This window comes from Delphinus delphis, chromosome 19 (genome assembly GCF_949987515.2).
Source record: "Delphinus delphis chromosome 19, mDelDel1.2, whole genome shotgun sequence".
Classification (NCBI taxonomy): Eukaryota; Metazoa; Chordata; class Mammalia; order Artiodactyla; family Delphinidae; genus Delphinus; species Delphinus delphis.
Window position 1 is genome coordinate 41917109 of NC_082701.1, and position 119827 is coordinate 42036935.

At 40.6% G+C, this 119827-nt stretch overlaps 2 protein-coding genes and 1 non-coding gene across 8 annotated transcripts; all 3 read right to left on the reverse strand.

The window, feature by feature from the left end:
• Positions 1-15136: 15136 nt before the first annotated feature.
• Positions 15137-15209, reverse strand: TRNAE-UUC (transfer RNA glutamic acid (anticodon UUC)). The gene has a single exon. It is a non-coding gene; the product is annotated as a tRNA-Glu (tRNA).
• Positions 15210-29060: 13851 nt separating this feature from the next.
• RHOT1 (ras homolog family member T1) lies at positions 29061-100463 on the reverse strand. 6 transcript variants are annotated; one of them, XM_059996499.1, is made up of 21 exons: positions 87877-88062; positions 76882-76940; positions 74424-74505; positions 72149-72192; positions 71797-71850; positions 71589-71641; positions 65712-65820; positions 65312-65413; positions 54236-54334; positions 53615-53723; positions 52914-53034; positions 50658-50742; positions 50140-50285; positions 48998-49098; positions 47187-47317; positions 46426-46509; positions 44728-44847; positions 43538-43740; positions 42386-42481; positions 40633-40755; positions 29061-30703 (listed from the first exon to the last, which is right to left on the reverse strand). In XM_059996499.1, exons 1-21 carry the CDS (start codon positions 87950-87952, stop codon positions 30586-30588), a joined length of 2115 nt encoding a protein of 704 aa, XP_059852482.1. In that variant the 5' UTR covers positions 87953-88062; the 3' UTR covers positions 29061-30585. The 6 variants fall into 6 exon arrangements, with proteins under 6 accessions (XP_059852482.1, XP_059852478.1, XP_059852479.1 ...); XM_059996495.1 differs by lacking the exon at positions 40633-40755; XM_059996496.1 differs by lacking the exons at positions 42386-42481; positions 87877-88062 and adding an exon at positions 99541-100463 and having other exon boundaries at positions 29062-30703; positions 76882-76936.
• Positions 98403-114145, reverse strand: RNF135 (ring finger protein 135). Its single transcript, XM_069540063.1, is given in 11 exon segments — positions 98403-98541; positions 98544-98938; positions 98940-99000; positions 100519-100608; positions 106454-106534; positions 106537-106615; positions 106873-106880; positions 109799-109861; positions 109864-109930; positions 113441-113759; positions 113850-114145. Coding segments are annotated over 11 exon segments (1518 nt in total). The 3' UTR covers positions 98403-98482.
• Positions 114146-119827: the final 5682 nt, after the last annotated feature.

A 119827-nucleotide genomic window follows, 5' to 3' on the forward strand; every position in this document is an offset into this window, starting at 1 on the left:
AAGGAGGGGGGTTCCTGTGGGTCCAAGAGGGCTTCCCAAAGGATATGCCCCAGAACCAGGCAAAGTGGGACATTCCAGGAGGGAACAGCATGGGCAGAGGCTGGGCTTGGGAAGCAGTATGGTTTGGGAGGGGAACTACAAGCAATTTGGCAAGGCTGGAAATGAGAGCAAGGTGCTCAATGTAAAGAACCCAGCCTGGAGTGGAGGGTCTGAAGGGCTGTGAGTTTCCTGAGAAAGGGGCTTGGACTTTACCCTGAGGGCAATGGGGATCCATCGAAAGATTGTGAGCAGGAAAGTAATATTTAAAAAGATCCCTCCAGGGACTTCCCTGGCGGTCCAGTGGTTAGGACTCCAAGCTTTCACTACCGAGAGACCGGGTTAGAACCCTGGTCAAGGAACTAAAAAAAAAAAAAAAAAAAAGATCCCCTCCAGAAGGCTGGCCTGAGCATAGGGAGATGAGAATGGGAGGTGCCGTCCAAGAGACTTGAGGGCAGCAGCGAGACTCTGGAAGTATCCAGAAGGGCATCTTCTTCTTCCTTCTGTCCTAGGAACATTTCACGCCACCTTGGCAGACTGTTCCCAAAAGTCTCCGAGGGAAGAATTCCTGACCTCTAGCCAGAATCTTCCCTTCGGGAGATGGCTTCCCTCTCCCTGGCCCCTGCTGGAAGGAGCATGGCCATCTGGACTTGGAGACGAGCTGTGACATCCATCATCCCCTGTGGACCTGAGGCCACACTCACCTTTTGCCCTCGGTGTTGCCTCAGCCTCACCAGCCAGCTCATTGCACCCCTCAGCCCCAGGGGAATGTGCAACTGGGAATAACCCACTCCCCAGCAGGCAGTAGGATGTACAGCCTGGGTCCCGAGGCCCGGAACCTCTGAGGGGTGGGAGCGGCCAGGCTGTCTGATAGCTTTTGTCCCACTCTGACACAACCTGAGGACCAGCACATTCTGAGCCCTGCTGGGGACAGAGGAGAGAAAGGGCACGGTGACCACTCACTTTCACCGAACGGTGCACGGCCAGGCACTCAGAGATGTTCACGGGCTCTGCCCTAGGGAACCCCGGACCGACCTGGAGATGACAGCAAGCAAGGGCTGATGGGCATTTACACCCTGCTCTTCATTTTGTAAGAGCTCTACACTCATGACCTCTCTTGAAGTTCCTATCCAGATGCTAAGTCAATGCAGAACAGGATAAGAGCTTGGGAGAGAGCAGTTCAAACCCTGAAGGATCAAACTGAGCTCAGAGGGGCAGGAGCGTGCTATTGAGATGAACCTTGAAAGGGGGGCAGCTTTGTGTGGAAGGGTTTCTCTGTAAAAGGAGCCACTGCAGTAAAGGCACAGAGACAGGAAAGCCAATGACTGTCCTGGGAACAACTCAGTGGGTGAGCACAAAGTGGGGATGGCCAGGTGGGTGAGAAACTGTCACAAAAGTCTTTGAGTACCAGTCTGAGGAGGCTGGACCTTGCTTAATGGGCGATGGAGAAGCAGTGGTGGCTTCTAACTGAAGCATTTTAGGAAGATTAAGTTGGCAGAAGCCCAAGAGAGCAATTCATCTAACACATTGCGAGTGTCCATTCTTTGCCAGACCCTGGCCGAGGTGCTGAGAATACAAAGGGAATAAGACCCAGGCCCTGGCCTCCTGGGAGAAAATTAGATAATCCTCTAATTACAGCCCAGTGGGATAAGTGAGGAAGAGCTGTCTGGGGGCTGAGTGTCTAAGATGCACCCACCAAGACAGGGAGGGGGTTTGCTTTAAGGACCTGATGTTCTGACCTGGGGTGGGGGAGGGGCTGGAACAATGGGGCTGCCATGGGGAACCAGGAAAGCCAGGAGGAACCACTGGGAGAGGGAAGGCGGGCGGTGAGGGGAGTCCGGAGTTTGTTTGTGGACACGGTGAGCTAATTAGAAGCCAGGGAAGAAACATTAAGGGCTGTAATTACCGCTCAAAGCAAATGGCAGCACCGAGAAGGGGGGTAAACGGGGGTGACTTTCTCTCCAGAACCTCTCGGGCTTCAACAACAGTTTCCCACCCAACAGCCCACACCCTTCAAGGTCCTTTCTCTCCCCAAAGCAAACCTAAACTGACCCTCACAGTCCCCCCTGCCCGCGTGGAGCTCCATCTTCTGAGAAACCTGCAAACAGCCCCGAGTTGCCTGAGATGAAGACATGAGTTATTTTTGACTGAGATCCAAGCCCCGGCCCTGAATTCTTTTGTCTTCCAGGAATCCCCCAGTCACGTTTGAAGTCTGCAAGTCCGAACAGCGGGCGCAGCTCAGGGAGGAGACCGCCACTTGGAATCCAACCACCCTCCATCCCCAGCTCCAGCATTCTTCCATTATTGCCCGCTGTCGAGGAGATCAAACGGAACATGACTGCTAAACGGACTTTTTTTTCCCCCCGCCTTTCGTCTCTTCCTCTCTCACGCCAGGGCCAATTTTCCAAGGAACTTAAATCATTACTGAAAGACGTCTAGGTCCACAGACACCAAGCCCTTTCAGAGACAGGCGTGGGCACCCAAAAGTGAAGCTCAGAAAAGCAGAGGAAACGTTCCTGGTTCCAAGGTTTAGCTAGCCCCACATTCAGGGAAACTCTCAGCTACTTTGCTGGGTCTCCCCTTCCTTCTCTGCCGTCCCCAGGGTCCCATTTCTGGATTCTCTTTGGGCCTCCAACAGTCTGTGTGACCTCTGGTTATGCCATAGGCAGGCCCTGTGTCCTTAGCAAACAGCACGTTCATGTTCAGTCGTGTGCCTCTCTGATGAATGCTCTCTCCTCCAGAAGCCTTTCCTCAACCCTCCAAGCCCAAATGGACCACTGCTTCCTCTGGATCACTTTTTTCTTTTGACCTGGCATTAAATTATCTAAGTTTTGTCTTCCTTGTATGAAAATATATTTTCCTTGAAGGAGAGATTATGGCTTATTCAATTTTGCACCCATCACAATACACAACATTGCACACCGTAGGAGCTGAACAAATGTCTGTTTAATGAAAAACAGAGCATGTGTCTAGATCTGACATGAAGTCTAATTACATAGTTATTACTCTCAGCCCTCAACAAGAAACAAGTTTTATGTTATAGAGAAAAGATTTTTCTGCATAATAAAAATACAATTGTATCCCTGCTGCCTTTATTTCAAAGCACTTACACATTTGTCATTTCATTCCATCCTCAAAAAGCTGGCCTTTTTGAGGTAGCAGAACAGGTACAAATGGGGACAGTAAGATCCCCAGGCCCAGAGAAGGTTCGATTCTCCATTCCTCTCACCAAATTTCATATTTTAAGAGTGAAAGGCCAAAGCCCCGACCACTGCCCGCAGTGACCTTCTCCCAAGGCAAGCGGGTGGGGTTAAGTCAGGGCACCCGGGGAGGGCTTGTCCAGCTGCAGGCTAGTAGGAATCAGAACAGGGGGGGTGTCTCTGGCTGTGGAGCAAAGCCATTGGATTGTTTTTCTGCTTTGTTTATGTTAAGCTACATGTGCAGTGCCCCCAGGAGGGGGACTGCTTTGCTGTCACTCCCCACTGCACAGAGCCAGACATGAGTCTGTGCAGAGTGAAAGGGACAGAGAGTCTGGAGGCAATTTGTCCCAAAGCCCGTGGTGAACGTCCTGCTTGAGGGGCCACTTCACGAGGACAAGACTTGGTTCTGTCTGCTTACAGCAGAATCTCTGACTCCTAGAACGACTCCTGGCACCTAGAAGGTTCACAGCAAGTATGTGCTCAGTGAATGGACCTGTCCTATGCATACTTCTCCAGGCCTGGGGAAGGCCTCCCAGATATCAGAATTCCTGGGAACTCTGCCCAGTGTTTGGCCTCAGAGGACTTCCTTGGCCTCCTTCAGGGAAGAGTGTCCATTAATCCAGCACCTCCTCTGGTGAGGCGCTATGGGGAAGAATGCCTTGGGGTCCATAGGCAGGCTTGCTTGCTTTCTTTTTTTAAAAATTTTTATTTATTTATTTATTTATTTGTGGCTGCATTGGGTCTTCGTTGCTGTGTGTGGGCTTTCTCTAGTTGCAGTGAGTGGGGGCTACTCTTCATTGCGGTGCTTGGACTTCTCATTGCAGTGGCTTCTCTTGGTGTGGAACACGGGCTTTAGAGTGCAGGCTCAGTAGTTGTGGCACGTGGGCTCAGTAGTTGCGGCGCATGGGCTTAGTTGCTCCGCGGCATGTGGGATCTTCCCGGACCAGGGATCGAACCCGTGTCCCCTGCACTGGCAGGCGGATTCTTAACCACTGCACCACCAGGGAAGCCCCACAGGGAGGCTTTCTGATGATGAGTTCACAGCAGCAGAAGCAGCAGCAAACACCAGGCAGAGGAGTGAGACAGCGGGCACTCAAATCTGTTTCCTCCATCTCTCAGCCACTCAGCCCAAGTGAGGCTGTGTGAGAACTTCTCAGTACACATTGTAAATACCATCTGTCACACTGCCTGCCCAGACGCGGCTTTCCTCCCTGGAAGGGAAGCATTCTTTATTATTTATGCAGAACGCACCCTACTTAAGTGCTGTGCCACCAGGAGAGGGAGAGAAAAGCCCAGAAGAGTCGAAGACTCCAGGGACCCGCTCCTCGGATAGCAGCTGGTCATGGGGGCTTGGTCATCCTCTTTCTGGGGTGGGGGTGGGAGGTGAGCTCTCAAGTCTCCTGGGAATTAGGAAGCCTGCATTCTCGTCCTAGTTCTGCCACCAGCTTGCTGTGCGACCTTGGGCAAAGCAGCTCAACCCCGTGGGCCTCCATTTTCTCATCTATAAATGCAGAGGTCAGATTAGATGACTTGTGACACCTCTTCCAGCAGCTCTGCAGTTCAAGTGTTCTCACTCTAATCCTTTGCTCTCCTGCTGTTTGCTCAGAAGCCTGTTCATTTTCAATCATCCCTTCCACCCAGGCTGGCCAGGGCAAATACAGATCAGGATGTGATTCCTCAGCACTTGCGAGCAGGCCCAGGAGTCAGCAGACCTGGGTTCTTGCCCAAGCTCTGCCACTATTTAGCCATGTCACCCTGGGGAAGGCACAGTTTCCTAACCTCAGTTTTGTCTTCTGTGAAACATGTGGGTGGGACTAGGAGATTTCAGTAGGAGAATCCACCTTGAAATTCCGTGATCTCTGATTTCCCCTCCCAAAACACTGCTGACAAACATCTTGACAGCCTGAGGCTCCAGACACAGAGATAAATTAGACCCTCACTGAGGTCTAAGACAGGTGGAGAAGACATGCTAAAATGCTAGAAAAAAAGAAACAAACTGCAGGTACAATGTGATGGGTACAGAGTAGAGATATATACAAAGCATGTGGCGGCGGAAAGAGGGTCCAAGTAAATGATGCCAGAGCTGAATCTTAAAAGACCAAGTAGGAGTTGGCCAGGTGGATGAGGCTTGATGCGTTCAAGACAGAGGGAGCTGCGTGTACTAAGGCAGGAAGGTGTGAATCTGCATAGAAACTGCCCGCTTGTTGTTACGGTGATGGAGACATTCTGGGAGTCTTTGCATTGACTGCTTCCTCTCCCACCCCTCTGGAACAATCCAGTACTCCCTGGATGGGTGTGAAGGGGCTTATGGGTGATGGCTCAGCTTGGCCTCCCTGTCCATAAAGCATATCACCAAGGAGATGAGAGACTCGTAAGTCTCCGCTTCCATCTCCTGCCTTTATCAGTTCTCTGAACTAGAATCAGTAAAGCAGGCTGGAAATAGGGGGCTGGCTCCAGGGGCTCCAAGGTGACCCACAGTTCTCCAGCCTTGTACACCATCAGGCTGGGTCAGAGGAGGAATGTGGCTTTGTGCAAAATGGGGGCCAGCGGCTGGCTGGCATGGGCAGTCTGGGTTTGCTGGGCAGCCTCCCACGTGCGGCCGGAGCACGTGACCTGTCCTACAGCTGTGGTGGCCTGTTGTGGCTCCTTGGGGAGCTGTCCAAGTCCTCTGCAGAGAGATGGAGTTGACCTGTCCCTTCTCTGTGAAGGACGTCCTGCAACAGAAATGTGCTTTTCCCCCCCGGCCTCTCAATCTGGCTGCTGCGGCTCCAGTCTGCAGCTTGTATGCCTGCTCTGCATACTCCCATAGACACAAGAACAGCAGAGAGGAGAAACGCACGCATCCGAGACATCCATTAGCTGTGAACAGCCTCACAGGCTGTGAGCCATGGGGTTGACCAGGCTCGGGGAAAGCCTGTGAGGCACCAGTGAGCATTCTGCTGGCTTGGCTTGCTGCAACAATTTATAGCCAAGAGAAAAGGGCTGCAAATCAGGGAAATACCAGAACCGCTGAAGGAACGGGCACATTTGCCAGATGGTTCCTGGAGCACAATTGTATCTGCAGAGTGACGGTCTGCAGGGGGTGGGGTCCTTCCATTGGAGAGCAGACACCGGCTGATGGCTCATTCATTACCCTAGGGCTCGTCTGGAGGAGCTCTGATTGCCTGAGGTTGAGGTGGTGATGGGGACTGGGCCTCTCCAAGTACTCCTAGCTCTGTTTCTTTAGATGCCTGCCACCTGTATCTTCTTTCCCAGCTTAACCCACTCAGTCCATTCTCCTAACTGCCAGCTGTCATTCTCTCTCCTTAATGTAACTGTCGGCATTTAGTCAATTATACAGCTTGGGCACCTGTGATGTGAGTTTGGTTGTGCCGCCAGGGCTGAACTGTGAGGTAATGGGGACTAACTGTCTTCCCCTGCTAACACATGTGTCTGCCTTTGTCTTCCTCCGTGAAACTAGATTGTGAGCGGTATGTGCTATGTCTTGGCTTTGCTACATATTCCAGGTAGAGTGGTCATAGCCTGAATCCCACAGATGCTCCTGAAAGCCTTGGATGCTGGGCAGATGGGGGAGGGTGAGTAGGCAGTCAACACAAAGGCATCCCTACCACAGAGCCCGGTATTGTCCTTTTACTTGTGGTCAGTGGCCTCCCCCTGCATCAGGACAGCAGCAAAGCAGCGGCGTCTGTATGTCGTGAGGATGACCACTTATTGGGGAACCTGTAACTGTCCATTCGCTGTAACTTCCGTGCTAGATCATGACCTCCACAATGACAGGATGCCTTTGGAATCAGCTCCCTTTCTCTACCTCTTAGAACAATGCCTGTCGGCGTGGTAACTAGGGGGCTTAGTGGAAACCACGTATCTTTATTCATACAGATCTCTGCCTCCAGCGGGTTAGTTCACTTAGGCTCAATGAGCCTCAGTTTCCGTGGATGTGAACGAGGCTAATAAGACACAGCTTGCCATAGTGTGGGTAAAAAGGATGAGACAGTGCTGACACACAGTACCTCTCAGTCAGCACCAGCGCCCCTCCCTTTTCCCCCTGGATACTCAATACGCGGTGCTGGATAAATGAATACATTATTTCAGAGATGAATATCCTTTGGCATCTTTCTTGGATACATTCACATTCCAAAAAGCCCATATATTGCAGTTTTTGTTTTTGTTTTTTTCCCCAAACCAACACCACGGCACCAAATTTGCAGTTTACAGCAGGAGGCAGCCACCTTGTGGAGGTCTAAAGCGGTTTCCAACAGATGGAGAAGTACCTAGGGTCGTTTATTTTTAAAAGAGAATACAAAGAAACTAGCTCGGGAAACAATGCCACAAGACTGTGTTTGACCTCTTCTCACCTTGACACAGGAGGCACACAGTTGGTGCCTAATAAATGCACACCAAAGCCTTGGCCTTCTGAGAGGCATGGGAGTTGCAAGACTGGTGGGGAACCACATGAAGTCCTGGAGCCAGAGTGTCCTCTAGTGGGGAAAAATAGCCAGAGCACCCCGAGACCCAACCGAGACATACAAAGCCCAGGGCGGGTGGTTCCCTGAAGGGCTCCAGATCGGCCCCAGGGTGCAGCCTCCAGGACTTCCAGGGCTGTCTTCATGACTGGGAGACACCAAAGAAACGGACAACACATTTTCCAGGAAATGCCTTTCTGACTGTATTACTCAGAGACAGACATTGCAGCCACACTTGTTCCTTAAAATGACTAGGCATTAGTCAGTGAATGGGGTCTAGGCAATGATTCTAGGCTGCCAACATCACAAAAAGAAACCAGTCATTCGCTGCCTCTGAGGGAAGTACACAGCACCACCTGTGAAATATTCTTGCCATAGAACTGAACCTGAGTCTGACCCAGTCTCTAGATTTAACCGCCAATTTACAGGAAACAAATTGGTAGTTAACAAATAAATTTACAGAGGAATATGTTGAAAACCACCACGGAGATGCAGTCAGAAAAATTCAGACTGTGGAAAACTCTACAGGACAAATGACCTCCTTTCTTCAGCAATAAATTGCAAAGAAAGAGGGAAAGAGATGAATCTTTTCTTGGATCCTGATTTAAACAAAATGGGAAAAAAAACACAAAAGCTTTAGAAATAAGACTGGCCACACTGATAATCGTTGAAGGTGGCTGATGGGTACATGAGGGTTCATTACACTGTTTGCTTTATTTCTGTTTTTATTTGAACATTTTCATAATTAATTGTAAGAAAAATCCCTACTAGAAAACGTTTGCACCGTGATTACCCTCAGGAGAGCCCATAGAAGACTCCTTTAAAGCTTTATTCTCTCCCTCTATGAGGAAACAGGAGCCCACTGTTGGACAACTTCTGTAGGATGGGGTGTTAGGGATTGCTTTCCCCTGGAACATCAGAAACACGCTCAGAATCAGATGAGCTGCCGTGCTTTACAGCTGTACCATTTGAATGAGCTCCTGTTCTTTTATATACTCCTGGATAATAGGGTGGGAAGAGGCCAAGAACCAGTGGACACATCTTCTAAGGGACCACTTCGACAATGCTCTGACATGTGGGCCAGGGGGACCGTTGCTCCCATGCTCTCTGCAATCTCCAAATTATCTGCACAACCCTCTCTCCTCAGTGATAACTCTTGACCCCTAACTTCCCCCAAAAAAGGCACTGGGCATCAGAGCATCAGCAAGTGTAGAGATGGATTCAGCACCTCCTGCCTCCTTTCTAACCCTCACACTCTCCTCTGCCGCTGGCTTACATAAACACAGCTGTATCAGCAGCCCGCCAGTTGCCAACTCTCCTAGAAGATACTCGGCTTTTTTCCTATTCTGGCTAAAAATAAGTCGCAGGCTCTCCTGGGCATCTGCAGGTGGTGTGCTCACTCTGTCATGCTGGAGTTTTCTTAGGATGCTGTAACTCAGAAATGTGGTGTTGCTTGTACGAAGTGCATGTCAGAAGCTCTGCTCCTTCTTTTGGGAAATGGTCATACGCAAAATCAAAGCTGAAAGGAGCTTAAGGTCTGTCCCATAAGGCCTTTGCTAACTGGGTACTAATCTCAATCAAGGCATCTGACAGAGGGCATTTGTTCAAGTCCCAGTCCTGCTACTTAACTGGGTCTGTGACTGGTTACCCAAATTCCTTTAGCCACAGTTCTGTTATATATATATTTTTTCTGTTATATTTTTAATGGGGATGATGATACCATACCTCTTGGTTTTGAGAATCAAATGATATGTGAAAAGGACTTTGGAAACAGCTCTATAAAATGTGTTAATTTTCCCTCCTTTTTATTACACTCTCCCATCCACCCCCAGCAGGCTCTCTCTATGCATTCACTAAACAAGTATCTGAGTGTTTGCTATGTGCCAGGCACTGTGCTGGAGCTGAGAGTAAAGCAGTGAATAAAACAGACAAAAATTCTGCCCTCACAGAGCTTACAGTGTTGGGGAGACTAACAACTAACAAAATTAATTATAAAAAAAGTACAGTATGGGGGCTTCCCTGGTGGCACAGTGGTTGGGAGTCCGCCTGCCGATGTAGGGGACACAGGTTAGTGCCCCGGTCTGGGAGGATCCCACGTGCCACGGAACAGCTGGGCCCGTGAGCCATGGCCACCGAGCCTGCACATCCGGAGCCTGTGCTCTGCAACGGGAAAGGCCACATCAGTGAGAGGCCTGCGTACCGCAAAAAAAAAAAAAAGTACACTATATAAAATGGTGGTAAGAGCTATAGAGAAAAACAAAGCAAGAATTCAGGCTAGGAGAGCTACTATATGATCTAGCAATCCCACCCCTGGGCACATATCCAGAAAAGATGAAAACTCTAATTCAAAAAGATACATGCACCTCAATGTTCACAGCAGCACTATTTACAAGAACCAAGACATGGAAGTAACCTAAGTGCCCATCAACAGATGACTGGCTTAAGAAGATGTGGGGTGTGTGTGTGTGTGTGTGTGTGTGTGTGTATGTGTGTGTGTGTATATATATATATATATATATATACACATATACATACACACACATACAATGGAATATTACTCAGCCATAAAAAGAATGACATATTGCCATTTGCAGCAATATGGATGGACCTAGAGAAGACTATTCAATAGGAGAAGAATAGTTTTTTCAACAAATGGTTCTGGGACAACTGAATGTGCACATGCAAGAGACAGTAGCTGGCTCACTAGCTCACATAATATACAAAATTAGCTCAAAATGGACCAAAGGTCTAAATGTAACAGCTAAAACTCTTAGAAGAAAACATGGGTATAAATTTCGGTCACCTTGGGTTAGGCAACAGTTTCTTCAATATGTTACTGAAGGCACAAAAAACACAATAAATAAATAAATTGGACTTCTTTCAAATGAAAACTTATGTGTTTCAAAGGTCACTATCAGAAAATGAAAAGACAACTCACAGAATGAGAGAAAATAACAAACTTTTACAACCTGAAAATAAAAAGATAAATAACTCAATTTTTAAATAGGCAAAGAACTCAGAGACATTTCTCTAAAGAGGACATACTAATGACCAATAAGCACATGAAAAGATGCTCAATATCACTAGTAGTTAGAGAATGCAAATCAAAACCACAATGACATATCACTTCACACTTACCAGGACGGCTATAATAGAAAGATGGACAATAACAAGTGTAACGTCAGGAAAGGATGATGGGAATGTAAAAATATTGCAGCCACTTTGGAAAACGGTCTGGCAGTTACTCAACATGTTAAAAATGAGTTACCGTGGACTTCCCTCGTGGCGCGGTGGTCAAAAGTCCTCCTGCCGGTGCAGGGGACATGGGTTCGATCCCTGGTCCGGGAAGATCCCACATGCCGCGGAGCAACTAAGCCCTTGTGCCACAACTACTGAGCCTGCATGCCACAACTACTGAAGCCCATGCGCCTAGAGTCTGTGCTCCGCAACGAGAAGCCACCACGATGAGAAGCCTGTGTGCTGCAACGAAGAGTAGCCACTGCTCACTGCAACTAGAGAAAGCCCGCACACAGCAAAGAAGACCCAATGTAGCCAAAAATAAATAAAATTAAAAATAAATTTTAAAAAATTGTTCTGTGAATTCAGAACACCATGATAAAAAAAAAAAGTTACCATATGATCTAGCAATTCCACGCTTAGGTATATACACAAGAAAACTGAAAACATATGTCCATCCAAAAACTTGCATACAAATGTTCATAGCAACATTATTCATAATAACCAAAAGGTGGAAACAACTCCAAAATCCATCAATTAATGAACGGATAAACGAAATGTAGTATATCCATGCAATGGAATATTTTTTGGCCATAAAAAGAAGTGATATACATGCAATAACATGGATGAATCTTGAAAAAAAAGGAGTGATATACATGCAATAACATGGATGAATCTTGAAAACGTGCTAAGTGAAAGAAGCCAGACACAAAAGGCCACATACTGCATGATCCCATCTATGTGAAAGATCCAGAATAGGCAGATTCATAGACAGAAAGTAGATTAATGTTTGCCAGGGCCTGGAGGGGAAGTGACTGCTAATGTATATGGGGGACGGTCTAATATACATTAGACTGCTAATGTATATGCTAATGGATATGGGGGGCGGTGATGAAATGTTCTTGAATTAGATAGCGGTGATAGTTATACAACTTTGTGAATATATTAAACACCACTGAATCCTACACTTTAAACAGGTGAATATTATGGTGGGTGAATTATATCTCAAGTTTTTAAGTGACAGAATAGGAGAAGACATTGGAGAAGCTTTCAAGCAATGCTACTGTAAAGGGGAACAGAAGAATGGGGACAAGATAATTTTTTCAGAAGGCAGAAATAACAATATGTTTGTATAAGAACATCCAGGAGAGGGAATTCCCTGGCAGTCCAGTGGTTAGGACTCCATGCTCTTACTGCCAAGGACCCAGGTTCAGTTCCTGGTCAGGAAACTAAGATCCCGAGAGCCGCGGAGTGCAGCCAAAAAAAAAACATCCAGCAGAAAGGAAAAAAAAAGTTGATGATGCAGGGGGTGGAGAGAGAGAGAATTGCTGGAAGGTGCAGATGAGAGGGGATGGAATCTAACGCTGAAGTAATGGGGCTGCCTTGTGGACAGTTTATCTGTAGTAACAGAAGAGAAAGGACAACAGATACATACAAATGCAGGTACAGGTATATATGGTGTGGGAGCTTGAGGAAGTTCTCTTCCAAGTGCCTTCCTTCAGAGAGCTCAGTCTATTTTCCTTGAACTTCTTGCTTATAGCCTTCTGTCTCAACACATGCCTTCAAAGAAAGCAAACTAGCTTCAAAGAAAATTAGCAAGCAAGCAAGCAAACCAATCCCCAGAAATCATCTACCCCAGTAGCTGTTTAAAATTCATTCCACCCAAACTGGTCATTCTTTTACTCTGAATTCTTGCAATGATGTTATTTATTTCTGTTATTTTAATCTATTTTTAAATTTTATTTTATTGAAGAGTAATAGTTGCACAAATAAAATTCAAAAGGTACAGAAGCAAGTCTCTCTCCTACCTCGAGGCTAGTTTATTGCATATCCTCTAAGAGATAATCTATGTATATGAGACCATATGTGTGTATATTTGCATATGTATCCCTCATTGCTTTTTTAAACTACAAATGATATCCAAACTTACTGTTCTGCATCTTGCTGTTTTCACTGAATATATCTTGGAGATTGCCTCATATCAGTACATATAGCACTGCCTCCTTCTTTTGCATAACTACTATGATGTGATGGTTTTAAATTATGTTCACAAGTCTTTGATAGTCCTACCTTAAGTGTGGGCTGGATTAGTGACTCACTTCTGATAGATAGAATATGGCAGAAGCAATGTGTGTCCTCTGAGACTAGGTCATGAAAGAAAATGCAGCTTCTCCTTGTTCTCTAGCTCTTCACTCACTTGCGCTGTGGTGAAGCGAGCTGCCAAGTCACTCAAGTAACCTTACAGGAAGAGGCCCATGTGGTGAGGAACTGAGGCCTCCTGCCAACAGCCCCCTGCCAACAGCGAGCCGTCTTGGAAAGGGATCCTCAAGCCCTAGTCAAGCCTTCAGACGATGGCGACTAATTACAGACTCTGAACCAGAACCACCCAACTAAACTGCTCCTAAGTTTCTGACCCATCAAAACAGGGAGACAACAAATATACGTGTTTAAAACAAATGTGTCCTGTCTCTTGCATCATCCTATTTCAATCTGAAAATCCCTTGTCAACCATAAAGCCTGCCGTGAATATAAAGCGTAACCCTCTCTCGTCCCACTGCCTCTCGCTGCGTCTCCAACGACAATCAGCACATACATCTGAATTTGCTCAAACCACACTGCTCTGCGGTATAACAGTGCGGCGTGTGGGGCTTTGAACCATGTCTGTGCTGGCCCCTCTCATGTGTTCTCAGGTGATGATTTCCCCCAAGGAAGTCGGTATTTTCATCGGTGCTTCCACCAGCAGCTCTCTGGGTCAGTGTGAGAGCCATATAATTTTAAGTTTTTGAAATGGTTCTACTTTGTTCAGAAAGTGAAGTCAGCTAAGAAACAAGTCTGACTTTCTGGGCTTTCCGGTCTCTACCCCTGACCTGGGCAGGCCTCCCTGCAGTGTAGAGAGGAACTGTCAACTGTTCTCTGAAGATGAAGAAGGAAAAAAAAGAATCTAGTCTTTTCCCTGGAGTGGGAAAGCAGCTAATAGCATTCAGATATTTTGAGATGAAACTGTTACCATGGGAATGTTTCCATATCTCTCCCTTAACAATGATGGGTAGAAACAATGAACAGTACAGCTCTCAGAATTCTAGAAATAAAGGAAACAAGGGAAGGAAGATGAAGCTGGAAGAACAGGTTCCAAAGAAAGGACTGATGAGTTCAGTCAAAACTCTGCTCTGGGTGCATTCGAGGAGAATGGGGGGAGTTCATAGGTCAGCATTTTTTCCTCAAGGGTCAGGGTTCCCATACAGGCTACAGGTGGGTGATCTGGAGGTGGGTGGGGGTGACTGTTCAGTATTGCTGGTAGGGGGGCTAAGCTGCTCTTTCCTTCTGGGGCTTTATGTGGGAGGCAGGGAGTGGGGGAGGAAAACGAGACTCACCAATTCCTGACACTTCTGGCCACCTTTCCGTTTCTGTCCTGGCAAGAGGTCAAAGCGCTTTGAGGATCCCTCCATCCCCAGGTCCTCAGACTGGACCCTGAAGGCAGAAGCCTGCTGGTGCACAGACATTCTCATCTTGCAATCCAGAATTTCCTATGCTGTACTGCCCTGTACAAGGGCTCAGGAGTTATTTCTTAATCAAGAAGGGACCGCTACCCTTGCCGTCCATCCCAAACTACCCACTCTTGAAGCACATGTAGGGGTCCCAACTAGCTCACAGCCAGCTGAGCTCCTGTTTCTCCAGGACCTTGAGAAGTCAAAGGACAGATGAGTTATTGATGAGCAAAACAGGTTATCTTTCGTGACAGGCATTTTACCCTTGTCTGCTATAACCCCATACCCGCTTCTCAGGATTCGTTGCCTTTTTTGCTGTTTCTATTTTTTTGAGAAGAGGCACCCTAACAGAGCCATCCTACCGACAAGATGAATGGGAATCCAACCTGCTAGTGGGGAATTTAAGAACTCATATCGATGAGTGGGTAAAGATACATGCAGATTGGGTGCCCCCTTAATGTAAGCACCTTTTAAATATCACACAAAGAGGAAAGAAACGGATACCACCCCACCACGCACCCCTGCACACGTGAACTGACCTAAGGTGAGGTGGGATGACAATGAACTGTCTGCTCACCTAAATGCTTATCTGTCAACTCCCCCAGGCCTAGGTTTGCTTAGAGTCGGAATCTATATTTTCCATTTTTGTTGTTGTTGTTTGTTTGTTTGTCTTTGGCCACGCCGCACCTCACCTCACGGCTTGAGGGATCTTAGTTTCCCCACCCAGGGATTGAACCTGGGCCCTCAGCAGTGAAAGTGCGGAGTCCTAACCACTGGACCACCAGGGAATTCCCTCCATTTTGTTCTTGAGATCTTTAGTTAAAATACAACATAAGCAGCACTTGAACTGTTGCTTGGAGGTAGCAGGTAGAAGTTAATCCTTACCAGAATGCAGCATAAAGACCAGAAATCATATTGGGCTGGGTGAACAACCAGAGGACACTGTCTTCCTTCTCTAAACGAGCACCCAGTGAAGCAACACATACAGCTGTCCCTGTTTCTCACACCTTCCAGAACCACATGTTTTCTGTTGCAGAATTTGTTTCACAAAGTGAAAATCAGCTGAAAATTTTGGTTTAGCATAAATATAAGCCGAGCAGAGAGAGTGCAGCAGGGAGCTCTAAAGACAGGTGGCTCCACTGGCACAAAGAAGCCAGCCAGGAGACACCCTAAAGCAGGCTTCCTTGCCCGACTCCCAGAATGCTTGGCTTTGGGAGCTCCATAGTCCTGGCCACATGAGGAGGGCTCTCCCTGGCAGGTGACATGCCTCTCAATTCTTTCCCACTGACTTTTGGGCAGGCAGAGCTTCTTCATTTGGGCTTTGAAGGTCATTTCTGATAAACAGTAACTCTCACTTCCAAAACATGAATCCTAAAATGTGGCAGAATCCTGACTGCAACCTAAGATGCTACATCTGCACCTGGCTTATAACCTGGTACATGTTTCAGCTGCCACTGCCACCTAACAGGTGACCAAAGCTTTCCTGTTGCTTGAGATGAACACCTATTTTGTTTCAAGTGCATTATTATTATTATTATTTTTGCGGTATGCGAGCCTCTCACTATTGTGGCCTCTCCCGTTGCGGCCTCACAGGCTCCGGACGCGCAGGCTCAGCGGCCATGGCTCACGGGCCCAGCCGCTCCGCAGCATGTGGAATCTTCCCGGACCGGGGCACGAACCCGTGTCCCCTGCATCGGCAGGCGGACTCTCAACCACTGTGCCACCAAGGAAGCCCAAGTGCATTATTTTAAAAATATATTTATTTATTTATATAGTTTTTATTTTGGCTGCTCTGGGTCTTAGTTTCAGCATGTGGGATTTTCGTTGCGGCATGTGGGAGCTTTAGCTGTGGCATGCAGGCTCTTAGTTGCAGCATGCAGACTTCTTAGTTGCAGCACGCAGACTCTTAGTTGCGGCATGCATGCAGGATCTAGTTCCCCGACTAGGGATCGAACCCGGGCCCCCTGCATTGGGAGCATAGAGTCTTACCCACTGGACCCCCCAGGGAAGTCCCTCAAGTGCATTATTATACAGTATATTTTTCAAACTCAGCAGCTACCTTGACATTTTTTAATAGAAATGTGTGTCCAAAATGTTTTTTACATACCACACTGAAGGAAATTCCTTCAAAGAGGTGATTGCTGATCTCCAGCCCCAGAAGCAGGAGGTACACAGGAACTTGAACTCCTTCAGCCTGAGTGAAACTAACTAAATACTTTTTATATATGAATTGTTCAAGGTCCAAATGGAACACAACCTCCTCCATAAAGCTTTTTGGGAGCACCTCAACTTCAGAAAATTCCCACTTTGCTTGAATCCCCACTGCACTTGATTTTATCTCTTACAGTTCTTATTATTTTTCTACTTGTAGTAGACACTTATTTACATATTACCTCTTGGAAGATAAAAATCGATCTCACTATAGCTATCTTATCTTTAGTTCCCACAACACCCAGCCCAGCACTTTATTCACTCATGCTTCTGAATGAATGAATGACCAAGCAGTATGGAATCCCTTGTGATAAAACTAAGTGCAGGGACTTCCCTGGTGGTCCAGTGGTAAAGAATCCACCTTCCAATGCAGAAGACACAGGTTCAATCCCTGTTCAGGGAACTAAGATCCCACATGCCACGGGGCAACTAAGCCCGCACGCCACAACTACTGAGCTTGCGCGTCTTAACTAACACTTGCATGCCACAACTACAGAGCCCACACGCCCTGGAACCTGCGCTCCACAACTACAGAGTCCATGCGCCCTGGAGCCTGCACGCCACAGCTAGAGAAGAGAAAACCTGCAGGCCACAACTAGAGAGAAGCCCGCACACCACAATGAAGAGCCCATGTGCTGCAATGAAAGATCCTTCATACCTCAAACGAAGATCCTGCGTGCCTCAACTAAGACCCAATGCAGCCAAACAAACAAATAAAACAAAACAAAAAAACAACACTAAGTGCAGCAGGAGAGACATTGTTGAGCTCAGGCTAAGGAGGATAGTTGACCAGATGACTCGAAGAAAAGCTTAGACCCCAACTCTGAGGCCCATGACCACTATACCTGAGTTATCTGAGTCCCTGTCATTCTGTAGTTGATTTTGCTGAGGCCCCTCCCCACAGCGTCTCAGCTGCCAGAGCTATCTCAGCAGAAAATATTTGGGTTTCCCTTTAGTTTTACTTCCTCACTCAGTCCAATAAGCTGCACTGACTTCTATAGAGTTTTAAGGCAAGTAACCTTAAGTTCGTTTATTTGCCTGCTCATTCATTCATTCATTCAAAAAATATTTACTGAGGGACTTCCCTGGCAGTCCAGTGGTTAAGACTCTGCATTTCCACCGCAGGGGGCACGAGTTCGATCCCTGGTGTGGTCGGGGAACTAAGCACAGCATGGCCAAAAAAAAAATTTATTGAGCACCAACTATGTGCCAAGTATTGATTGTTCTAGGCTCTGAGTATACAGTGGTGATTAAGACACCCTGACATCAGTCTTGGTGATGATTTTTTGGATCTGGTTCCAAAAGCAAAACGAACAAGTGGAACTACATCAAACTAAAAAGCTTCTGCACAGCAAAGGAAATCATCAACAAAATGAAAAGGCAACCTACTGAATGGGAGAAAATATTTGCAAGTCACATATTTGATAAGGAATTAATAACCAAAATACATAAAGAACTCGTAAAATTCAACAGCAAAACAACAATTTAAAACTGATTAAAAATGGGCAGAAGATTTGGATAGACATTTTTCCAAAGAAGATATACAGGTGGTCAACAGGTACCCGGAAAGATGCTCAAAATCACTAATTAGGGAAATGAAAATCAAACCACAGTGAGATATCACTTCACACCTGTTAGAATATCAAAAACACAAGACATAAATGTTGGCAAGGATATGGAGAAAAGGGAATCCTTGTGCACTCTTGGTGGAAATATAAACTGGTGCAGCCACTATGGAAAACAGTATGAAGGTTCCTCAAAAAATTAAAAATAGAACTACCTACAATCCATCAATTCAACTTCTGGGTATCTATCTGAAGAAAACAAAAACACTAACTTGAAAAGAATATGTACCCCCATGTTCATTACATTGTTACTTGCAATAGCCAAGATATGGAAACAACCCAAGTGTCCATCAATGGATGGATAAAGAATGTGGTGTGTGTACACACACACATACACACACACACACACACACACACACACACACACACATAAACAATGGAACATTATTCAGCAATAAAAAAGAATGAAATCTTGCCATTTGTGACAAACATGCATAGAACTTGAGGGAATTATGCTAAGCAAAATAAGCCAGAGAAAGACAAATATATAATTTCACTAAAAAACAACCCCCCCCCCCCACCAAGCTCATAGACACAGAACAGATTGGTAGTTCCCAGAGTTGAGGGGTGGGGGGTTGGGGGGTGGGTGAAATGAGGGAAGGGGGTCAAAAGGTACAAACTTCAAGTTGTAAAATAAATAAGTCATACGGATGTAATGTACAGCATGGTGACAATAGTTAATATTGTCTGTATTGCATATTTGAAAGTTGCTGAGAATAGATCTTAAAAGTCCTCATCACAAGAAAAAAATTTCGTAACTATGTATATGATGGATGTTAACTAGACTTATTGCAATGATCATTTCACAATATATACAGATATTGACTCATGTCGTGCACCTGATACTAATATAATGTTATATGTCAATTATATCTCAATTTTAAAGAAAGAAAAATCGCTACTCTCACAAAGTTTATATGCAAGCACAGGGGAGACACTCAACAAATGAAGGAATACACATGAGGAAAAAAAGGGATGAAACACAGATGGTGAGATGCTAAGAATTCGGGGTGATGTTTCTGTGAGCTTTTTTTTTTAGATTAGATGGTCTAGAAAGGTTCCTCTCTGGGGAGGTGACATTTAAACTGAGATATGAGAGAAGAGCATTCCAAGCAGAAAATAGTCAGTGCACAGGCTCTGAAGCAGGTACACAATAGGTCTAGGAACAGGGTAAGGTCAGGAAGCAGGCAAGGAGCAGCTCAGGTAGACTTTATAAGGCAGGGCAAGGAGCCTAGGTTTTATTTAAGTGTGATTAGACATCAAAAGAACTTAAGCATAGTCATGGCAACATAAGAGAATGGATTTTAGAAGGAAAAGAACGGGAGTGGGAAGCCAACAGTTAGTTAGTGAACTTGCATTTAGTCCAGGTGGGAAGTCACGGCGGCCTGAACTTAGGTGGTCGTGGCGGAGATGGAGATAAGAGGACAGTTACGTCTTTTGGAAGCACGGTCAACAGGACTTGTTGACGGATTGCAGGGGTGGGGAGAGCAGAAAATAACTCCCAGATTTTTGCTTTGAGAATGTACTCAGCTAAAGTGGGAAAACTGGGAAGGGGGTGGTTAGTGCTGGATACCAAGGGCTCTGTTTAAGGGGCCTCAGATATCCAAGAGGTAATTACAGGCAAGAAACAACAGAAGCGTGGATTTCTGGAATGAGGTCAAGGCTGGTAATACTGATTTGGGAGTCACTGGATGAATGAATGAATGAATGTATGCATGTATGCATGTATGCATGTATGTATGTATGTATGTATTTATTTGGCAGCACCGTGTGGCTTGTGGGATCTTAGTTCCCCGACAAGGGACTGAACCCGGGCCATCAGCAATGAAAGCACGGAGTCCTAACCACTAGACCGCCAGGGAATTCCCTGAAGGACTGAATTTAAAGTCAAGGGGCTGCTAGTTGCAATGAGCTATACCTAGTTCCGAGAAACTTGGTTTCTAATAAAATAATAAAAGGACCAGTGTTCCTTGGAGAAATGGTTGGTGTCAGCACCAGGACAGGGAAAGTACAGGATGATGCCTGGGAAGCACGTACGTACAAAGGTTGCCTGGAACTTTTTACAAGGCCAGAAAGGAGGGCTCAGAAATAATGGGCACATGTTGAAACGGCACATGAACCAAGCTGAAGGCGCTGCCACTGGCCAAACCTGAGAAAAGAACACTGAGCAACGGAATAAATGATAGTAATGGACTATGATGCAAAGAACAAAGTAACTATTCACAAGCCCATATACCGATACACATAAATCACTGAATAAATATATGGGGGAAAGGCACTGTTCTCTCTCACAGTACAATTCCAATTAATAAATGTAGAAGAAATGATAGAAGTAGAAAAGTTGGCAAATATTACAGTAGTAACTGTTCGGGGCAAGATCAGCAATAGTCAAAATCACAATGAAGGTACCACTTCACACTCACTAGAATGGTTACAGTAAAAAGGACAGATAATAACAAGTGTCAGCAAGGATATGGAGAACAAGAACCCTTAGATGCTGCTGGTGAGAATGTAAAACGGTGCAGCCACTTTGGGAAACAGTTTGGCAGTTCCTCAAAATATTAAAACTGAGTTACCAAATGACCCCACAGTTCCACTCCCAGGTTATACCCAAAGGAAATGAAAACATATGTTCACATAAAAACTTGTACACTGGGAGTTCCCTGGTGGTCCAGTGGTTAGGACCTGGCACTTTCACTGCCGTGGCCCAGGTTTGATCCCTGGGCGGGTAACTAAGATACCTCAAGCTGTGAGATGCAGCACCCCCCCCCCCAACAAAACAAAACAAAACAAAAAAGAAACACCTTGTACACAAACATTCATAGAAGCATTATTCATAATAGTCAAAAAGTAGAAACAGGGGCTTCCCTGGTGGTACAGTGGTTAAGAATCCACCTGCTAATGCAGGGGACACGGGTTCGAGCCCTGGTTCATGAAGATCCTACATGCCATGGAGCAACTAAGCTCGCAAGCCACAACTACTGAGCCCATGTGCCACAACTACTGAAGCCCACACACCTAGAGCCCGTGCTCCGCAACAAGAGAAGCCACCTCAATGAGAAGCCCGTGCACCGCAAGGAAGAGTAGCCCCCGGTGGCCGCAACTAGAGGAAGCCCACATGCAGCAATGAAGACCCAACACAGCCAAAAATAAATAAATAAATAATTTATTTATTTTTTAAGAAAGTAGAAACAATCCAAATGTCCACAAACTGATAATAAACAAAATATGGTACAGACATTTCACGGATACTGCATTTTTTTTTTTTAACAAACTGAAGGTTTGTGGCAACCCTGTGTTGAGCAAGTCTATCCGTGCCATTTTTCCCAATTGCATTTGCTCACTACGTATCTCTGTGTCATATTTTGGTAATTCTTGCAGTATTTCAAACTTCTTCATTATTATCGTATTTGTTATAGTGATCTGTGATCAGTGATCTTCGATGTTACTATTTTAATTGTTTGGGGGCACCATGAACTGTACCAATATAAGAAAGCAAACACAATCGATAAATGTTGTGTGTTCCGGCTGCTCCACCAACCAGCTGCTCCCATCTCTCCCTCTCTTTAGGCCTCGCTACTCCCGCGACACAACAATATTGAAATTAGGCCAATTAATAACCCTACGCTGGCCTCTAAGTGTTCAAGTGAAAGGAAGAGTCACACGTCTCTCACTTTAAATCAAAAGCTAGACATGATTAAACTCAGTGAGGAAGGCATGTCAAAAGCTGAAACAGGCTTTTGCCAAACCGCCAAGTTGTGAGCGCAAAGGAAAAATTCTTGTAGGAAATTAAAAATGCTATGCCAGTGAACACATGAATGATAAGAAAGCAAAGCAGCCTATTGCTGACATGGAGAAAGTTTGAGCGGTCTGGCTAGAAGATCAAACCAGCCACCACATTCCCTTAAGCCGAAGCCTAATTCAGAGCAAGGCCCTAACTCTCTTCAATTCTGTGAAGGCTGAGAGAGGTGAGGAAGCTGCAGAAGAAAAGCGTGAAGCCAGCAGAGGTTGGTTCATGAGGTTTAAGGAAAGCAGCCGTCTCCATAACAACAAAGTGCAAGATGAAGCAGCAAGTGCCGATGGAAAAGCTGCAACAAGTTACTCAGAAGACCTAGCTAAGATCATTAATGGAGGTGGTTACACTAAACAACAGATTTTCAGTGTAGACGAAACAGTATTTTGGAAGAAGATGCCATCTAGGACTTTAATAGCTAGAGAGTCGTCAATGCCTGGCTTCAAACCATCAAAGGACAAGCTAACTCTCGTTAGGGGCTAATGCAGCTGGTGACTTACAATGAGATTAATGTTGTTTTCATGTCTGCTAATGCAATAGCCATTCTACAGATCATGGATCAAGGAGTAATTCTAACTTTCAAGTCTTATTATTTAAGAAATCTATCTTGTAAGGCTATAGCTGCCATAGCTAGTGATTCCCCTCGTGGATCTGGGCAAATAAATTGAAAACTTTCTGGAAAGGATTCTAGATGCCACTAAGAACATTCACGATTAATGGGAAAGGGTCAAAATATCAACATTAACAGAAACTTAGAAGTTTATTCCAGCCCTTATGGATGACCTTGAGAGGTTCAAGACTTCAGGGGAGGAGGTAACTGCAGATATGGTAGGAACACCAAGAGAACTAGAATTAGAAGTGGAGCCTGAAGATGTGATGAATTGCTGCAATCCCATGAAAAAACTCTCATGGGTGAGAAGCTGCTTCTCATGGATGAGCAAAGAAAGTGGTTTCTTGAGATGGAACCTACTCCTGGTGAAGATGCTGTGAAGACTGTTGAAATGACAACAAAGGATTTAGACTATTACATAAACTTAGTTGATAAAGCAATGGCAGGGTTTGAGAAGATTGATGCCAATTTTGAAAGAAGTCCTATGGTGGGTAAAATGCTACTAAACAGCATTGCCTGCTACAGAGAAATCATTTGTGAAAGGAAAAGTCAACTGATGTGGCAAACAGCCAGCAGCCATCAACACCAAGGCAAGACCCTCCACCAGCAAAAAGATTACGACTCACTGAAGGCTCAGATGATGGTTAGCATTTTTCAGTAATAAAGTATTTTTAAATTAAGGTACACACATTGTTTTTTTAGACATAATGCTATCACACACTTAATGGACTACGGTATAGCGTAAACATAGCTTTCATATGCACTGGGAAACCAAAAAGTTCAAGTGACTCACTTTATTGCAGTATTTACTTTGTTGTGGTGGTCTGGTACCAAACTCACAATACAGTATCATCGTGGTCTGCCTGTAGAGCCATACAATGAAATATTATTCAGCCCCCTCTCCAAAAAAAAAAGGAATGAAGTACTGACACATGCTATAATGTGGATGAACCCTGAAAACATTATGCTAAAAAGAAGCCAGTCACAAAAGACCACATATTGTATGACTCCATTTATATGAAATGCCCAGAATAGACAAACCCTATTATTTTTACAACTTTTAAAATGTTTCAAATTATTCCAAAATAAAAATTTAGAAAAATAAAATCAGGGCACTTGATGAGATCACCTAGAGACAGTATAGGCAGAGAGGATAAGGAAACTCAGGACAGAACCCTGGGATATGCTAACACTTTAAAGGTTGAAGACAGGTTGAAGACTCAGCAAGAGACTGAGAAAGAGAAAGTAGCCAGCAAGATAGGCAAGTCAGCTATTTGTGCCGCCTGCCAAGACAACAGGGGCGAGGGACATTTTACTGGCCCTAATACTCAAGAGAGCTTAATCAAGACATTTGTCAGATACACGTAGAAAAAAAATCTGGCTGCCACCCAAGCGTAGGAGGGGCAGAGCCTTGCCCCTCAGTGGTGCTTGCTGTGGGGATGAAGATCTATTCTCCTGGGGAAGGAGGAAGATGAAATACCACCAGGGATGGATCTTAGTGAATGTGCATAGTGATCCTGATCTTCATTTTAGAGAGAGGAAACAGAACCAGAAAATCAAGTCATTTGTACAATGAATGTGGCAAAGTTGGGATTCAAAATTTTAGCTCTTAAGTCCATGCTTTTCTACTCCTCCCCCAGCAACCTAGTGAATTGCCAATACCACCTAAAGATCCTTTCGTTTCCAGGGCTGCTAGTCAGTGTTTCCACAAGGGCTACAGTGACTGAGTAAAGTTGCTTCTTAAGAAAGGGTTGCAGGACTTCCCTGGTGGCACAGTTGTTAGGGATCCGCCTGCCAGTGTAGGGGACACGGGTTCGAGCCCTGGTCCGGGAAGATCCCACATGTTGCAGAGCAACTAAGAAATTAAAAAAAAAAAAAAAAGCAAGGGTTGGATAAATCAAGAAAATTAAGTTAGACACAAGCAGACTGACATGTATCCCCCTGGGTACTTTAAGGTTAGGTAGGCACACAATAGTGGGGGGCTGGGAGGGCTGCGGTGCAAAGATTTGGGACTCAGTTCACTGCCAATACAGCAGGACGGAGACTGGTCAGCTACCCCAGGTTCAGTTCCCAGGGACAGGGGAACAGGCAATTTGTCAAGACCTGCCTAGTACATCACTCCCCTGCTTAAACCCCTTTAACGGAATCTTTAGAGAGGGTAAAAGAGACAGTAACTGGACAAAGCACAGGTTGAGGGCAGGGGTGTCAATGCCGCGAACAGGAGGATGAGTGGACACATGTATCTTAAACACCAAGACTCAGCTCCTGGACACTGGCATCCTGGCCTTGACCCTCTGGGACCCAAAAGATGAGAAGCTGGGAGGACAGGGTTTTAGATGGAGGGAGCATCTGGCAAAGCACTCCACAGAGAGCAAGGTGCATTCTTAGAGCCGAAAGATGATCTCTTTGACTAGAGGGTAGTCACGTGGGACAGTGTACATTTGGCTGCAAAGAAGGTCTGGGGCCAGGTCTTCAGGGCTTTGTAAACTACCTTAGGATTTGAATTTTATCATTAGAGGAAAGGGAAGATGTTAAGTTTATTCCCTTTTTAAATTAAAATTATACTTACACATAATTAAATTGTCTTTAAAAAAATTTAACCACTGTTAACTTAGTTATCCAAACAGACTATAACCTCTTTGAGGGCAAAGCCATTGGATTGAACTACTTCTACCTCCTCAGTATCTAGTGCAGTGGTTCTCAAACTTTAGCAGAATCATGGGATGGGGCCGTGGGTGGTTAACACAGATTTCGCTGGGCCCCAACCTTCAAGTTTCTGATTCACTAGGTCTGGGGTGGGACCTGATAACTGTATTCCTTACAAGTTCCCAGGTGTCGTGACCGCACTTTAAGAATCTGGGGAGAAAGTAAAAGATCCTACAGGGAATCAGTAGAAAGAGTAAGAGAGTATATGAAGACACACTGAGTTCCCGATGCTCTTCTAGACCATATACAAAACAAGCTGGGATAAAAGAGTCTGGAATTATAGAAATCCCAGAGGCAGATTGGAAAAGTAGAGATAAAAACAGTTAGTGACAAAACTTTAGCCTAAGGAGGTTTCCCCTCCATTAAAGCCCCTGTTCCAAGATACTCTTCCATTTATAAATAAAAAGCAAAACAGTAAGTTTTTCAAAATTAACAATTTTAGAACAATTAAACAAAACCCACAAAGAATGCTTTTAAAAGAGTAGTTACACATCCTTACCTTCCCTCAATTATCTGTACCTGAAATAAACCTAACCGCCAAGTCTGCACTCCTCTAAATAGACATCATCAATTGCCTGGTGACAGCTACAAGAAGGGAAGGCAAAATGCCTCGGAGGAACTGAAAAGCATCCAGAAAATTTGCTTTGCCAACTTTAACCTTTCTTAGTAATAGAAATGTCAAACTCTTTATTGGTTTATTTTTTCTTTCTCTCTCTCTCCTCTTTTTCTTGCCTGCGTTTTTAAACTGAACATACAGCATATTTACTAAACGTATAAAATCAAGGCAAGTTGTTAAGGCTGGCTCCTACAGTGGAAGGAGTGCCGAACTGGGAATCAGGACATCTAGTCCTAGCCCAGGCACACACTAATTGTATGGCTTTGTGCTCAGTTTATGCTATAAATGTACCGAGTTGGACAGATGGTCTTTGTGGTCTATTTAAGCTCTGATATTTTGACTTTCAAATCTAAAGAAATAAGCAGCATTATCACACTGTCAGGCACACAAGGGGACAGTCCCCAGATAACTAGAGTTCAAACGAAACATTCTTGTGGGATTCCTTCACCTTCCACCTATGTCAATTACGCAACTGGACAAAGGGAAAGCAAACATGGATCAAGCATCAAAAGAACAGCTCCAGATGAGTGCTCAGAGGAAGTGGAATTGACGCTCCCTTTACCTTCTGAGTGCCATGCTGCGAGGTGGGCGCCAGCTCAGCCAGAGCACCATGTTCTGGTGAACAACAGGACCATCAGTAAGAGTGAAAGAAATCAAACACTTTCTGCAGGTCCAATCTTGGTTTCCCTATAAATAAAACATGACTACAGTCGTTTTAAGTTCTTCCTAGTACTGTACCTTTTCAAATTCCGAAACAATCAGGTAAATTTTTTTAACCTGCTATGCATTTACTACTAGTACTTTCATCAATTACACCAAGGAGTTGGTCAAATCTGGCCCACAGCCTGTTTTTCTACAGTCCATGAGCCAAGAATAGTTTCTACATTTTTAAGTGGTTACAATAATCAAAGTAAGAATATTTTTTGACAAGTGAAAATTATGCAAAATTCAAATTTCGGTGCCTATAAATAAAGTTTTATTGGGATGCAGTCATGCTCATTTGTTTACGTAATGTCTGTGGCTACTTTCTTGCTATGACATAGTTGAGCAGCTGCAAAAATCTCGAATATTTACTATCTGACCTTTTACAGAAAAAGTTTGCGACCCCTAAGTTACACCACAGCCTATATACCCATGTCATTTTAATAACAAACACTTCCAAGGGTTATTTAGATCATAAAAGACATGGGTAAAGTATGAATAGGAAAATACTGAAAGAGGAAAAGTGTTCGTACAGAACTTGAATTTTTCAACAGATGAGGATAATACTGGCAAGGCCTCCTTGTTTGTGTGTATCTGACATGCAGCTTTCAAACCCAGAAGGAATGACAATCTCTCAATTTTACTGTCTTTCTGCAGCTCTCTATGCTAAAGGAGAAGAGAAAACGACAGAGTAAAACATTATCACTGGAAAATACAGCTAGGAACCAGAATGGCACTACGAAGTTAGGAAGTTTCCTAATGATTTCAAAATCTCACCTTTTAGTAAGGTGTCTGTGTTTTCTGAACCAAAAATAACTGAGACAAATGGTATGACAAGTGTAAGCATGCCACGGGAGGCAAGGGGACATAGTTTTTGAATTGGGGATGCACTAGAGAGATCTGAGACACAGTAACTGTGATACTCACAGGTCAGAGACTTCCAAAGAGCTGAGAGCCAAACAGGTTAACAGACATTCACTCTTACTGATGGAGCCTTTTGATAAATAGAGTTTAGAAGACAAGAAGTACTTGTAAGATTAGAGGTTTTAACAAATGGGTTATTGGGACTGTGAATCTGGGGATCGAGGTTTTTGGTTCAGGCTACCTGCATGGAGCATTCTCATACTACAAACATTAAATAAATTTAGAATCTTGACATGGGGTATTTCTCAAAAAGCATCTAGTCCCGAATCAGCTTCCTAAAATCACATGGACTATTAAAAATTTGAGGATGATGCCAAATAAATGTGCTAATGAAAATTAGGTCACATATTCATTTTTAAGATTTGCACATGTATTTTAAAGACACTTTTACACTGATGTTTACTAGTACAATTGAGACAAAAGGGGCATCAAAGTTAACACCAGTTGCATTGTGAGGGTCTGTTTAGGAAAGGTTTATGCCCTATACAGAGTTTGAGCACTTACCTCTGTTTCCCCTCTGCTAGTCATTATTCAGTTGCCTTCCCTCAGGTCAGAAAAGTTCTCCTTTCAATCAGGACTGGCTCAGCAGTATACCTCCTCTTTGGTGCCTTCCTCTGACAGAGGTGATGTACAGATCTGCACAAACAGATATCCACAACCCTCCTACCTCATCTCACAGGCCATTTCAGAATGGTGATGTGCTTCCCAAACTCCTAACACCAGCCCACTCCTACTATAACACTCATAAGCTCTGCCAGTGTGGGACATGGCCCATTTTTTGGTCAAATGTGAAAGAGAAAGACAGATGAATGGCAAGAAGCAACAGACCATTGATGTGCTAATTAAGGCTAAGTTACTACATTATGCCAAGGGACTACAAACCTTCAAAGTGATGTTTCTTCACAGGACCGCCTCGAAAATTCGTTAAAATACCGTAGCAGTTTCAGAATTGTCCATTTAAAATATAATGCAGTTGGTGCAAAGTGAAAGGTTTCCTTTCAACCCTCAAAGTCCTATTTTCCTCATTTTTCCTTAGTACTCTTACAGCTTGCACCTTCGAGTAAATTGTAAAAGCCAGAAGAGGCCTATTACTGTATTGATTCACATATTTCCCCACATTAACTAGTCCCTGACGTGGATATGAAACAAGGAAAAAGATCCACATGAGCCTGTAGATTAAAGAGCAGAAAACAGTGAGCATTTCCTCTGCAAACCCACCCTGCCTGGACTGAGAGTGGAGGAAGGCTTCCTCCAGGGAGGGAGACGTGTCAAGAGCAGGTAAAGAAATAGGGCAGGTGCCTTCTTGTGAATCAGACACTTAGGCCTCAAGCGAAAAGATTAAGAGAGAAAAATCTAAATATGCAAACATACTACTTTTCACCTTTGGGCATACTCATTGAAAATAATATTTCAGTCTGAACAGGGAAGAACTTGGAAGGAAAGAATTAACTGTCATTGGAAGCTGTGTAACTGAAATTTATTTGGTAAATGAGAAACTCTCAGAAAATAATGAAAATGAGGAGCCACCAGATATTTTGCTCAATTTTCCTTTTCCTCAAATTCAGAATGGAAATGGGAGGGGGGAGGGAGACATGGAATTATGAAGTGAACATGACACACATTAGTTTACAAGCTTATAGCTAATAAATCATGTTGTTCCTAGCTGCTCAAGGGGTGTGATCTTAGGGAGAAAACACCCCTCAGAAGAACAGAGGGAAAAAAAATCCATGTTAAAGGAGAAGATAAACATGTAAATCGTAGCAAAAACCACATTAGTTAGGTATGTGTAGGGGAAAACAATTGCCTTTTTCTGAGAATAGATTTCCCCACAACTTTAAAATAGATTTCCTCTGATACATACAAATCATACTTGTCTTCTTTCCTAATAAGTATTATCTTTTTATATAAAAAATAATTTCCAAGACAGGAAAGACAGAAACCAGAGGATTTCATTCACATCTGTACAGAAATATTTACTTTTGTTAGACAAAAAACTCAAGATCACAGTACACAGTGCTTATTTATTTAAATACTTGAAAAGGTCAATGATGGAAAAAATAGGTTCATAATGAGAGTTTTATTCATTAGATTTATTTCACCATTTAAAAAAGTGCTGCTTCTAGGTTATCCTAGCCAGATATAGAACACTTCATGACACATGCAGCTACTGTAATATACTATAATAGACACAGCCATTATAGAATGATTTACACTTTGGGAGGAAACTCAATAGTAGTAATGGTGACTATTTATTTAAACTAAAAACATTGATAATATACAAATCTTTTTTCTCATTTGATTGAAAGGGCTATAAAATTCAACATACTGACAAAGGAAACAAAATAATCACACAGGTGACGCCTTTGCTAATCGCCTTGAGCTTACTCCTTCCTTAAAGGAGAGCATCACACTCAGCTATACAATTTTCTAGACTGAACGATGGCTTCAAGGCTGGCCTACCATGAAGGATGGGACTGAAAGAAAGTCACGTTTTTAAAAACGGAGAGAAAAAGGCAAATTGTGCCTCGTGTACTTAAAGTACCCAAAGATCATTCTGAGTAAATGTGAAATAAATAAGTGATCAATGAGTAAATAAAGTCTCTGAGCTGACTTAAACCTAGGAGAGTGAGCCAACTGAGCACTAATAATACCACGTAGAAACGTCTAGAGACATCATTTCTTGAACTCAGTCTGGGAGACCATATCTTGCCTGAATATGTACATTATTTACAAAATATTCCCTTTCGGCCTCTGAAAGTTAGTCATTTTAGTTTGGCTGTTAAGCTGTTTCCTTCCATATGCTAGCCAATACTGCAGTTATAACTATCATTAAAATACTCTTACGCATGAATTACAAATATTAACAAAGTAACTCTGCATGTATAAATATCTCAATATTTCTAGCGGAATTTAAAGCATTCAGAATGTACATAAAAGTATTTGTTTTTGGTAGGGCCAGTATTTTTTTTTTTTTAAATCATCGCTGTTTCAATAATGCTTTGTACATAGCAAAGCCCAAAACTGCAAAAACAGTAGCACCAAAACTTGCTCGAAGCCAAAATGTGGAGCTCTTGAGGTCAGCTTGTGTCACGTGCCTGTAGTCAAAAAATATAATTAATGTTTAAAACATGATTAGTATGAAAAAAACAGTTATATGAACAATCTACTTTTAGGGAAGTATTAGCACACTTGTCAGGCTAATTGCATACAGTAATGGTCACCAAAAACATTTATCAATAAAGCCACATGTACATTGCTTAGATAATCATTATCTTAAGACATACTGTAGACATTAATAAAGAAATATCTATAATTAGTTACTATTTGGGAGTAAACAACATCCAAAATGTTATAAATTTTCTTCACATGGGAAGCGGAGAACTTAGACAAATCAACCTGCCACTTTTTAAAACCAGTATGGTCCTTCAAAATGAGAGGTAAGACTGAGACCTCACAATTTTAAGAGTCAATTTCATGGAACTTAATGTGCAATCTCCTGTCCCCAGGAACCAAAAGCTATCTTGTAAGCAGTTAAGTGACAAGTGACAATACTTTTCTAAGAGCAATGCTTAAAATCAACTTTGGAAACACTGAGTCCCATAAAAATTTACCAAAAAAATCCCAAAGGGGTGGGGGAAGATTTACAAGTTTGCATTAATTTGGTTACTGCTGATTAAAGAAAGAAGAAGAAAAAAACAAACAGACGAACCAAACCCTGGTATCAGACAGGCAGTGACATTGGTACCAACTAAAAGACATGATGTAACATGATGGACTGAAAGGTAAATGACATAAAAGAAGCCATATTATGCATGACAAGAACAGGGACAGCCTGTATCACAAACTGAGTTTGTGAGCATGCTCAGTTAATAACACTGCTAAGCACCCCCAAGGGTCTCAAGTATGACAGCTTACCATGAAGAGGATACAGCTTTAAAGCAAAGGTTGGAACATTTTATTCAGTGTCACTGAAGTTTTAGTTAAGTGAACACAATTGAGGTGATGCAGAAAACTTACAGAATTAAGAGCTTAGAGAAACTGTCTAGTTTAGGTTATTTCACAACTAAATTAAACAAACAGAGTTGAAGCAAGAGTCAGACATCATTAAAAGACCAAGACACTGACATATGCAAAAGAGTTAAGAGCCAAAAATCTATAAATTATACAAAACTACTGTCTCAGTAATAGTCAAAGAGAGAACAATCAGATTAGTTATCACAAAATGCAATCTGTACATCCCTAAGAAACAAGTTTACAATACAAGCAAAGTGCTCCATGCTTATCACTATGGTAAAACAACACAAAGCACTCCAACTTATCTTACCCAGTTTCTATTAAAAAAAAAAAAAGTCACTCCTTAAATAATTATTATTTTACAAAGCAAAGTGATAACACAGGTTCATGCCACCTTGCAAGTTAGTTCTTCCAACAGGTAATGTTTCAGTTTTTTAAAAAACAGTTAGGGAAGAAAATACTTAGGTGTTTAGTTTTTCCACTTGGAAAAACTCCAACAAAGGCAACCCACTGGTTGTGGGAAATGTTACCTGGCTTCAAGAAAAAGTGGACCATGAGATGACTCCACGAAGATGGAATCTTCTACAGAGCTGATGGCATGCACCTGGTGAATAACACTGCCTTCGTCGTCTGCTAACAGCACGGCACCCCACTCAGCTACCTGGGCTCTTAACCTTTTATACACATGCACACAGTTTGCAGTTCATAGCACAGCTCACAAAAGAAGGGAACTGAAAGTAATATCTCTCAATTAAACATCCCACACATAAACTGAGTTGCCACCCTACATGATGCATCTCATGCTTTCTATATTTAAAATAAAGTTATTCTATAGAAAATTGCCAAACTTAAAAAAATCTATCTATATATACTCTTTTAAAACACTCACATACCAGGCAGGAAACCTAAGGCTGTTATATACGTTCTCTATGTATCCCCCAGAGGCTGGTCTTGGTATATCTGAAACACTAAGAGAAGCCCTTGAAACCAATACTATAAGCAGTACCTGACAATATGAGGTGACTGTAAGTATTTACTCAAAATGAGGCTAACAACTATTAGTCATGAAGTTTAGAAATGCTTCTAGTTTCTGACTACTAAAAACTACAAACATACATCTGTAAAAAAAAATTGAGTAAAACATCCCAAACTCAGAGGCTGTCATGGCCCTATGATGAGAGTTTCAAAGTTTACAACTCCAAGTCAGCAGAGATGTACAGAACTTAAAGTGAGAACACAGGCTAAAAGTGCATTAGAGTTTTGCTTCAGGTTTGGTCTCTCTGTGATTTTCATGCATCTTCACTAATGGAGAATATTTTTACACTTATTTTTTAATTTAGGGGAAAAGGGGGTTAGGATTAATATTAGCTATAATGACATTAAAATCAGTCAAAATGATTTCTCATCAATATTCTTCACATATGGAAACTGTTAACACAGCTTAGCTCCCTTTGTTGAATTTTGAGAAAGTATTACCATTCATGAAATAATATATTCTAACTGACTTTATTGCTTAGTTTTCTTTTGCATTTCAAGACAGTAATTATTACTTTCCCTAAGCTATAGTATAGTCTTCAATAGGCAAAACAGTGGTTCATATTTATAGATGAAAAACAATACAGATACATGTTCAACATACAGCTAGTTTAAAACTCAAGGCAACCATTGACTCATAAAATATATTTCAATGACTCTATCGATGTTATAGTAGTTGTTTAACATACTTTTAGACATGGAAAACTACTTTTAGACAGAAAGCTACTTAGAGAATTATTTTATGTCTTTACCGTATGCATTTAAAAGCTACATCACCAGGCTCTATTTACAAAAGAGAACGCATTTATAACAGATGGCACATTTGCAGTGCCTGCCTAACTGACAACACCTGAATGGAGAACAGTGCAATCTTAATTGTAAGTATTAAGAACTGAGCCATGTTTGTCATTTCAGATCTCAAGCAGAAGCAGAGTAACAGTTTCATAAGGCTGCTTCCTAGTTCATGCCTATAAACTCAAGCAAAAGGAATGCTTCCACAATTCAAAAGTTTAATTCTTGCCAAATGATTCACATAATACACCTCAGAATAAATTATAATATCTTACTGCATATTTTTTCTTAAGTTTTTTTTGACTATTAAAAAAGTAATACAGGGAGTTCCCTGGTGGCGCAGAGGTTAAAATCCCGCTTGCCAATGCAGGTGTGTGTGTGTGTGTATAAAAAGGTTATTTTTTTCCAATCTACTGATATATCAGAATCACACATTTCCCTACTGTACGCAGAATAAAATAATTTAGGTTCAGCAGTATCTCTTTTTAGAACATAAGAAAGAACGACTAAATGCTAAAATATAACCTTAAAAAATCGTGTGAAGCTTGTCACAGCTTTCGAGTTCTTAGGTAGAAAATTCCTGTGGACTGGATGCTGGCTTTCTGTCTTAGAAGTGCTGAGGGCCCAGATGTCAATTAGATGACAAGCGCTTTTTTTTTTTTTTTTTTTTTTTTTTTTTTGCGGTACGCAGGCCTCTCACTGTTGTGGCCTCTCCCGTTGCGGAGCACAGGCTCCGGACGCGCAGGCCCAGCGGCCATGGCTCATGGGCCCAGCCGCTCCACAGCATGTGGGATCTTTCCGGACCAGGGCACGAACCCGTGTCCCCTGCATCGGCAGCCGGACTCTCAACCACTGCGCCACCAGGGAAGCCCAACAAGCGCTTTTTGACACAAGTGTGGGAGCAAACCAACAGGTTTGGACCTGGATATTACTAAGGCTGCTACTTAACAAGGCAGAGAGAAGATAGTGTTTCAAAATTCAGGCAATAAAGAGGCACATTAAAAACTTTGTATGAAGGTCACATAGGCATATAACAACGGACAAAAATTCCTATGTACCTTTGCACAGAATGCCTTAAAGAAGGCATACAAAATGCTTTGATTAACTCTACAATTTATGGTAAATATAAGAACATGAACTAAAATCTTTATTGGTTCAGTGTATTTAACCAATAATAAAGGGAATGTTATCCTCTCCCTGCTTTATGTTTCTACCACCTGGTGAAGTATTTTTTCATATTTACCTCCAATAATAATGCCATTACTGCTAATAATAATTTTAACAATGACAATTCTCCTAATTGAACTAGTAGGCATGAAACATTTTAATAAGCTATTTCTCGAAATACGTTAAGAAATAAAACCACAGTGTCCAACAAAGATGAACTATAACACAAATCATACGGAAGCTGTTAACTGAGCATGCCTAAACAGTAACATACTTAGGAAAAGGACACAGGTGTGCATCAATGTCAAGAAATGCTTCACCAAGCATTAGAAGAATAAAAATTCATGGATGATTGTAGATACATGGGAAACACATAATGTCTTCTACATGTTAACTACAGATACTTAAAGGTCAGAATAGGCAAACTCCATCCTGCTGTGCCCTTTAATGTACTAAACCAAACGGCAAAAATGTTTTAATTTATAAGCAGCAGCAGCTTACTTGAAGAGAATCTATAACACAAGCTCTCATATAATTTTAAACGTATGACTATGTATATGTATCCAAATTCAAAGAAAAGCCTTGTAAGGACCTTTCATATGAACACAGAAGTTTCATATGAAATTAAAACAGAGGATGCACTTCCTTAAAATACAATATTTTACTGTAACATAATATCCTGAGAACTCTTACATTCCCTACAGAATCTCTATAGCATTAAGATTTCTAGGAAACTATCCTCTTCATAAAGCAATCCTGTGAAAAGACAGTTCATTTTAGCGTGACAACAGTGAAGTCCTTTCTTCAAAAACAGGGCTCCTATATTAAGTAACATGATTTCAAACAATGTGAAGGAGTAACTTAGGTGATTATTAAAGTAATATGGGCAAATGAAGTGAGTCGTTAAAGAACAGATTAAAATAAATGTCACATATATCCAATTTTTAAAAATACATTAATAAACAGGATTAAAAAGTACAATGGGTATGACGACTTGTCCATCATACCTTTGCGTCTCGGTAAATACTCAGTGTGAACTACACATTTTGTTGCTAAAGTAAGATGCTGTTACCAAACTTAAGAAGTAACATGAACAAATAACCTATACGGCTAATCCAAGTACTAAAATGTGGTGAAAGAAATACTAAAACCAAGACATGCATCAGAGAAAACCACACCAAAATAATAAATCGTAAAATAAACCATTTGATTAAATTATAGGTTAGGAAAAATGGGAGGATTATACACTGAAACACAGCTGGGAAACGGCTCAAGAGGAGTTAAAAAATGACTAAGTGGCACAGGCAAACAAATGAAAATGAACACCTAAAGGAAGGGACAAATTAAAGTGCACACACACTACAGTACAGTGACATCCTCATGCAAAGCAGGAGTGTTCTAAAGTCAGAATAATAAATACTTAATAAACTAAAATCCTGGGTAGTTCAAACCAACAATCAAGCCCACTCCTACATAATCATTTTAACACCTTCAGATTTAAGAGGTATTTATAATTAAAATATGATCAAAAGGTATTTTTCTCCAATAACATGATTTTCACTATTTGAAATGAAAGCATTGCCAGAGACTAAAATCACCTGGCCACAGGTTAATAATCTTCCAAATGTATTTAAATTCAAATAATTCCAGCTATTCATAAATTATTCCAAAGAAAAACATAAACCTATCCAGATCTAAAGGCTGAGGCCATAATTACCAAAGAACAAAGTCACACGTCAGCTATGTAGTTAAACACTTCTCTCACATGTTGAATATACATTCAATTAAACTGGAAAGAAAAAAATTTTTATTACTATTTTCTACTTAAAATACATAGTGTCAGTAAATAAGCTAAAAAAATAAAGACAATCTTTTCTGGTCAAAAACAGATGGGGAAAAATGGACAATTTCAGAAATGTTGGAACTGCTGAAATTGTGTAAGTATAAATTAATTAATTTGGCATAGATCCTCTCATGATCAGGTTATAGCACTTCCTTTGCTAGCATAAGGCACTAAGGTCACTGAAAATATAACCAAAAGTTAAAAAAAAAATTTAACACAATATTTAGAAAGGTATTTAAATACAGGTCTGTATCTTCTTCATCTTGATATTTTGCCCCAGCTCACAGCAAGATCCTATCTAAAGCAGGTACTTAAGTACTTGGATGAATAAATCAAAGTGGTAGGAGGATGACATAAAGGGAGAACGTGGCACCAAACATGTATTATCTCTGGAAGTAGTTTCTATTTTGGTGATCAAAATTTTTACAAGCATGCTAAAACTATGTACTAATTTGAGACCAACATGTATGTACCAATATTTGTCTATTAATTTCTTTGCAGACATTTAACAAAACTTTTTGGTTAAATAAAAAATTTTAAACTGCTCATTTATACTTCTAAATCAAACGCTAGGCACAGCAGATTTCTAAAATGAAAAGACTTAAGACTTACTGTTGAGTGAGAATCGTCCCTATTGAATTACAGTGAAAAATTCTTACATGACTTTTACTCAATTAGTGAATCCTTTTTCTGTTTATGTAACATTAAGATACACCTAGAACAGCAAACCAGTGGTGACCAACCACCAAAAGGTTGCCAAAACCCAAGACACGGTAGGGAAAGTGGTTCCATTCTCACCCCACCAACCCCATTACTTTTTCAAGTTATTAAAGAGAAAGGAGTGAAACTGTATGTGGAGGTGTTTTTAAGAGACATTTTCATTCCTCAGGTGTACCTTTTTCTGGCCTGCATTTTCACAACTTTAGGCTATGTCTTAAGACTGAAGTTGCAAACTGGTGACCTGTAAACATGCTTTCTTTGTTCTGATTAGTACTTCAGATTTTTAAAATTTAATTGCCTTTACTTAAATATCAGGAAATTTTACCTAAAAAATCCTGACTTCTAGTGTCTCAGAGAATCAGAAGTCCTGGCGATACCACGCTTGCACAATAACCAACAGCCAGAGCTGAGTGGTGGCTGCCTCTTGCAGACAGGACCTGTCGTAGCTCCCACCTCTCTTATTTCTTCTCCTTGGCCACCTTCATTCATTAACATTATCCATCCAGACCCTGTAGGTACTTAAGTTTTTGGCCTCCATCCTCACCTACCTCATCTATAATCCTTTTGTGAATTAGAAGAAACTTCAATATAGAGCTCCTAAATTTCCACTGGACTTCTATAAAATAATTTATTGAAATACTACCAGGGAAGAGGAAGGAGTTCTCTGAAAAGTATGCTGGTTTTCCTCCTCATCTTTTTCATTCTTTCCCTTCTTGATTACCAGACATCAGTGATGTATGCTGACATTACCATTAAATTATTTCTAGTTTATAATTAGATATGACAAAATGTACTGATTTCTCTTCGAAGATCACCGTACAGAGTAATTTATGATGAGCAATCTCATCCATTAATGCACACCCAACCTATTTCATTGGGAAGCTGACTAAACCAACCTAAAATTAAAATTGGCAATAAAGATGCAGACAACGAATCAATCTGCAATTATGGACGATCAAGAGCTTCTAGAATAAAACTGATGGTCTGCGATCAGCAATTACTAGGAGCCAAGGTGAGTTCACCAAGAATAAGACACCAAATAGATGTCACTTTCTATTCAGATAAAATTAATACATTGGTGGATCAGAGGAATGTGGTAGAAATTATATTGATTTCAAAAGAGCCCTCCAGGAAATCTCTTATAAGACAGTAAGATACAACATGGGCTGGATAATAAAATATTTTTAATTGACAGAATAATCTTTCCCCAAGAATTCTGAATCTGTGTCACTGGGAAGAGTTCTCTAGTGGAGCACTAAAGGGCTTGCTTGCTTGAGCAATCTCGCTCTCTAATCTCTGGGTATTCAACATTATTTTTTAATCAATAACTTGAAAGATAAAGAAGACACAGCTACCAAATTTGCAAATAACACAATGCCGAGAAATATATATAATGGGACAAATGACAGAAATAATGTTTGAAATGACTGAGCTAGAACAATGGATCAAAAAGCAGAATATGACACTCAATAGAGATATATATGTATCCGCATTTAGATACAAAGAGCCAACTAAAACTGTCAAATACACAGAGAGGAAGGGGACACTGCCTTAATAGCACTTTGTATGAAAAAATCTGATTTCAACCCCAAGATTAATATGCATCAACAGTGGGCTGGGGCTGCTAAAAAGTTAATTCATGCAGTAGACAGGTGCTGTCCTAACTGTGGAATATGACCGCCCACCGTTATGGACTAGTCAGATCACACCGGGAGCACTGTTCTCCATTCTCAGTGGCACTTTTTAAGAGGTACTCTGAACAACTAAGGGGCTTTCAGATGAGGAAAACCAGGAATGATGAAGTCACTAAACCATTTAAGAAAAGGCTGAAAGAAATGGGGATGTTCTACCTGGAGAAGAGAAATTTAGGGGAGACATGATGGCCGTCTTCAAATGTCTGAAGGCTATGTTGAAGAGGGAGTAGAATAGTCGTATGTTGTTCTAAAGGGCAGAACTAAAGCTAAAGGAGAGAAAGTTATAGGGAAATAATTTTAGTCCAAAAAAAAGGCAAAAGCAAAAACCTTCTCCAATGAGGAAAGCCATCAGCAGATAACAGTATCTCTAAACTCTATCAGGAAGGCTCACAGGAAGGCAATCTAATGGGAGGTTAGGCCAGATGAATTCTAGAATCTCTTCCAACTCTACCATTTCCAACACCGGAGCTCCTGAATGCTGTCTGGTTTGAACTAGCCTTGCACTTTCTCAGACAGTTGTCATGAGCAAATCTGTCTGTGTTACTCTTTATAAGATGCCATTCAAAAGACAGGCAGAACTTCACCACCAAATGAGCGCGGTGATCCCTTCAAAGCAATCAGCTATGACGGCTGCATTCTTATTCCAGAGCTACTAGTGCTCCAAACATCACTGAAACTCTTTTAGAATGTCTTCAGAGTCCGTTTCTGACTCACGTAAGATACAGCCTCACTGTTTAATAGCCATGTCTACACTGCTGGTGGACACAAACTATCCTACTCATTTGGTACAGTTGGAGCCTAGCCCTCAGGAAGAGTCCAACAGTAACCCAAATAAGATCCATTTCTAACCAAAATCTGTTTAGCTTGATCATCTGTCTTAATCAAGCCCTGGTCCCAATGACATTTGAATGATTTCAAAAACGTAAGTCATTCATAGACACATAAAAATTTGACATTAGATACAAATTAATATTACATAGGCTCTTAAATGTTCACAAAATGTAAAATCGATTTGAACAAAGAAAGGTAGCATGACCAGAATAAGAACATAACCTTCCAAGTTTATTGCTCTGAGGGAATGTATACAACCTATTTTTTTCTTGTTGTTTCTCTTTCTTTTTTAAAAGCATATTATTTTCTAGGCATACTTTATGTTTCGGGTTCAATTGTAAAGACCTCAAAAACTAGTACTATAGATCTTTTTCTTTTCCATATTCCTTTGAATCCTTATAGTTGGTTATTATCTTCATTTCAAAAAAACATTCCAGGTACTTAAAAGTAAAAGTACACTATAACTATAAATAATTTCAATAGAGGAGTTTTTCAAACCCAAGATACCGCTCATATAAGTATGGTTTTAATAAGCTGTACTATTTGAATGCAAGCTGAGTACAGTATAACATGTGGAATCAATGTGTCTTTTCCTTACTAAAGCCCTAATCTATTTCTACAACTCTCAGCCAAAAGATTTCTAATCTCCCTACATATATTATCCCCTAATATAAAAAATACTTTAACTTCCTTAATTAAAAAAAAGCTAAAATCTTACTTTATAGTCCCCTAAATATATCTATTAATTTTTAAACATTAAGGATGATTCCAGAACTAAACATTGTCACCATAGTGAGAATTTTAGTGGAAGTTAGTTGGGCATCAGTCAGCTTGTTGTCTTTGTAGTATTTGTATAATAAATAGTTAACCACTTTTTTCTTTTGTATTTTAACAGAATGCCTGGTACCCAGTAAAGAAAGTTAAGAACCTGTTAAGAACTGCAGTGAAGATTTTGTTCTTTACAGATTGCAGCAAGTCTGAGTTGAGGAAGTTCTGACAGATGCAAAATGTACACCTGTTGCAGGTGCACATACAGCGTAACCGGGCATGGCTGCGAAAACACACAGAAGGACAGGAGTTGAGTTCTTACTTACAAATATGGCACAAGTCAGAGTGTGCCAACTTAAAAAAAAAAGATTTAGGCATAAGCAACACTAAGGAAAAGGACAGTGTGGGGCATGCTAAAGTTGTGCAGAATTCCACATTTACCAAAAATATAATGAACAGCAATAGCTCCCTCCTCCCTCCCTATAGAAAATCTAAGGAAAATCAGCTAACACTTTTGCTTTTTTGGAGGGAGGATAGAATTATCAGTACGAGGGTTTTAGTGGAATAAATATGCACAGCAATAGATGGCACCCTCATCTAAATTAATAAAAGAAAAACTGGGTAAGCCACAGCACCCACCAAAAGGTCAGAGTTTGCTAGCATTTAAATAACCATCCCCTCCTCCTCCCTCAGTATATACACATGCCTGAAAACCAGGAAGGAGAAGAGTGACAAATACACAAAAGAGTCAAAAGACGAGTATGTTCAACCCTGAGGAGATATGAACAACATCGTCTTTAATTCATCAAGCACCATGGCTCCCAAAGGAAATCAAAGTGCTTCATAAATTTCTACTTGAACCCAAAATATAGGGTTAATTTCGTCTGCTAGCAAAACACACCAGCTAAGTACGATAATATGAAACTCTGGGTAAGGGTGTAAAAAATCAACAATGGATCCAATTGATATTAGATATGAAATTTAGGGAGGCTTTCTGACTCCTTTCTGGTTGAGTGAGTTGCACTAGTTGGTACAGGCACGTGGGGCAGCCCATTTCACCTCCACTCTAACAACCAAAGTAGGGGGTCTCCAATGACTGCTCAGTGGTCAGAGCCACTCAGACATACAAGGCCATCACACCACCCCTGGAGAGGTACTGGCGCAGAACCCACTCAGAAGAGCGCCACCTGAAGAATCAATTACATCACTTCCTGTAACACCTGAACATTTTTTAGAGGCTTCTCAGTCAATGGACTGGCCCAATCTGACTTGGCTTAGCTTGTGAGATCTGATGAGACCACAGCACACCGTGGCATGGTTGTGGAGATTAGCAGCATCCCAATAATGCCTAATTCCCAACATGAAGAAAAACAAGAATTAATTTTTTAAAAGACTCTTACAGGCTCAAGACATTCCATTTTAAAATCTGACTTGTGATGATGAACATATCACTGCTACTAAGTCACTGCCAGCTGTCATACTGGAATCCATCTGTTATTTTATAAGTTGAATCTGACTCTTCAACATATACAGGCTCCACCCACCAAAAAGGAGGGATGCAAAGTATGCTTAGCAACAGGGAGATGCTTCATGAGAAGTAGTTTCGGATTAACCATAAAAACAAGTGTCCATGTATGTACATTTATCATATACACACACACACACTCACACATATTGCAGTAAAATTTTAAAGATGCAGATCTAAAAACACAGTTGCAGTTATTTACAAGATTAAGACAGTGCATTTACATATTAAAAAGAAAGACACCATAGTATACAGTTAGGCAGTAAGCCTGACCAAGCAGTGCGTTTCTGGATAATTACTAAATGTGAATTATGGAGAAAAAGATTTGGTCATCTATAAGAAAATGTCAACAAAATGCCATAGAAGCCATAAAGAAAAAGTAACTTACAAAGCAGTTTTTAGAAAGACCCAGATTTTTCTCAAATTCTCTATTCTATCAGTGTTGCCCATGTCTCGGGAGAGTCTGTCTCTGTAATGATCCTCTCTGTAGATAACATACATGAAAGTTTTAAAGCAAAGGTAAACATAAAAAGTAAGGTTTTGCTTATCTAACAGTAATAGGAAGGAATGACTTCTCTTCCAATACAAATAGAATTTCAAGGGTTTGCTGCATTTTTTTTAAAGTACTAGTTAATGGAACAGCAATAAAGTTAACTGATTTGAAAAATCCGTACAAATTAACAACCTTTTGAAAAACCTTATTAGCTTGTAGCAATTTTTGAGTATTACTCTATGTTATACTGTACTTTTCATAAGAAGAAAAATAATTTAGAGAATAACATAATAATAAATAGAATAAACTGTAAAGTCCTGAGAAACGCACTGCCTGAAAAACTATCTTATCACAAAACAGAATTTATACAAACACCGTACTTGAGGAGAATGCCATTAAGAACCATGCAATTTTAAGGCAGTTAGTAAACTACAAAGATGACCACAGTTATGTGCTTGTGCATATGCATGTAGAGATATACAATAAATGTACATAAAATTTGTGGCTCATAACACTTAACATAAAACATTTATATAGAAGGAATCCCAATTACAACTACTTTTTATAGCACTAAAAAAAGACATTATATCCTGAACTCAAACATACCCATAATTTAAACATAAATTCATAAACGATTTTAGAATCCTTCACATACTCAAGGTCAATTAATCAGCAGAAAAAATATAAAAGTTAACTTTTTGTTCATATGGAAATGCCTTATTAGCATGATGTCAATTCCATTTTATTGCAGTAAGACTATCTTTTTAATGATGGGTGAGAGGCTGAGTTTTATTGCACAATCCTATTAAGATAGTTACAGCCTGCTCAAATATAGTCAAATATTATCAGAAGCACCATTGATATAATTTTCTTCTGGTACCCAAACCAAACCTGCATTTACTCAAACTTGTCCCTTCTCATTACAAAGTCTCTTTCTGTTGCTGAACAACTTCTATGTGACAGAGATTCCACCCTCATGGCTAGTAAAGGCATGCAATGTTACCACAAACCATGCAAAACGAAAATCATGGCAGAGCAAGTACTTACGGGTACATGGCCATTGTTGTCAATTTAACAAAGATGTCTTTACTGGGTGCATCAGCAGTATTGCAAGTGAAGGCTTGTGGTGGAGGCATTTTGTGTTTCCTGCAGAAATCAGTAGGTGAAATGCTATATTCTTGTCTGACTTCATGCAGGTCTGACTTTGCAGCTACGATTAAGCAAGGTATTCTGCTGTCCATAAAGTGTTGCTACAGAATAAAAAGTGAAATCAAAATCTGATGACAAGTTCAAAAATTACTAAACTTAATTAAATGGGCACTAAAAATTTTCTCTAGATAGGCAAAGCATCAACAGTTTCAGGGAGAAAGTAAACTAAGAGGCAAAGACTGGCAGTTGTCTAGGTCAGTAGCATAATAAGACCAGGGCCACTTTTCTAATGCTGGTAACAATATAACAATTCTTCAAATTCACTACAATTTGAAAAAAAAAAAATTTTTTTTCAAAAAGAAACAATACTTTGAAATAAAAAGAAATCTACCTAAATTCTCCCTCCTAAAGCACACTATTTTCATTTTTTGATATTACCTTTAGTCCTTAAGCACATGCATATATATATGTTTACATAGTTGTAGTCATGCTGGACATAACCATTTAAAAATATAATACTGAATTTTCCATGTTTTCAGAATTCAAAACCATTATTTTTAATGGCTACATAAATTTCATAGGATCATTTTGTCTCAATTTGGTAAATATCCTCCTATTGTTAGACATTTGGATTATTTCCAGGTTTTTGCTATTAAAAACAATGCTAGAGTAAATTCCTTCGTACATACAGTTTTTTTACTCTTACTGAATCTTGTTGATAATCTCAAAGTAACTGATAACTTTTCAAGCCTCTGGTTTATCCCCTTGCTCTATTATTATTCTTTGTATAACGGGCAACATATAATCCATGTGCACTCTTAAGACCTTCCATTAATGCAGAGGTTCTTAACCAGGAACGCACATCAGAGTCACACGTGGAAAAAAGTACTTTTAAAAATACAGATGTCTGCGACTCTACCACCTCAGAATGAAACCAGAACCTTTAGGGATAGGACACAAATGTATGTATTTCTGAAAAGCTCCACAAATAATTTTCTTGCATTTCCCTGGTTAGAAAACACCACATTACAATTCCATTAAACTCCTTATAAAGTTAAACTTGGTTTTAGACCAAAAGAGCAACAAACCTTAAAAATCCTGGCACAGTATTCAAAGGATTTAGGGTTACTGACATCATATACCAGGCACACAACATCACAAAGGATCTCAGCCTCAGTTAGAAATTCCGATTCTGAGATATCATGCAACTTGTAAAAAGAAAAAGAAACATAAGTATCATAACACTGATGTAAAATTAAAGTCATGATGTTTTATTATTTGCTTAACTTGACTTCCTAATTTAAAAATACTAGTTAAGCATAAATTTTCAGACTATTTTTGGAAGTAAGACATATAGATAAACAAGTAGTTTCTGATTTTTGAAGATGAAAAATGGTGATTAAGGTCCTACAGAAACTAACATTTAGTGAGTGACTAAAGTGTGCTAGGCAGGCCCTTTACATGCATTCTCTATATACTATAGATAAGAAAACAGGCTAAAGAGATTAGGTCAACTGCCAAAGATAGCACAACTAACTAGTCATCAGACCAAAAATTGAACTCAGATATGATTCCCAAGGCTTTTTTCTTTTTACCACACCACCTTTCCTCCTCAATCAAAAACACAAAGGAAAACAAACAAACAAACAAACCACAAAGCAAAGGACGGTACATTAAGGTTATTTTGTTCTACTTCACTGCCTACTCTTTTTCAATGTTTATTATAAAATCTCTAAAGAAACATCCCATCTGTGATATGATAATGATCCAACAAGCGTAAAATTCAGTACTGAGCTATATAAGATAGTGCTTCTTTGTTGAGGAGAAGAAAAGGGAAGTGTGAAGTCAGAGGTGACTCAATATATTCCAAATAAAACACTATTAGAGCATGGATATTCAGAGACATGAAAGACATCAATTTGCAATGAATGGTTGTAACAATAAAACTGGAAAGTTAACAACCAGCAAGATTTACTGAGTACCCAATATACAGAATTATACTTAGGAGAAGAATGAGAGATAAACAGGTTTAACAAGAAACTGACAAAGAACTTTTATCATAAAGAGCAAAATATGCATAAAATTCAACGTGATTATCTGTCTAGCAGAATAAACTACTTCCAAAAAGAAAAAAAAAAGGGAATGAACTTTCTTTAGTACCTATTTTTTGTCAGGAGCTTCTCATATTAGTTAACTTAATAAGAGACTCAGACTCAGAGAATAAGCAATTTGCCTGAGGTCACACAGCTGATCAGTGGTGGACCAGCATTCAAACCCAAATCAGACTGGATCCAAAAAGAACATAAAACCTCTTTTTACTATTTCATATTATCTTTTCAGTCATACCATTCTTTCCATCATTTTTTAGGCTACCACACTTGTTAAATACACTCCTCCCTGCTAAATAGATACAACCTGATTCAATTACAGATTAAACTACCCCACACCTGCACAAAGGTCTTCAAACTAATTTCTAGTCAACAATAGAGGACATAATTTTTAAAAATAAAAGTGGAAGAAAGAGCAAAGAGGATTTAATTTTTTTTTTAACTTTCTTATGGTGGTATAACATACAATTAAGCACACAGATAGATGAATTTTTACTTATATCTACACCCATGTAATCACCACATGGATCAAGGGAATTAAAATTAATTCTAATGAATAAACCAGGTAAAAAAATAAATCACACAAAAACCATTAAATTAAATCTAATTATGTTTTCAAAGAGTCATTTAAAATGTACCCAATAATTAATAATCTTTATATGCCAGAAAATTTCTTACCAACAAGTATTTCTCTTGTCCGTATACATAAACAGTGTTAATTGCATAGTATGATTTATGGTCATCACGAATTTTCTTCTGCCTCTGAAAACAACCAAAAACATCTCAGTATTTATAGTATTACAGGAACTAGTTTCCATCAACACATGCGCTCTGCATGTATGGTGTGTTACCAAAAAAAGGACATTCTTCCCTACACTATGTATTATTTATCAATACAAAGGGGATATTGATTTTGTTTCTTAGTTCTTAAGGTCTAAAATAAAAGATGCATTTGTTCTGCATACAGGGAAAGCAGTAGCTGAAAAGGAAGTAAACAATATCACTGAAAGTGTATTCCAGAGCCACCTGCTGGCGATTCTCCTTACACTATAATTTGGCCTGCTATTTCATCTACAAATATGTCAATCTCCTTACTCAAGTCAGTAGTCAGAATTAGGTATCAGTATTCGGTTCAAAATATTCACTGTACATTTACTTCATGCCAAGCACTGTGTTTGATGCTTTCATATGTGTATTTATTTAACCCCCATCTAAAAGCTGTTTAAAAAAAAAAAGACAAATGATAGCTAACATCAATGAAGCAAAGATAAAGCTAGTTCAATGAGATTATTGTTACACTTTAGTTGTACCTTACTATTATACATAGGTCACTCAGTTCTACTAATCATCTAAAAGGGTAAATGGTTATGAAAAAATTATGTAAACTCAGTGACTATAAAAATCTGTTGAGTATAGCTCTATTTCTTGAGAACTCTCACCATTAAGTTTCTTCCAAGAAGAGCCTGAAGAACTCCACTTTTCCCACAGTTTTTCATCCCAATTACATTACATCGGAACACATTTCTTTGAGTCTGTTTTTTCTGAAGGTCTATCTTTTTATCTCTTGTTACTAAAAAGAAAAAAAAAGCTAATTATGTACTGCTTAGATTTACTGAGCCTTCATTTCACATTCTGCAAAATAGGGTATTGCTATTTATCATTTTTACAAAGTGTTCGATCAATAAACATACTGTACAGTAGTCAAGCGGTATGTGAAATAAAGTACAAAATATAATACAGAAGGGCCCCACTTAGTGAAAAAGATGCATTTCTGAAAGTCGGCTGTAAACTTCTAGTAACCAAATGATATTCATTTCATCATAAAATAAGTAGTATGTTTACATAACAAAATGATATCTGAAAAATGAATGAAAATTACAATGAATACAGCCAATACTATATCCCATCTTTTTTTCTGTTATAAATTATTGTCATAACAAATTATAAACTAAAAGATGCTATCTCAAAACTGCACTCTCTTGGGTCTATAAATGGAAAGAGGATATGCACGCTAGGGTTAACTGGCCTTTCTAAGGTAAATCTGTAAAAGAGGCAGCCCTGAAAACAATGTTGTATCAGCAGAGCAATGAGGCATGTCTTCTTTTTTTTTTTTTTGCGGTATGCGGGCCTCTCACTGTTGTGGCCTCTCCCGTTGCGGAGCACAGGCTCCGGACGCGCAGGCTCAGCGGCCATGGCTCACGGGCCCAGCCACTCCGCGGCATGTGGGATCTTCCCGGATCGGGGCACGAACCCATGTCCCCTGCATTGGCAGGCGGACTCTCAACCACTGCACCACCAGGGAAGCCCGAGGCATCTCTTCTTGAGGTAAAGAGACCTCCTTTAACTATACCCAAAGATTCAACTACAAGAAAGCTCACCAAGAGGCACTATTTATAGCAAAAAAACCTGAAAGTGATAAAAAACAGATAATAATTATGGGGTAGTTAAGTTATAGAATATCCATATGATGATACTTTATCTAATATTAAAGATATGATATTATAAATATTATAGATATATTAGTATACTTATTGATTATAGAAATATGGCCACAATATTTTGTTGAGTGAAAGAACCTCATGCTGGCTAATTAGTTCCTTAGTCTTTGGTGCTGCATTAAATACTGTCTAACTGGTTAAGTACTTTGAAGGGTACTTGCTCTGTCAATTTCACAAAGGCTGTCTTCCTGTAATGGGGCTTCCTGTAAGATATGGCATTTTTCCCCACAAATCAGGATATAAGAACTTTTTGAAATGATCAGTTCCCTAATTTGTTATTTCATATTATATCTATGGATTTTCTTTAAGTGGAGCACATTGCCTGGCAAGAATGCCTGGTTAACATTACAAGATATGTGAAAGATTTTTTAATGTGGAAAAAGGTTATAAAACCGAGAGATGTACAGTCAGTTGAATACCAGGATCATGTGTTAATAGGCACTGTTTTTAATGTTTAAAGAAAATTAAAACACAAGATAGACTGGTAAATACTTTTCATGCCCATAGCCCTCCCTGATTTTCATCAATGAAGTACCCTCAGGGGGAGACTAGAGGTAAAACCTCTACTCTTTCCTTTTTGATAAACAATTAAATCAAGCAGCTTACCTCAAAAGTGATTACCAAATCAAGGGAAAAGAAATAGTATAGACATGGAAGACTAATGAAGATGCATTTATTTTTACTCTTTTTACATATGAAACTGGAATCCTAAAAAAAATTTTTTTCTAATTAAATAGCATTCAGATACTTACCTGTGATGGCTGAAGCTTGAGACTCTTGCTCAGTCAATATTGAATAGCCTAGATAACCCAAATACTCCAGGCATCGCTGCACATCTAAATAGGTCGTGAGCCTAGGAAAGGGAAGAGTTTAAAATGTGAAAAGTTCCTAAATGAATATTTATTTTAAAAACAATTACAACAGCTCAAATAATTTTACCACTAGACCCAGATAATTTTTGTCAGACTGCTTTAATTTCCCATGTGCCCAACCATGGCTTTTCCTACAGTGACATCCTTAGGGCAGAAATGAAAGGGAGGAGAATGCAAGATGTGGGGTGGAAGGGGCTCCTGTATCTATTCCACCTGCCCGGAGAGAGCAAGGCCACACAGATGAGCAGTGAGCAGCTGGTAAGATCTAGAGCAGGGATATTTTATATTATTTGCTTCCCAAGTTACATATTGTACTGCAAATACTGGCTAGTTAAGGACTTAATGATAATTAAATCTGAAAAGGTTTGCAAAAAGTGAAAAAAATAACTGAAAGGCTAAAAGACACTTGAAAATAGCTAGCCTTTCGTATGATCTGAAAAAAGAACAGATCCTGGTGTTGAGAAAGTTATTTTTGCCAAGGCTAAAGTAATTATGTCATTATGCACAACCAGAGAATTTTTTTAGCACCCTAGACAATAGGTCAACAAGACTGCAGACACCCTCACTAAGTCTAAGAGTTCACTGAAAACAAACAACAACAACAAAAAAACCCTCAAAGTAAGAATTCAGTGTCAAGTAAAATATGCTCTCCCCATATTCTGAAAATACAAGATTTGTACAATAACAATGATGCTTCCCTTAATCAAAAGTATTAAAACACACTGTAAATCAACTATACTCCAATAAAAAATTTTTAAGTATTAAAATTTACTTCCATTTTTATATGACTTATTACTGTTTCCCTGTACCTCATCCAAAAGCAAACACATCCCTTCCTGATAAATTTATAGAACATCTATAGTTCATCTCAGAGGTAGCAGCAGCACTATAAATCCTGCTCACAGGCAGCTATCATTGAAGCACTTCACAAGATCTGACAAATATACAAAATGATGAATGTAATGCACCATAATTTCAAACTAGCTGTAACTCTAGAGGAAAGAAGTGAGCTCTATACTCACGTCCACTGGGAAAGGAATCCCTGGTAGGTTATCCAGCCTTTTTCATTCGTACAAACTGTGTTATTCACATCTGGCCCCCAAGGTATGTAAGGGAAAACTTTAAACAAATCTTTAAGCTCATCAGGTGACAAAGCACAGTCTCTATCCTGAAGATACACAAGAAAGTATACATAACACTTAGATATCTAAGAGGATAATTCCCAAATGCAAGAGCCCCCTAATCAAGTAAAGCTATGTTTCTAAAAACTAACAAATGAAAAGAAATTTTACATTTTATCAAGAAAACTCCTTACACATATATAAGGAAACCTATGCAAGGGTCTATCAGAAACTAGACTTTTTCGTCTTGAGAAAATAATAAAGTAAATAATATGAGAAAGTATCTTTGCTAGTTTAAGAAAGTTTCGGTAATTTTTGGCTATGTGACAGGAATGCCCAATAGCTCAGGGATCAGAGTTACATCATTCACAGGAAAATATTTTATCATATATCATGGAAAACTGCAGCTAAAAGCTTACCAAATCATGCTTGTCAAAAGTACTTTGGAGAAACAAATATGCGTGATGATTTAATTCAGTAGTGCAATCAGGAGGTATTTTTAGCCTGTTGATGGAAAAAAAAAGTAAAATAAATCATTAACCAAATATTAAAATTTAACTGGAGAAATGAACATGAAATTGCAACAAGTATTTTTGTAGGATGACAGCATTTACAGAACATGTTTTCTGTAGCCATTTAGACTTGCCCAGGGAAAGTCACTGCAGTGGTATGGCAATTCTCAGAAGAGTCATAATAGTGCTCACTCCAACGTGACAGTTTTCTTAACTATCTGAAGGGCAGGTTGTATTAAAAAATTTACAGACAATACTGATTAAACTGTAATGGGTTGTTCTTCCTACAAACCAATTATAAGTCAAAATTATGAGCTTTAAACAATGTCAACATTGTAATGTATTGAAAATGATGTGAAGAGATGTTATTTCTGCCTGATTTGACATTTGACACACCCTAAATTCGAGTCAATAAACATTTATCAAATGCACAGAGGTACTGGGGACATAAAAACAAGACAGGCTCCCTACCTCTAAGGAACCACATTCAAGCTGGAGACAGACCACAAGTAGATAACCTCACTATCTCAACAGAATGAGGCAACTGTTGAGTATGGGTAAATTACAGATGCTAGGGGAACCCTTGTAAAAGGGAACACTTTGGCCTGGGGATGGGAAGGTGTCAGCACTGCTGAGAGACACTGTCACCTGTATTGAGACTTGAAGGATAACAGACATGAATTAGGTTGGGGGGAGAGGGAGGAAGAGAGTAAAAATACCATGGGCAAAAGCCTGGAGTGGGAAACAATATCTGATTGGTGGACCAGAAATAGTTTAGTATTTACTTCTAGAATGAAGGCAGGGAGTGAGCTGGAGTGAGCAGATCATGAATGACCTCCTACACCAGGTTAAGAAGCTTAGGCTTTATCCTGTCTTGAAGGGTAAGTGACATGGCAAAATCCATGTTGTATATCTATTAATCTAGCAGCAGTGTGAAGGACAGGGGCAGAGAGTTCAATAAGAAGACTCAAGTGGTGGCTTTGAAGGGGCTCTTTACAGAAAATTAAAGGTAGAGCGCAGAAAGAAACTAAAAGAGATCTTAGTGTAAGTCACAAAGCCATAAAAGATGGAGTTTCCTTATTGTCATACTTTAGAAAGCAATAAGCAACCTCCCGTAGAATCTATCTACCCACATAAATTGGCACAGAAAAGAAAACTTGATTAAAAAAAGTCCTGGGACAAATGCATTCATTCAATATATATTTATTGAAAAACCTGGGAAATTACTTGAGCCAAGATTTAATAACTTTGACAAGGGAAGTTTTAACTTAGAACTGATTAATAGACGAGGAATCCAAATAGAAATTTTGCTTCCTTAATGATGGGGAAGGAAAAACAACAACAAAGTTTTTCTGAACCCTTACATGGATAGCTAGCAGTGCTATGCTAAAATTAAAAAGGAGAACATGAAGATAATGTGCTACTGAAAAAGCGAAGAAAAAAGGCGAAAGGCTCAAAGGCCAGATCTTGGCAAGTCACTTCCCTGAAAAGCCTACTTCCCTTGGGTATGGGAGAGGCATCCTACAGCAAGGCAGTCTCCTATTTCAGGGTGATGCTGGGTTCATCATTAAACATACAAAACTTAAACATATCATTATCTAAAGAAAAACAACCACAAAGAGACTGGTCGTTTAGGAAAAATACTTATTTTATCCTGAGCTGAGAACAGGCTATAAAACTTAGGGAGGAGAAGGACTAAAGAAAAGAAAAACGCTAACCAATATATTTCTGATCCCTTGACTCTAAAAACAAGTTCGTCTAGCATCTTTTATCTCCTTCCTCAATAAAATGAATTTAAAAAGGTACTTGTATTCTTCATTAGAAGAAGAGGAAGAGTTTGAGCCATGCTATAAATCAGTGGCTCTCAATTGGGGATGACTTCACTCCTAAGGGGACATTTTTGGCTGTCACGACTGGGGGAAGAGGTGCTACCGGCATCTAAGGATGTGCTAATAAACATCCTATAACTCGTAGAACAGGCTCTACAATAAAGAATTATCTAGTCCAAAATGTCAATAGTGCCGAGTTTGAGAAACCCTGCTATAAACGGCTCTATAAATCTATAAATTATTCCTGAGTAGCTCAGAGCCTACCTATCAATGTGCTAAATAAAAACTTTAAAATACTGGCAAGTGAAATCAATTAGAAGCCAAAGGTACATACAAGGGAAATAAATATTCAGGTGTCAAATCCAGATCGTCATCATAACCAAATCGTCGAAGCACAGTCCAAGTAGTTTCATGTCTCCCTCTCTGAATAAAAAGTGTGTGTAAAAAAAGAAAACCTGAAATAAAATAAATCAGTAAATATAGCTGATGTGAAAATGGGTAGAGTCACATGGAAGAAAAGCATGTAACACATAACGGCAAGAGCTAGACTCCTGAACATATGTGTACTAGTTTTGCATATGGAAGGTCAAACCAAAACAATGCTCACAAGTGTCTCAAAGAGTTGATTTCAGAATCATTTCACAGATACACCCAGGTCAGCAAGAGATGGCACTACATGAAAGGGCCAAAAACATATCCCAAGGAATATACTGACATTCACATGGTTATATGATAAAAACAAATGAAATCATTTTAATTTTAAGATAAATTTGTTTCTGAAATCTCTTACCCTCAGATGGACCTCTGCACTCCTGAGACCCAATCAATTTCCCTGCCTCTAATTTATACTCACAGTAAAGATAATTATCCCCACCAACGTCTGCCTCTTCCAACTCTTAAACATCCAGGTTAGATTTTAGGTATATTAGTAAATATAAACATTTCCCTAAATATAGATAATACTATAGACTTTTGCCTTCTGCTAAATTTTGAAAATATTAAATTCAAAAGGGGGAAAAAGCACCATTCACCCACCTTTCAGTGTCAATCCACTATCAGCCACACCATCACTTATATGTTTTCTGACTACATTTTTGACATCTTCTAGAGCTTGAGGAGCTAACGGAGTGTTGAAACAAATTCTCTAGCAAAAAACATAAAAATAAAGTTAAAAACAAATCAGCATTAAACCCACAAATAGTACAAGTATTAATCCACAAAGCAACATTAAATCAAAGAGTTGCAACCAAAGGAAACATATTCTGAATTAGCAGAGTCTCTACTTTGTATTAAGTAAAACATGTCATACTTAGGACATGTTTTCCCTACTCTCCCCATCATGTTCCTAAAACACAGAGCTCTTTGTGTAGCTATGTTATACAAAACCGAGAAAGAAAAATAATTCAAAGTTCAGACTTCAAGTCATCCTTAATAAACCCACTGTACACCATGAAATGACACTCTCAGAGTCCCCTCAACTCCTAAGCATAAGAGAGTTTTATCCCCTAGGTAAAGATTAAATAGCCTGATGTGAAAGAGAGTTTTTACATGAAAGAGATGCATGTTTATCAAAATACCATTGTTCAAGCCAATAAATTTTTTCTCTTCTCAGCAAAAAAAGACCAAGATACACAAATATCTGAAATAAAAGGCTACCTGAAAGAAGTTGAGTTCAGCATCATTGAGAGTACCATCATTATCTTGATCAGATATTTTAAATATACGAGTAAGGGCTTTTATACAGGCTGGTTTCATCTATAAATCATTGAGAAAAGAAACAATCGTTTTAATGTAAATAGCTGGGATTTTAAGATATGATTTTCATAAATATGCTGAGAAGAATACTGAATGTTTTCACTGCCAAATACATAACATCAAATACAACCAACATGAAAAATGAACTAAAGCAAAGCCATTTCCTTTTATACCCAAGCCACTTTAAGTAAATGAGGCAATATTTACTTGGACCGATCTGGAATGCTTAAACTCTCCCTTCATGACCACACACCCTCTGAAGATGGGCAAAAGAGAAATTCATCTTTAGGGAAGATTCATTCTTCCAGTCATATAAAGAAGAAATGCCCTCTCTCATTCCATAAAGAATTTGAGCTGACATAAAACTACTGTAAAGGCTTTTCCCCCCCAACTTCTCTGATTTTTGACCTTCTAGCAGCAAAATGGGACTAAATGTTTTGGTCTGTCACGTGTGTGTGTATATATCAAAGCTGGGATATAAAATGTACTGATTCGCAAGCAGGTGACAAAATAGCACTGGTCGATAAGTGTACAAGTCTTTTACTAACTTCCTATTATGAGATAAGAATTACATTTAAAAAATTACATTTTTGACACTACAACTTTTATAAGAAAAGCTGCTGGAAGTGTACTTTGACAACTTTTATTTTAGGATTTATAACGGATAGAACAAATATTTGACTATTTAAAAATAAGCCCCAGGGGCTTCCCTGGTGGCGCAGTCGTTAAGAGTCCGCCTGCCGATGCAGGGGACACGGGTTCGTGCCCCGGTCCGGGAAGATCCCACATGCCGCAGAGCAGCTAGGCCTGTGAGCCATGGCCGCTGAGCCTGCGCGTCCGGAGCCTATGCTCCGCAACGGGAGAGGCCACAACAGTGAAAGGCCCACGTACCACAAAAAAAAAAAAAAAAAAAAGTCATTGAAGAAAAACAGTGATGCATTTTTCATTAAAGCTTGAAATGCATCAGAAGCAAAAGTACTCTAAGGTATTAGCTCAATACAATATTTAAATATTAACCTCTTAAAATATAACACCAAAAAATGACTACTTTTTAAAAGTATTAAAAATTATACTTTAATAAAACTAAAATATTTTGGCAGTAATAAAATAAACTCATTTTGCATATAAAGTAATCTAAACCCTCACACAGATCTTTTTCATTGTTAGGTAAGCAGAGGACTCCATGGGTCATACAGAGTCCGTCATCACTGGAAACATTTCGAATTCAGGCTTTAATTTAGAATATGATCTTTTTCATGATCCTACCTCAAATCTGTGTTAAAAGCTTATTAATGTTGTCTAAATAAAAGATTCTGTTATAAGCTTAGATTCAAGGCTTGTACTTGTATAAATCAAGGCATATAGTCTCTAAAAGTTACAGATTTTACCTTAAGCAGGTCCACCTAAGAAATGACTAACAGATGGTAGTAGGTGTTTTACAGGGAAGGGAGGATTAGCAGATTAGCAGAACTAATAATAGGCCTAAGAAAAAAGTAGGAATTAGAGAATTGAGAACAAACTAACAGTGGCGATTGAATGTACTGCTAGGCTAAGCTGAGAAGTAAATCTCTCCAGTATGAGACTGTTTCCCAAATTTTCTTGATCGTAAGATATAGCACCTGGCTGAATCAGAATAGAATCTGTATTTTTTTTTTTTTTTTTTTTGCGGTACGCAGGCCTCTCACTGCTGCGGCCTCTCCCGTTGCGGAGCAAAGGCTCCGGACGCACAGGCCCAGCGGCCATGGCCCACGGGCCCAGCCGCTCCGCGGCATGTGGGATCCTCCTGGACCAGGGCACGAATCCACATCCCCTGCATCAGCAGGCGGACTCTCAACTACTGCGCCACCAGGGAAGCCCCTGGAATCTGTATTTTTAACAAGTACACCTAGTGACTATTATGAGGTGAATTTGGGAAATACTGAATTAAGAGCAAGTTAGAAATAAACACTCCAATTAAGGAACAGTAAACCAGGATTAAGGAAGAGTAAATCAGGGTCAGATTAAGGGATAACTCAGATTAATATTTATACCAGGGGTCAGCACTTTTTTGGTAAAGAGCTACATAGCAAATACTTTAGGCTTTGCGGGTCAACAGGCAAAATCAAGGATATCATGTAGGTACTTAGATAGCAAGAGATAATCAAAGTTTTTATTAATGAAATAATAATTAATAATTTATTAATGAAATTAAATAATAATTTATTAATTAAGTTAAAAATATAGTAATAACTGAGTATACCTTTACTATATAGGTCTACTAATGAGAAGGATGGAATTCCTCTTAGAGGGATAACATTTGGCTTAATTAGGGTTCAAAGTTAATGTTCCCTATCTTGTAATAACCTATAATGGAATACAATCTGCAAAAAACCCCACAAAAACAAAAACAAAAAACAAATCACTATGCTATACACCCGAAACTAACACAATACTGTAAATCAACTATACTTCAATTAAAAAAAAAGTCAGCATTCCCTATCATGAAAATCAACTGCAAATGTTCAGCTATTAATGCTGATCTGTAATGAGATTTTACATACTTCATCTTTGAAAATGTCTTTTTGCACAGATACACACTGCCAATAGTGACACATATCTGTAAACATACAACTTTAATTGAGCACATTCATCACTTGGAAGGCATTTACAGAATCATATTTGATTTTTTTCTTGATATTGCCTGTTAACACATCATTACACTGCAGATTGATCAGTTCCAACTGAAGGCTGGGTGGAAGCTCCTCAACTGCATGGTCAAACGGATTAGGAAATTTCCTTTGTGCGTGCATTTAGGTCCAAAAAAACCAATGCTGAAATTAGAGCTCAGAATATATATCTGTTTTGCCATCTGAAAACCCACTTTTTTCTTTTCTTCTTTTGGCATGATAGGTATATACTGATAATAAAAAAATAAAATGCCGCAGTACAGAGGTACACATGGTACATGAAATGCTGCTGCATTTGAACCATGTCAGTCCAGTTAGCAGTGCACTGAGCAGCACTGTTATGACAGTTACCACATATAAGCTCTGTTGCAACTATGCAACTCTGCCTTTGTAACAGGAAAGTATAGATAAATATAAAGGAATGAAGGTGGTTGTGGTACAATAAAACTTACTTATCAATGGTGAAAATCTGAATGTCATATAATTTTCCCATATCTCAAAATATTATTCCTTTTGATTTTTTCCCCAATCATTAAAGAATGTAAAATGTATCTTAGCTCATAGGCTGTATAAAAACAGGTGGCAGGCCAAATTTGGCCTGTGGGTCAGTTCTACAACCACTCACCTATACTATAAACTTTTCCTGAAAAAAATGCTTTCAGGAAACTTTTTTCCCCCCAGCAAACTTTCATTTCTTAAAAACTCAAATACAACAACAAAAGAAACAAATAACTCCATTAAGAAATGGGCAAAATACTCAAATAGACCTTTCTCCAAAGAAGATATACAAATGGCCAATAAGCACATGAAAAGATGTCCAACATCAGTAGCCATCAAAGAAATGCAGTTCAAACAACGAGAGCTTCCCTGGTGGCACAGTGGTTGAGAGTCCGCCTGCCGATGCAGGGGACACGGGTCCGTGCCCTGGTCCGGGAAGATCCTACATGCCGCGGAGTGGCTGGGCCCGTGAGCCATGGCCGCTGGGCCTGGGCGTCCAGAGCCTGTGCTCCGCAGCGGGAGAAGGCCGCAGCAGTGAGAGGCCTGCGTACCGCAAAAAAAAAAAAAAAAAACCAACAACAACAACAAAAAAAGAGATACCACTCACATCTACCAGGATAGCTATAAACAGACAAACAGAGGTGGGGGCTGGGGAATAACAAGTGTTGGCAAAGATGTGGAGAAATTGGGACTTTCATATAGTTTAGTGGTTCCTCGGTAAGTAAAACAAAATTATCATGTGACCTAGCAATTCCACTGCTAAACAGACACTCAAAACAGGGGTTCAAACTTATGTGCGAATGTTCTTAGCAGCTCTTTTACGACAGCCAAAAAGTGGAAGCAACCCAAATATCCAACAACAGATGAATGGATAAACAAAATGTGGTATATCCATAAAATGAAGTATCATTTGACCATAAAAAGGAATGAAGTACTAATAATGCTACAACGTGGATGGATGTACCTTGAAAACGTTACACTAAGTGAAAGAAGCCAGACACAGGGATTTCCCTGTTGGCACAGTGGTTAAGAATCTGCCTGCCAATGCAGGGGACATGGGTTCAAGCCCTGGCCTAGGAAGATCCCACATGCCACAGAGCAACTAAGCCCATGCATCACAGCTACTGAGCCTGTGCTCTACAGCCCACGAGCCACAACTACTGAGCCTGCGTGCCACAACTACTGAAGCCCGCATGCCTAGAGCCTGTGCTCCACAACAAGAGAAGGCACCACCATGAGAAACCCATGCACCACAACAAAGAGTAGCCCCCATTTGCCACAACTAGAGAAAGCCATGCGCAGCAACAAAAACCCAATGCAGCCAAAAATTAATTAATTAATTAATAAAAAAATAAATAGGCACAATACTCTTAGATAGCCTCATCCACCAGAGGGCAGACAGCAGAAGCAAGAAGAACTACAATTTTGCAGCCTGTGGAAGGAAAACCACATTCACAGGAAGACAGACAAAATGAAAAGGCAGAGGACTTTGTACCAGATGAAGGAACAAGATAAAACCCCAGAAAAACAACTAAATGAAGTGGAGATAGGCAAACTTCCAGAAAAAGAATTCAGAATAATGACAGTGAAGATGATCCAGGACCTCGGAAAAAGAATTGGAGGCAAAGATCGAGAAGATGCAAGAAATGTTTAACAAAGACTGGGAAGAATTAAAGAACAAACACCTAGAAGAATTAAAGAATGAACAAACAGAGATGAACAATACAATAACTGAAATGAAAAATACACTAGAAGGAATCAATAGCAGAATAACTGAGGCAGAAGAACGGATAAGTGACCTGGAAGACAGAATGGTGGAATTCACTGCTGCGGAACAGAACAAAGAAAAAAGAATGAAAAGAAATGAAGACAGCCTAAGAGACTTCTGGGACAACATGAAACACAACAACATTCGCATTATAGGGGTCCCAGAAGGAGAAGAGAGAGAGAAAGGACCAGAGAAAATATTTGAAGAGATTATAGTCAAAAACTTCCCTAACATGGGAAAAGAAATAGCCACCCAAGTCCAGGAAGCGCAGAGAGTCCCAGACAAGATAAACCCAAGGAGAAACATGCCGAGACACACAGTAACCAAACTGACAAAAATTAAAGACAAAGAAAAATTGAAAACAAGGGAAAAATGACAAATAACATACAAGGGAACTCCCATAAGGTTAACAGCTGATTTCTCAGCAGAAACATTACAAGCCAGAAGGGAGTGGCACGATATATTTAAAGTGATGAAAGGGAAGAACCTACAACCAAGATTACTCTACCCAGCAAGGATCTCGTTCAGATTCGATGGAGAAATCAAAAGCTTTACAGACAAGCAAAAGCTAAGAGAATTCAGCACCACCAAACCAGCTCTGCAACAAATGCTAAAGGAACTTCTCTAGGTAGGAAACACAAGAAAAGGACCTACAAAAACAAACCCATAACAATTAAGAAAACAGTAACAGGAACATACATATTGATAATTACCTTAAACGTGAATGGATTAAATGCTCCAACCAAAACACACAGGCTCCCTGAATGAATACAAAAACAAGACCCATATATATGCTGGCTACCAGAGACCCACTTCAGACCAAGGGACACATATAGACTGAAAGTGAGGGGATGGAAAAAGATATTCCATGCAAATGGAAATCAAAAGAAAGCTGGAGTAGCAATACTCATATCAGATAAAATAGACTTTAAAATAAAGAATGTTACAAGAGACAAGGAAGGACACTACATAATGATAAAGGGATCAATCCAAGAAGAAGATATAACAATTATAAATATATACGCACGCAACATAGGAGCACCTCAATACATAAGGCAACTGCTAACAGCTGTAAAAGAAGAAATCAACACTAACACAATAACAGTGGGGGACTTTAAACCTCACTTACGCCAATGGACAGATCATCCAGACAGAAAATTAATAAGGAAACACAAGCTTTAAATGACACAATAGTCCAGATAGATTTAATTGATATTTATAGGACATTCCATCCAAAAACACAGATTACACTTTCTTTTCAAGTGCACACAGAAAATTCTCCAGGATAGATCACATCTTGGGTCACAAATCAAGCCTCAGTAAATTTAAGAAAACTGAAATCATATAAAGCATCTTTTCTGACCACAACGCTATGAGATTAGAAATCAATTGCAGGGAATAAAACGTAAAAAACACAAACACATGGAGGCTAAATAATACGTTACTAAACAACCAAGAGATCACTGAAGAAATCAAAGGGGAAATCAAAAAATACCTAGAGACAAATGACAATGAAAACACGATGATCCAAAACCTATGGGATGCAGCAAAAGCAGTTCTAAGAGAGAAGTTTATAGCAATACAAGCCTACCTCAGGAAACAAGAAAAATCTCAAATAATCAATCTAAACTTACACCTAAAGGAACTAGAGAAAGAAAAACAAACAAAACCCCAAGTTAATAGAAGGAAAGAAATGATAAAGATCAGAGCAGAAATAAATGAAATGCAAACAAAGGAAACAACAGCAAAGATCAATAAAACTAAAAGCCGGTTCTTTGAGAAGATAAACAAAATGGTAAACCTTTAGCCAGACTCATCAAGAAAAAGAAGGAGAGGACTCAAATCAATAAAATCAGAAATGAGGACTTCCCTGGTGGCGCAGTGGTTGAGAGTCCGCCTGCCAATGCAGGGGACATGGGTTCATGCCCTGGTCCGGGAAGATCCCACATGCCACGGAGCAGCTAGGCCTGTGAGCCATGGCTGCTGAGTCTGCGCGTCCGGAGCTTGTGCTCCGCAACAGGAGAGGCCACAACAGTGAGAGGCCAGCGTACCGCAAAAAAAAAAAAGAAATGAAAAAGGAGAAGTCACAATGGACACCAGAGAAATACAAAGCATCATAAGAGCCTACTACAAGCAACTCTATGCCAATAAAATGGACAACCTGGAAGAAATGGACCAATTCTTAGAAAGGTATAACCTTCCAAGACTGAACCAGGAAGAAATAGAAAATATGAACAGACCAATTACAAGTAATGAAATTGAAACTGTGATTAAAAATCTTCCAACAAACAAAAGTCCAGGACCAGGTGGCTTCACAGGTGAATTCTATCAAACACGTAGAGAAGAGCTAACACCCGTCCTTCTCAAACTCTTCCAAAAAATTACAGAGGAAGGAACACTCCAAAACTCATTCTATAAGGCCACCATCACCCTGATACCAAAACCAGACAAAGATACTACAAAAAAAGAAAATTACAGACCAATACCACTGATAAATATACATGCAAAAATCCTCAGCAAAATAGTAGCAAACAGAATCCATCAACACATTAAAAGGATCATACACCACGATCAAGTGGGATCTATCCCAGGGATGCAAGGATTCTTCAATATACGCAAATCAATCAATGTGATACACCATATTAACAAACTGAAGAATAAAAACCATGTGATCATCTCAATAGATGCAGAAAAAGCTTTTGACAAAATTCAACACCCATTTATGATAAAAACTGTCCAAAAAGTGGGCACACAGGGAACCTACCTCAACATAATAAAGGCCATATACGACAAACCCACAGCAAACATCACTGTCAGTGGTGAAAAACTGAAAGCATTTCCTCTAAGATCAGGAACAAAACGAGGATGTCCACTCTCGCCACTATTATTCAACATAGTTTCGGAAATCCTAGCCACGGCAATCAGAGAAGAAAAAGAAATACAAGGAAACAAATTGGAAAAGAAGAAGTAAAACTGTCACTGTTTGCAGATAACATGATACTATACATAGAGAGTCCTAAAGATGCCACCAGAAAACTACTAGATCTAATCAATGAATTTGGTAAAGTTGCAGGATACAAAATTAATGCACAGAAATCTCTTGCATTCCTATACACTAACAACGAAAGATCAGAAAAAGAAATTAAGGAAACAATCCCATTCACCATTGCAACAAAAAGAATAAAATACCTAGGAATAAACCTACCTAAGGAGGTAAAAGATCTGTATGCAGAAAACTATAAGACACTGATGAAAGACATCAAAGATGACACAAACAGATGGAGAGATATATCATGTTCTTGGATTGGAAGAATCAATACTGCGAAAATGACTATACCACCCAAAGCAATCTACAGATTCAATGCAATCCCTATCAAATTACCAGTGGCATTTTGTACAGAACTAGAACAAAAAATCTTAAAATTTGTATGGAGACACAAAAGACCCCGAATAGCCAAAGTAGTCTTGAGGTAAAAAAAAAAAGAGCTGGAGGAATCAGACTCCCAGACTTCAGACTACACTACAAAGCTACAGTAATCAAGACAATGGGTACTGACACAAAAACAGAAATATAGATCAATGTAACAGGATAGAAAGCCCAGAGATAAAGCCACGCACCTATGGTCAATTAATCTATGACAAAGGAGGCAAGGATATACAATGGAGAAGAGACAGTCTCTTCAATAAGTGGTCCTGGGAAAACTGGACAGCTACATGTAAAAGAATGAAATTAGAACACTCCCTAACACCATATACAAAAATAAACTCAAAATGGATTAGAGACCTAAATGTTAAGACCAGACACTATAAACCTCTTAGAGGAAAACATAGGAAGAACACTCTTTGACATAAATCACAGCAAGATCTTTTTTGATCCACCTCCTAGAGTAATGGAAATAAAAACAAAAATAAACAAGTGGGACCTAATGAAACTTAAAAGCTTTTGCACAGCAAAGGAAACTACAAACAAGACAAAAGGACAACCCTCAGAATGGGAGAAAATATTTACAAACAAATCAACTGACAAAGGATTAATCTCCAAAATATATAAACAGCTCATGCAGCTCAATATTAAAAAAACAAACAACCCAATCCAAAAATGGGCAGAAGACCTAAATAGACATTTCTCCAAAGAAGACATACAGATGGCCAAGAAGCACATGAAAAGCTGCTCAACATCACTAATTATTAGAGAAATGCAAATCAAAACTACTATGAGGTATCACCTCACACCAGTTAGAATGGGCATCATCAGAAAATCTACAAACAACAAATGCTGGAGAGGGTGTGGAGAAAAGGGAACCCTCTTGCACTGTTGGTGGGAATGTAAACTGATACAGCCACTATGGAGAACAGTATGGAGGTTCCTTAAAAAACTAAAAATAGAATTACCATATGACCCAGCAATCCCACTACTGGGCATATACCCAGAGAAAACCATAATTCAAAAAGACACATGGACCCCAATGTTCATTGCAGCAGTATTTACAATAGCCAGGTCATGGAAGCAACCTAAATGCCCATTGACAGAAGAATGGATACAGAAGATGTGGTACATATATATAATGGAATATTACTCAGCCATAAAAAGGAATGAAATTGGGTCATTTGCAGAGATGTGGATGGATCTAGAGACTGTCATACAGAATGAAGTAAGTCAGAAAGAGAAAAACAAATATCGTATATTAACGCATACATGTGGAACCTAGAAAAATGGTACAGATGAACTGGTCTGCAGGGCAGAAATAGAGACACAGATGTAGACAACAAACGTATGGACACCAAGGCGGGGAAGTGGGGGTGGGGGTGGTAGTAGGATGAATTGGGAGATTGGGATTGACATGTACATACTGATGTGTATAAAATGGATGACTAATAAGAACCTGCTGTATAAAAAATAAAATCCAAAAATAAATAAATAAATTAAAGAAGCCAGACACAGAAGACCACATATTGTATGATTCCATTTATATGAAGTGTCCAGAATATGCAAATCCATAGAGACAGAAAGAAGATTACTGGTTGCCAAAAGCTGGGGTAAGGAAGAAGGAGGGAATGGGAGTGACTGCTAGTGGGTAAAAGGTTTCTTTTGAAACGCTCTAGAGTCAGGCAGTGAGGATGGACACACAATTTTGTGAATACATTAAAAATCACTGAAGAGAACACTTCAAAAGGGTGAACTTTATGGTATGTGAGTTACATCTCAATTTAAAAATTAATTTTAAAAGTCTATGGTAGGGCTTCCCTGGTGGCGCAGTGGTTGAGAGTCCGCCTGCCGATGCAGGGGACGTGAGTTCGTGCCCCGGTCCGGGAGGATCCCACATACTGCGGAGCAACTAAGCCCGTGAACCATGGCCGCTGAGCCTGCACGACGTTGGAACAGGAGAGGCCACAACAGTGAGAGGCCCGTGTACCGCAAAAAAAAAAAAAAAAAAAAAAAAGTCTACGGTAAAATATTGTTAAATTTTAAATATTTCATTAAGGAATTACTGTGTTTCTAAGCTATGGAACAAAAGGGAGTATTCAAATTGTATTACATATTGTACCCATTTCAAATAATTACACAAGTTTTTTGCTTGTATGTGTTCTTAAGTTTGTGGATTTTTTTTTGATTTGAATATTATTTTATTTATTTATTTTTTATACAGCACTTCCTTATTAGTTATCTATTTTATACATATTAGTGGATATATGTCAATCCCAATCTCCCAATTCATCCCACAGATTTGTGGATTTAATTGTAGCAAAGCAAGTAGACCATTAGTTAAGTCTTTGGACTTTTTGTTGTTACAATTGCCAATTCTTCTGTTTGTTTTAATGGCACTTCCTGAAATAATATTTGATCTGGAATATTATTCTGACTATTTAACATGAATGTCTTTGAAGAAAAGTACCTAGAAAATATAACAGTATAGTAAGCAATAAATTTTAAATTTAGCAGTTTAGATGAATACTTCAGAGTTACTAAAAATCGTTTTCATAACGGAGTTACTACCTACACATTCCAGCCCCTACTAACACAGCCTGATGGGATGGAGGGTTTACCTCTTTCTCCTCTGGGCAGTACAGGGGCCCTGTAGGATGAAGAACAGCTTTCTGTGCATAATAGAAGAGCTCCGATATGTTCTTCAGATTTTTTGCTGAACACTGAAAAGAAAGTTTAAAATTTTTCACTCTGAAAGCAATTATGAGAGCTAAAAATATTTTTTAAACTATCAACATTCCTTGAAGAAACTGAAAAAAAGTGCATTTTTCTTAGTGGATAACACAATATGACTGTTTACAAAGAGTTCAGAGGCCATCTCCAAGTTCTCTGTTTTATTTGGTTTACAAGACTTCACAAACAAATTTATTCCACCCCACACCTTCCCTCCCTCCTATTCTGAACCTCAATTTAGTGAGAACTCACCAACTATAAATTTCAAAATCCAATGATAAGGCATACCTCCACACAGGTTTCTATTTCTGTGTACTGGTTCATAATAGGAAGGATGGTCTCCATACTACTGTATTCCACCAGATCAGATTTGTTCCCAACCAATATCAAAGGCAGCCTGAAATAAACAGGGCACATTGTAATAATAAGGAAGGCAAAAGACATTAGATTTATATTTTAATGTACATTGTAACCTAGTCTAACTAATAAGATTTACTTAATCTCCTCAATATGAACCCTCTATCTTAGTCAGCCCAAGCACCCTGGAAAGCATGTTCATAATCAGCAAATATTTACTGAGTTCCTATTATAAGCCAGGGACTGTTCTAAGCATTACAGACACAAGACAGAAAAGGTCTCTGCTCACTCTCATAGTGAAAATCAGGAAATGGACAATAAGCAAATAAACAAACAAGACACTTTCCAATTCTGTTAAGTGCAATGAAGGAAATAAACAGGGGGATATGGGATAAAGTAATGGGAGGGGGCTAACTCTACATGGTAATCAGGGAAAAATCTCTCTGACAAGGTGGCATTTGAGCCAAGGAGTAAAGGATGAAATGGAATCTGTTATGTGAAAATCCAAGAAAGAGCTGGCTGGGAAGAAGGGACAGCATGTGCAAAAGCCCCAAACTGAAAAAACATTCCCATGAGTCCAAAGAACAGAAAAATGCCAGAGTGGCTGAAGAGTACTGGTCCAAGGGGAAGAGGTATGAAATGGAGTTGGAGAGAGGAGCAAAGGCCAGACACAAAAGGAATTACAGCTGCAGTAAAGAGTGTGTGGTTTATTTTAAGTGTAAAAAGGGAAGCCACAGAAGGGTTATAAGTAGATGAATGATATGATCCAAATGATATTTTAAAATGCAGTCATTTGTTATCTTTGAGAGATACATACTGAAATATTTACAGTACAATATGATATCTGATTTGTTCAAAATGATCCCAAGGGGAGGGGTAATAAATGAAACAACACTGGCTATGAGTTGTTAATTACTGAAGCTGGATGACTGATCCAGAGGGATTCGTTATACTATTCTCTCTACTTCTGTATATGTCTGATTTTTTTTCAATAATAAAAAAGTTTTTTTATGTGATATCTTGGATTAGGGCAATGAAGGTGAAGAGGAAATATTCAGATTTGAGATATATTTTAGAAGTAGAACAAACAGGAGCAATGGGTAGATTAGATATGGAGATTGAAGGAAAACAGAAATCAAGAAAAGTAAACAGATTCTTTGTCTGGACAAAATGCATAGAGCTTCTGAGACAGAAAAGACTTAGAAATCTGGGGGGGGGGGCGGCAGTGGGGAGTAGGCAGGGAATTAAGGATTTTGTTTTAAACAAATTAAATCTGACAGGCTTATCAGAAATCTGAATGGGGATTACCAAGGAGTACTAGCCCAGTGTAGAACAATTATTTGTACATCCCACAAGAGAGCTTAAAGGGAAAGCAAATCATCTTGCTGGAACTCCAGATTGCAAAAGAAATACTTGCAAGCATTTATTTAACCACCTAGTGTGGTTATTATGTGTAAAAGGACTGGCCCACTTCATAACCCAAATATAGATTGTTAATAGAGCCAGAAGGGTTTCCAAAAATGTGGTGCTTTACAACCAAACGTGGCTCTGAATAATTTATGGATCTTAAAAAAAAAATACACATGTCCAAGCCCTACTCCAAACCTACTGATTCTAAAACTCAAAGGGTGGAGCAAAGGCATCTATATTGTTTTAAAGTACTTCAGGCAACAGTGATGGGCACATCTGACTAAGGAGCACTGTGATAATGGTACAAGGAAGTCCTAAGTAAGAACATATGTGTAACAAATATAAACTTAAGGTATGAGGCCCACGAAAGAGTGTATTGGGAAAATGTGAAGTCCATACACTAAAGAAATAGATCACCTTGGAACAAATCAACCACAAGAGAAATAAATATGCTCACATGATTCAGGGAGGGGTAAAAGTATAGCCACCCCTGAGAAAGCGCAATTAGAGATCTCCAAATACTGAAAGCCACTTTCAGATGGCATACTAAAAGGGCCACAAGACTAGCCAGCTAGTTTCTAAAGAGCAGTTTAGGAAACTGTCATAGTAGAGCCCATTTTAAAAATTCAGTTGTTCAAGCTAGTGCTTGATAGATCCTGGCAAAACTGACTCCTCTGAAGAGTCCCTCCTGGAAACAGTTCAAGTAATCAGCAAGAAAAACAAGTGTCAGGAGCATACAGGCATCGTTCCCTCCAAGGCAGTCCTGTCCAATACAACCTTCTGTGATGACAGAAATGATCTTTATCTGTACTGTCCATTCCTGTAACCTCTAGCCACAAGTGGCTATCAAGCACTTGAAATGTGGCTGTGTCCAAGAAACTGAATTTTTCGGTTTATTTCATTTTACTTAAATTGCCACAACTGACTAGAAGCTACTGCCTCGGACAGTATAGCTCTAGAGAGCTCCTTTCAGCTTTGTCAGTAAGTCACTACAAAGTGACTTTAAAACAATGCTAATGATAAAACAATGATAAAGAGAAGCCATCAGAGATGCAAGATGTAGCACATACAATGCCATCTCAGTCACAAAGTAAATACGTGAGAGGGTGAGTCACCATGTTCATCTGTTTAGAAACAGATCTTTAGAGTTTCAAGGCATGAAAATGCCCAACTAAAAAAGAAATCTAAAAAATGAAGTAAAGGGCCAGATGTGAGTAATATATAGATATTAGCCTGGTTTTCCTAACATTTAAAAAGACTCAAAGAACAAGACAAGAATGCCCACTCTCCCCACTTTTTTTCAACAAAATATTGGAAGTACTTGCCAGAAAAATTAGGCAAGAAAAAGAAATAAAAGGCACCTAAAACTGTCACTATTTGCAGAGGACATGATTTTATATATAGAAAACCCTAAAGACTTCACCAAAAAACTGTTACAACTAACAGACAAATTCAGTAAAGTGGTGGGGTACAAAATCAATACACAAAGTTTGGTTGCATTTCTATACACTAACAACAAACTATGAGAAAGAGAAATTAGGAAAACAATCCCATTTACAATTGCATCAAAAAGAATGAAATACCTAGGAATAAATTTAACCAAGGAGGTCAAAGACTTGTACACTGAAAACTGTATGTTATTGATGAAAGAAACTGAAGAAGACACAAAGAAACAGAAAAATATTCTGTGCTCATGGACTGGAAGAATTAATATTGTGAAAATGTCCATATTACCCAAAGCAATATACAGATTCAATGCAATCCTTATCAAAATTCCAATAACATTTTTCACAGAAATACATCAAATAATCTTATTGGATGAAACTACAAAAGACCCTGAATAGCCAAAGCAATTTTGAAAAAGAACAAAAAATCTGTAGGCACCATGCGCCCTGATTTCAAACTACGTAACAAAGCTATAGTAATCAAAACAGTATGGTATTCGCATTAAAACAAATACATAGATCAATGGAACCCAAACAATATGGTCAATTAATTTATGACAAAGGAGGCAGGAATATATAATAGGGAAAGGATGGTCTCTTCCACAAATGGTATTGGGAAAAGTGGACAGCCCCATGCAAAAGAATGAAACTAGACCACTATCTTACACCATACACAAAAAACTAACTCAAAATGGATGTAAGACCATTTTGATCAAAGACCTGAATGTAAGACCTGAAACCATAAAACTTCAAGAAGAAAATACAGGCATAAGTTACTTGACATTGGTCTTGGTGATGAATTTTTGGATCTGGCAACAAGAGCAAAAATAAACAAGTGGGACTATATCAAACTAAAAATTTCTATTTCTACACAGCAAATGAAATCATCTACAAAATTAAAAGACAACTTACTGAATGGGGGAAAATTATTTGCAAATCATATATCAGATAAGAATTTAATATCCAAATTATACAAAGAACTCATAAAACTCAACAGCAAAAAAACCCCCAAAAATCTGATTTAAAAATGGGCAGAGGATCTGAATACAGATTTTTCCCCAAAAATGTCATACAGATGGCCAAAAGGCACCTGAAAAGATGCTCAACATCACTAATCATCAGGGGAATGCAAATCAAAACTACAATGACATATCACCTCATACCTGGTAAAATGGCTATTATCAAAAAGATAAGAAATAAGAAGTGTTGGTGAGGATGTGGAGAAAACGGAACCCTCATATACCTCTGTGCACTCTTGGTAGGAATGTAAATTGGTGCAATCACTATGGAGGTTCCTCAAAAAATTAAAAATAGAACTACCACACAATCCATCAATTCCATTTCTGGGTATTTATCTAGAGAAAACAAAAACACTAATTTGAAAAGATATATGTGCCCCCATGTTCATTTACAGCACTACTTACAATAGCCAAGATAAGGAAACAACCTAGGTGTCCATCAATGGATAAACAGATAAAGAAGATGTGAATATATATACAATGGAATATTATTCAGCAATAAAAAAGAATGGAATCTTGCCGTTTTCAACAATATGGATGGACCTTGAGGGAATTAGGCTAAGCACAGTTAAGTCAGACAGAGAAAAACAAATACTGTATGATTTCACTTATATGTGGAATCTAAAAAAAAACCAAAATCATAGATACAGAGAACAGAATGGTGCTTCCCAGAGAAGTGGGTGGGAGGTGGGAGTCGGTGAAACAGGTGAAGGGGGTCAAGAGGTACAAACTTTCAGTTATAAGATGAATAAGCCACAGGGATGTAAAGCTCACCATGGTGACTATAGTCAATAATATTGTGGAGCATACTTGAAAGTAGCCAAGAGAGTAAATACTAAAAGTTAACTGTGGGAGCTTCCCTGGTGGCGCAGTGGTTGGGAGTCCGCCTGCCAATGCAGGGGACACAGGTTCGTGCCCCGGTCCGGGAGGATCCCACATGCCACAGAGTGGCTGGGCCCATGAGCCATGGCCGCTGAGCCTGTGCGTCCGGAGCCTGTGCTCCGCAACGGGAGAGGCCACAACAGTGAGAGGCCCGCGTACCACAAAAAAAAAAAAAAAAAAAAAATTTAAAAGTTAACTGTGTATGATGACAGATAGTAACTAGACTTATTGTGGTGACCATTTCACAACATATACAAATACTGAATCATGATGTTATACACCTGAAACCAACATAATTTTATGTCAATTATATCTCAATAAAAATTTTTTTGAAAAAGACTCAAATGCTTCACAAATAACATGTTCAATTAAACAATACCACAAGAATGTTTTGTTTCCATTTAAAGCTCAAAACATTTATACCTAGGACCACCAATCTGCTTAGAAAAAAACAATTTGCTTTTTCCCTATCATACATATATCTTCCAAAGAATTTCAAAGAAATCTCCCTGCATGAATTCCTAAATGAAGATCTCTATAAAGATTTTTAGAGAACTTATACAGCACTTATACATGCATTATATTTCACTGGATTCTCAAAATAACCACATGTAGCCAAGAGAAGTATTACCCACTTACAGATGAGGAAACTAAGGCTCAATGAAGTTTTAGAGCTCACAAGAGGCCAAGCCAGATTTCCAAGGTCACTCATTTTCCTCCAAGTCCTGTGCTCTTACATATACCACATGGTGAGCAATCAATGACTTAGGGTATTGCCAATCCTCAAAAGGGCAACTCAAGAGAGAGGGCACATTATAATACCAGAGCTCTATTTTCTGTTTTGCTCTCAAATATATGCGCTGCCTCGAATAATTCCTCCCAAAAAAGGTGTGAGTGTGTAAACAGACAGACCTATAGATAAAGCACATATGGCAAACTGTTAACTAGTGGATCTAAGTGAATAGTTTACAGATGTTCATTGTACTATTTCTTGCAACTTTCCTCTAAGTTTGAAAATTTTCAATATACGAAGTTTGAGAGAAAAAAACTACCTGCTGTCTTTGTCTGTTCTTTCATTTATGAGAGGAATCCATCGACTTGTTACCTAAAATGAAAATTAACAAGAAGTAAGCCACGATGAGGATCTTCTTTGAAAAATACTCTACCTTGACCCCTAAAATTCTAAATTGAGGATCAATTTTAAAAGTGCCCCCACTGAAATTTAACAAAATATAGTGAAAAAATGTCATACATTCATACCTTATCAATAGAATGCTTGTTGTTAACAGCATAAACTATGCAGATAACGTTAGCCTACAAGAAAAATTAACAAATTGATGTCATTTTAAAATAACACAAAAGTAGCATTTAATTACCAACTAGCTAATATATTTGGGCCAAAGAAAGAACAAAATTGGAAAACTAAAACACTTAGCATGCCTCTAAGAGGAAAAGGTTCCAAAGGATTTACAGCAAAAATACATTCTCAAAGTCAGCAGTAACAATAAAGAACTGAAAAAGTCCTCTTGGTAAGTGAGAGAATGAAATGGTAGATACAGAATCATCACTGCTTTCCCACAAGAAAACCTAGAACTATTTTTTTTTAACTTACCTGTGATATTTCTTGATGAAGTTGTTCATCACTCTGTTCTGCTTCTACAAATGACAAAGTCAAAAATTTCTTTTCATATTTTAAACACTTTCATAAAAACAAATGGCCAAGCTAAAATCCATATGACACCCATCTAACATCCCACAAAACATCCCTCACCCCTCATGTCATTTACATGGTGTAGTGCCAGACAAGTGGCAAAGACAAGGGCAAGCCAGAGAAAACAGAGTTGAACTATGATAAGGAAGCTGGCTGGCACTGAGAGACAAGTCTACATGAAGATAACTCAGGCAAGGAAGAGCAGAAGGCATTGTGTGATAAATCTGGGCCGCATCTGATCTAGAGTTGAGAAGGGACTGGGAAAAGAGATCAGAAACCCAAGTGAGAGTCAGAAGCCCAAAGAGTCTATACACACAGAGTCAAAAAGCCAGGTGAGAATCTGGGCAATATAAGCTTAAGATCTAGACAGCAGATAGAAGTAATCTTAACCAGGCCTCAGAAGCAAAACTGGACCATGATAATGAGTCAAGAATTCCCTGGGGACTTCCCTGGTGGTCCACTGAGTAAGAGTCAGCACTCCCAATGCAGGGGGCCCAGGTTCGATCCCTGGATGGGGAACTAGATCCCACATGCATGCCCCAACTAAGAGTTCACGTGCCGCAACTAAGAAGCCCTCATGCCTCAACTAAAAGATCCCAAGTGCCACAACTAAGATCCCAAGTGCCACAACTAAGACCCGGAGCAGCCAAAATAAATTAAAAAAAAAAAAAAATTCCCTCACTGGCCCATATCTCTGGCTAGAACGGATCTCAATGGGTGGATATGCCTATAATCCCACAGGTGCAGGGGATAGGTGCAACATATAGCTAGAATGGAGAAGTAAACAAATGAAGACCAAAGCAATTGTTGACATATTAATTTAGATCACTTTACGTTAACTGTTTCCCCCCAAAATGCACGTTATTTCTGACATACAAACTAATATCACAAATGAGTACATGGTATTTCAATTTATGCTAAAAAATTGGCCATATTTTAAATATCTTCTCAAATGTTGAGTAATCAACGTGTTAAGGCCTCAATTCTAATACTAAAGTGAATCTAAGTATGTGGCTACACATATTGAAAAAGAATAATTCTGTAAATAAAGCTAGTTATGAGACTGATTGTAGCAGAAAACATCCAACTCCCCTCAGCTTCTAGTACAGTGCTGTCCAACAGAAATATGATACAAGCCATACATGAAATTTTTAATTTTCTAGTAGTCACCTTAAACAAAGTAAAAAGGAACGGTAAAATGACTTTTTAATTTAACCCAAAATAACAAAAATATTAAAATTTCAATATGTAATCAATAGAAAAATTATTAATGAGATATCGTATATTCCTTTTTTCATTTTCTAAATCCACTTATATTTTATACTTAGAGCACATTTCAATTTAGACCAGACACATTTTAAGTGTTCAACAGTCATATGTATCAGACTGCAAAGTATTTCACTTTTGGAATATATGGAATACCAGCTCAGCAAAACAAAGTATTACTAATGCAGTTATACCCATTTTAAAAAATAGATTTCATTTTTTAGAGCAGTTTTAGGTTCACAGCAAAACTGAGTGGAAGGTACAGAGATTTCCCATATACCTCCTGCCTTCATATATAGCTTCCCCCAGTATCAACATCTCTCATCAGAGTGGTACACCTATTACAACTTCCCTTTCTTTCCAAAAGAAGTCCCAGAACAAAGTAAAATAATTTAATGACTAAAAAGTAAAGTAGTAGTGTGTAGAAAAACTTTACATTATTAAAGGCAATATAGATGTGCTTCCATTATCATATACTGTAAGCAAGATGATAACTGTTTTAGCTTTTTTTTTTTTAAGGACAAAGTCTGACAAATTAAAAAACAAATTTAGAACTCAAAAATTTTTCAAATTAGAACGCTTTCTACATCATCAGAGCATGCCTGAATGTCTGATAACAAAATTAACACAGAACTTCTCTTTGCAAACATGCAAATTCAAGGAGGGTATCATTTGTCTGGTCATTTGCCATCCCTCCTTCTTTTTCGTTATTACAGAATCCAACTTGGTAAATTAGGGACAGAGAACTGCTTTTCGTGGGGTGTGGGGTAACACAAAAATAGTAAATGATCATTTACTGCTAGAGAAAAGGAACACCCCTCTTAAAACATTTTTTAAAGCTCATTTAAGTACCTTTTTAAGGACTATTAAATTAACTCTACAGCTTCACCTACAAGAAGACATTCACTACCTGAGTAATCTACAATGTGCGTTGGAACTCTCTCAGGGGTGACGTCAGCTGGAATGGTGATTTCTTCTGCCCGGGGAGGAACCTTCATTTGCAAACAAATATAAAAAAGGAAAAACCTTTGAATATTATCAATCAAACTTGTTAACAGATTATGTAAATTTATCCATATATTAGCCCCTTTTGCCAATACTTATCTTTACAAGTATTTATTGTACTTTTAAATGCTTATTTTTATGCTTTACCACAGATGCAAATATATATGAAAACTATATGATAAAACATGTTTTTAAAAAAAACATGCACATTTATACCTATGTGGGCACAGGACATATTAAGGATACTTCAGCTCCTAAATTAATTTGGTGTTTAAAAATTAGATTTTTTAAATGTAGTTTTCATTCTATTTTGTTGAAGGCTTAAGATACTCTGCAAATGAAGACCTATGTTAATCTAAAATAATCCTCAAATAAATTAATAAATTATCAAAATCATTTCTTCTAGAAGATAACTGGCTACACAAGCCTTATGCTTAATGACCCTATTACTTAGAAAAACTCCTTATCCACGCCCAAAAGGACTATGCTAAAATGACAATTCTGGACTTCCTTGGTGACGCAGTGGTTAAGAATCCGCCTGCCAATGCAGGGGACACAGGTTCAAGCCTTGGTCTGGGAAGATCCCACATGCCATGGAACAACTTAGCCCGTGCACCACAACTACTGAGCCTGAGCTCTAGAACCCGTTAGCCACAACTACTGAGCCTGCGTGCCACAACTGCTGAAGCCCACGTGCCTAGAGCCTGTGCTCCACAACAAGAGAAGCCACCACAATGAGAAACCCGCGCATCACAACAAAGAGTAGCCCCCATTGGCCGCAACTAGAGAAAAGCCTGCGCGCAGCAACAAAGACCCAACACAGCCAAAAATATAAATAAATAAATAAATAAACTTATAAAAGAATTAAAGAAAAAATAAAAACAAAATAAATAAAACAAAAAGACAATTTAAACTAAATTAAACTATCATAGAAAACTTTTAGGTATTATAACCTGAGTGATCCTAATTAACGTTACTGATTCCACACACCACATATGAAAGTACACTCCATTTTACAAATTAAGCTATGATTTATTTAACTATCTTATTTAAGAGAAAAAAAAAGCAAAAGAAACAATGAGTGGGACTTCCCTGGTGGCGCAGTGGTTAAGAATCCGCCTGCCAGTGCAGGGGACACAGGTTCGAGCCCTGATCTGGGAAGATCCCACATGCCGTGGAGCAACTAAGCCCATGTGCTGCAACTACTGAACCTACGCTCTAGAGCCCGCGAGCCACAACTACTGAGCCCGAGTTCCACAACTACTGAAGCCTGCGTGCCTAGAGCCCATGCTCTGAAACCAGAGAAGCCACCCAATGAGAAGCCCGCGAACCGCAATGAAGAGTAGCCCCCGCTCGCCACAACCAGAGAAAGCCCGCACACAGCAACAAAGACCCAAGGCAGCCAAAAATAAAAATAAATTAAAAAAAAAAAAAGTAAACAATGAGTGGTCACATGGCAGTTGTAATTTTTGAAATAACTACCACGTAATACATCAAATTCCTCTCTAAACAGCAAAATTGAACAGATATTCCTAATTAAACAAGAGTAAAGAAATGATAAATGTAAACCGTGGCACTAATAATACCTACCATGTGAAGAAAGAAAATAAAAAGAAATAATTTTCATCCCTTTTGCATTGATCCCATTCCTCATAACAATATCTTAACGTTACATAAGGCCTTAGCCAACAGTCCCCCATACTGGAACTTCCAAAATGTAATAAATAAATACATTGCCAGCAATAACAAAACCACCTAACTTTTGGCGGCACTCTATTATTACTAAGCTTATCTCATTTGAGATCCATAACAATCCTTTGAGGTAGGCAAAGGTGGAATGAATTAGATTTTTTATTTGTAAAATGATGCAGGTGGATAATATTTGAGGTTTTCAAATATGTGTGTCAGAATTCTAGTGGTTCTAATGCCTCAAAGACTGGGGAGTGTCAGATGGAAGGCAAGCGGGGAGCCAGACCTTTTACCCTTACTTCAACTAAAGGAATACTCCATCTGTTCTATATTTTGGGCTTATGAAAAACATTAAGAGAGGATGATACAGCTTAGATATCTCTAACATCCCTTTCAGCTCCCATTTTACAGATGAGACAACTAAGGCACAAGATGACAAATGTCCTAGCCAAGATCAAAAGTAAGAAACACAAAGGCCTTACTTAGTGAACTCAGAACTAGTTTGACTCTTTCTCCTACACTATATTTCAAAGATGTCTTGTAAAAACTACCACAAGCCTTTCTAAAAGTCATAACTATCAGAAAGAAACCACATGCAAAAATATATTCTATTTAACTCAATTTTGATAAAATTTAAAAAATTTTAAATATAGTTAAGAAATCAAAATGTTTACCTCTTCTGGGAATTCTTCACTGACCAGAGACATAATCAGTGATGTCTTCCCAACTCTAGCTGTGAAAAGAAAGAATTACTTTAATAAAGTATTTAGATTCTACATAACCTCAAATTTAGCAACCACACGGGGAAGTCTGTTATTTGTTACCTAAAATCAGAGGCATCCAAATTAGCATGTTTTAGTACAATACTTAAATTATATCTTTTTCTTCTGCTTAGTAAAGTTACACATATTCATTGTTTAAAACAAAAAATTACCAAAATATATAAAAGTAAAAATCTCCCATAGTATCCCCCATTGTTTAACATATGTAGTCTCCCAGATTTTCCTACACTTATATTTAACATAATAATAATTTACCACAGTAGAATCAGAGTATTTATACTATTTTGCAATCTTCCTTTATCACTTAATTATGTAGTTGGACAGTATTCCACATCAATATTTTTAAATCTCCTGGGACGGGGAAAGGGAAGGTTATTATTTAATAAATATAGCATTTTCGTTGAGGATGAAGAAAAAGTTTTAGATGTAGAAAGTGGTGATGGTTATACAACACTGTGAACACATTTAATGCCCCTGAACTGTACACTTACAAAAGGTTAAAATGTTTAACATTGTCTTGTATAGTTTATCACAATTTTTAAAAATAGCAATAGTGCACTTTATATTAACATTTAAAAAGCTTCCTACATTATTTTTGATAGCTGTATAAGAATCCATTGTATGATGTCATAATTTATTAACGTAATTTCCTAACAATGAACAGTATTCAGATTTTCACTTTTATAAACAATGGTGCAATGAGTATTTTTACAGGATAAATTCCTAGAAGTGGAACTCAAGTTAGCATGCATGATCTTTTTTGTTTTAATAGACATTGTTAAATTAGCTCCAAAAAAGAATAAACTAATTTACATCCTCACCAATAGAAGAGCAGAGTGCCTATTTCTTTATATTTTTACCTCATTTCTTTTTTAGGGTATCATATTTAAAGGGTTAGTAAGAGCAAAGATACTTTCCTGTTACATTTTCTAACCTAGAAATTTTTTTTAATGCACAAACTTAAATTCTTAATCTTCTTGCTAAAAATTGACTTTCATTCCCATCATTTTCTGATAATATAATTACTATTGCTAGATATTCAAATGCTTATCAACTAAATCCTCTTGTGATGCTAGAGGAAAACAGTCCACCTGCCTGTTAATCTCTGCCGTAATAGAAAATTATAGATTTCAAAAGTCAAGTCTAGGGTTTCCCTGGTGGCGCAGTGGTTGAGAGTCCGCCTGCCGATGCAGGAGACACGGGTTCGTGCCCCGGTCCGGGAAGATCCCACATGCTGCGGAGTGGCTGGGCCCATGAGCCATGGCCGCTGAGCCTGTGCGTCCGGAGCCTGTGCTCCGCAACGGGAGAGGCCACAACAGTGAGAGGCCCGCGTACCGCAAAAAAAAAAAAAAAAAAAAAGTCAAGTCTAAATATAAAAGAACTGGAAAATGTTAAAGTTAAGGAAAGTCACATTCCTTTTCTAAATGACTAAAAGAAAGGATGACTAAAAATACCAGTCAAAGGACTTCCCTGGTGGCGCAGTGGTTACAAATCCGCCTGCCAATGCAGGGGACACAGGTTTGAGCCCTGGTCCGGGAAGATCCCACATGCTGCGGAGCAACTAAGCCTGTGTGCCACAACTACTGAGCCTGTGCGCTAGAGCTCGCGAGCCACAACTACTGAGCCCGCATGCCACAACTACTGAAGTCCACGCACCTAGAGCCCGTGCTCTGCAACAAGAGAAGCCACCGCAATGAGAAGCCCGTGCACTGCAACGAAGAGTAGCCCCCGCTTGCCGCAACTAGAGAAAGAAAGCCTGAGCGCAGCAACGAAGACCCAACATAGCCAAAAAATAAATAAATAAAATAAGTAAATTTATTAAAAAAAAATACAAGTCAAGTCTCTGGAAAAATGATGACTGGCTAGAAAAGAGAGCACTGGTCAAAACAACTTAGAGGGTGTGCTGCAAACAAGCAGGTGCTGCAGATGGAGGGCAGATCAGATGGTTAACAGGTGTCTTCTAGCTCTGACTTCTTCAATCTTTACAATTTACACGTGTAAGAAGGCTTGGGCCTTCTTCAAGTGGATGACAATAACATAACATCTCCCTGAGTCACAGAATCAGGAGCCCATCATCACAGAACTGCTATAACCTAGTTATTGAAGGCAGCTTATCCAGCTCCCCACAAAAATTTTAGATGAAGAGCTAAGGGACCCAGCCACAGTGATTTTCTCATGGTCTCACTAAGAGAATAACCCATCTCCTGATAGCTAAGCACTATTCTTTCTCTTTCTTATGCCAGACATTAACAATTATTGTTAACACAAGTTAGTAATACAGAAAAGGAATGGTGACCACAAAAGTCAGGAAGCACCCCATACACAAATACTGCGTAAGTTAATTAAAATATTCAGATTCATTGGTGACTAATCCAGCAACTCTGGCTCAATTTTTTTTTAAACTTATATTCAGAAAATTTCAGACTTACAGAAAAATTGCAAAAATAATTCAAAGGAGTCAGGTCTATCCTTCAATCAAATTCCCCACACGTTGAACAACACAGGTGTGAACTGTGCGGGTCCACTTTGACACAGATTTTGTTTTTTCAATTGCAAATACTACAGATCTTTGATGTGGAATCACAGATCTTTGATGTGGAATCACAGATACAGAGGAACACAGTAAACAGTGGGCCAGCTATAAGTTATACAGAGATTTTCAACTGCACAGAAGGTCAGTACCCCTAACCCCTGCTTTGTTCAAAGGTCAAATGTAGTTACCTTAAAATGGGCCAAGCCACCGTCCTCTTATTCCAGATACTTAAAACAACAAACCTTTTAGAAGATCCAATGCCTGTACAATACCTGTGACCTTTGACCTTCTGGGCCTTTCTGGCCCTAGGAGAGATGTCTGCTTTTTCCCTGGTTATCTCCAAAATCTTACAACTATCACCAGCACAGATGTTCCCAGAAACTTTTCCATTTCTGAAGAACTCTCCTGGATATCTTATACAGCTGACCCTTGAACAATGAGGGGGTTAGGAGTGCTAACACACGCACAGTTGAAAATAGTGTTACTTATAGTCGGCCTTCTGTATCAGTGATTCATCTGTATCCTCATCCCTGGATTCAAGCAACTGCGGATTGTGTAGTACTGTAGTATTTACTATTGAAAAAGATCAGCAGATAAGTGGACCTGCAAAGTTCCAACCCATGTTGTTCAAAGGTCAACTGTACCTGTCTACAATGTTATCCTTGATCTACTAAGTTAGGAATGGGAAAAAATGAATCAGATACTCAATAATCAGATACTCAATAATCAGATACTGATAATCCCCTTTTTAGAATTACCTTTTAAAAATTTTATTTGTATCCTACCACTCAAAGGCCCTCATCAGTTTCAGAAGAAACCTACCTACCTTTGAATCCTTAACTCAAAATGTTAAACAAAATCTTCAAAATTAAATCAATCAACAATATCAAAAAGCCTATTAGTTTCCAAGACAGCAAAGGACTTGTTTCTCCTTAATCACCATCACTCAGGATCCCTTAGCAAAATGCAGGTCTTCAACAGGTGTTCTGTGTTACCTTTAAAGTTCTCCCTCACCATAATCTTTAAAATGCATCCATTCTTCCTCATCTCTCTTCTTAAAACTCATTACGACAACCCTTTTCTTGGTCATAGTCCCTTTTCTGCTTTTCTCATGGACCCTCTGTATCCCCAGTGATATTTTCAGAAGAGAAAACCAACGTTCTGAGGAAATCTAGATTTCTCCACAGCTCAGCTCCTCACGGCAGTTCTGGCTACCTGCAGCAACTCCTGCCAAAGCACAGACCTGTCACCATGTCCATTCCAACAGGGCAGGCCTCAGAGACAGGAAAGGAAATGGCTTGGAGACGAGGCACTGTAAAGACGGCAACAATTAAAGAGTTTTACTTATGCTTGATCATACAGACTTACAAGACAGCAATACCAAAGAGTAGGGATAATTAATTTATTTGTATGATACTACCTTTCAAAGTGTGACATTTCTACTCATTCGTATCCTGCCTCATTTGTTAAAGAATCTGAGGCAATTTAGCACTCACTACAATAAAACAATCCCATGTAGTTTCTGAAGTAATTGTATAATAAAAGGTCTTTTAAAAAATCAAAGAACATGAATCTCTCCCACATAAAAATCCAAGAGTGATTTCCTTTTTTAAAACAAGTTCAAAATTAGAGCAAGAGAGAGAGATTACAGTGAATTTGGGAAAAAATGAATGAGCATGTTTTCATTAGTACCATTTTGGGTTTCCTTTTGGAAGAGCAGTGAAATGACAGCTGCTTTAACTAATAAAGGATTATACAGATGTGATTGAGTTTCAAAATGCTTTGGTGAGGAACTTCCCTGGTGGCTCAGTGGTTAAGAATCTACCTGCCAATGCAGGGGACACGGGTTCGAGCCCTGGTCCGGGAAGATCCCACATGCCGTGGAGCAACTAAGCCCGTGCGCCACAACTACTGAGCCTGCGCTCTAGAGCTCGTGAGCCACAACTACTGAGCCTACGTGCTGCAACTACTGAAGCCCACGCACCCAGAGCCCATGCTCTGCAACAAGAGAAGCCACCGCAATAAGAAGCCCGCGCACTGCAACGAAGAATAGCCCCCTGCTCACCGCAACTAGAGAAAGCCCACGCGCAGCAAGGAAGACCCAACAGATCCAAAAATAAAATAAATAAATAAATAAATAAAAACATTTAACCAAAAAACAAAAAAATGCTTTGGTGAATCTAAAGTAGGGCTTTTTTGCTTAAGGCCTACCCACCTAACCTTGAGTGAGACTATCAAAGAAATAATGAAGCAGCAAGTTTAAAATTAAAGTTAAAATAGGCCACTTTCAAGCTAATTTTAATTGAGAAAATAAGTGAATGTCTTGAAGGAAAAAATTTTAGAATATTAAAATTTTAAGACTCTTTAAATAAGCCTATAATCAAAAAGGTTCCTTATGGGAATCCCCTGGCAGTCCAGTGGTTAGGACTCCATGCTTTCACTGCCGAGGGCTCAGGTTCGATCCCTGGTCAGGGAACTAAGATCCTGAAACCCACGCAGCACAGCCAAAAAAAAATCCCTTATGACAATGGCAGATGAGTATAAACGTTGCATATTTTTAACTACTCCAGAAAATAGAAATTATTTCCATAAAGGAACATATGCCAAGCTCTTCTCTAATTATTGTACCAATTAAATTTTATATTTAATATAATATATACTATAAATATTTTATATAGTACAATTTTATGATAAATATAATTAAATATAATAATTATATATAATATAAACATTTTAATATAAATATTAATATGGAGGACAAAAAAATTATCCTTTGTTAGCCAGACATCTGATGGTCTCTATTTCCTCTATTTTGCCTGAGAAATATTAAAGTGATCTATAAAAATTAAAAGCATGGCCACAATTATCCCCAAGGACAGAAGGCCTTCTGATTCAGTTCAACACAACATGCTACAGTTCTGTCTGAAACCCCATGCTTCTAAGTAGGTCATTCATGGGAAGCATAATTCATCATTATAGAACAAATTATCTAGATTTATCCCAGCTAAAAATTTGTCTTTTCATCACATCTTTTGAACATCTACTTCTAAATGACAGCAAATTCTTAATATTCATGAAGTGGAAGTAATATTCCCTGGTTCCAATTGCCATCCTACCAGCCATATTGACTATTTTTCTTGATAACAAACACGCCATGCTTCAAGTAGCAAAGGCATCTACCTACTCCTCATTTTTATCTGCTTCTTTATTAAGAAGCCTTGCTGGCTCGTCTTAATTTATTGTAATTAGAATACACAGGGAGGAGGAGAGTAGCTATGAAGTTGTATTTTTAACTGGAAAATTTTAGCATTTGGGGAAATAGCTGAGCATTGTTCCAAAGGAAAATTTCATCAACCATATGCAGACAACGTGGGCTGCAGAAGGACAAATGCTATGGTCTATCCCTCTCCTTCAAACTACATCAACACTAGTGCCCAACTGGTGCCGGCAGAGCAGAAAAGACAGCAGAGAACAGGTCTCAGTACAGATGTAAGGATGATGTAGAAGAGACTCTCTATATGAATAGAATAGGCTATGTAGAATGGACTTTCTACGGCCAATCACCCAGGTACTATCACCCAGGTGATAGTAGGTACCATACTGCGTTGTGTTATCACCAGACACAGTATAATTGAAACTGGAGCAGTTTAATCTTCAAATATCATTCTAACAAAGACCAGAATGGAGAGCAATATGGCTTTAAAAAGATCATAGAAAGTTTTTCTCCAAAATAAATGCTAGCGTATTCCTGAAGTGTCTTTGACTCTTATACCTAAAGAATCTTTCTCTAACTCCTTTAAACCTCCAAGATGGCCTCTGGTGGTTCAAGGAGAAGCTGACCTCTTTTGGCAAGGACTATAATTCCTGGCAGCCAAGACATGAACTAGACATGGCATTGCCATTATAAGTCACTGGTCTACTTCATTGCCACAACACAGGAATCTCCCCAACAAAATAAAGCTAAGAACATGGACAAGAGACTGGATGAATGCTGCCCCTTCAAATCCTAACAATAACCACATCAGACCAGATTTTAAGAAAGGAGAATGATCACATTTTTATGACTAAGAGGAGTGGTTTGGAAAACAAGGAAAGTCTAAATAAACTAAACTAGCTTGAACTCGTTCATTCTTTCAACAACTATTTGAGTGCCTACTTTGTGCCAGGCCTACTCTAGGCCTGGGGAAATGGCAATAAACAAGACCAATCCCCTACAAAGCTTACCTTCTAGCCCAAGTAACAACAGAAAAAAGTGAACAAATATGCAGGGAAGTAGGGATAATGCCTGGGTCAGGGCCCTCTTATAGAGAAAGCAAAGTAAAGGAGAGAGTAGTACAAGAACAAAGCAAGGGCCAGATTGTGAAGGACTCTGCATGACTGCATTAAAAAGTTTAATGGCCTCGGGACTTCCCTGGTGGTCCAGGGGTTAAGACTCTGCACCTCCAGTGCAGGGGGCATGGGTTCGATCCCTGGTTGGGGAACTAAGATCCCGCATGCCTCACCGTGCAGCCAAAAGTTAAAAAAAAAAAAAAAAAAAAAAAAATTGAATGGTCTTTAAGTGAAAGTGGAAATATCAGAGAATTAAATGGGTAACACGATCTGGGATATTTTTTAAAGATGACTCTGTCTGCTACATGGAGAACGGACGAAATTAGAAGCAGGGATACCAGTTAAGGAGATATTACAAAAGCCTAGGCCAGAGCCAACCAAAGTGTGAGCTAGTTTGGCAGAAGTTTCGATGATAAACCAAGCAGTTAGACAAACTGCGTAAGAGATACCGGACTCATTTAAAAAGAGGATAACAGTTCCACTTTCTTAATTAATTTGACCAGAAGACAAATATATCTCAATTTAATTTAAAAACAAGACTTCACTAAAACTAAGACTATCTTGTGTACTTTTTTTTTTTTTTTTGCAGTACGCGGGCCTGCGCCACCAGGGAAGCCCCTATCTTGTGTACTTTTAATGCAGCTACAGGATTTAGATAAAAGGTTAATAAGGCTCATTCCTCATATTATAACAAGGACATCTGTTAAGCATACTAATGCAAATCTAGTTAAATGCAAATTCTGGCCAACGAAACTGACCATGGAAAGTTATAACCTGAAGAACTAAGTTTCATGTGGTTGAATTTTTAAAAATTTTTAATTTTTTGTTTTGTTTAAAGAATGGTAATTAACTTTTAATTTGGCCTGAATAGCATTCAATATGTTCAATAATTAAGGTAAGGTGAAGAAGATACTTAAAATACTTTGGCTTTCTCTGCAAATAAACACCTTAAAATTTATAGACAGCCTAACTTTTCTGATCTAAGCAGTCAACAGACATTCAGCAACCAGTTAGCATTAAAGCCTGGCTGGCTCAGAAGCCAAATTCTGGATGGGTCAAGAAAAGATCCATTTCACCTCCAGAGTACAGTATAGGTTAAGCCAACAGAATGTTGAAACTGCTCACAACTGTTTGGGAGCCTCAGTGAATGAAGCTGCTGCTGTGTGGTTCAGGGACGGACACTAACAGCAATAAAATGTACTGAAGTGATTGAGAAAGAACAGGCTTTACAACAACTCCAGAGACGATGCTCCTTTTTCTTTTCGTTTCCTATTTCCCTTAGTTAACCATCTTAAAACTACAAATGAATTATTATGACTTCTTCCTTAAAAAGTGGTTTTCCTGAGCTTCCCTGGTGGCACAGTGGTTAAGAATCTGCCTGCCAATGCAAGGTAAACGGGTTCGAGACCTGGTCTGGGAAGATCCCACATGCTGCGGAGCAACTAAGCCCGTGCGCCACAACTACTGAGCCTGCACTCTAGAGCCCGTGAGCCACAACTGCTGAACCCACGTGCCACAACTTCTGAAGCCCACGTGCCTAGAGCCCATGCTCCGCAACAAGAGAAGCCACCGCAATGAGAAGCCCGCGCACCGCAAGGAAGAGTAGCTCCCGCTCACAGCAACTAGAGAATGCCCGCGCGCAGCAACGAAGACGCAATGCAGCCAAAAATAAATAAATAAAATTTTAAAAAGTGGTTTTCCTGATAAATCTGTGTATCAGACCAGTATCAAAATAGTTTTGGTCACACTTATTGTTTACCTAGCATTTAAAGTACTACAACTAGGCTAAGTAGCTGTCAGATGTTTACATTAAATCTCAAAAAGTAATGCTTCAGTCATTTCCCCCCAGAATACAACCCTTTACTATAACTAATTAAAATTATATATTCCAAATAAGTGTAGCTCTTTCTCATATATTTTTAAAATTTATTTTATTAATTTATTTATTTTTGGCTGCGTTGTGTCTTCGCTGCTGCGCACGGGCTTTTCTCCGGTTGTGGTGAGCGGGGGCCACTCTTTGTTGAGGTGTGCAGGCTTCTCGTTGCAGTGGCTTCTCTTGTTGCGGAGCATGGGCTCTAGGCACACAGGCTTCAGTGGTTGTGGCTCGCGAGCTCTAGAGCACAGGCTCAGTAGTTGCGGCACACGGGCTCAACTGCTCCGCGGCACGTGGGATATTCCCGGACCAGGGCTCGAACCGTGTCCCCTGCATTGGCAGGCAGATTCCCAACCACTGCGCCACGAGAGAAGCCCATTTCTCATACTTTTAAATGTGGGAAAAAAAATCACGTATATAAACTTGGCCTAAAGTTTTCGGTATCATCCTCTTTAAGAAAAATGTCTTCCTCAAAAACGAAGGCTTTCTCTTGTGTCAAGTTTCTCCCTATCTAAAAACTCTCACATATACACTCTTACCAATTCTATTATTTGCTTTCAATTCATCAGAATATGGCTTGTAATTTTTCTAACAAATTTTTAAGCCTTTTATGTATTTCAAAATAAGTAATACTGTTAACCTTTTAGCTTAAATGTCCTAAGGCTGACAATATATCTCACATATGTATAGCACTTCAATTCAGATGTTTTACAGACTACTGATTATATGTAATTGCTCCCTATATTCAAAACTAAAACCAAAACAAAGAATTTTTGTTTAAAAAAATTTTTTTTATCCATCAGTTTTTTAAGTGGGACATCTACTCACTTTCCCTACCTTGCTCCAAATGCATCAACAAGAATCATATTCCTGAACTTTGTCAAGGAAGTCCATGCAAAACACAGATTGACACATGTGTTGTTATAAATTAAAACTAAAATTCACAACTGCAAACCAAAAAGTAAACTGTGTCTCGCTAAGCTTACTTCTAAATTCTGATTCTAAAGGAAGATTTCTACAATAGCAGGTGAACAGAGGTTTCTATGAACAGCAAAGAACACTACAGAAGAGGGTAAAAATGTGTTCGCTTCCTTCGTTGGGAGTGCATCACAGTGACCTGGAGGGGCTACTCTAGAATGAAACGGGGTTTAGAATAGAAAGCTTCAAAACAGCAAAGTCAGGTCATTAACTAATGTACTTTTAAAACAAACGGTCCAGTCCTCCCCAGCCCACTTTCTTATTTTAGTCCTACCAATTGAGTCATGTAACTTGAACAATATCAAGAAGTCCCTGCTGTTCTGTCCCCAAGTCAGTGAACAGAAGAAATGTCTCCTTTATTACATCTTCAAAAAGTGAAATCTAAGAATCTCTGCGGGGGAGGGGGGGGAGTCTCACGTGTGCCCGTCATTTTTAAATTAATTACCAAGTAGTTATGAAATAATGTTTTAAAAGATGGGGGAAACTAGGCTTTAGGATAACAATAATTCTCTCAACTTAAGGACCCTCCCCATTTAAGTATTCATTCATTGAGCACTTGTATAACTTGAAGTTGAGAGTAAATTTTTGAGGAAACATCGAGTGTACCTGGAGTTATTCCAATGCAAAGAGCAAATACCGCTTAAAATGCTCCGTGCCTTACAGTCAATGCCTAGAGCGAGGGAACACCGCGAGCGCAAAAACATGCAGACACCTGACCTTGCCCACAAGTCGAACAGTTCTGCACCCCTCCCCCTAGCTTCCCCGGGAGCCAGTTCACGCCATCCCAATTGGTCAGTCTGCCTGTTCCAGCACCTGCCTGGCAGGAACAAGGGAATCTCCACGGAAGACGAAAGGGTCTGAGAGGAGGCGGCCTCGGAAACGCGGAGGCCCGGGAGGAGAGCATTCCAAGAGAAAAAGGAGAGGACCTTCGGAGGGATGAGGCCGGGCGGTCAGAGGCTAATGGCGACACGGCTTGAGGGTGATGACGGGGGGACAGAGGACGGGAGGGCTCAGGAGGGCCCAGGTGAGGTGAGAGATCGAGGGCCGCCTGCGGGCAGCCGAAAGGGAAGAGCGGAGGGGCTGGGAGGCCTGGGGGCGCGGAGGTTGGGCAGTGGGGCGGCAGGGGCTGCGGTGGCCGCGGCCAGTCCCGGCCAGCCCGGGCGCGCGGACTCACGTTCTCCCACCAGAAGGATCCGCACGTCTTTCTTCATGTCTGCGGCTCGCAGGGGCCGGCCTCGGCCCGCACGCATGGAGCGGACTCCTCTCGCCCGGAGCGCCCAGCCCGCGGCGCCACTCTCCCCACGCTGCCGGCGCCGCCTGCGAGCCTCTCCCACCGCCCCGCCCGAACCTCGGCCTCCCGGGCCCGCCGCACCACCTCCTCAGCAGCTACCCTGCTCAAGAGCCGGGACAGCGCCTGCTCCGCCTCCTCCGGCTCCGCGAGTCGCGGCGGCGGCGGGGCGACGGGGCGCCGCGAGGGACAAGCGCTTTCGGAACGCGAACGCTCTCTGTCCCGGACCTACGCCCCCGCCGTCAGGTTCGCCGCAGAGCATCGAGCGGGAGTCTCGATGGGATACGCTTTGGGCCGGGAATTTGAGTGGCAGGGTCGCTAGTCTGACCCCATTTCTTTTACGAAATAGCGGCAGGAGAAGTTTTTCGTCCAAGGTCGTATAGCTAGACCTTGGCAGTGTGACTCAGGGCAAGAATATTCTTACCTGACTGACTATAAACTCCAGAAGAGCAGCGACCTGTCCACCTGGTTTCCAGAAGTATTCCCCACCTTATTGGACAAAGCCCTTAGAAAGCCTTAGAAAGCCTTCAGAAGTATTCCCCACCTTATTGGACAAAGCCCTTAGAAAGCGCTTGATTGAGTAAAGGATGACTACCTCCCAGAATCGAGTCCTTTCCACTACCAAAGCCCACCACCCTATCTGCTTTTTATCTGTGATGCTTATAAAATACGATTCTAAATAATGAGATTAGTTTCTACACTATCTGTGTAAACAGATTCATTTCTTTGTAACCAAACCAAGTGATTTTCCTCTCTCTGTGTGGTTTACTTTAGGCAGGGTCTTCTGGTACATCTCTTTACATAGGTTTGCCCAGCGCAGTGCCGGACACATAGGTGGCACTGAATAATAGCCTTGTACTAATTTTTCTAACATTGTCTTAATTTCCTCCTGACTCTCCATCCTGAGGAATTTGTTGCTGTATCTCTCTATATATGCTTATATGTTTGAACAGTGGTTGGCAGACAGTGGGAGATAGATGGACAGATGGTTGGAGAGAGAGAGAGAATAAAGGAGGAAACACTATCTGTGCATAATGTGCCTTTTTTCTATCTTAAGTATTACAAAATGAATTTTTTGTAAGGGAATAAAAGGCACATGTGTATAATACCAATCCCCTTTTCTCCTAGGAGAAGCCTTGTGGTCTGGTGCAGCATTTAACAGCTGCTGACAAACTACATTAGTTTGAATCCAGAGCCCATCACCTGATAGTTAATGTGATCCTGAGTAAGTTCTTTTACTTCTCCAAGCCCGCCCCTTCTTCTGTAACATGGCAATAATGATAATAATACCTACCTTCTTAGGTGGTTGTGAAGAATATATAATACATGTCAAGCATTTGTCAGATGCACAGCACTTGCTCTACTGATCTCAGCTGTCATTACTGTTGTAGAGCTCACTGAAAAGTTGAAATCCACAGGTTTTGAAGCAAATTCATTGTTATGTTTATAACAGTATTTCACCATCTAAACTATATGATACCTGTAAGGAGTATAGGGGTGGAAGCCCTTGCAAAAAACACTCTCTCTGTGATATAAGGAGGAAGACAGGAAAGACACACTCCCTGCTCACTGGGAGATAATGAAGTCATATTCCAGGATGGAGGCAAATAAGATGAACTTCAGAAGGCTTGATGGCCTGATCTTTCAGGGGAAAGTATTCCTCAGAATTTTAGTATTACAAAATGTTTGCGTTGGAAAGACCCTTATAGAGCACCTATTCTAATCCCACTATTCTATAGGTAAGACAAGCAACATCCAGAGAGATACCATAACTTGCCAAAAGGCATGACAGCTGAGACTGAGCCTGGGCTCTGCCATCCTGAGCATATGATGCTAGGCAAGTCACATGACCTCTCTGTGCCTCAGTTTCCTCTCAACCAAAGACTATCATCTTTTCCCAGCCTTCTACCTCACAGAGTAGTTTGGAGGATCCCATGAAACAATGTCTGTGAAAAAGGCTTTTTCTTTAAAAAAATAAATTGCATAAATATCAGATCACAAAGGACGAAGACCCTTTACAGAGGAGCAAGTTCTCTAGGGCACAGCTCCCTCCAAGCAAGACTTTGTAGAGAATCTTGACCCTGGGAGCCCTGCATCAGCATCGCCAGTGGATGCCGGTGTTAATTCTGTGGACATCAGGAGCGTGAGAAGAGACAAGGCCTTCGTGACGTTGCACATGCATGCTGGGTAAAGGCTTTGCAGGGGGAATCTCTGGAAGGCAGAGGGCTAGGAAGAAGAGTTTATTTAGGGGGAACATTGCAAAGATAATACTTCAAACTCTTTGGTAGAAAAAACTTACTTAAAAATCCAGACCCAAGGGCTGCAGAAAGGAGTCACCCAGCAAGCACTTACAGCCAGCGATGACTAAAATTTTGGTACAAAAGAAGACCAAAACTAAAGTGGGAGTGGGGAGCCGGACAAGCCAGAGTGTGCCTCACAGGCAATGTATCAATAAGTTTCTTTTTACAGCCCCTTCCCATCTCCCAATCAGCTATACTTCTGAAGCTCTGGCCTCCTGTCTTGCCTTGAGCTCTATGGCCCTCTCTTACGTTAACAGACATCCATCAGGGGTCACTCTGAAGTTCTCTTGGAGACAGCATAGCTCAGTGATTAAAAGCAGTGACTCTGGGGCCTTCCCTGGTGGTCCAGTGAGTAAGACTCCACGCTCCCAATGCAGGGGGCCTGGGATCAATCCCTGGTTGGGGAGCTGGGTCCCGCACGCCTGCCGCAACTAAGAGTCCACAATGCCTCAACTAGGACCCGGCGCAGCCTAAATAAATAAATTAATTAATTAAATAAAAGCAGGGACTCCGGAGTCTGCCTGCCTAAGTCTGAGCCTCAGCTTTACCAAGTACTAGCTGTGCATCATCAGGCAAATTTCTTACCTTCTCTAAGCCTCATCTGCCAAATGGGAATAACACCTCATGGGATTGTTATGAAGATCAAACGAGTTAATATAATAGGAAAATGCTTTGAATAGTGCCTGGTACATGGTCTGTAATATACAAACGTTGGATAAATAAAATAAACTGTGAGAGAAGTGACTTTTGTACACCTTTCTGAGCCAGAAGATAGAGCCACACGATGACACACACCGCAGCAACACAGAAGCCAGAGAATGGAGTTGTTGGCAGTGGAATTTACTGCTGGGATATTACAGATAGATGACTGTATGTATATTAAGTACATTGGATAAAGCCAAGAGGACAGATTAGTATCTAGAAAGCCCTGATGGCATTTCCCTCTAGAATGCTGGGAAGGAGCTCTACCTTCGCAAGACAAACTTCATGGCTTCTCAATTGTGAAGGGGACACTGGGGGTCTGAACAAAGTACCTTTGCCAGGATTTAAGAGGATCCATCTTTCACACCTATCAAAGAAGGAACTTGCAACACAGCCTCTCTCTGAGTCTCAGGACAGTGGAACACCCCAGGGCTGGTGGGCAGGCCTGCTGGGGAGAAGATATAGTGTGTGTTAAATGACTGACATTGGGTGGCACAAGAGGCTTGTCTCTGACTGGTGAGTTAGACACAGTCCTGGGCAGGAGTCCAAATTAGATGGGTTGGCATTGGTCCCACTCTTCAGACCCATCTATCTTTGGTCTCTCAAATTAAACCCAGAGTGGCATCCATCTTCACTCTGGTCTCCCATTCCTTCCAGGAAGACTTCCTCCTTTTCCTGCCAAGCCTGATCTAGTGGAGCAGAAAAGTCCAATGCTTTGGTACAGAGTAAATCTTTATTTTATTTATTTATTTTTTTTTTTGTGGTACGTGGGCCTCTCACTGTTGTGGCCTCTCCCGTTGCAGAGCACAGGCTCCGGACGCGCAGGCTCAGCGGCCATGGCTCACGGGCCCAGCCGCTCCGTGGCATGTGGGATCTTCCCGGACCGGGGCACGAACCCATGTCCCCTGCATCGGCAGGCGGACTCTCAACCACTGCACCACCAGGGAAGCCCATAATGTAAATCTTTCTACCTCCTCTCTCCCCATCCCACCCCTAGCCAAAACCAGCCAGACTTGTGTGATTGTGTCCCACTCCTTCCAGTAATCTGCTCTCCCTGTCTGGCTGTGTTCACAGACAACCTCCCAGGCAACACAATGCCTTAACCCAGCAAAACTGAAAATATCCCCAGAAAGCTCCTAGGAAAATGACCATGATTTTAGCCTGAGTGGCCTTCCAGTACCTGCTTCTACAATTAGTGAGTCAGCTTTGATCTGATTAAAATTCATTGTGCACATGTTGCCACGTTAGACACAGTGACAGTGAAAGATTCCAGTCCTCTTGGTGGAAACCAGATCCACTCTGGGTAAACAGTTTTCAACTCTGGACAAGGGGGGTTGGGGGACACTCCAGGCAAAGGAAACCAGAATTGCAAAAGTACATAGTGTGACACAGAGCAGGGAGGCTGGGGTGGAGGGTGTATGTCGGGGGATGACAGCAAATGGGGGCTAGAGGTAGGTAAGAGCAGAAACAGGAAGCAGAACTTCCTGTTGTAGGTGGGGAGCACTGGGGAGTTTTAAGCAGGGGAGTGACATGATCTGACTTCCATTTTGGAAAGTTCACATTTGCAGACTGAGAATGGATGGGAAGGGGGCTTCTGACTAGAGATAGAGGAGCTCGCATTAAAATGATCCGGGAGAGGGCTTCCCTGGTGGCACAGTGGTTAAGAATCCACCTGCCAATGCAGGGGACACGGGTTTGAGCCCTGGTCCGGGGAGATCCCACATGCTGCGGAGCAGGTGGGCCTGTGCACCACAACTACTGATCCTGCGCTTTAGAGCCACGAGCCACAACTACTGAAGCCCACGCGCCCAGAGCCCATGCTCCGCAAGAAGAGAAGCCACCGCAATGAGAAGCCCGCGCACCGCAATGAAGAATAGCCCCCACTCGCCGCAACTAGAGAAAGCCCATGCGCAGCAATGAAGATCCAACTCAGACAAAAATAAATAAATTAAAATAACCTGGGAGAGATGTGATGGGAGTCTGAACCAGAGAGCAGATGCAGAGGGAAGGGGGGGGCCAGAGTTGAAATGATTTGAGAAAGCAGAATCGAGGGTCAGAACTTGGTGACTAATTGTACAGAAGGTGGTATCAGAAAAGCTCCTATGGTAACTCCAAGACATTGTGTCCTGGAGATCGTCACTGACCAAAGCCATAAGTTTTTCTCCCCCAGGGTGTATTTATTTTGAAGAATAAAGGTGAAACAATTTCCCTTCACACGGAAGGAAGACACAGTCTTCCATATTGCACCAGACCAATCTCTTAGAATCACGTTTCGCAAAGTGGTGGAATAAGAGGTGTAAAAGTTGTGCAGGGACGTCAGAAACAGTGACTCTTGTGGACAGAAAGGTTTCCTTTTTCTATTTTCTTTCCATCCTGATTAAGTCAAGGTGAAATCCTCAGTAAATCTTAAATACCTGATAATCTTCTTTTGAGCCAGAGAGAGAGAGAGAAAGAGAGGGAGAGGGCAAGCCCACTTCAGGTTCAGAAACTTAGACAGACAACGGTACCAAGCTAGTCATTGTTTTGTTTTTCTTGAAACATACATTTAGGCTTATCCCTCTAATTAAGACACATGATTCTGGTTTTCATTTATATAAATATTTTAAAGTTTCCTTTTGAAATACATGTACCTAAAAGGGGAGATGTGAGTTGATTTAGGAAAAATATTAAGTAAAACATGGTACACGAGACAGAAATTCCCTGCTGGTCCAGTGGTTAGGACTCCGCACTTCCACTGCAGGGGGCCCGGGTTCGATCCCTTGTCCGGGAGCTAAGATCCCACAAGCCAGGCTGCACTGGCGAAAAAAAAAAAAGTACAGGGGATATGCAAATGTAACAAGAATCATGGCACATGAAAGGCTGAAGCTTAAGAAACCCTGTCCTTAAAACACCTATGGCTGTAAAAAGAAACGAAATTGAGCTATTTGTAATGAGGTGGATAGACCTAGAGTCTGTCATACAGAGTGAAGTAAGTCAGAATGAAAAAGACAAATACCGTATGCTAACACATATATATGGAATTTAAGAAGAAAAAAAATGTCATGAAGAACCTAGGGGTAAGACAGGAATAAAGACACAGCCCTACTGGAGAATGGACTTGAGGATATGGGGACGGGGAAGGGTGAGCTGTGACAGGGCGAGAGAGAGGCATGGACATATATACACTGACAAACGTAAGGTAGATAGCTAGTGGGAAGCAGCCACATGGCACAGGGATATCGGCTCGGTGCTTTGTGACCACCTGGAGGGGTGGGATAGGGAGGGTGGGAGGGAGGGAGACGAAAGAGGGAGAGATATGGGAACATATGTATATATATAAAACTGATTCACTTTGTTATAAAGCAGAAACTAACACACCATTGTAAAGCAATTATACCCCAATAAAGATGTTAAAAAAAAACACACAAAAAAAACCCTATGGCTGGTTAGGAAGATAAATCCCAAATCAAAACAAATCTTCAGGGACTTCCCTGGTGGCCCAGTGGGTAGGACTCCACGTTCCCAATGCAGAGCTCCCAGGTTTGATCCCTCGTGCATGCGGCAACTAAGAAGCCCGCATGCCACAGCTGAGACCCGGCACAGTCTAAATAAATAATAAATAAAAATAAATAAATATATTTTTAAAATCTTCAGCATAACCTAAGTATGTATAATTAAAGAAGACTGCAGTTGTCTGGAAGGACCCAGTGATTAGGGTTTTGAGCAATTATGAATGAGGATGAATTTGGGGCTAAGGGCTCAGCAAGAGTAGGGGGTGATGGAGCTGAACATATACCAGGGAAGAGTCCCCTTTTCCTGTCAAAATCCCCAAGTGCCCCCCGGGGAAGGGACTTCTCCCTTGAACTGCGCAAGGCAGCCTGAGAGGTCTCCCCAGAGAGCAGCACTGTTTCACTTTGTGGTTTGTTTCTGCAATCAGCTAGGAAATAAAGTCTTCAAATTAAACTCTTCCGGAAAAAAAAAAAAAATGTACTTGAGGGAGAAGCAAGGGACAGATAGGTGTAACTGTATTAGAGGTTGTTGTGAGCCTTAAGAAGGTGGTGGCTTCCTGCTTAGCAGGTGGTTCTTCCAAGAACCCAAAGCCCTAGACCCCAAAAATGGGTACAACCACTTAGATGTTTGAGAGAAACATCTCCAGATGGGGTGAGTGGCTGCCCCAGGAGCCCCTGATGGGACGTCTGGCTTGGTCCACGGTGGATGACTTCGTCCCCCACACGGTGTAGACCCCAGTGAGAGGTCCCTTCATCCACTGGCATTTCAGCTTCAGTTCTTCTCCTTGGGAGCATTTTCTGTTTTGTTTGAGTGAAGGGTGCTATTTTCCACAGTGTACTGGAAGGGATATGCTGACAGAAAACGTGAGACAAAAGCAAGGAAGCCAGAAATGATAACCTTTGTTCCCCACCTCTATGATTCTTGTGCTTTGGCTGCAGCTTGGGGAAATCACGTGGCCAGCCAATAAACCCCACGCGGACAGAGGCCCCATTATCCAAACCACCTGAAAGGATGGTATTTAATCAAAGGACCTAAGAAGCTAAAACCCTGGCCTCTAAATTCTTGGCACTTTCAAAAGGCAAACATCAAGGTGACTCTGGGTGAGAAGATAAAGGCTCCATAATGCACAAAGTGAGAACAGAGAGCCTTTGAATGGTCACCTGGCACAGAGAGGCCCTGTCCCTGCTTAGGCAACTCAAGGCCACTACACTGAGAACTGCCACCCACAACAAGAGAAAAAGAGCACCTCGTGGCTTTAGAGCTGTGTCCTATCAAAGTGGATGCCCAGGTCCTGGTCTCAACTGGGACCTTATCAGAGGGTATTAAGGTTAAGAGACTTGACAGTGGGAACACTGGGCCAGCTCCCAGCTCTGCCACGCTCAGCTGACTGGCCCTGCACAAAGCCCTCAACCGGTCCAGGACCCCCACCCTTCCCTCGTATGTTAACAGAAAGATGATAACACTCATCACGCAGGGTGGTCACGAGGCTCAGAGAGTAAACGAGTAGATCACAGGGGAAGACTCCTGCTTGCTCCTGTTTTCGAGGATCCCTGTGGAAATTAGGTGTGAATCTACAGACGTTAGCGATCAAGGTGTGTGATATGAAAATATAGTTATGTCATTTTTGCTGTGGTTATAATCACCCTGGCATTCTTCCAGTGTCCTCATCTATTCCATCAATTCTTTCAGCAACCCTTTGAGGAAGCTAAGGAAGGGCGAATAATAATTATTTCCATTTTACAGGGGAAAGAGAGGCAAAGAAGTGAAAGGCACCGTCAAAGATTGTCTGGCTGGTTTGTGTGGCAAGGCTTTCTGCTCAACCCCATCCAACAGAGCTGGAGTTCCACCTCTCCAACAGGTGCTAACAGAGCCTGACAGCCTACAGATGAATCGTAAGGAGAAGAAAGGGAGGGGAAGGCTGTAGATCAGGAGACTTCAGAGACATATCAACTGTTGATAGGTATGAGGGTTCTTCCTGGGGGTGATGAAAATGTTCTAAAATTAGATTATGGTGATGGTTTCACAACTCTGTAAACATACTAAAACACATTGATTGGTACACTTTAAATAGGTGAATTTTATAGTATGTAAACTATATCTCAACAAAGCCGTTAAGAAAAAGATATATCAGGGTTTTTTAGGGTTTATGCTAGGGATGCATGTTTGCGTGCTAAAACTCTAAAGAAATGCAAGTAAGTGATTACTATAAAAGTCAGGATGCCTTTCAGGTGGACGGAGGGTTTTGTGATTGGAATGGGGCACATGAAAGAGCATCTGGGGTGGGCAGCAAGGTTTTCTTTCTTTCTTTTTTTTTTAATAAATTTATTTATTTATTTATTTTTGGGCTGCATTGGGTCTTTGTTGCTGTGTGTGGGCTTTCTCTAGTTGCGGCGAGCGGGGGCTACTCTTTGTTGCGGTGCGCGGGCTTCTCATTGCGGTGGCTTCTCTTGTGGAGCATGGGCTCTAGGCATGCGGGCTTCAGTAGTTGTGGCACGTGGACTCAGTAGTTGTGGCTCATGGGCTCTAGAGCGCAGGCTCAGTAGTTGTGGCGCACGGGCTTAGTTGCTCTGAGGCATGTGGGATCTTCCCAGACCAGGACTCGAACCTGTATTCCCTGCATTGGCAGGTGGATTCTCAACCACTGGGCAACCAGGGAAGCCCAAGGCTTTATTTCTTGACCTGAAAGGTAGTTACAACTGTGTTTAATAATAATAATAATTATTATTCCTTACACTGCACATGTGTTTTGTGTAGTTTTCTCTGTCCATTCTGTTAATATAATAAAATGATTCTAAAAAATAGGGGAAATCAAGTATGAGATGAGACCATGTGCCAGCCAGACTGTAAGGACCCCCCCCACCTCCTGGTATTCATGCCCTTGTGAACCCCAACCCCTTAAATGTGGGCGGGACCTGTGACTTGCTTCTAACCAATAGAATAAGGCAAAGGTGATGGCATACGTGTGATTATATGTCCCTGTGGTTACATTATATAAGATTTAATGTCCACCTTGCTAGGAAACTTGATCTCCCTTGTTGGCTTTGAAGAAGTAAGCAGCCATGTTGCAGAGGCCCACCAAGTAAGGAGCTGAGGTGGGTCCTCAGTCTGACAACTCACAAGGAACTGAATCCTGCCGACAACCACGTGAGCTTGGAAGCAGATGCTTCCCCAGTGGAGCCTCAGATGTCACCCGGCCCCAGTTCACACCCTGACTGCAGCTTGTGAGACTCCAAAACAGAGGCCTCAGCTAAGCTGTATCCTGACGCCTGGCCCACAGAAGCTGCGAGAGAATAAATATGTGTTGTTTGAAACCACTGAATGTGTGATAATAGTATTACACAGCAATTGATAGCACGCCCCTTGTGTGTGTGTAGGGGGGGTCCCCTAAAATCAATCTCATTTTCAGTGATGCACTAGAAGGACTCGCAGAACTCAGCAAAGCTGTTATACTTACGGTTACAGATGATTACAGTGAAAGGATACAGGTTAAAACCAGCAACAGAAAAAGGCACATAGGGCAGAGGCCAAGAGAGCCCACTCACTCCTCTCTCAGTGGAGTTATGGGGACAATGTTTAATTCTCCCAGGATGACGTATGACAACACACACGGAATACTGCCAACCAGGGAAGCACATTCAAGTCTTGGTGCCCAAGGCTTTGACTGGCGGTCGGTCATGCAGGCAGACTCACCGCCCAAGTGGCTGACCTTAGTTTCCAGCCCTTCCAGAAATCAAGCTGACACTGTGTGGCCCAAGGCCCTCAGATAAACACACTCTTACCAGGCAGGATATTCCAAGGGCTTAGATACTTTCTCCCACTCAAGAGCCTGTCCTTTCTTGTAACCGGTCCACGCAGGGTTTGAACAATGCAAGCCTGCTGGGTTAAACATTTACTTTGCATCCCTTAACTTTGGAAGCGGGATGTTAACTTGAGTCAAGTTGACTCCCTGCTTGAAGGCAGAGAGACCAGGAAATCAACATGGTTTAACACCAAGGGAATGTTTATACGTTTATTTGCCTCATAGTCAGAGAGCTTCCAGGGAATAAGCCATACAGCCAGAGGCAGGGTGCAGAGGAAAGGCAGCAGAGACTGGGCACTCAGAGACGAGCTTCACCTGATCAGCCACGGAATAGAAGGCAAGCTTTCCCTCCTCAAGGTCCAGCCAGATGCCCACCACACTAGGTCTGTTTGAGCCAAGGACAGTTTTCTTGACCATGTCCCATGCAGAGAGCTGGCTAGTCCCTTTCCACTCTACATACCAGGAGTCCCTGGTCCTTCCCAGGATCTGGTCACGCCTCATCCCCCAGGAAGCCACCCCAACTGCCCAGTGGCTACATCGCTGAGTGTCCACTTCCCAGTACTGCTGCCCAGAAGAGAGAGCCTGGGAACATAAGGCCTGGCAGGAGGCAAACCTCTCATGACTCCAGGGATAGGGCTGTGGGCGGTGAGATACAGTGATCCTTGGACACCTCCAGGCTACAGGAGAGGCTCCCTAGGTCAAAGGTTGGATTGATGACCCCTGGGGAAAAAAACCAGAACAGGACTAGCCACCTCTGATGGTTCATGCTAAGAGGTCTTCAAATAGCAAAAGGCAGCTTTGTGTCTTTGAGTGTGATAAAGTTTTACACATCCTGGCATTAAAACTGGTGCATCAAGGGACTTTCCTGGTGGCAAAGTGGTTAAGAATCTGCCTGCCAATGCAGGGAACACAGGTTCAAGCCCTGGTCCGGGAAGATCCCACATGCCACGGAGAAACTAAGCCCGTGCGCCACAACTACTGAAGCCTGTGTGCCACAACTACTGAAGCCCGTGCGCCTAGAGCCCGTGCTCCGCAACAAGAGAAGCTACTGCAATGAGAAGCCCGTGCACTGCAACGAACAGTAGTCCCCGCTGGCCGCAACTAGAGAAAGCCCGTGTGTAGTAATGAATACCCAACACAGCCAAAATAAATTTTAAAAAAATATATTGGTGCATCAACTTGCAGTAGGACCTTGTTATACATACCCCTGATGTTGTTCTAGTAACAGTACCCTCCTTTCTCACCTTAATTTCTACTTACCCATTAGCCCTCTTTCAGGAAGCCACCTGCCCCAGCAAAAGTCACGTCTTGGGGCTTCCCTGTTGGCGCAATGGTTGGGAGTCCACCTGCCGATGCAGGGGACGCGGATTCGTGCCCCGGTCCAGGAAGATCCCACATGCGGCGGAGCGGCTGGGCCTGTGAGCCATGGCCGCTGAGCCTGCGCGTCCGGAGCCTGTGCTCCGCAACGGGAGAGACCACAACAGTGAGAGGCCCGCGTACCGCAAAAAAAAAAAAAAAAAAGTCACATCTTGCTTTTTCCCTAATACTTTACCTGATCTCTTATGATACTTACCATCTTCTACCTGTAGTACAGTGATTGATGACCATGGTTGTTTATATCTCTCCACTTACACATGATCTTCCTGATTAAGGATCATGTCATTCATTTTGTATATTTCATAATGTTTTCTTTTAAGGGAGTAAATAATTACTAATACACAGCATTCCTACTCTAGGCTCATACTTACACACATTCATTCAGCCTCATGACAATCCCACAAGGGAAGTAAGTACTATTATCCCCATCTTACAGATGAGGGAACTGAGGCTCTGAGAGATTACGTGACTTGTCCAAGATCACACAGCTAGTGAGAGGAGGAGCTGGGAGTCAAACCCAAGCAGTCTGGCTCCAGGATCCGTGCTCGCAAGGACCACTCCAGACTCGGACAGTGATGGTAGTTAAACAGGTTGGGGGATTGGCAGTTGGCAGTAAATGGTGGCCCCAGCATGGATGCCCAAAGTTGCCTGGGTTCTGAGTGCTCATGGGTCTGGCTTAGCCTGGAATTTGGGAGTCTTCAACTCCTTTTATCTTTGTGATCAGCTCCCCATGGAGAGGGGCCAGGTGTGGGGGAACTAGCCAAGGAGTGAGCCTAACAGCAGAGAGATGGACACAGCACGCTCTTGCAGCTCCTTGCTGCAGCAGGTCAAACCCAGGTTGTAAGCAGACCACATACTTACATCGAGCGAACGAGGAAGCCCTCTTGGGTGCCAGGTGGCTCTGGTCAGGCAGTGGGCATGAGGAGGAAGACAGAGCTTCTGGGAGTTCAACTATGGAATCAAAAAAATTGGGAGGGGGGCTTCCCTGGTGGCACAGTGGTTGAGAATCTGCCTGCCAAGGCAGGGGACACGGGTTCGAGCCCTGGTCTGGGAGGATCCCACGTGCCGCAGAGCAACTAGGCCCGTGAGCCACAATTACTGAGCCTGCGCGTCTGGAGCCTGTGCTCCGCAACAAGAGAGGCCGCGATAGTGAGAGGCCCGCGCGCCACGATGAAGAGTGGCCCCCACTTGCCACAAGTAGAGAAAGCCCTCGCACGGAAACGAAGACCCAACACAGCCAAAAATAAATAAATTAATTAATTAAAAAAAAAAAGCAACAAACAGTGAGAGAGAGAGAGAGAGAGAGACATTTAAAAAAAAAATTGGGAGGGGAAGAAAGTCCCATCAAAAAAAAGGCAAATAGAAAGTATCCAAACATTGTGATCAGCACATATAGCTTGTCTTCCTCATCATCAGATCTTGATCAGGCAGTACATCCAGCTTAGGTACATCCAGCCCCATGTTCTTACCATGGACTTTTTTTTTTTTTTACTGTTTCCTCACTGAGTTCTAAGCTCCTTGCTGGCAGAGACCTTGTTCATCTCTGTATTCTAAGCACAAGCCCATTGCCAGGCCCATAGGAAGTTTTTCATGCATATTTATCAATATGCATGATAAAGGGATCACGGCATCATGCAAGGGATCACGGGCACCCTGACACCCAGAATATCCATGCCCCCCAGGTCAGTGCTTTAAACTGTTATAAAACTGGGGAACATGAGAGTCATCACAACTGCTAGTACCTAGTGCCTCTCAGTGTACATTGAGGGTTTTTTTTTATTGAAGTATAGTTGATTTACAACGTTGTTTTAATTTCTGCTGTACAGCAAAGTGATTCAGTTATACATATATATATTCTGTTTCATATTCTTTTCCATTATGGTTTATCACAGGATATTGAATATAGTTCCCTGTGCTACACAGTAGAACCTTGTTGTTTATCCATTCTATATGTAACAGTTTGCATTGGCTAATCCCAAACTGTACTAAAGTTTAATTGTTACCTTAAAACTACTATGTGCTTGCAACGACCATAGTTAGGTAGGATAAGGGACAGTAAGGGAAATGTCAGAGTATGGACTGTGAAGGTGAAATTTTCCCCTATTTGTACCTTGAGGTGACAGCAGCATAAAGTGAATCCAAGAGTCAGACTGAGAAGAGACAAAAGGCCCTATCTAGGGTGTGGGCTGTGAACACTTAGGTCATGAGAGCAGGAGAGCTGCCCTTCAAGAAGCCACGCTCAAAATCTACGTGGGGTACCACTCTTCTTTCTACTGAGCTGATAGGATTTTACTTATCGTTAATCACAGTTTTAAAAATGTTTGTAACAACTGCTAGCTACTTCTTTTATTTTTTAGCTAACACAAGTTTTTCCCCTAGTGGTAGAGAAAATAATCTCCACTTGACTTGTTGGTTCTTAAAAATACTTAGAAAAAAGAAACGAAATTGAGTTATCTGCAGTGAGGTGGATGGACCTAGAGTCTGTCATACAGAGTGAAGTAAGTCAGAAAGAGAAAAACAAATACCGTATGCTAACACATATATATGGAATCTAAGGGAAAAAAAAAGTCATGAAGAACCTAGGGGTAAGACAGGAATAAAGACACAGACCTACTAGAGAATGGACCTGAGGATATGGGGAGGGGGAAGGGTAAGCTGTGACAAAGTGAGAGAGTGGCATGGATATATATACACTACCAAATGTAAAATAGATAGCTAGTGGGAAGCAACCGCATAGCACAGGGAGATCAGCTCAGTGCTTTGTGACCACCTAGAGGGGTGGGATAGGGAGGGTGGGAGGGAGGGAGACGCAAGAGGGAAGAGATATGGGAACGTATGTATATGTATAACTGATTCACTTTGTTATAAAGCAGAAACTAACACACCATTGTAAAGCAATTATACTCCAATAAAGATGTTAAAAAAATACTTAGAAAAAAAGAAACATGATGTACATTCATAAATACTGAGTAGCTATTAAATAAGACACTGGTAACTATTACAGAAATGAAGTATTTTGATATGTTAATCTCTCTGGGTATAAACTCAACTGCTTACCCACTGATTATGATAGGTTTCATAAAAGAACAAAAAATGATAGTTCATTAAACAATTGATTTGCCAGAAATATTTGTTATATAAACTTAATTGCTGAGAAATTTCTTTAAAACAGAATCTAAAGAATCTCATTTCTCTACTAAGAGAATAAGCTACAGGCTTTTTTTTTTTTTTTAAAGTAGCCAGGATCCCTTGGATCCCTTGGGAATTTAAAATAATAATTTCAAGAACAAACCATTCTAAGCAGAATTGTTCTGCATAAAATTACAGTTGACCCTTGAATAGCACAGGTCTGAACTGCGAAGGTCCATTTATCTTTTTCAATAAATATACAAAAATATATGTGGATCAAAAATATATGTGGATCAATAAATATATGTGGATCAATAAATACACAAAAATATATGTGTAGAACGTCACATGCAAGACTTGTTTTGAAGTGGATAGCCTTTCCTTACATAAGCATAAGGTGAGTGATATTTAATATAAAATTAGTAGTGTGTTAGTTTTCCTTCTCTCCAGTTTTCTTTCTCTCCCTATCAGCCTACCATCATAGGTAACTGTTTTGTTTTAAAAAAATAACAATGTTCCTAATACTGTGTTATGAATATGACTGTAATATTGTATGCCATAAAAATTTTATAATGATTAATCCATTAGTGTATAGGCTAGGCTACCACAAAGCAAGCATACTGTTGCTTCTTTGTTATCAATGCATGAATAGTTACACCTGTAAATAAATGTTTCTTTTTTGCATTATCTTTTTTGCATTATCTTTTCATTTTTGACGTCTTTCTTTTTTGCATTATCTTTTCATTTTTGATGTCTAGTGTTAGTAATATGTATAACATCCTCAGTGCTTTTTATCATATAAGACAATGTGTATGTAGATACTGACAGACAGACGATTCATCTCATAAACAGATGATGTAAACTTACAGTATAGATAGCTACAGCAGAGTACTGTAAATGTATTTTCTCTTCTTTATGCTTCTCTTAATAAAGGTTTTTTTCTGGCTTACTGTATTGTAAGAATACAGTATATAATACATAAAACATACAAAATATGTGTTAATCAACTGTTTATGTTATCTGTAAGGCTTCCAGTCAGCAGTACGCTATTGGTAGTTAAGTTTTGGGGCAGTCAAAAGTTATAGTGAAGACGTCCCTGGTGGCACAGTGGTTAAGAATCCGCCTGCCAATGCAGGGGACACGGGTTCGAGGCCTGGTCCGGGAAGATCCCACATGCCACAGAGCAACTAAGCCCGTGCGCCACAACTACTGAGCTTGCGCTCTAGAGCCCGCGAGCCACAACTACTGAAGCATGCGCACCTAGAGCCCGAGCTCCGCAACAAGAGAAGCCACCGCAATGAGAAGTCCACGGACCACAACGAAGAGTAGTCCCCGCTCGACGCAACTAGAGAAACCCCACGTGCAGCAACGAAGACCCAACGCAGCCAAAGATTAATTAATTAAAAATATAAATAAATAAAATAAAATAGGACTCCTGTTTACAAAAAAGAAAAAAGTTATAGTCAGATTTTTGGCTGTATAGGAGTTTGGTGCCCCTAACCCCCATGTTGTTCAAGGGTCAACTGTACTCCTCAGTAATTAAATTTGTATTACAAATAATCACCCCTGCTGGGTAAGCTACACCAAAATGCTTATCAAAACTTTAGTGTGCATGAAAATCCCCTGCAAAGTTGTCAAAAATGCAAATCCTTGGGGCTTACTCCCAGAGATGCTAACTCAATAGTCTGGCCATGGGCTTTGGATTCTGCTTTTTTTTTAAGGGTGGAAAGATTTTTAATTAATATTATGAAGTCACCATAATACAGATATCAAAGCCACAAAAAGAACATATAAGGAAGAAAAAAAAAAACATAGGCCAACAAACCTGGAGATTATCTGCATTCTTATTAGTGTTACAGAGAGGCCCGGGTTATACTCAAGAAACACTGTGCCCTTTAGGCTGCCTGATTTCCGTGGCAGCTCATGGTGTGTTTACATAGGGTCAAAGGAAACCATTGTGATGAGGCAGTCAAATTGCTTAGCAGCTGTTAAAGTGCTGGCTTGAAGAATAACTAATCTATTGTCTTAAAAACAATCTTGTGAGAACTTCAGGAAATGATGTTTCAGGAAATAGGCATATATTCAGATCTTATGTTTTAAAACTGTCCTGGACTGGTCCAAATAATCAAAATCAAAATACCAAAATAATCAACGTTGTACTTGCTAAGGCATACTTGAATTTTCTAAGTTAAATTTTAAAAATACTTAATATGTATACTTAATTCCTCAAAAAATTAAATATAGAATTACCATATGATCCAGTAATTCCACTTGTAGGCATATATACAAAAGAATTGAAAGCAAGATCTCAAAGAGATGTTCATACCCATACTGATTTGTAAAGGTATCAAGATATATTAAGTAAAAAAAGAAAAGCAAAATGCAGAACAGTGTATACAATATGCTAACTTTTGTGTAAAAAAAAAAGATTGGGGGAGATAAGAATATAAACTTGTGTTTGCTTGTACTTACAAAAGTAAATTCTGAATGGACACTTAAGAAAACTAGTAAAGGTGGTTAACTGGGGGAATAAGAAGAATTGGACGAGAGTAGGAACACAACACTTTTGTTGTGTCTTTTTATATTTTTTGATTTTTGAATTAAAATTTTTAAATTTAATCCTCAAGTTTAAAGCTCGAGTTTAGATTTTAAATTAGGAACCCATCCTAAATTTAGGAGCACACAGGAGCTAAGAGGTCACTTTATTTCTCAGATCATTTTTGGAACAATTAATAAACTGTACTCTAACTGGTTTCCTTAAGAAACTTTTCCCAAGGAATCATGCTTCTCCACTTAAATAAGAAACTTTTTAACAGAGCAAGATGATTTAAATATCTAAAAGCTCTAAGAGATACGTCTCTAAAGCATACAAAGCCTGCCGTGGCCGAGTCAGGAGGCAGAGGCAAGGGAGACCAGAGCACTTGTCTAAGGGGCAGGTGTGAACTGTTTTTCAATCCTGAGCCACTGAACAACAGCGAACCTAAAAGTCAGGACAGAAAGGTTGTTTTCTACATTGTTACCCTTTATTATTAAACACACTGGCCAGAGATTACAGTTGAGTAGAATTTTTTTTTTTTTATTTTTGCGGTATGCGGGCCTCTCACTGTTGTGGCCTCTCCCGTTGCGGAGCACAGGCTCCGGACGCACAGGCTCAGCGGCCATGGCTCACGGGCCCAGCCGCTCCGCGGCATGTGGGATCTTCCCGGACCGGGGCACGAACCCGTGTCCCCTGCATCAGCAGGCGGACTCTCAACCACTGCGCCACCAGGGAAGCCCAGTTGAGTAGAATTTATGAAGAACTATATACAAAGTTGCATGCTTCATTAATAAGGACATTTACTAGTGAAAAATAAAAAGCTGCCTATTTCTGAATCTCCTCAGGTAGATAACACAGATGCACGGTGAGCAAGCAAAATCAGATCTAGGTTCTGGATTTATAGATCTTAGAAAACGAGTTTCTATCTATGAAGGGCCTGTGATACATCACACCTCCAGTCAGGTCCAAAAACACATCCAGTCACAAAAATAGCTCAGCCCACTCCTTCCTCATTCACACCACAGGGATAACACAGCTGGGCTCTCAGATCCTGTCCCCAAAAAACAAAGCCACGGAACGCTGCCCCAACTTCCATAATTAAACCTCCTCTACCAAATAAAATCAACTCACCCTGCATTTGTTCTTCAAGGGCCTCTTTCCACATGAAGTTTTCTTATAATTTTTCCTGGATCTCTTCAAGGTCATGGAGATGTCTCTCATTTTCCCCTCAGGTGTGTTGGAAGTCACTAGTTTTGGAGAAGCCAAGGAAAAGTCCACCCCATCTGACAAAGCCTACTGATGAATCATTTAAAAAAAAAAAAAAGAAGAAGAAGGAGAAGGAGAATAATAATAATAGGAAGAAGAAGAAAGGAAGGAAGGAAGGAAGAAGGAAAAAAGAAAATCTCTTAAGGAATGCATCAAATATATTCCAGTTCGGGGCTTCCCTGGTGGTGCAGTGGTTGAGAGTCCGCCTGCCGATGCAGGGGACACAGGTTCGTGCCCCGGTCCGGGAAGATCCCACATGCCGCAGAGCGGCTAGGCCCGTGAGCCATGGCCGCTGAGCCTGTGCGTCCGGAGCCTGTGCTCCGCAACGGGAGAGGCCACAAATATATTCCAGTTCTACCAACCATCTATAATTTTCTACTTACCTCCTAACGGGTTTTTCAAAACATAGTTAGGTCCTCAAAGTATGCGCCTTGAAAACAATCTGGAATGATACACAGTATGGCAAAAATATCAGAGAATGGCGATTTCTTGGTGATGGGGTTACAGATGATTTTCATTTGTCTTTTCAACTGCAATATATTTTCTAGTATTTTGTACAACAGATATGGGGTTCTTAGCTCATACCCCCAAAACGTTTGAAAATTTTAGGCCCATCTTACAGGGGCTTTACAAAATAAATAATACAGATAGTCACTAAGATAAGCTACAGAGGCTGAAATAATCTTCCCCAGACTGCTATCATAACTCTTCCTAAGGGCCAAGACAAACATGTTGCCTGCATACAGGCCCTGCTCTCTGGGGCCTCTAACACACACTCCCTGATTTTCTTTAACTTCAGGTCCTGTTATTCCCCAACACAGACTCTCATCTGCTCACCACCTTCCCACCTTCAGCACCTGACTTTCCTTCCCAACTTTGTAAAATCCATTTCCCATTCTTTTTGCCAATCATAACAGGGGTAGGTACCACCTGCTGAATATTTTCCACTGCTTACTTCTAATTTGCCTAACAACTTTCCAAGATAGGTTTATTATCCCCATTTTACAAAAGAGGGAGTTCATGGAGGTTAACTATATTGTCATAGCTAATTTGATTGCCCCACATTTTCACATTGCTCAAGCACTTTTTTAAGCAAGATCTTTAAAAAAAAATCTCCACATTAAACCAATGAGGTGCAGGCCATGGATCATTTTTGTTTGTTTTACAGATAGAAATCTGAGACTCAGAAAGATGAAATGACTTGTCCAAGGTCATAATACTAGTGAGTGGCAATGTCAGGACTTATGGACGGACTCTCAGACCTTCTACCCCAACACACTGCATCCCTGAGGACCCATTTATTCACTCACTCAAATACACTGGGTGTTTGTTGAGCGCTTACTATGTGCCAAGCACTGTGTTAGGCTTGGGGATACAAGAGTGAACAAAGGAACAAAAGCCATTAAGGTCACTGCCCTCATAGAGCTTAGAGTCCGGTGCAAGGGAAGAGGGATGAAAGACATTAATAAATTATGGTGCCAATCATGATCAAGTCACAACTGTAACAACTGCTACAAATGAAAGGTACATGGAATCATACGTAAGAGCCTGTAATAAGGGGATTTGACTTGTTCAAGGAAATCAGTGAAGGCTTCTCCAAGGAAGTGATAATCTAGCTGAGGTCTGAAGGATGAGCAGGCACTACCTACATGACAGAGTAAAAGAAGAACATTCCATGGTGTGGGCCCTGTGATGGGAAGAAGTGTGACACTCTGGAGGGAACAGATCAGAGCAATTAAAAGACTTTGGTAGAAATCCAGGCAAGAAATAGTCATAGGATTGGATTAGAGTCGTCTTTAAGGAGCTGAAGAATAGTAAATAGGGGGCTCCCCTGGTGGCACAGCGGTTAAGAATCTGCCTGCCAATGCAGGGGACACATGTTCGAGCCCTGGTCCAGGAAGATCTGACATGTCAAAGAGCAGTTAAGCCCGTGCGCCACAACTACTGAGCCTGCCCTGTAGAGCCCGCGAGCCACAACTACTGAAGCCCGTGTGCCACAACTACTGAAGCCCGTGCACCTAGAGCCCATGCTCCGCAACAAGAGAAGCCACCACAATGAGAAGCCGGCGCACTGCAACAAAGAGTAGTCCCTGCTCTCAGCAACTAGAGAAAACCCGTGTGCAGCAGCGAAGACCCAATGCAGCCAAAAATTAAATAAATAATTTTTTTTAAAAAAAAAAGAATAGTAAATAGATTCAAGAGATGTTTAGGCAGATGATGGAAGAGGTGACATGATTCCCAGGTTTCTGGCTTGTGCACTTGGAAGGGCTACAGGGTCAGTTGCTGAGACGGGGTATTCCAGAGGAGAAACAGTGCAGGACGGATTAAGTGCGATGTGTCTTTGAGATGCTAAGAGAAGATGAGAAGGAAGACACCAGACCAGAACTCAGAGAAGGGTCCAGGCTGAAGCTATATTTGTGCACAGAGGTGGTAGTTAAAACCACAGGAATGCAGAGGACCACGTAGGGGGAACAGACAGCGACCTACAACTCAGCCTTGAAGAATCCCAGCATCTCACTGCTTAGCAGCGGAGAGTAAACCTGCAAAACAGACTGAAAAGGAGCAGCTGGAGAGAAATGCAGAAAGGCTGGAAGACTCGTGTCCCAGAGCTAAGGGAAAAGAAAGCTTCAAGAATGAAGTTGTGAAAAGAAGCAGACTCACAGATATAGAAAATAAATTAGTGGTTACCAGTGGGTAGAGGGGAGGGAGGGGCAATATAGAGATAGGGCAGTGGGAGGAACAAACTGTTGGGTGTAAGATAGGCTACAAGGATATATTGTACATACAGGAAATATAACCAGTATTTTCTAATAACTGTAAATGGACCGTAACCTTTCAAAATTATACAAAAATTTTTAAAAATTAAAAAAAAAAAGAATGAAGTTGTGGTTGACTGTGTCAAAGGCTGCTGAAAGGCCAATGAGGATAAGAGCTAGAACATCTACAGGATTTGCGTAGAGGTCACGGGTGATCTTAGAGCTGGTTAGGTGGAGTGATAAGATAGAACTAGCCCACTTGAAGCCTTCTTACCTCACCTCAAGCATTCCAAACTCCCGATCATCCCTGTTTGGTGGTGAAGAGCATGGTAAAAGACGGGGACTTAGCGCATCCTTCAACTGCAAACCAATTCAGGTTGCTCCCTAGCTGTCCCAGGGAGCTGTCCCTAGCGCCACCCCCTGGCACATCCTTTCTTCTCCCAGATGAGCCTACCAATGCTCATTTCATTGCCTGGTTCAGATTCTGGGAGATGTCTCTGACTCTGAAGGCTCCTGTATCTATAAGCCGTTCCACCAGCTCTGCGAGCCCCCAGCCAACTTCTGTGATGCTCTTCTGCGCCACCACCTTTAAAAGAGCAAAGCAGAACACAAAGCTGGACCCAGGAACCAGTTCTAGACAGAGGGAGCTGTAAACACTGGATAAAGGAGCCAGGCAAGGAAGTGATAAAAATGTCTAGAGGGCAAGGAGGTAAGCTCCCTGGACCTTTGGCATGCCCATTTCCCCCTACTGGTGGTCCAGTGGCCATAACAGAGAACCAGAGTTCATCCATAGGATGGGGGAGGGGGAGCGGGGTGAGGCATGAAGGGAAGCCTAGGGGTCATTTTGAACAGGGGAAGTCAGAGACGAAATAGGGTGAGAGCCTGGAGGTTTGGCAGCACTGGTGGCAGCTGATGAGGTGAGTAGAAGGCATTTGACTCGGGTTTCCGCTCCACTCTCAACTCTGACTGACTCGTCCTGTGTCTTCATCACTCCTTTCATAAATAAAAGCGACCATCCCTCCTTCTCTTCAACAGTGAAAAGGATCGACTATGAAAAGATCTTGGAGACTTTAAAGTGATGTGCAGATGCAAACTCTGTTTGTTTATTGACATCCTTCACATTTAAAGAAACATTCAGATGAGAATGCTAAACCACTCCACTTCCGGAGCTTCATCTGCTCAGCTGCCTGGCTGGGAATGGGAGGAAGTTTTGCAGCCAACACATTCTGGCAACACCCTCAAGACCTGGTCACAGCCATCTGAGGCAGGCGGGGCCCAGACTTCAATGGAGAAATTTGCATTACCTCCAAAAGAGGTCCTACGGAGAGCCACAGAAATACAAGATGTTCATCATCTTACTCTAAATAAACCAGAGTTTTTAGAACTTTGGAGGGACATTTTTCACTTTTTAAATTATGCTGGAACCTCAAAAACTGGAGAACCAGTTTTTCATCTCTAAGAAGCACTGCCGTCCCTCAAAATAGCACGTGTTTTGGAAGCCATATGCAGACTATTTTATAGAGGAGGTGGCTGACCACGGGTACAATTGTTTGCTCTTAAAATTCCAGGTCTCACTCTTAAATATTCAGGCAGCTGGAATTCTGGAATGGAGCCCTTATCTAGACACCTGAACAAATTAAAAACTTTAAAAAATAAGTGTTTGCTTTTTCCATCCATAAAAGAACTGCACACTCATTGTGGTGAATTTAGAAAATACAGAGAATGAGAAAGAAGAAATATTTTAAATTATCCGATATCCTACCATCCACAGGCAATCATTTTAATTTAAAAGCCAATGGAAAGTATATTCAGTCACTATAAGCTATACTAACAAAGGGTTTTAAGGACCTGAGGAATAATGCTGTATTTATTTATTTATTGCCTATACCACTTGGTTTATAGGATCTCAGTTCCCCGACCAGGGATTGAACCCGGGCCACAGCAGTGAAAGTGCCCAGTCCTAACCACTAGACCACCAGGGAACTCCCAATGCTGTATTTATAACCAAAAAGAAAAGAACAGCTTTATTCATAATTGCAAAAAAAAAAAAGGAAATAACCAATATGTCCATCAAAAGATGAATAGATAAACTGTGGGACATCTACGCAATGGAATATTATTTGACAATAAAAAGAAATGAGCTATCAAGCCACAAACCTTAATTTTGTTTAATGAAAGAAGCTAGCCTGAAAAAGCTAGATACTGTATGATTCCAAAGATACGACATTTTAGAAAGCGCAAAACTAAAGAGATAGCAAAAAGTCAGTGGTTGCCAGGGGTTGGGGAGAGGGAGGGGGTACAAAGAGGCAGAGTGCAGGGGATTTTCAAGGCATAAAACTGTTAACTACAGATACATGACTTCATGCATTTGTCAAAATCCATAGAACGGTACAACACAGGGAGTGAACCCTGATGTAAACTGTGGATTTTAGTTAATAACGACGTATCAATATTGGTTCATAAATTGTAACAAGTGTACCAAACTAATGCAAGATATTAATAATAAGGGTAACGATGAGGTGTATATGGGAATTTTCTGTACTATCTGCTCAATTTTCTGTAAGCCTAGAACTGCTCTAAAAAATAAAGTCTATTAATTAATTTTTTTAAAAAAGAGGAGTGGATAGCTCCAAGCTCTTTTACCCTCCACCAACCCCCCCCCCACACACACACACAAACACAGAGAAACGTCTCAAGACAAGCAGAAACTGTCAGAACCAACTTCGTCAGAACTCTGGCAGACACTGACTCAAAAAAGCACAACCTGGCAGTAGGAGAGCTTTGTGGCATTTTGACTTGCTCTTGCCCTGTTCCCTTCCTGGTTCAGTGATGGTATTGAAAATTCCCAGCGTGAACCTCTGGTCCTGGTTCCCAAAGGAGCAGAGCAGATCTTATTCACAAACCATTGTGTCTGTCTGTTCTAACCTGGCTGGGGGCTGCCTGAAGGAATGCCACAGGGTGCTCATCTTTGTTTCACCTAACCCAGAGCTCAGACCAGAAAGGTGGTGAGTATTGCTCAGAAGTTCTGCAAGCGGAGTTAAACTTGCAGGTGTCTGGGGCAAAAGACTGTGGTGGAAACAGACAATAACCTAAGTCCCAGAAGCAAATAGACCAGGAGCAAATAGACCTAAGTCCCAGGAGCAAAAGTTGGGGAAAATTGGAATCCTACTTTGTTAATGGGAATGCAAAGTATTGTTGTTGCTGTGGAATGCTGTTTGGCTGTTCTTAATAAGTTAAACACAGAATTACCATATGATCCAACAATTCTACTCCTACCCAAAATAACTGAAAATAGGAACTCGGATACTTGTACATCAACGTTCACTGCAGCATTACTCGCAATAACCCAAAGGTGGAAACAATCCAAATGTCCATCGATGTTTGAATTGATTCAAAAAAAAAAAGTGGTATAATCATACAAGGGAATTATTATTCAGCCACAAAAAGTAATGAAGTTCGGATACATGCTACGACATGAATGAATCTTGAAAACATTATAGCAAGTGAAAGAAGCCAAAGCCAGAAACAAACTGACAAATATAGTATGATTCCACTTCTATGAAATACCTAGAGTAGGCAAAGTCACAGAGACAGAAAGTAGAATAGAGGTTACCAGGGGCTGGAGGGCAGGGGAGGGAGAAATTATTGCTTCATGGGTACAAAGCTTGTTTGTGGTGATGAAAAAGTTTTGGAACTAGATAGTGGTGATGGTTGCATAGCACTGTAAATATAATGCCACTGAATTGTACATTTTAAAATGGTTAAATGGCAAATTTTATGTTATATAATGTAAACATATTTTAGCACAATTAAAAATTGTCAGAGAGACACAGTGGGTGCAGAAAGACTGGAAATAAGTGGAAAGAGGCCAGGGTGGATAGCGCCTAGGTTGATAGGATTTCTGATTTTGATTTTTTTTTTTCTGCTTCTTCATATTTTTCTGAACTTTCCAAATAACGGGTTCTACGTTCAGACTGAGAAAAGTAACGTGAAAATACAATCAGGAGGAGAGGAAGCGCCGTGGGGATAATGGGATGCAGTCGGCGCGCGCGGGCGGATGGAGGTCAGAGGGCAGTCTCTGGTCCCGCCTTCCTACCGGCAGCTGCGCTGTGCGGCGCGGGGGCCCGGGCGCTGGGTTCGGGCCCTCCAGCTCGCGTGCCTCCCGACTGTACTTGTCCTCCAGGTCCTGCACCATCGTGTTCTTCCGCAGCTGCAGCGGCCGCTCGGCGCCCTCGCGGCAGGTGGGGCAGGACCCGTGGCGCCCTGCGCCCCACAGACCCATCAGGCAGTTGTGACAGAAGCTGTGGCCGCAGGAGAGCGTGGCAGGCCGGGCCAGCAGCTCGTGACAGATGATGCAGCCCAGGTCGTCCTCGGTCAGTCACATGGGGACGGCCGGGCAGGCGTCCAGGCCCGCCCTGGTCCCCAGACCGCCGCCGCTCCGCCCACCGCCGGGGTTGGCGCGCGGAAGTCAGGGCTACGCCGGGGGCTGCCAGCCCTGCGGCTACGTCTCCTCCTGCTCCTCCCTCGCTCTCCCTGTCCCCTCCTCCTTCGCTGCAGCTTGGGTCCACCCTTGATTCCTTTTTTCCAGTCCTTTTGCAAGCTGATTTATGCGCTGGGAAATGCGCTCGCCCCAGGCCGTTAGAAACCCACTGATGTCCCAAAGATTTTCTTTAGCTTGATGTCCCCCACTCCCATCAAAGTGCAACCCTGGGACTTCCCTGGCGGTCCAGTGGTTGGGACCCCCGCTAACACTGCAGGGGGCGCGGGTTCGACCGCTGGTCGGGGAACTAAGATCCCACATGCCCCCCGGTGTGGCCAAAAGATATAGATAGATAGATAGATGATAGATAGATAGATAGATATAGATAGATAGGTAGATAATAAATAGGTAGATAGATAATAGATTAGATAGATAGGTAGATTAAATAGATAGATAATAGGTAGGTAGATAGGTAATAGATTAGATAGATAGGTAGATAGATAATAGATTAGATAGATAATAGATAGGTAAAGATAGATCGATAGATAATAGATAATAGATAGATAGATAATAGATAGGTAGATGGATAGATTAGATAGATAGATTAGATAGATAGATTGGATAGATAGGTAGATAGGTAGGTAGATAGATTAGATAGGTGATAATAGATTAGATAGATAGGTAGATAGATAATAGATTAGATAGATTAGATAGATTAGATAGATAATAGATAGGTAAAGATAGATCGATAGATCACAGATAGATAGATAATGGATAGATAGGTAGATGGATTACATAGATAATAGATAGAGCAATAGATGATAGATGGATAAATTAGATAGATAGATTGGATAGATAGGTAGATAGATAATAGATAGATAGGTAGATGGGTAGATAAGTAGATAGATAATAGATTAGATAGATAGATAATAGATAGGTAGGTAGATTAGATAGAAGGGGGACACGGGTTCGTGCCCCGGTCCGGGAAGATCCCACATGCTGCGGAGCGGCTGGGCCCGTGAGCCATGGCCGCTGAGCCTGCGCATCCGGAGCCTGTGCTCCGCAACAGTAGAGGCCACAACAGTGAGGCCCGCGTACCACATACACAAAAAAATTATATAGATAGATAATACATAAGATAGATTAGATAGATAGATACCCCAACAACTCTTGGGAGGAGGAAAAGGAGTGGATTCGATTTAAGAACTCTTTTCTGAGAATGCGCCCACTAGGTGTCATCCAACCACTCCAAGTAGTGAGGGGTTGAAGAATACTCGGTGCAGAGAGCTGTGAAACTCTTTAAAAATACCGATGTTGTTTGGCCTCCACTCCCAGAGAGTCTGATTTCATTGTCTTGGGTGGAGCCCCAGCGGGGTATTTTTAAAAACCTCCCCCAGATGATTCTAACGTGCAGCCAAAGTTGAGTGACCCCTAGACTTTTAAAATCGCTATTACAATGCAGAAGTGAGCCACTGTTTCCTTACTGCCCTCTGCTGACTGAAAGCACATTACCCGATAGACTTCAGGACAAAAATACTAAAGTTTGTTTTCTTTTTTTTCTTATAATTTAATTTTTTAAAATTTTTATTCATTTATTTGTTTATTTATTGGCTGCGTTGGGTCTTTGTTGCTGCGCCTGGGCTTTCTCTAGTTGTAGTGAGCAGGGGCTGCTCTGGGCTTCTCATTGCAAGTGGCTTCTCTTGTGGAACACAGGGTTCTAGGTGCGCAGACTTCAGTAGTTGTGGCACATGGGCTCAATAGTTGTGGCTCTTGGGCTCTAGAGTGCCAGCTTAGTAGTTGTGGCACTCGGGCTTAGTTGCTCCATGGCATGTGGGATCTTCCTGGACCAGGGCTTGAACCTGTGTCCCCTGCATTGGCAGGCAGATTCTTAACTACTGTGCCACCAGGAAAGTCCCAAAGTGTGTTTTCTTCAGGTAACAGGCCTGGCTCTGGTGGGGCTTGCTCTCTTCCTCCTCTCTTATTCCAGTCCCAAGTGCATTACAAGTAGAAAATGTAAGAGCTTGGAAGAGCAAAGTCCCCAAGAGACAAAGGAACTTACAGGCTTACACAGCAATAACTGAATGGCAGAGAACAGGGCCTGTATCTCCGTGATCTGTTGAAATGAACTAAAAATGTCTTATATTTTATTTTACACCATATTGCCTGGTGTCAAAGTAGGTACCAGATAATACAAATTTGTGTCTATTTCCAATACTGGAAACGACAGGAAGTAGTCCTTAGCGCTGCTCATCCAAGTTTCCAGCTCTTTCCCCGTCTAGGCACTTGGTAGGATTGGCACTTCTCTGACACTCTTGAAACACATAGAAGTAATACGTCAACTTCACATCAGCATAAAAAGCTAGTAAGTCGTTGCATCTTTTTCTGCCAGCTGCCCTAACTATAGAGATGAAATCGTAATTTGGTGGCCCCTGCCGGCCCACACTAGGACATGCAGTAAAGGAGAGAAATAAACCTGAGATATGTTTAAGTTACTGAGATTTAGTGGGTGCTTGTTGCTGCAGCATAACCTAGCCTATCCTGACTGATAGATTACCTGGATTTTGTTCCAGAGACTTCTCATTTGAAGTAAACTCATAGCTTCTCTGCGCCTGTCTTTTCTGGAAAAGAAGCACAATTCCAGGTACATTTGCTTAAATCTTCCATCTTAACAAATAAAATTTCCTTTGATATAAGCCTCCCTCTAGCCACCCCTCCTTCTCTTCTCCATTACACCCCAAATTTCTTGAAAGAGTAGATTAACCAGTGGTCTTCAAACTTTTTTTTCCTTGGACACCTCCTAAAAGTTTTATGCAAAAACATGCAGTGGTTACAAGAAAGGAGGGAGGGGTAGGAGGGGTCAGCCCTAGCTGGAAAAATACATGAACAATTTCTTCCTTTACATCAGAAATTTTATCATTCTTTCATCTTGAACTTGTATTTCCATTCCACTTTCCTCACAGAACTCTATTCTAAGGAGTATATTTTATGACGAAAGTCTTTTATAACTTTGTGATCACTTTCGTCACTTTGTTATAATTTTCTGCAACAAAAATATGTACATATATTGAATTTTCAACCTTTTTTACTTCTTTGGCCCTGCTTCCCCCGACCAGGGGTCGAACCCGCAGGGAGTCTTAACCACTGGAACTCCAGGGAAGTCCCTCTTTTTTACTTCCTGTGACCAAAAGTCTCTTGTTAAATTTTTCTCCTGGATTGAATTATCATTGCAATTATTACTATCAATCAAAACAAAAAATATTGTAAATTTATATAAATAATTGTTAAACAAAAAGTAAATTTTTATCGGAATTAAAGCTCTTCATGAGATGGATGGTCCATCTTCTTTTAAAAACACATTTATCTGTGGATGAATATTACTTGCCCACTGCAGCTTTATTGAGATATAACTGACATTTAACATTGTGTATGATTCGATGATTTGATATACGTGTATTTTGCAAAATGCTTACCACAATAAGGTTAGTTAACACCTCCATCATGTCACATAATTACTTTTGTTTTTTACAGTGAGAACACTTAAGAGTTACTTTCTTAGCAACTTGCAAGTATACAATACAGTATTGTTAACTATAGTCACCATGTTTTACATTAGCTCCCCAGAATTTATTCATTATATAACTGGAAGTTTTTACCCTTTGACTAACATCTCCCCATATCCCCTACTCCCAGCCCATGGCTACCACCATTCTACCCTCTATTTCTATAAGCTCAACTTTTTTAGATTCCACACTTAAGTGAGATCATACAGTATTTGTCTTTCCCTGTCTGACTTACTTCCCTTAGCATAATGCCCTCAAGCTCCATCCATGTTGTCACAAAAGGTAGGATTTTCTTCTTCTTTTTCTTTTTTTTTGGCAGAATAACATTCATATATATATATATATATATATATGCACACATACACAAGTATATAGGTCTTCTGCCCATTTTTTAATTGGATTATTTGTGGGAGGTTTTGCTATTGAGTTACATGAGTGATGAACATTACTTAACACTAGAATTAGACAAGGTTCAATAATAAATTCTATTTCTATTTTTTTAATAAATGCTAATGCTGAAAAACCTTGTTCACATATATAAATAGATGACAAAATGCCGTACATTTTATTGAACACTTTCTGAAATATAGTCAGCCCTCTGTATCAGCAGTTTCCGTATCCATAAATTCAATCATAAATTCATACCTTGCATGGAATGCCATTTCATATCAGGAAGTTGAGCATCCAAGGATTTTGTTACCCACGGGGGTCCTGGAACTCATCCCATGCAGATACTGAGGAATGACTGTATCTATATATGCAAAAAAAATAAGTGATTCATCACCAGAAATTATTTTTAATAATCTCTCAGCTGACAACTTGATTAGATTTTCCTTTATTTTTTGTTGAAAGCAGAGAATTTGAAACCACCTGCGTTGCAAAAGTCATTAGAATTATCCACTTTCTTATTTTCTGTGAGGTAGGCAAAAAGACTTTACCAAGGTTTATCAAACTACTATCAGTTATACCAGTTACTCTTACTTAGAGGCATTTTGTTTAACCTGATATACTCAGAAAGGGCTAGGAAAATTAGAATATTGTTCATTTAAATACACCTTTGTTAATTTAATTTTTTTTGGAAAGGTACTTTTGTCTTAAGTGCTTGAAATATATTTCCTTCAAAAGTTTGGAGCTGCAAATTTAGCTTATTAATCAGACTCATTTTCTATCATAGAATCTGACATCATTGTTAAATTCAAGTAGATGTGTTAATACAAGTTCCTGTGATGCTGAGTTCTAATGCTAAGTTAGATGGGAAAGGAGTTTGTGTGCAACTGTCATTAATATATTCTATCAGTGCTCCTTTCTTTGCTTTGCTCTCATTGGATTCCTTAAGGGACAAAGCATATTTTGTCAGGGGAAGACAGAAGGCAGTAAACTGCTAACCTAAAATAATTGAACAACCAGTTAATTTTACCAGGAAAACGGGTTTATTTGGGAGAAGCAAAGAATTGCAATTCAGGACATGGAACTATGGTGAGCCACATGCGAGTCCAGTTAAGCAAAGGACAGGAAACTCTTTTATAGAGAAGAAGGGGACGTTGGGAGGGGCTTCTAGAAACAAAAGGTCCTTTGGAGGAAATTGGGAGTTTGAAGTACAGTGGCTTTTTATTGGCTGAGCTATTGCCAGGCGAGGAAAAAATTTTTTCTTCCTCCTGCTGGCAGAAGTAAAGTAGTGTCACTTCCTGCTGGAGATGCAAGGTACTTCTCTTCCTATTAGGATCTGTATTGTTGTGGAGTGGTATGTACATGATAGAGCTTCCCCCTTCTGGCCTCCTGACTCCAGTTTAGTGAGGTTTCCCTTTATTAATTTTCACAAGACATACATCACCCTTATTTCCACTCTACTTTATATGAACTCAAAACACCCAAATATAAGCCAAAACGTATTTTTAATGCCAAACCTTGTCACCAACAAAAATCATCATTAAACGAAGGAAGTCACAAACCCTGACCTCAATGCCTTGACTTAAAAAAGGCTACACTGGCACTGTTAAAAGAATGAAAAGCTACAGATTGGAGGAAAATATTTGCAAATCCTATATCTGTCAAAGGACTAGTATCCAGAATCCACAAAGAACTCTCAAAACTCAACAATAAGAAAACAAACCATTTAATATCACATTGTATTGACAAAACTGTTTCATCTTTTGGGGAAAATTGATTTAACTCTTTTAAAGCAAAAGCATGTTAGTTTGAAAACTGTGCCTCTCCAAGTTGAATAAATTCATGAACTCTAGTGTAAACTCAGTATTATTTCAAAGGGATAGTGCATAAATTTAAGAGCAACTTCAATATCAATAAAGTGTCCTGCAAATTTTTCTTATAGTACTTTTGGACAATTTACATGTTACTACTGATTATAATTAAAGTGTTCTGCATATTGATTCAGTTAGAAAAGTGTATAAAATTGTTACTACTGATTTGTATTATTAAATGTTCT

Bases quoted from the DNA above. Each gene is read 5' to 3' on its own strand.
- RHOT1 (XM_059996499.1), bottom strand. From the start codon at position 87,952: ATGCGTGCGGGCCGAGGCCGGCCCCTGCGAGCCGCAGACATGAAGAAA. The intron at 72,193-74,423 runs GTAGTGAATGTC...TGTCATTTGTAG, and splicing joins GCACATTGTAGATTACTCAG to AAGCAGAACAGAGTGATGAA. The intron at 30,704-40,632 runs GTTCTTAACTTT...TTTTGACTACAG, and splicing joins TTCACTGCAGTTCTTAACAG to GCACGTGACACAAGCTGACC.